This window comes from Panthera leo, chromosome F3, assembly GCF_018350215.1.
Source record: "Panthera leo isolate Ple1 chromosome F3, P.leo_Ple1_pat1.1, whole genome shotgun sequence".
Taxonomy (NCBI): domain Eukaryota; kingdom Metazoa; phylum Chordata; class Mammalia; order Carnivora; family Felidae; genus Panthera; species Panthera leo.
In genome coordinates, this window is record NC_056696.1 from 22,173,481 (window position 1) to 22,317,659 (window position 144,179).

Consider the following 144,179-nt stretch of genomic DNA (forward strand, 5'->3'; position numbering starts at 1 on the left):
AGATATGGAAGCAACCCAAGTGTCCATCAATAGATGAATGGATGAATAAGGTGTTGTGTGTGTGTGTGTTTGTGTGTGTGTGTTAATCAGTCATAAAAAAAAGAATAAAAACTCTTGCCATTTGCAACAACGTGGATGGATCTAGAGGGTATAATGCTAAGTGAAATAAGTCAGTCAGAGAAAGACAAACATCATATGACTTTACCCATGTGTGGAATTTAAGAAACAAAACAAAGTAAGAAAAAAATAGACAAACCAAAAAAAAGACTCTTAACCATAGAGAATAAATCGTTACCAGAGGGGAGGTGGGTAGGGAGATGGGTAAAACAGGTGAGAGGGATAAAGAGAACACTATTGCAATGAGCACTGAGTAATGTATAGAATTGTTGAATCATAATATTGTACACCTGAAACGAATATAACACTGTATGTTAATTATACAGGAATTTTTAAAAATTCCAGTGTATATATATATATGTCGAATGAGTGCCACCATTCAAGTCCATTATCTTGAAAAATTATCCTTGCATCCCAACAAAGATGCAATTGCCACCTCCCGCCCCCACTCAAAAAAGAAAAAGAAAAGGAATTGCTTCGTATCTATGAAGAAACTAGGCATTCTTAGTATCTAACACAATACAATCTACTGTATCTTACTTTTGATGATACTCCATTTTTAAATACATTTTTATTAAATTACTTATTTCTTACCATAAAATTAATATGCCTTTGTTTCAAAAATATATAAAGGTAGATTAGTAAAAAAGATAAAAATTAAAATTACCCTCAGTAGCATGACTAAGATAGTTACTCTTCAAACAAACATTAAGTGCCCACTATTTACCAGGTATATAACACTGTCTCTCAAGCCTCATCTCCCAAGGTCTCCTTGACTCCCTGCCTACCAGGCATCCTGGCCTTCTTGCTGTTACTTGAACATTTCTAACAGTGACCATTTTCTCTTCATTACACATATGTATGTAAAAATATAAAAAGGTTAAGAGCTCTTAGAATATAGTGGCAACTCAATACATGAACACTACCAATAGTATTTATTTTATTACTAAATTATTATTAATTTTTCAGACAAAATGATTCCTTGATTTTATTTGCCTTATTTTTGCTTCTTAGTGCAAACTATATTTTCTTATGATTACTAAGCAATTCTTTATTGAATTAGTTGATCATACTTTTACCCATTTGCCTATTGGTATGTTTAGATTTTTTTATTCATTTGTACATGTTCTTTACTTAATAAATACTGTAATTATTTGACAAATAAATTTCCTTAGCATAATTTTTCTTTTAATATTTTTGTTGTGGGCGTTTAAAAATATGTATTCAAAATGATTTTATCTAGTTAAACATTTTTTTCATGTAACCTTTGTCTTCGTCATCACATATTCTTATTCATTTGTTCAAAAAATATTTTAAGCACAGACCATGAATTGGGTACATGTACCCAGTTGGTGTTAGAGATACAGCAGTGAACGGAACAAAGATGGTGCTCTCATGACAAATATATTTGAGAAAGAAGAGACAATAAGAAACTAAGTAAATTTTAAAAATTAGGTTATAAAAAATACAGTGAAAAAAACATGAATATATAATGGAGAAAGTAACTGGGGTACAATTTTTGAGTTGCTAGCTGAGAATAAAAAAATAAACTCAGTCATACAGAGGAAAACCACTCGGGATAAATAACAGCAAATGCAAAGGCCTTTGGGCAGCAAAATGTTAGATGCAGTTCAGACACACAAAACCAGTGTGACTTGATCATAGTGAGAAAGAATTTATAGGCCATTGTAAAGAGTTTAGATTTTATTTCAAGAGCAATGAGAAGCTGTTCAGACTTGACAGATGGGACATGATGGTTATCACTGCTTTTAAGACTGTATGTTTAAAAACTAAGAATAGTAAAATTGATGTGTGTTCAGCCCAACTGCGTATATGTAGCAACTGGAGGTCATTTAGCAAGAATTCCATAGGTAGGGCAAACTGTAGGGGAAACTGATCAGGACACTATCCCAATCATGCCATCAAGAATCCAGGTTCTTCTTCTCCTTTTTTTTTTTTTTTAAAGTTTACTTATTTTTGAGAGAGAGAGAGAGAGAGAGAGAGAGAATGAGAAAGAGATACACAATCCAGCCCCAGGCTCTGAGCTGTCAGCACAGAGCCCTGCGTGGGGCTTAAACTCACGAGAGCTGTGAGATCGTGACCAGGGCAGAAGTCGGACACTTAACTGACTGAGCCAACCAGGCTCCCCAAGGACCCAGGTTCTTCTTAACGTTCCTTGCTTATATCATAGATATACTCATCTGTACAAGATGGCCCAAGCAGTTCCAGGCACCACACAGCTAGTGACTCCTGCAGTGTCTGCCATAACCGTTGCATTTTTAAAAGAGCCTTAAAAATGTAGGTACCTTCTATTTGGAGATTCCACCTTTAGGAAATGACTACAAGACGAAGTAAAGATCATCTAATTTTTAAAGTTGATTTCACAGAAGATAGATTCACCCATTTATTCAATACAAGATTTATTGATCACTAGTAGCACTGTTCTAGTCACTATAACCATGAAAAAAAGGAGACACACAGCTATCTTTGCAAACTTGACATATATGGTGGGGGAGAAAGATAGTAAAAGAAACATTCAAGTAAACTATGTACCGCATGAGATGTCGATTAATGCTAATAAACAATACACCTGTGTGCATTGTAAGCCTGTTAACTCTCATGGAGGATATTAAAGGAAAACAATTTTTGTGTGTGTGGAGGAGCAGTTTGGTTTTTAATATGGTCAAATGAAGAGATCCTGTTGGAAAAGTGGGTTTGAGATTTGGGTTCGATTACGAGTTAGAGATAGAGCTTTAGAAGCAAGCAACTCTGAGGCTCTCTTTGAAGTAATTGGAAAGGAAGCATACTGTGAGACATGAGAATACAGTTTCAACAAAGGGAGAAAGAGGCCTTGTGTGAATACTATCTCTGGATAGGAAAGGGATGAGAGAAGGGATAAATTCTTCAGATGTTTGCAAGAGAATCATTGTCCCTAGGGTACAGAGAGATCTTAGTTAAGAAATGAGCATCTGACATTATTCAGCCTGCAACATTCAACCTTAAAGATGTTTACCAATGATAATGAATAGTCAGTAAACAAATATGCATTGCCTCCAGCAAACCCATCTTGTGGCTCCTGTGGTGAAGGTTGTTTTCTTATATCACTAAAAATGAAGTGAAACATCTGTGAAGGGAGTAGAATTAATATGTTAACAAATTAAAAAAGGAAAACAGCTAAAATCAAAAGCCCTTGTTTATAGGCTGAGGTTATTTTTTAAAAAATTAATTTTGAGAACAGTTTAAGGTCACAGCAAAATTGGAGCAGAAAGCACAGAGTTCTCATAGACCCCCTCTCCTCACACACGTACAGCCTCCTCCACCACCAACATCCCCCACCAGATGTTGTACCCTTGTTACAACTGATGAACCTACATTAAGACATCCTTATCACCCACGTCCATAGTTTACATTAGAGTTCACTTTAGGCGATTGAACATTCTATGGGCTTTGATAAATATATAATGAATGACATGACATGAATCCACCTTTGTAGTATTATACAGAATAGTTTCACTGCCCTTAAAATCCTCTGTGCTCTATCTACTCATCTCTATCTCTCCCTTAACCTCTGGCAACCACTACTCTTTCACTGTTGCCAATTTTTGCCTTTTCAGAATATCATATAATTGGAATCCTAAGTTATGTAACTTTTTTAGATGAGTTTAACTTACTAATATGCATTTCAGTTTTCTCCATGTCTTTTCATGGCTTGATAGCTTACTTCTTTTTAGCACTGAATAATATTCTGTTGACTGGAAGGGAAGTACCTTCCAATTACTGAAGGAAATCTTAGTTCCTCCCAAGTTTTGGCAATTATGGATAAAGCTGCCATAAACATCTGCATGTAGTCGTGGGTGGACATAAGTTTTCAGCTCGATTTGGCAAATATCAAGGAGTGTGATTGCTGGATCATATGGTAAGGGTATGTTTAGTTTTATAGAAACTGTCAAACTGTCCTCCAGAGTGGCTGTAACATTTTGCATTCCCACCAGCAATATAACAAAGTTTCTGTAGTTCCAGATCCTTGCTAGCTGTTCAGTGTTGTCAGGGGTGTGGATTTTAGCCATTCTAGTTAAGTGTTCAGTGGTAATCTCATTGTTGCTTTAATTTGCATTTCTCTGATGTATACGATGTGGAACATCTTTTCACATGCTTATTGGCCCTCTGAATATCTTCTTTGGTGAGGAATCTGTTCAGGTCTTTTATCCATATTGTGACCTGGTTAATTGTTTTCTTATTATTGACTTTTAAGAGCTCTTTGTGTATTTTCGATAACAGTCCTTTATCAGATGTGTCTTTTAGTAATTATTTTCTCCCAGTCTGTGGCTGTTCTTCTCATTCTCCCCACAGTGTCTTTTCCAGAGAAGTGTTTAATTTTAGTAAAGTCCAGATTATCAATTATTTCTGAGCTCATGGATCATGTCGTTATTTAAAAAGTCATTAACAGGGGCGCCTGGGTGGGTCAGTTGGTTAAGCGTCCGACTTCAGCTCAGGTCACGATCTCGCGGTCCGTGAGTTCGAGCCCCGCATCGGGCTTTGTGCTTACAGCTCAGAGCCTGGAGCCTGCTTCAGAGTCTCGTGTCTCCCTCTCTCTCTGCCCCTCCCCCGTTCATGCTCTGTCTCTCTCTGTCTCAAAAATAAACATTAAAAAAAATTTTTTTTAAAGGTTTTAAAAAAAATAAAAAGTCATTAACATAATAGAGCTCATCTAGATTTTCTCCTATGTCTTCTTTTATAGTTTTGCATTTTTTACCTCTATTTTGAGTTAGTTTTTGTTAGAAATTAAGTCTGTGTCTAAACTCTGTTGTTTTTTCTTGCATGTGGATGTTTAGTTGTTCCAGCATCATTTGGTGACATTGCCATCGCTCCCTTGTTAATGAGTAGTTGACTCTATGGGGCTCTACTCTGGGCTCTGTATTCTAGTCTATTGATCTATCTATTATTTTCCCAATATCACACTGCCTTGATTACTATTGCTACATAGTAAGTTTGGAGGTCCAGTAGTGTTAGTTTTGTGACTTTGTTCTCTTTCTATATTGAGATGGCTAGTCTGGATCTTTTCCCTTTCCATATAATTTTTAGAATCAGTTTGTCTATGTCCACAGAATAACTTGTTGGAATTTTGATTGGGATTGCATTGAATCTATGGATCAAGTTGGGAAGAACTGACTACTTGACAATAATAAGTCTTTTTATCCATGAACACAGAATATTCCTTCATTTATTGTTTTTCATTTTCTTTCATCAAAGTTTTATAGTTTTCTTCATATTGATTGTATACATATTTTGTTAGATCCTAGCCTTGCATATCTGGAATAAATTCTACTTGGATCATGGTATATAATTATTTTATATATTGTTGGACTTCATTTGCTAATATTTTGCTGCAAATTTCTGCATTGGTATTCATGACAGATATTGCTTTGTAGTTTTACTTTGTTGTAATGTCTTGTGTGGTTTTGGTATTAAGGTAAAGCAGGCCTTATTGATTGAGTTAGGAAGTATTCCCTCTGTTTCTGTTTTGTGGAAAAGATTGTAGAGAATTAATATAATTTCTCTCTTAAATGTTTGGTAGAAATTGAATAAATCTATCTTGGCTTAGTGTTTTTTGTTTTGGAAGGTTATTAATTATTGATTCAATTTCTTTAGTAGATATAGACCTATTCATATTGTCTCACTCTTCTTGAGTGAGTTTTGGTAGTGTGTCTGTCAAGGAATTGGTCCATTTCATCTAGGTTTTAAAATTTGTGGTCAGGTCAGAGAGTTGTTCATAGTATTCCTTTATTATCCTTTTAATTTCCATGGGCCATCTAGTAATGTCCCCTTTTTCATTTCTAAAATTAGTAATTTGTATCTTCTTTCTTTGTTCTTAAGTCATCCTAGCTAGAAACATTGATTTTATTGATTTTTAAAACAACCAGCTTTTGGTTTCATTGACTTTCTCTGTTGATTTCCAATTTTCAATTTCATTGATTTCTGCTCTAATATCCATTATTCCTTTACTTCTGCTTACTTTGGATTAAATTTACTCTTCTTTTTAGTTTCCTAAGGTAGAAACTTAGATTATTAATTTTAGATCTTCCTTCTATTGTAATATATGCATTCAATGCTATATATTTCCATTTAAGCACTGCTTTTGCTGAATCTCACAAATTTTAAATTGTATTTTCATCATCATTTAGTTCAAAGTATTTTTATATTTCTCTTTGTATTTCTAATTTGACTCATGCGTTATTTAGAAATATGTTGTGATGTTGTGTAACCTTCAAGTATTTGGGGATTTTCCAGTTATCTTTCTATTACTGATTTCTAGTTTAATTCCATTGTGGTCTGAGAGCATCCATTGCATGATTTTTATTATTCTAAATTTGTTAAAGTGATTCTTTATGGCCCAGAACGCAGTCTATTTTTGTGTATTTTCATGTGACCATGAGAGGAATGTATATCCTGCTATTTTTGGATGAAGAAGTCTATAGATGTCAGTTATATCCAATTGATTGATGATACTTCTGAGTTCAGTTAATATTCTTACTGATTTTCTATCTATTTTTGATTGAAGAGTGTTAAAGTTTCCAACTGTAATAGTGGATTCATCTATTTCTCCTTGCAGTTCTATCAGTTTTTGCCTCATATATTTTGATGCTGTGTAGTTAGGTACATAGATGTTAAAAATGGTTATACCTTGTTGTAGAATGGACTCCTTTACATTATGTAGTGTGCTTTTTTGTCCATGATAATTTTCCTTGCTCCGAAGTCTGCTTTGTCTGAAATTAATATACCTACTACGGCTTTCTTTTAATTAGATTAGTTTGTATGGTATAGTTTTCTCCATCCCTTTACTTTCAACCTATATGTGTATCTTTATATTTAAGGTGGGTTTTGTAAAAATTATATAGTTTGGTCTCCTTTTATGATCCATCCTGATAATCTCTATCTTTGTTGTTTAAAGATACATTAATTATTGATGTATCTGGATTAATATCTACCATATTTGTTACTGTTTTCTATTTGCTGCCTTTGTTTTGTATTCCTATATTTGTCTTTCACTGTTTTTTCTACTAATTATGATTTTAAGTGACAATTTTATAGGATTCTATTTCCTCTTAACATATCAATTATGCTCTTAAAAAAATTTTTTTAGTAGTTGCCCTAGAATCTGCCATATACATTTACAACCAACCCAACTCCATTTTCTTTTTTTGTTATTTATTTTTGAGAAACAGAAAGTGCAAGTGGGGGAGGGACAGAGAGAGAAGCAGAGAGAGAGAATCCCAAGCAAGCTCCACACTGTCAGCATGGAGCCCAATGTGGGGCTCGAACCCACGAATCATGAGATCATGACCTGGGCTGAAGTTGGATACTTAACCGACTGAGCTACCCAGGCACCTCAACTCCATTTTTAAGTAACAGTATACCATCATGGGTAGTACAAGTACTTTATAATATCAAAACATTCCTAATTTCTCCCTTTCATCCGTTGTATCATTGCTGTCATTCATTTCACTTATACATAAGCTATAATCTTCAAATACATTTTTGTTATTATTTTGAACAAAATATTATCTGTTAGATTAGTTAAGAATAAGAAAAATAAAAGTTTTTATTTTATCCTCATTCCTTCTCTAATGCTCTTTACGTAGATCTGAGTTTCTGACTTACATTATTTTCCTTTTCTCTGGAGAATATCTTTTAACATTTCTTGCAAGGCAGACGTACTGGCCACAAATTCCATTCAATTTTTGAGAAATTTTTTCCTCTTCACTTTTTAAAAAATGTTTATGATATTCATTTTTGAAAGACAGAAAGAGGGGAGGGACAGAGACAGAGGGAGACAGATGATCTGAAGCAGCTCTGCGCTGACAGCAGACAGCCCGATGTGGGGCTTGAACCCATGAGCCAAACCCAAGAGCCATGAAATCATGACCTGAGCCCAAGTCGGACGCTTAACCAACTTGAGTGACTCAGGTGCCCCATTCTTCTTCACTTTTGAAGGATAATTTCCCAGGTTACAGATTTCTAGTTTGGTGATTTTGTTTGTTTGTTTTCAACACTTTAAATATTTTACTTCATTCTCTTCTTTCTTGCATGGTTTCTGAGAAGTAGAAAGTAATTCTTATCTTTGTTCCTCTAAATTATTTTTTCCTCTAGCTTCTTTCAAGGCTTTTTCTCTTTTATTTTCTGCAGTTTGAATATAATATGCCTAGGTGTGGTTTTATTAGCACGTTCCTACTTGGTGGGTGTTCTTTGAGTTTCCTGGATCTGTGGCTTAGTGTCTGACATTAATTTGGGGAAAACTTCAGTCAATATTGCTTTAAACATTGTTTCTGTTTCTTTCTGCTCCTTCATATATTCTAATTTTGCATATATTACATTTATTTTTGCAGCTGTCTCACACTTCTTGGATATTGGGGTTTTTTTCAGTATTTTTTTCTCTTTGCTTTTCAGTTTTGAAAACATCTATGACATATCCTCAAGCTCAGAGATTCTTTCTCAGCCATGTCCAGTCTACCAATAAGCCCATCAAAGGCATTCTTCATTTTTGTTGCAGTGTTTTTAATCTCTAGTATTTTTTTGATTCTTTCTTAGAATTTCCATCTCTCTGCTTATATTGTCTATTTCTGCATATTGTCTACTTTTTAGAAAAAAATTTTTAATATTTATTTTTGAGAGAGCAAGAGAGACAGAGCATGAACAGGGGAGGGGCAGAGAAAGAGGGAGACACAGAATCCAAAGCAGGCTCCAGGCTCTGAGCTGTCAGCATAGAGTCCAGTGTGGGGCTTGAACTCACAGACCATGAGATCACGACCTGAGCTGAAGTCGGACGCTCAACTAACTGAGCCACCCAGGCGCCCCTACTTTTTTATTAGCAACCTTAGTGTATTCATCATAGTTGTTCAAATTAAGAGTCTGATATTTCCAACATCTCTGTTATCTGAGTCTGGTTAAGATGCTTGTTCTGTCTCCTCAAACTGTGTTTTTTGCCTTTCAGTATGCCTCATAATTTTTTGTTAATGGCTTTATAGTGTGTACCAGGTGAAAGGAACTCTGGTATATGTCAGGGTCAGGTGGGGTAAAGATAAGAGTCAGAGGCTAAAAGATTTTATGGGCGCCTGAGCGGCTCAGTCGGTTAAGCGGCCAACTTTGGCTCAGGTCATGATCTCGTGCTCAAGCCCCGTGTCGGGCTCTGTGCTGACAGCTCAGAGCCTGGAGCCTGGAGGCTGTTTCAGATTCTGTGTCTCCCTCTCTCTGATCCTCCCCTGTTCATGCTCTGTCTCTCTCTGTCTCAAAAATAAATAAACATTAAAAAAAATTAAAAAAAAAATTTTAGCAGTCAAAGGCTTTATCGGGAACTAGGGTCTCAGGCGAGGTTCTGTGACTCAGGGAGAGAGAGAGAGAGAGGAGTCAGGGAAGTCGAGCCCAGGTGTGGTGGGGTGGGGTTTTTAAGCTGCAGCGATTCCGGGTTTAGGTCCAGGTGGGCCTTTTTCCGAATCAGGTGGTGCTGTCGCTCGGTGATTGGTTGACCTCCAATTCGTTCTGGCAGCTACTAGGGGCTTTTCGTTGGGTTGCGCTGGCAAGATGGCCATCCCGTCTACTGTGGTTCCAAGGACATCCTAACATTCCAACCTCTTTTTGGTGATAATGGGCGACGAATCTGATCTGGCTGCTTCCTGCGGGTGTAAGGGTGACGTCATGGTATGTGGGGTCTGAGGTTGGAAGGTGGGAATATGGCCGGACCACCATCTGGTGAAATGCAACCTGGGAAACTTCATGAATTCGTTTTTGTATGAAACAGAGAAAACAAGGTAAGAGCATAAGTATTATACAGGTCTGGGGGAGAGTTGGAGAGATATTTCAGGATTTTCAATAAAGAGCAGGTGGAACAATTGTGTGCATGATGGGGAGAGGAGCACCAGGGCCTTATGTGTAAGGAGATCAGATAGATGGTGCAATGAGAGTACTGTTAGGGGGCAGTGTAGGGTAAGTTTGAGTGCCTCTTTGGTTAGGGTGGCAGCTGATGCAAGTGCTCTGAGGCAGGGTTGCCACCCCTTGATAGTAGGGTCCAGTTGTTTAGAGAGGTAGGCGATAGCTTGTAACTTGGGGCCACATGGTTGGGCTAGGAGCCCTGTCGTAATTCCAGCCCTTTCATCTGTGTATAAGAGGAAAGGCGTTGAAACACTGGGGAGGGAAAGGACCGGTTGAGTGACTAGACATGTGACCATCCATTGGAAGACCCTTGCTACCGATCCAAGGCTGGAGAGTGGGCCTTGAGGGGTTTCTTTAGCTGCTTTGTATAGGGGGGCTGCGTGTACAGCAAAGTTAGGGATCCAGTGCCAGAAGAAGCCCACTAAACCCAGGAAGGAGAGGATCTCGTCTGCATTAGTAGGTGGGGACAGGGTCTGGAGGGCTTGGAGACGGTCTTGGGTTAGGGCCTTGGTGGTAGGTGTGAGTGAGACTCCCAGGAATGTGACTGTGCTAGTACAGATTTGGGCTTTGTGTGGGGAGACTCGATACCCCAGGTTAGCCAGGAAGTTTAGGATATGGATTGTATCTTGTTTGGTGTGGTTGAAAGAGGTTCCACATACTAGAAGGTCATCTATGTATTGTAGTAGAGTACAGTGACTAGAGAGTGGGGATTTGAGGAGATCCCTGGCCAAGGCTTGCCCAGAGAGATGGGGACTATCATGGAACCCCTGGGGAAGTACCGTCCATGTGAGTTGGCAGGCCAAAGAGGTGACTGGATCTTGCCATGTGAAGGCGAAGAGGAATTGGGATTCAGGATGTAGGGGAATAGTGAAAAAGGCATCTTTGAGTTCAAGCACTGTAAAATGGGTTGTGGATGGGGGAATTTGGGAGAGGAGGGTGTATGGGTTGGGCACTACTGGGTGGATAGGGATTACCACTTCATTGATTATTTGGAGGTCTTGTACTAGTCTATATGAGCCATTAGGCTTTTGTACAGGCAAGACTGGGGTGTTGCTGGGGGAGTGACATGGGATTAGGAGGCCTTCCTTGAGTAGGCGATTGATGATGGGCTTTAGGCCTAGTCGGTGGGTGTGGGAGATTGGGTATTGGGGTCTAGATGGGAATTGCGATGGATTTTTGAGTCTAATGAGGACAGGTTGGCGGTGGGTGGCAATCGTCGGGGTGGACATATCCCATACAATTGGGTTTACTGGGAGGTCTGGGAGTGGGTTAAGGTTGTGGTCTGTGTTATCTGTGATAACAGTCAGTAGGAGATGAGTGGGGGAGGGAGAGGGGCAGATAGCTGGTGGGTGTATAGAGGCTCCTAATTTGTTGAGGATGTCTTGGCCCAACAGGGGGACGGGGCAGGTGGGGATGACTAGGAAGGAGTGGGAGAAGTGGAAGCCATCCAGGCAGCAGGTGAGTACCGGTGTGCATGGGGGAATGGAGGGGGTGCCATTTATACCCATGACCGAAATGGAGGACGGCGTGGTGGGGCCGGAGTAGCTCGGCAGGACGGAATAGGTAGCCCCCATGTCCAACAGAAAGGAGATGGACTTACCTGCTACCTGGAGTTTTACCCTGGGCTCAACATGAGTCACTGGAGTTACTGAGTCTTGGCCTCGTCAGTCGTCATCCTCCATCTCCAGCAGTTGGAAGGCAGAGTCCAATCGGGGTGAAGCCTCTCCACATGGAGGCGTCGCAAGTCTGTCATTCCTTGGGTTAGAACAATCGGATTTCCAATGGCCCATTTGTTGGCACAATGGTCATGGACTGGTAGGCTTTTGGGATGGGGACACTGATGAGACCAATGGCCTTCTTGGCCACATTTAAAGCAAGGCCCCAGAGGGGGCCATGATCCAGAGGGCTTTATTGTGACTGGCCTCAGGGCAGCTACGAAGGCTTGGGTCTGTAATTGTACCTTTTGTTGGAGATGGGCCTGTCGCCGTTTTTCTTGAGCTTCCTCTTAGCCATTAAAAACTTTAAAAGCCATCTTTACCAGGTCGGCCATAGGGGTTTGAGGACCATCTTCGGCCTTTTTTAGTTTTTTTTTAATATCAGGGGCTGATTGGGAAATAAAATAGGTGGCCAATACTGTGGCCCCGGCAGGGGTGGTAGGCTCTAGTCTGGTATACTGGGTAAGTGCCTCTGTGAGCCGGCTAAGGAAGGCTGTGGGGTTTTCATTGTGGTCCTGTATTATTTCTTGAAGTTTGTTAAAATTTACTGATTTGTTTGAGGTTGCCCTCATGCCTACTAGTAGGCACAGGATCATCTGGTCCCGGTGCCGGTGACCATTGCCTGCGTGTTGGTAGTTCCAATTGGGGTCGGCTGCTGGGACAGCATTGGCCCCTACAGGCATAGTGGGGTTGGTCATGTGGGTTTGGTCTGCATGTTCTCTGGCTGCGGCCTGGATGCACTCCCTCTCCTCAGGGGTGAGGGTAGAGGTGAGGATTACATGGATGTCATGCCATGTGAGACTGTAGGCTTGGGCAAGGTATTGGAATTCTTTAATGTATGGGGTGGGGTCAGCCGAGAATGACCCTAGCCGCTTTTCAATGGCGGATAAGTCTTGGAGGGAGAAGGGGACGTGAACGCGAACCAGACCTTCAGGTCCTGCCACCATGGAGAGGTAAGATGGCCGCTGGGGTCTGTTCGCTGGGAGGGGCCTGAGCACGAGTTTGGGATGATATGGGAGGCGAGGGCAGGACGGCTGGGGGTTGGGAGTACGGAGGGGGGCAAGGGCCGTTGGGCGGCATGGCTAGATCCTCTAACGGTTGGAGATCGGGGAAGTTGGTGAGGTGGGGTCATTGGGGGGTTGTGGGAGGGCAAGGAGCATGCATGCAGGGGGGCAGGAGGAACATAGGTTGGGGCGAGACCTGAGGTCCCAAAAGGCCATGACGTAGGGTATTTCTTCCCATTTTCCCAGCCGATGGCAGAAATTGTCCAGATCGGTTAAGATTTGGTATTGTAAAGACCCCTTGGGTGGCCATTGAGAATCATTATCTAATTTGTACTGAAGCCAGACTACAGTGAAAAGGCGGATGAGTCGGGTACGACGAAGTTCGCTTTGTAAGCCCAGGAGCCGGAAGTTTTTTAACAGACTTTGGAGGGGGGTAAGAGATCGAGGTGGTTTAGACTCGTTACTCCCCATTGGCATGGCAGGGTGAGGCGTCCCTCGAGCTGCAATAAGGGGCCTATTGGCGTGCAGGCCTTTCGGCATGCGGGCCTTACAGCGTTCGGAGGAAAGAAGACTGACTTGCGAGACGTCTCTCATGGGTGTCAGCCATAGTTGGAGGAGGGAAGGAGGGGTCTGTCCTACTTACCGGCTCCTGTAGGCGCTTGAGAGTAGGGTGGTTGGCGTCTGGCTTGGCGAGGAGGGAGCTCAGCCAAGGGAGGTGAGCTACTACCTCCCCCTGGGTTTCGGCACCAAACGTTAGGGTCAGGTGTAAGGCAGGGTAAAGATAGGAGTCAGAGGCTAAAAAATTTTAGCAGTCAAAGGCTTTATCAGGAACTAAGGTCTCGGGCGAGGTTCAGTGACTCAGGGAGGGAGGGAGAGGGGGAGAGGGAGGGAGAGGGAGGGAGGGGGAGAGAGAGAGAGAGAGAGAGAGAGAGAGAGAGAGAGAGAGAGAGAGAGAGAGAGAGAGAGAGAGAGAAAAGTCAGGGAAGTCGCGCCCAGGTGTGGTGGGGTTTTTAAGCTGCAGCGGTTCCGGGTTTAGGTCCAGGTGGCCCTTTTTCGCATCAGGTGGTGCTGTCGCTTGGTGATTAGTTGACCTCCAATTCGTTCTGGCAGCTACTAGGGGCTTTTCCTTGGGTTGCGCTGGCAAGATGGCCGTCCCATCTACTGTGGTTCCAAGGACATCCTAACAGTATATAGGACCTTAGTAATGTGGTGGTGAGGTATGAAGTGAGGAGAAGGGTTCTATAGTCCTATAAGCAGGGCTTGGTCTTTTAGTGAGCCTATGCCCTTGAACTGTGAATGCCACAAGTGCCTTTTAGTACCCCAGTCCCACACTTCAGGTGGGACAGATGGCTACAGGGGCTGGAGTTGAGTAATTCCCTGTCACGTGTGGAAGAGGGGGATGGAGTTGGGTATTTTCTTTCCCCCCAGGTTAGTTTTGCTCTGGTAAAAATTCCAATAGTTTAGGCTCTATTAAAATAGTTTCTCTTGAATGTAGGCCTTATTGAAAAGAACAGAATGCTCTGGCATATTTCAAAATGGTTACTTTTCCCTTTTCCCTGTCAATCTCTCAAGAGTTCTCAAGGGTTTTTTGTTTTTGTTTTTTTTTCTTCTTCTTCTTCTGGTATTCATTGTGAGAACCTGGTAGACCTTTAGGAAGTGAAACTCACAAAAGCATGTGCCCTTCTCCTGGAGTTTTTAACTCAGACATATCCACATGGAGCATCCAGAATTCGTCAATTACACTTTGCATTTTCCAGTCCAGGTACTGGTTTCCATGGAGGTTTCTGCTCATTGGTTTCTGTTCTGCTAAGCTGTGCTTCCCTGGATGGCCTGTCTCTCAAATTTCGGGGACAGGATTTTATCCTGTCATCTCACAACCCTAAGAGAACTTTCAGTTTGTTCAGGTTTTTATTTGTTGTTAGGATGAAGTGGCAACTTTCAAGCTGCTTACATGCTGGAACAGAAACTGAAAGTCCTAAACCTGCTATTTAATTGGTGAGTGTGTTCTCACCATGCACACCCCTGTTCACCCTGTTCACACTCTACTGGACTTCCTTATTCCCATTTGAGATTCCTAACTCTAACAGAAGGACTGTGTTCAATCTACCTTGGCTCGTCTGAGCAGTTACGACATGCAACCATGAACAGTGAAGAAAAAAAAAATCTATCAGAGACTTGAGTTGTTTGAAAGAAAGGAGGGTCACCTGGGTGGCTGAGTCCATTAAGCTTCCGACTTCAGCTCAGGTCATGATCTCCTGTCCGTGGGTTGGAGCCCCGAATCAGGCTCTGTGCTGACAGCTCAGAGCCTGCCTGGAGCCTGCTTTGGATTCTTTGTCTCTGTCTGTCTCTCTCTCTCTGCCCCTCCCCCACTCACTCTCTGTCTCTCAAAAAATGAATAAATTGTTAAAATTATTGTTTTTTAAAAAGAAAAGAAAGGAGATCACCTTTTTATAAAACTCAGAAATGGATATTATTTGGTATTCCTTCATTGGTTTATTTGATAAGAATTTTTTTAATTAAAAAAAAATCTGCTTTATAGCCTTGAAATTTCTCTTATATAGGCAGGAATGGGTGCATAACCAGGATTTACTGAAGGACTGAACTAGAGGCCCTTTGTAAGTAGCATTTCTGTATACTCTGTGGTATAACTTTGCTAAAAGATCTCTTAAAAATAACCCTGATGATGGGTGCCTGGGTGGCTTAGTCAGTTAAGCGTCTGACTTCAGCTCAGGTCATGATCTCAAGGTTTGTGAGCTAAAGCCCCACATTGGGCTTTGCACTGACAGTGCAGAGCCTGCTTGGGATTCTCTCTCCCTCTCTCTCTGCACCTCCCCTGCTTGTGCTCTCTCTCTCTCTCTCAGAGTGAATAAATAAACTTAAAAATTAAAAAAAATAAATAACCCTGATGCAAGATGGCAAAACTCTTCTTCTAGCCAGCAGGCCATGAATGAATAGACATGGGGCAATCTCCACTCCCTCTGAATGAATCACTAAATCAACTAAGGTAGAAGGGAGGGAAATGGAAAGAAGCTCCTTGCCGGAGAGAGTGGGATCAGAGCATTCTTGCATGTCTGAGTGCTGGAACCCTACTCAACGATAAGAAATGTCTCTCTCAAAAATGTTAGCTCATTTGGAATTTGGGGTATTAAGAGCTTCATTTTTCATTTTCTTTTAACTCATATAAATGGCTTATCACTTCAATGAACAAATATTTCATTCTTTTTCAGTATATTCACGAGTTAAATTTAAAATGAGCACTGCACATGTAGACTTTTATGAATATTGTAACATCAGACACAAAACCTATCTAGCAATCTTCACAGTATCATAAAGAAAAAGAAGTTGATAAAAATTCAAGCAGCAGAAGGGGGCAGTAAAACTCAACAGAATGCTCTGGAAGATTTTTAATATGCTTTCTTATTTTCCTTCATGCAGAGAATTTCCCAACACATTTTAGAGACTAAGAAAGTTTATACTATATATATAAATATATATAGTATAAATTTATATATAGTATATATTTATATATAAATATATAGTATATATATTTATATATATATTTATGTGTGTGTGTGTCTAAAATACACACAGAAACACTAAATATATACAAAAGTGAGAGCTATGGTTTTGCATAATCAAAACCTTATTTTTTATGGTATGATACATCATGGCACAGTAATCATAGTACTTTTCCACCTAAAATATGTGTAGCCATCTGGAGTTGGTTTGGGACATTTAACATCCCCTCGTGACCAGCATCCTGATATGTACTATCCATTCGACTTCACTTTCTCACACTTGTCAAAATTATTTAATAAATCATATCATGATGGTTTTTCCTCAAGCCCATATTTGGATTTCCTTTCTAAACTGGGCCCATTCTTGGGGCGCCTTGTGGCTCAATCAGTTAAGCGTCTGACTTTGGCTCAGATCATGACCTCACTGTTCGTGAGTTCGGGCCCTGTGTCAGGCTCTGTGCTGATAACAATGAGGATGACTTCAACATAAATTCCGGATTATAATGTAAAATTTCAATACACCAGTAGAGCCAGGGTATGGATTCTTAAGTGACACCTAAACTAGCTCAAATTAGTGGTCCTAAATATCAGTTTAAAATTTGAGTAGACACAACCTACTTATTTAAAGTGAAATAGAAAAGTGGAATTATTTCAAAAAATTATGCTCTTAGTTAAAATTTCATATAAGACTTACTACAATAAGTGGGAGTGTCACAAATGGAATGATTAAATATGACTAGAGGAGGAGAAAAGCTTCCTGGATGAGATGGAATTTTAGTCATTTGTGTCTCATGTAAAATTAGATACTGTGTACATTAAGCAAATGGCAAGAAAAAAAATTCCAAGTGAGTCTCTTTTTTTTTTTTTCTTCAAGACTTCTACAAATTGAGGTATCTGGTGTAGATTTACTTCAGGTTTTATGTTGTTTTTTCCATTAGTGCTAAGAATGTATGGCTTAATTGAACTTTTTATTCTCCACTTTGCTATCTTTCTCTCTCTTTTTCTCTCTCCTTCCTTCTTTCCTTCCTTCCTTCCTTCCTTCCTTCTTGCTTGGATTTCACCCTCCTACCACCAAAAGATATTAAATAAAAACAAAGGACAAAGAAATTCAAAATTGTCAAAATCATCCATCTTTTCCACTCAATTCCTCATCAAACCATGTTCCAAAAATGAGAATAGAAAATTTGCACTAATAAGCCCAGACAACTGAAAAATAAATGCAGTGTTGTACTTTGATCCATTGCCACATTCATCATCTTGGAAAAGTGGGCAGAAAAGACAAAAAATCAAATTTTAAGGATCTTTTTCCTTTTATGTGTATCTCCTGCGAAGGGCTGCTAAGCAAAGTGAACCGCGGGGCCAAGAAAGAAATGCTTTAAAGCAGATGTTGTGGACAGTTAGCATCCCCGCAGACCCTGGGCGCCTTGCCTTCCTGTTTTCATCAGAGGAGAGGAAACGTTATCGTGGTGATCCCTCAAGCTCAGATGGACTATTTACAGGATAACTGCTTAGGAGCAGTATTGTGGAGAGGAATTAACATTTTTTCTGTCTCCAAGAAGCAAGGAAGAGGTGGGGGTGTGGAGAACAACATTTATGTGAAGAACAGCTTAGCTTTGAAGTTACGGATATGTACTCTGACTATAGCTATTACATTTCATCCTGCCAAATTAAAAAACAAAAACAAAAAAACAATGTATATATGTATGTATGTGCTGCATATACACCAGGTTAAGGGTCGTCACTAAAGTGGTGACATGTTTGAAGTACATGACGTGTAAAACATGTCAGCCTTTCTTGGCCCCGTCTGCCCAGACTGTGACTCCTCCGGCCCCCCAAAGACCTGAGGATGAGACATGGGGGTGGCCGCGCCGGGGGATTCCCTGCGCTCTGGGACCTCCAGCCGCTTGGATTCCGGGAGAGGAAGCCGAGTGTCTCCCCTCCACCCAAGGGAATCCGCCGAGGCACCGGGTCCGGAAAGCTCCGGGTCAAAGACTGGGAGAAAGGGAATCTGGCGCAAATTGCATTCTGGACCTGAGGGACTGAAGAAGGTGAAGCGTGAGATCGGAGCAGGGAGGGGGGCAATTCGCTTTGCACCCGCCTTGGGGAAGCCGAGGGCAGCTTCCCAGGTTTCCGATTTTCTCATTTGCGTGGGTAAAACTCCTACCCCCACTCGGGTCTTACGCAATTAAGTAGACAGGGGGAGGGGGAGAGTTGGGGGGTAAAAAAAAAAAAAGCGGAAAGAAACAGTCATGTCGTCACGTGGGCTTAGTTTTCACTCATAAAAGGAAGGTTCTCTCCGTTAGCTTCCAGTTGTCAAACGACTTGCAGCGAGCCTCAGGAAACACTCGGGAACTTCGCACAGCGCCACCTCCAGCTCCGCCGCGGGAGCCCAAATACGGCAACGCCTCCGCCCGCCCGCGCTCCGCCCGCCGCCGAGATGCTTGCCCGCGCCCTGCTGCTCTGCGCCGCCCTGGCGCTCTGCCGTGCAGGTGGGTCTGGCTCCCTGCACCGGGGAACCCTCGGTACCGTAACCCCGGACGAGGTTCCGCTCTGACCTCCCGGGTCCTCCCGGTACTGTGAACAGTCCCGGAATGGAGACTATGTTTGACTTGGTAAAGAGGTTGGACCACTGGAGTCCAAAGGAACTGGGTGTATATCCCACCTTTTGCCACAAGCTCTGATCATCATGAGCCAGTTACTTAACCGGTGTGGGTCTCATGTTTCTCATCTTGCTAAATAGGAATAGTGATACTAATTTGCAGATTGTTATTACGGTAAGACAGGAACAATCAATGTATGTGAAATGTTTGTGTGTGGTGCCTACTATTAGAGAATAGGAATCAATATTTTAAAAACAAGCTGTTTTTACATTGAAATTTACCCTAAATTTACCCTTTAATTTTGAAAGTGCTACTTTTTTGAGCTCCTTAAAAATGCTGAACATCTAAAATGTTACTAAGAAAAAGCTTAGCAACATGACTAATGTGGTTGAATATTGTTACCCTTATTTAGAAAAGGGAGTTGGTATTTTCATTATGATCATTGTATGTGACAGGTAAAAAAAACTGTTTTCCCATGACTACATGTATGTTTCTTGAATTTATTAATATAAAGTTGATCTATAGTATGTAAAACAACTAAATGTTTAAGTCAAAATTAAGAAACTAAAGAATGACTTATATACTGTCCTTACTTTTATTGTAGCAAATCCTTGCTGTTCCAACCCATGCCAAAACCAAGGTGTATGTCTGAGCATAGGATTTGACCAGTATAAGTGTGACTGTACCCGAACAGGATTCTATGGTGAAAACTGTTCAACACGTAAGTTTGCCCTTGGGTGCCCTCATTGGGACTGGGAATGTATCCAGTTATCACTTTACAAACTAGCACCTTATAATGGGTCCTGTTAATCTCTCCTTTTTTTTTTTCCTTCTTTTTTGCAGCTGAATTTCTGACAAGAATAAAGTTATTCCTGAAACCCACTCCAAATACAGTGCACTACATACTTACCCACTTCAAGGGAGTCTGGAACATTGTCAATAACATTCCCTTCCTGCAAAATATAATTATGAAATATGTGTTGACATGTAAGTACAAGTCCCTTTCTAAGGTTTTTAGCTTCCTCAAAGAAAAATGCACTTTATAGAACTTTAAGTTATTAAACCTAATCCTGAAATATATTTTCATTCTTGTTATAAAATGACTTTAGTTTTCCTTCTATCTTAATGGCCAAAAATATTGACATCTCAGTTTCATCTGGTTTAGAAAGTTCTGTCTCACTTCGAATTCTACGTACAATCCTGTACACCTCTTCTAAATTCATTACTCTTGCCAGTTTGTGAAGGAAGTGTGGTCCACTTGTTTACTAAATGTCCCTGGGCCATAGCATTGCATCCATTAAAATAAATGGTTAATCTGGATTTGGGTGAGCAGGAAAATAACTTTATTTCTAAAGTGGGTTTCATGCCCAGATATTCCTTCGTAGGCCTCTTATGCAGTAAGTAGATGATTATTTGAAAACTCAAGATGGCTAGATCATGTTTGGGTAAAGTATATATACTTTATTAAAGATGCATTTTATTTTATTTTTTTAATGTTTATTTTTGAGAGAGACAGAGCATGAGCAGGGAAGGGATAGAGAGAGAGGGAGACACAGAATCTGAAGCAGGCTCCAGGCTCGGAGCCTGATGGACTCAGACTCACTAACCGGGAGGTCATGACCTGAGCCAAAGTCGAAGCTTAACCCACTGAGCCACCCAGGTGTCCCAAAATGCATTTTAATGAATCATTCTTTCTGATTTTTTTAGTACAAGCAGCAGTGAGACTTTAAAGTGTAACTGTTTTACAATGGGTTATCTTTGGTTGTTGGAATTCAATTCAGTCTTTAGTGCCACTTTGCCCATTTTACAGTAAAAATGAACGTTGGTGTGTCTTGAGTATGGGAAAAATTAAAACAAAATTTTTGTTTTCTTGAAAATTTCAGCCAGGTCACATTTGATTGAGAGCCCACCAACTTACAATGTGGACTATGGCTATAAAAGCTGGGAAGCCTTTTCCAATCTCTCCTATTATACCAGAGCTCTTCCCCCTGTGGCTGATGACTGCCCAACACCCATGGGTGTGAAAGGTGAGTGTGTAGTGGGGGTAGAGAGGTGTTCATTGCAATAGGGACTAGATTGCTACCTAAAAAATTCAACACTGAACTGTAATTTGTTAATAAAAGCACTTTTTTTTTTTTTTTTTTGCTTTCTTATTGGGTATCTGTGGAGGGTTTTTGTTTTGTTTATTGTTGTTGTTTGTTTTGTTTTGTTTTGTTTTTTGAGAGTGTGACTTTCTGTAAACTATCCTATGAAAGTGAATGGGCATTTTGGTGTAACGTCTTCATGTTTTCAAATTCTGTCATTAATACTGAATTAATACTAGTTAAAATACTAGTTAAAATAGATAACATCATTCAATAAGGTGTTCCCTGTATCTTAGAATTTCCATTTGCATTATAACCCTGTTCACAATTGTATTTCTCCCGCAAATCCCCATTTACTATCTGCTTCCTTAATATGTAGATGAATTCTTATCTTAGCTTTCTCACTTTTCAGGCAAGAAAGAGCTTCCTGATTCAAAAGAGATTGTGGAAAAATTTCTTCTAAGAAGAAAGTTCATTCCTGACCCCCAAGGCACAAATATGATGTTTGCATTTTTTGCCCAACACTTCACCCATCAATTTTTCAAGACAGATCATAAGCGAGGACCAGCTTTCACCAAAGGACTGGGCCATGGGGTAAGACAGAATTAAATTGGAATTATAGCAAAAATCATACTGAGTGCTAATATTAAAGGCCATATATATATTTGCTACACCAAATAATTACCCCTCTTTTTAAAAAATCCCCTGTCTATAAATGGAATTTCTATTCCAGAAATGTGTATTAATGGAATTTCCATTTTAATTCACTGGCTTAGTAAAAATATACACATGCACACACACATACATACATACAGATGTTATTATTATTTGTAATTTGGCTCTTATATTTTTAGTTTAAAATATTAGCACTGTAAAAACTTGTCTCTTCAAACTTTTGTTGGTACCCTGATTACGCTGCTATTAGGAGATTTTTGCAGCATTATTATTCCTTGGGATTCAATGACACAGTTTCAATTTATCAGTAAGAATTTTATATCAATAACACATTTTCTGATGCTTATTAAAAGAAATACCATACACTTATAGTAAAGCATATTATATACTTATAGGCTCCATATGAGATACAAATATCTTTAAACACAAGAGACATATATAGGTTTGTGGTGTCAGTGGATAAATGAATTAATTTAGTACTTTGTGGCTGTGAGAAAAATAGGTATTTTATCAAACTATTTAATGATAAATGATATTACAGACTTTGTAGAACTTCAACAGTAACAAATAAAATTTTTCATAATCTTCCAGGTGGACTTAAGTCATGTTTATGGGGAAACTTTGGATAGACAGCATAAACTGCGCCTTTTCAAGGATGGAAAAATGAAATACCAGGTGTGTGCCATTTGAGTATTAAGAATTAATGATGAGTCACCACTTACCCATATTTTAAAATCTGTAGTGATTAAAATTTGACATTTTTATTACTGTTATTTTTTTAGATAATCGATGGGGAGGTGTATCCTCCCACAGTCAAAGATACTCAGGTCGAGATGATCTACCCACCTCATGTTCCTGAACACCTGCGGTTTGCTGTGGGCCAGGAGGTCTTTGGTCTGGTGCCTGGTCTGATGATGTACGCCACAATTTGGCTGCGGGAACACAACAGAGTGTGTGATGTGCTTAAACAGGAGCATCCAGAATGGGATGATGAGCGGTTGTTCCAGACGAGCAGGCTAATACTGATAGGTAAACAAGAAGAGAAATGAATTTAAATAAAACCCTCTTCCCCAGAGACAACTAGTTACCTCTGATATGTTTTAAGTAGTTCTGGGAGACTGTAGTCAATGTAAAATCACATGCTCCAGATGAATTCAATCCTTGAGCATGATTGGTAATAGAAATACCTTTTGTTTGGATGGTATAAAGGAAAAAATACAAGTGAATACTGGATTAACAGAATTGCATTTCAGCTGCTTGAAAGTTGGTAACCAGAGGATTAATGCTCTAATTTTTTTGTTTTGTGTAAATAGGAGAAACCATTAAGATCGTGATTGAAGACTATGTACAACACTTGAGTGGCTATCACTTCAAACTGAAGTTTGACCCAGAGCTGCTTTTCAACCAACAATTCCAATACCAAAACCGTATTGCTGCTGAGTTTAACACACTCTACCACTGGCATCCCCTTCTGCCTGACACCTTGCAAATAGATGACCAGGAGTACAATTTCCAGCAGTTTGTCTACAACAACTCTATATTACTGGAACATGGGCTTACCCAGTTCGTGGAATCATTCAGCAGGCAAATTGCTGGCAGGGTAAGCCTTATTATTGAAAAACAAAACAAAGGATTAGTAACTAGAATTTCTGCCACTGAAATGATTTTTCTTAAATTTACTGAAAGAGTAATTATTTTGTTAGTCAATTCTTTTCTTGAAAAAGAAGCCTACCTTTTTTTTTGAAAAGTCTGAACTTGTAGTCTACAGTTATCAAATAGAAATATGCAGTCATCCCTTAAATATATTTTCAAAAACTTTCTATAATTATACAATCTATAGATCATAGAAATAAATATTCCTTAATTTTTTTTTAATGTGTATTTAGTTTTGAGAAAGAGAGAGGCAGAGTACGAGAATCCAAAGCAGAGAGCCCGACGTGGGGCTTGAAGTCATGAACTGTGAGATCACGACCTGAGATGGAGCTGTATACTCAACCCACTGAGCCACTCAGGCACCCCTAGAAATAAAATTTCTAAATTGGATAGTGTAGGTCTCAGCTGAGAACATCAGTCTTATCTACTTTGTACCCAAGGAATGAATGTTTTTAAGATAGAAATCACCATAAATATGCCTAAAAGTTTTGTCCTGTAACTTAATTCGTTTTCCATAGGTTGCTGGTGGTAGGAATGTTCCAGCTGCAGTGCAGCAAGTAGCAAAGGCCTCAATCGACCAGAGCAGACAGATGAAGTACCAGTCTCTTAATGAGTATCGCAAACGCTTTCGGCTGAAGCCCTATACATCGTTTGAAGAACTCACAGGTGAGAAACTTCTTAAAAGAATCAAGGGTCAAATGGAAACAACAGAGAAGTTGAAAGCAAATTGAGCAAAGGATTAAAAGGATTTAAACTTTTTTTTGGTAAAGTTTTACATTGGTTGTATATCCGTCTTTGTCACCTTCACAGGAGAGAAGGAAATGGCTGCGGGGTTAGAAGCACTTTATGGTGATATTGATGCCATGGAGCTGTATCCTGCCCTTCTGGTAGAAAAGCCTCGCCCTGATGCCATCTTTGGTGAGACCATGGTAGAAATGGGAGCACCATTCTCCTTGAAAGGACTTATGGGTAATCCTATATGCTCTCCTGACTACTGGAAGCCTAGCACTTTTGGTGGAGAAGTAGGTTTTAAAATCATCAACACTGCCTCGATTCAGTCTCTCATCTGCAATAACGTGAAGGGCTGTCCTTTTACTGCATTCAGTGTTCAAGATCCACAGCTCACCAAAACAGTCACCATTAATGCAAGCTCTTCGCACTCTGGACTGGATGAAATCAATCCCACAGTACTGCTAAAAGAACGTTCAACTGAACTGTAGAAGGGTATTAATCCTATTTATTTATTTATATGGACTATTTCTTTTAACTTAATTATTTAATATTTATGTTAAACTCCTTATGTTACTTAACATCTTCTGTTAAGGAGAAAGGGGTCATACTTGTGAAGATTTTCATGTCACTGCTTTAAAGATGTCATTCCTTCAGGTTAAAGGGGAAAACAGTTTTCATTCTTTTTTATAAACTGATGGGAAATGAGTTTGACATCCTTTTACTTGAATTTCAGTTTAAATTATTTATAATAACAAAAGCAAAGCTGTTTGGACATTTAAATGCTGGTCCAAGATGGCAAAATGCTGCAAGTTTTTTTTCCAGTGTATACCCTGGGATTTCCAGTGTATCCTCCATGATGCATTAGAAGCAACTACCTGCACCTGTTCTTTTCTTTTCTTCTGTTAGCCATTGTACTGGGAGAAACTCTCTTCTGATCAGTTTACTCCTTCTATTTTGTTTTCTTGATTTTAAGATCTGAGGTCATCTTTCTGTGGACTCTATTTCTTTCTTATCTTTTCCCTCTGTCTATATTTTCGTATCTGAACTTTTGCAAGTTTTCAGGAAAACCTCAACTCAGGACTACTAGTAACTTAGCTCCTCTTAACAAAAATGAAAGAGAAAAAAAAAACAGCCCTTAAAAAAGCCTCTACAAAAGGACATACACTTATTTTAAGTGAAAAGCAGAGAAATTTATTTATAGTTAATTTTAACTAAGTGTAATGGAAGAAGCCTCTTTGTAGGCTTACATGTAGGCTTTGAATGCATTACGGAGAACTGCAGGGGGTTCTTGATAGAAGAAAGTTGTATTTCTATTCTAATGAATGTCCTTTCTTCTTGAAAAACAAAGCCAAACAATTCCTGAATAGTTCCCAGGAAGAACACGTTTCTTCTTTTCCACATCTCATTGTCAGCTGACATTTGCTGGTACTGTATACTACTTAATTTATTGAGGATTATTATTTATGTCTTGTTAGGACGTTATTATAAACTAGGTTTATTTAGGCTGCAATCATTGATTTTTTTTCATTATGTGAGAATCGGTATATCTTCTTTGAGATTAACTCTGAATTACTATGTAAACTACAAGAAAAATTATTAGATTAAAATTTCTGAATAAATTTTCAGCAACCCAACTCTGGTGTAATGAAATATGGAAGGTTTACCCATACACCAGCCCACAGAGAACACTGTGTCTCATTAGCCTGGATACACCACAAGACTGACCTTTTATACATTTTTTGAAGGACCTGTGGATCCTTCATTAATTCATTCAGCTATAACTTACTGAGGAGATGTGTGCAAAGCACTGTGAGTTTTAATATTTTTAAATCAAGCACTGATTACAGATGACATCAGTATTTGTAAATAATTGCAAAAGCATGTCTTTTAGGTAGAGAAATTGAAATTTCATTAAAGGAAATAACTCAGGGGATTTTTTAAGATTTTATGTTTAAAAATTTTATAGTTAATAAAGAAATGGTCAATATTAGAAGGGCGTGTATTAAAAACTGTTAACTTCATTGATTAAAAAAAAAAACAAACTTTTATTAACATCAACCTGCTGACCAAACCTAGGAATTTGGAATATAATATACAAAGGTTTTGGTGCCTAAGACAAATGTGTATTTAAATTAACTTAATGTCAAATGTAACTGTTGAAACAAATGCCTGTTTATTTTTATACTATTTAAGAATGGAAAAATCTCTTCTACAATAAATTTTGACTGTTTCCATATATCTTTGTCATAAGACATATGATTTCTCTAAAGCGCCGTACTTAAACCATTGTCTTGCATTCTCCTATCTATTCCAAACTAGACTGAACCTTAATGAAATGGTTCTGCCCTCAGAGAGAGACTTCCTAGGGTCACTATTTATTATTCTTGTTCATTGCAACACTGAATTGGAAAATGTGTGCTTTGTGCTATAGGAGATAGCACCAAACTTGTTTTCATTGCCTAATCTAGAAGAAGGGAAAAAAACCAAGTACACCAAAAGCAAAAAGAAGACAAAATTGTTAAGGAGGTACAAAATTAAAAGGAAGTTCAAAGAGGGGGATATTATGTTCAGTTGGGCAAATCATTAATACCTGGCTGATGGACTTCTGTTGTACTCCTAATGTTGATATTTTGGTAATATCTGCATGGACCACCTACCTAATCCTGCCTGGCTTTTCTCTTCCTTAGCCTTCTTCATTCCTGTGATACCTTCTTCCACCATTTCCTATGATTATCCATACCTTGATCTTATCATCAATTGCTGTACCATTTCCAAAATCTTGGTTTCAAGCATCTTCCTTGACTCACCTTCTAGCTCACCTATTTCAACACTCACACTTTAACATATAACTCTCTAACTTCACTGAGCCTACTGATCCATTGACCTCATCACTATTCATTACCCCACTTATCTCATTTCCTTCCGTAGGCATCGAGCTCAGTTTCCATTGCCCATCATTATATTCGCTCCTTCATTCTCTCCCTCTATTGTACTTTACTGGTGCAACTTCATTTCAGCCATCCTCCTAATCGGTTTATTTGACTTCTTACTAGCATTCAACGCAAATGCCTGCAGTTTCCTTAGTGAAAGATTTTTTTTTTCCTTGGTTTCATGGTCTGATACTCTCCTGGTCTTTCTCCACCTTCATGGAGTGCAATTACTCAGATTTTTTAAAAAAAATCTCTTCATCCTCCACTGTATAAATTGAAATGTCTTGATCCCCCTCTTTATCTGCCCTTATCTGGGTTAATCCCATACACACTCATAAGTTGAGACATTAATTATAACTCCCAAATTTATGGCTGTAGAACCAATCTCCCAACTGTCAATGACAACCTATCCACTCAACTACATAAAGTTAATACCTTATTTTACAATCTCTGCCCTTTTGGCACCATATACCCAAAATAATAATCTTCAAAAGTTAAGTATACCACCATCTTCTTGTTCTCAAGCAAAAACCTCTCTTTCCATAATGCCCTTAGCCAATCCAGCAGTAATCTTGTTGACTCTAACCCACAAACAAATCCTACACCTGTCACCCTTTCTCTAACTCCAATATTACCAACCTAGTTGATGCAATTATCTCTCAATTGGTTTCCCTTCTTTATTCTTTGCCTCATTCCAAACCATTTTCCTTATAGCAATGAGACTGGTCATTTTCAAACATACATCAGATCATGTTCCCCTCCTATTTGAAAAAGAGTGACTTCCTATTACACAGTGGACAAATCCAAACTCTTAACTATATCCTAGAAAATCTCAGTGATCAGTCCCCTGCCTAACTACCCAATCTCATCTACCATAATTTCCTACCCTTGTTCACTGTGTTCCCACCACAACTTTTTTCTGATTAGCTTACCACCAAAGGTTCTCAAGCTGTTGCCCCTGTTTAGAAAATTCCTTCTTCATATTTCCACATGGTTGGATCCTTCTCAACACCCAAATCTTGGCTCAAATTTCTCCTCTTAGAAAGGCCTCCTCCAACCACCTCAACTAAAGTAACTAAAGCTCTTTCATCTTCTTTCTGGCATTTATTTCTGTTATTACCTTGATTTGTATGTTTACTTATTATCTGTGTCCCATCACTAGAATTTCATGTCCAAGAAAGTAACAACCTGGTTTGCATCATTCACTGCTCTCAGAACAGTGTCTGATACTTAAAAGACATCACAAAATACTCAATAAGTGCATAAGAGTAGGCTTCATGAAAGAAGCAGAATATGTGTTGATTCTTGAAGAAAGAGTAAGATCTTAGAAAGCAAAATATCCACTCTAGAAAAATAGTTTGGCAGTTTCTTCTAAAACTAAAAATTCTCTTACCACATATATTAGTATTCTATTCATGCTATGACAAATTACTACAAACTTCATGGATTAAAACAACAAAAATTTATTATCTATAGTGCTGGAGGTCAGAAGTAAGAAATAGATTGTATGAGTTAAGATCAAGGTGTCATCAGGGCTGTGTTTCTTCTGGAATCGTTAGGGGAGAATCTGTCTCTCACCTTTTCTAGCTTCCAGAAACCACCCACATTACTTGGCTCATGCTCCCTTTCTCTATCTTCAAAGCCAGAAGGGCATCATCTTTTAATATCTCTGGCCCTGATCCTCTTGCCTCCCTCCCATAAGAACACTTTTTATCACTTTGGGTGCATGAAGGTAACCCAGGAAAATCTCCCTTCCTCAAGATCCATAATTTCTTTCCACATATACAAAGTCCTTTGTGTCATGTAAAGCAACATATTCACAAGTTCTAGGGATTGGTGCATGGAACTCTTTGAAGGACCATTATTTTACCTACCACATTATACAATCCAGTAATTGTGCTCTTGAACATTTATCCCAGAAAAAAATCATGCAAAAGTCTCTACATGAAGGTTCATAGCAACTTTATCCATAATAGCCCCAGGCAAAATAATTCAGATATCTTTCAAAAGGTTAATGGTTAAACAAACCGGGGCAAACGGTGGTATATCCATATCATGGAGTACTATGCAGCAAAACAAATACAACTATTGATACATAAAACAAGTTGGATGGAACTCAAAGGAGTTATGTGAATGAAAAAAAACAAAGCCAGTCTTTCAAGTTACCTATTCTATGATTCTCTCTCTATATAACATTCTTGAAATAACAAAACTATAAGGAAAGAAAACAGATCTGTGGTTACCAGATGAGAAATTTCAGGGTAGCTATAGTTATAAAAGGGTAGCATGAGGGAGACTTGTGCTGATTGAATATTTTTGCAACTTGATTGAGGTGGTAGTTACACAAAGCTACATATGTGCCATAATGGCATAGAACTATGCACACACACTCACACAAATACAGGTATGAATGGGGAAATCTGAATAAGATCCATGGATTATATCAAGGTAAATTTCCTGATTTTGATATTAGACTATAATTATGTAAGATGTCAAAATTAGAGGAGGTGATAGGAAGGTTGCATGGTACCTCCCTGTACATTTCTTTGAAACAGCGTATGAATCTATAGTTATTTCAAAATAAAAAGTTAAAAGAAAAAAGGAAGAGATGTGATGCTATTCTTGGTGGCAAGAATAGGGTTATAGGCCATTTTTGTATCATTTAGTTTTCTTAACCCTTATCCAAACTGCTACAATAGATTATCCTAGAGTGGACACCCAACCAAGCTGGGAAAGTAAAATTCTCTCTCACATAGTACTTGTATTGCAAGACATCGTTTGTTTATCAAGTTAAAATTTATTAGAAATGTTTGCTTCTCTTGCGGAACACTCTCAGAACAAGTTACTCACAATCCAAAGTTTTACTGTATATAGACATAGATATCTTCGACATGTGTTAGAACTTATTTAATAATTGTATTTCAAAAACTTAATATCACAGACTTAGGAAACCCAGAGCTGCTTTATTTCCTATAGTTATCAACAAAGCTGAGGTTAAAAAAAAGAAAGATTAGAAATAACAATTGTTCCCCAATTCCATCTCCAATTCCAATGTACTATTAAGGACTCAAACCTTTACAGAGCTTAGCCACAGTCTGGCTATGAAGTAGAGGGGAGTTGTTTAAGATAAACAGTAAACAGTTTGATAAATCATTTATTGCTTTTTAATTCAGACATAAGTCATTACTTCAAGGACTCTCAATAACTGGCATTCAAAAGCGATCAGATTGCTTTCACTATAATAACTAATTTAAATGCAGGGCGCCTGTGTGGCTCCACCACTGGTTGAGCCTCCAACCCTGGGTTTCTGCTAGGTCATGATCTCACAGTTGGTGAGTTCAAACCCCTCCTGGGACTCCATGCTGACAGCACGGAGCCTGCTTGGAATTCTCTGTCTCCCGCTCTCTCTCCCCCTCCTCCACTTGTACACACACTCTCCCTCTCTCAAAATAAATAAATAAACATTAAGAAAAATACATGTTTAAAAAATAATAATAATAATTAATTTAAATGCCTAAATTAAGCGAAATTTATTTCAGCATTCTACGTAAATTCATTCAGAAAACTAAACGGTCAAATTGCCTTTGAGCTGAAGCCAGGGAAAAACTTCAGAGAAAAGATCGTTATTTGATAAAATAAAGATCACAGGAACAGTTATCTTCAGTTTACTTCCCAATTTGTTTCCTAGATGTCTCATCACTGAAACCAAACGAAAGAAGTTTAAGATTCGAGTTGGTCTTGTGCCTCAGCCTCTAATGCTTCCACTTCCCCTGCCTCTGTGTCTTCCTGCAAGTGAACCCTGTCCAGAGAGACTCACTTGCTCTTTCATGTTCCTGATTGTTCCTAATAGGTGATGTGGAAGCATCATAGCGTGACTTTCCCTGGCTATTACTCAATACCTGTGCATGATGACAACATTCACAAAACACAGGGTGGGGTATATTTTACATGCTCTTGAAGGAGTGTTTTCCACTTACACAGTACTCAGAAATAAGCCAGAAGAAAGGCCAATTGGGTAAACAATCTTTCTCTGTAAGCAAAAAACAGTTGGAGATGATGCAAAGGGCAAGAATGTTTCTCTCACCCACACCCTGAAACCTACCACTTAAAATGTAAATTTTCTGTAACATTCTCATGGTGTATTTTATATAGACTTGACAACACTATTGAGTAATGTGCTAAACATCAGGCTACGGAAACGATGTTTAAGTTGGAAGAAGCCTGCTTCAAAGACAGAGAATGAGAGAGCCTTTGAATCTCAGAAACAGTGTAATTGTATTAAAGCTCCAATTTTGGGGAATTGAACATCAAATAGATTGCTGTGGCTGCCCCTTATCTCGTATTAATTCTCTTTACTTATTTAAAAGGTGATATGTATCAAAAATATTCTTAATAAAATGAATTAGCATAAATAGATTAACTCAGAACGTGACTTCTATTTTATGTTTAAAAATTTATGGCATCACTTGAAATAGCCAGAGGTATTCATGGGAATTATAAAACAATTGTGAATTTCTAGACTAAATTACTGAGATCTTACAAGTCAAGAACATGACTTTTCACATTCCTGATGATAATAACATGGTGGTGGACTGGCTAGATGCTTACCGCCAGGGCATGGACTTTGCAGTCAGGCAAACCTGGGCTCTGCCAATGTCAGCAGTGTGGTTACTAAAGAGTCCCATGTTCCTCACCTTTAAAAAGGTAAAATGGAGACAGTTAATGCCTACTGTAACTCTAGGCAAATGACTTTTTTTTTTTTTTTTGGTTTTTGGTTATTTGTTTTTTATTTTTATTTCCTTTTTTCTTTCTTTCTTTTTTTTTTTTTTTGAAAGAGAGAGAGAAAGAGAAATAGTCCCAAGCAGGCTCCACGTTCAGCATGGAGCCACACGTGGGGCTCGATCCCACAACCCCTCATGACCTGAGCCAAAATCACGAGTCGTATACTCAACTGACTAAGCCACACAGGCGCCCCCTCTTTTTTTTAAATTTCTCCAATTATATAATAAATAATGTTAATGATAGCATTGCACTGAGAAAATAAATCAGAAACAGTGGAAGTAATTTGAGGTTTTAACATTGACTTTCTGTGACATGAAGAATCAGAAATCTCTCTGAGTTTCATATTCTTCAGTTTAGAGAAGGCTACATCATCTCACATCTGAGTCCTAAGTTAACTTAATAACTACACATCCTGTAGTAACAATATACTTCTTGCTTTCTCAGTCACTTTAATGGGTATAAGAGACTGGGTACAAGAAGGTTTACAGCTCAGGAAATGTCTATCCTGTCATACTATTATAGGAAACATTACTTAAAGTGTTTTTTACCTTGGTAGTTGTGGTAGACAGAATCATGCCCCCCACCTCCCCAAAGTTGTCCAAGTACTAATTACCGGAATCTGTCATATATTACATAACAAAGGCTGTGGATGGAATGAAGGTTGCTAATCATCTGACCTTAAAATAGAGATCATCCTGGATTACCTAATGTAATCATAAGAGACCTTTTATGTGAAAGAAGGAGGCAGAAGAGTCAGTGTCAGAGTGATGCAATATAAGACTTGACCAGCTATTACTGAAGATGGAAGAGACCCAAGGATGCAGGAACTTGGGAAGCCTGGATAGCTGGAAAGGGCAAGAAAACCTCTTCTCCCCTAGAGCCTCCAGAAAGGAAGGCACACCTCAATTTTAGCTCAGTGCGACCCATTTAGGACTTCCAAACTATAGCTCTGTGAGATAATAAATTCGAATTGTTACAGCAGCTGTAGGAAACTAACATAGTAGTTGCTGAGGACAGAGAAGAATAGATGGGGAGTAATGGGACCCACCTCCTATACTGGGAAGTATGTATATAAATTACTCAACATAGATACATGCAGATGGTCCCCCACTTACAATGATTCAACTTAATGATTTTTCAACCTTATGATAGTGCAACAGTGATGTGCATTCACTAGGAATTGTACTTCAAGTTATGAATTTTGATATTTTCCTGAGCGATGCTCTCTTGTGATGCTAGGCAGCAGCAGTGAGCTACAGCTCTCAGATGTAATCACATTATAAGTCAAGAAGGATTTGTACAACAAATTGTATATTGCATGTCGAACTCAGTCTCTTTCTAGTACATGTTAATGTTATGGTCCCTTTTGGACCTGCTTCTTGTATCCCACATAGACTGGAAGGGTATGTGCTTCTTGCTTCAAGGCCCTTGTTATTTGTCTTAGGTCTTGTCTTACACATTTGCTTTAAGTATAACCTTTAAGCTCATATAATTATCAGTGAATTGAATTTCTTCAGAGATTTCCCCTTTTTTTGGATTCTTGCTGCAAAAACTGGCTGTAGAGTTGATTATCTTTCTTACCTGTAGGCTCACTCTCTGCTATTTCTCTTTCGGATCAATCCTAGTCTATGTGTATGAATTGGAGGAGATTTTAAAGAACAATGTAGAATTTCTTTCTTGAAATTAAAATTGAAGATGAAAGATTCTATTTTTATTGTAGCATTATTTATAATAGCCAAGGTATGGAAGCAACTCAGGTGTCCAACGATAGATGAATGGATAAAGAAGATATGTATATATACATGGTGGAATATTACTCAGCCATAAAAAAGAGATCTTGCCATTTGTGTCAACATGGATGGACCTAGAGGGTATTGTGCTAAGTGAAATAAGTCAGACAAAGAACAATATCATACAATGTTACTTGTATGTGGAATCTAAAAACCAAAATGAATAACCAAAGCAACCAAAAGCAGAAATAGACCCATAAATACAGAGAACAAACTGATGGTTGCCAGAGGGGAGGATGGCCAATGTGGGTGAAGGGGAGTGGGGGGAGTAGGAGATACAGCCTTCCAGTTATGGAATGAATAAGTCATGGGATAAAAGGCACAGCACAGGGAATATAGTCAATAGCATTGCATGGTAGCAGGTGGTAGCTATACTTGTGGTGAGCATAGCATAGTACAGAGTTGTTGAATCACTATTATATATCTGAAACTAATGTAACATTATGTGTCAACTATACTTCAATTAAAAAAAAGTTGAGGGGCGCCTGGGTGGCTCAGTCGGTTAAGCGTCCGACTTCAGCTCAGGTCACGATCTCGCGGTCAGCGAGTTCGAGCCCCGCGGCGGGCTCTGGGCTGACGGCTCAGAGCCTGGAGCCTGCTTCGGATTCTGTGTCTCCCTCTCTCTCTGCCCCTCCCCCATTCATGCTCTGTCTCTCTCTGTCTCAAAAATAAATAAACATTAAAAAAAAAAATTGAAAATGAAAGCCTCCACTTGTCCACTTGCAAAATAAGTGCAACACTGCTAAATTTCATCCTTTCCCCAACATAATGTCAACTCATAATGAGAAAAAAACTGATTAGATACTTCATGCCCAATATCCTGCAGCTTTAATAAGGTTCAGAAGGAGGCAAGTCAAACTGGGCATAGTGAAATTAAAAAAAAAAGTTTTTAGAGTCAGAAAAAATTGTGTGTTCAATAAATTTACCTCTCTTCAACTCTTCCTTATTATTCTGTATTTTACTGAGTCTTTATTACAGAATTATGGTATTCGTTTTTCTATTCTTAGCGTGAAGCTCAGTACTTTGAACATCCAAAATACCTCTTACTAGCTTTTTTTTGAGTGGATATGCCACATCTACCCTCAAAAGAGACTTTCAAACCAGAAAACTGCATCACTCTGGTAAGATAGAGTCTTACCATAGTCTGTCATAGTGCTGTCATAGACCGTTTTTAAATCTGATAAAAGCTATGCACCTAAAATAAAAAAATAGGAACAACACAAAAACTTTCATACAGTTTCAAATAGTTCTTTAAGCTCTTGAACATGACCCAAGTTAAGAATCTTAGGGCAGTGGATTATTCTGTAGTAGAAGGGAATCTGTAACAACTTAGAAAAGACTGAAGAGACATATACAAGGAGGGAAGGTAGTAATGTCCCAGAAAATGTTTTCAACTGAGAATCAAGTTTTCCCATGAATTTACTTAACAAGTTATTTAAAAGGTTTTTGATAGAAAACACCAAAGGAAAGCTTTATCTTCATAATTTTTAGGTCTCTTTTAATCTTGAGTTTCCCATCATTCTGTATGGATCTTTTTCTGGTTTATAAAGCAAGGGGGGGTGCTGTTATGCACTGAATGTATCTTCCCCAAATCCGTATGTTGAAGTTCTAACCCCAAATGTGGCTATAGTTGAAGAAGGTGCCTCTAAGGAAGTCATTAAAGTTAAACAAAGTCATGAAGTTGGGGTCCTGATCTAATAGGATTAGCTCTAGTTGGTACATCCAGAAATGGAATATTATTCAGTGCTAAAAAGAAAGGAGATATGAAGCCATCAAAAGACATGGACAAACCTTCAATGCATATTGCTAAGTGAGAAGGTGGCCTTCTATAAACCAGGAAGAGAACCTTTATAAGTAACTGACTTGGCTGGCACTTTGACCTTGAACAGTGAGAAATAAATTTCTGTTGTTTAAAAGACTCAGTCTGTAGTATTTTGTTATGGCAGCCCAAGCTGACTAATACAGTTGGAAAAACCCTGAGATTTTAGTATTGTTCCTATTTCCATAATGGAATGAATCTCTACTTAGTCAAATCTAGGTCCAAGAAGCAACTATAGATGGGCATACCTTGCATCTTTTGCAAAATTATTCCTTGGGGTGTCCCATATTAGGTTTCCTATATTTGGTAGACTTTACTGTCTCTGAATATACCTTTACCAATGAGAAAAAAAAATGTGTGCCATATTGATTAATTATTTAGAAAGAAGGATGCATCATTTAAAATGCCTTTGAATGTATCGCTTTAACACAGTGGTCTGAATATAGCAATGTGAATCACTATCTTTCCTTGGCATTTTTTTAATTAAAAAACATTTTTTTAATGTTTATTTTTGAGAGAGAGACAGAGAGAGACAGAGCGCAAGTGGGAGAGGGGTAGAGAGAGAGGAAGACACAGAGCTGTCAGCAGAGGGCCCGTCAGGAGGCCCAAACTCAGGAACAGCGAGATCATGACCTGAGCTGAAGTTGGTCACTTAACCAACTGAGCCACCCAGGCACCTCTATTCCTTGTCATTTGTAATCAAAAAGTTGAAGAACAGGATTGTTCTTGCATCCACAGTCATGGCTAGGTTAGGACATTCTAATGTCTTAAATGAAGGAAAATATGATAACTTGAAAAAAAAGATTATTTTTACGGAAAATGTACCAATAAAATGAACACATTTAACAAATATTCTATCAGGTGCCTCCTCTTTCAGTCACTTGATAGTTATCTTAAAATATTTTTTTTCCTTTGCATTATGAGACAATAAATCTAAAAACAAAAGATTTTTAAATCACTGAAAACACATCCTTGAACCATGCCAACAACTTTTGTGTTGTAAAATGGTTTCAACAATTACATGTTCACCTCTCTAAAATTTTTTTTTTTAATTTTAGGTAGAAAACTTTCATTAAAAATTTTCCAATCTAGGGGCGCCTGGGTGGCTCAGTTGGGTAAGCATCTGACTGTGGATCTCAGCTCAGGTTATGATCTCACATACATCGAAACTTGTATCAGGCTCTGGGCTGACAGTGTGGAGCCTGCTTGGGACTCTCTGTCTCCCTCTTTCTCTGTCCCTCCCTTGCTCACACTCTCTTTCTCTTAAAAAGAAATAAACTTTAATTTTATTAAAAAAACATTTCCAATCCAATGACAAAAATTGTTAAACTTCGTGAATAAAGTAGTAAGCCTGTAGAATATCTATATGTCATGGACATTCACTATATCACTCAAAATAAAACATATGGGGGGACACCTGGGTGGCTCAGTCAGTTGAATGTCCAACTTTGGCTCAGGTCATGATCTTGTGGTTTGTGGGTTCAAGCACCATATTGGGTTCACTGCTGTCAGCCTATCAGGCAGAGCCTGCTTTGGAACCTCTGTCCCCTTTTCTCTGCCTCTCCCCTGCTTATGCTCTCCCAAAAAATAATTTAATAAATAAATAAAACATTTGGTTGCCATTATCTTCATAGGGCAAGATACTGATAATTTTATAGTGTCTATTTTCTCACATAAAATAGAAAAAGAACATAATTTCACACGGAAATTATAAAACCACTAGTTATAAAATCATATTCATAAGAATCAATAGAAAAATTATGTCAAATGTTCCTGACTCAAATTGTAACTACGTACAAAAATAACAGAAGGAAAAGTAAAAGAGGTAAAAGAAGGCACACTGCTCTGTTCTTTTTTTTTTTTTTTAATTTTTTTTTTTTAACTTTTATTTATTTTTGAGACAGAGAGTGACAGAGCATGAACAGGGGAGGGGCAGAGAGAGAGGGAGACACAGAATCGGAAGCAGGCTCCAGGCTCCGAGCCATCAGCCCAGAGCCCGACACGGGGCTTGAACTCACAGACCGCGAGATCATGACCTGAGCTGAAGTCGGATGCTTAACCGACTGAGCCACCCAGGCGCCCCCACACTGCTCTGTTCTAAAGGCAAAAAGCACCTCTTAAGTTTGTTGAAAAAAACTAACAAAATGTTAACTGTGTCCAAGTGTACAATTTTACTCAATATTTATATAATTTAATTTGTTAGAAAAATAATTTGACTTTGTTTTGTCCTATTATAAAAGTTTCATTATAAATTGGGTGATATATAAATTTATATATGCTTTATGTAAAATTTTTTGTAGTCATATTAATTGATTTAAACTGAACATGTTCCCAAAGATAATTTTTTTTAATGTTTATTTATTTTTGACACAGAGAGAGACAGAGCACGAGTGGGGGAGGGGCATAGAGAGAGGGAGACACAGAATCTGAAACAGGCTCTGGGCTCCGGGCTCTGGGCTCTGAGCTGTCAGCACAGAGCCCGATGTGGGGCTTGCACCCACAAACTGTAAGCTCATGACCTGAGCTGAAGTCAGACGCTTAACCGACTGAGCCACCCAGGCGCCCCTCCCAAAGATAATTTGATGCTGCTTACAACAATTAGAAATGATAGAAAAAAGTTAATAATAAACAGATGAAAACTAATAATAGGAGACTAAAGCAAAAAACAAAAAAAGAAAAAGGAAAGAAAAAATTGAGCTACCTCTATTCTTTGACAGCAGTTTTTCAGGATATTTTTCATTAAGTAAGTGGTTTTGAACAGCGTAATTTGTGATGGCCTAGGGAACAGTTTGACAAAAGACAGAGATTGTCCAAAAATGATTGTTGCTTAGAAAACTTCTGAGCAAAAGTTATCCATATAATATTATAATTTATTTCTGTTAAAGTAATTCTATCCAGAGCTGAAGTTGTACAGTCTCGTTACATAGATAGATCTCTGAGAATAAACATTTCTAAAGTAGGAACAGATTGATGCCCTATTTCTCAATTATGTGAGAAAGGAGTCAAACTAGAAAGGAATTCTGCATTGTTGTAATGAGATATGGACATTCTGTAACATATAAATCTTTAAGAAGTACATATGCTGATGATGCTTGGCAAGACATTGTACCAATGGCTTTATTCTCCCAAAACAGCAAGTCTTATAACAATAATAATGTATCCAAGTTTTTGTGAATCAAATTTATGTCCTCTCTGTTTTAGTCAGGGTTTGCCAGAGACAGAGACCAATAGGAAATTATGTATGTGTGTGTGTGTATATATATATATATATATATATATATATGAGACCAGAGACAGAGACCAATAGGAAATTATATATATATAAATATATATAAATATATATAAATATATATAAATATATATAAATATATATATATTTATATATATAAATATATATATCATAACATATATATATAAATATATATATCAGGGAAGCTGATGGTGTAAATTCCAGTCTAAAGGCCAGAGAGGATGAGATGAGATTACTCAACTCAAGCAGGCAGGCAGAAACATAAAGGGGCAAATACCTCCTTCCTCGGTTTTTTGTTCTATTTAAGCCCTCAACAGATTGGATGATTCCACCCCCATGAGGGAGGGCAATCTACTGAGTCCACCAATTCAAATGCTAATTTCATCTGGGAACACCTTCATATACACACTCAGAAATAATATTTAATCAGGGCCAGTCAAGTTGACATAAGATGTTAACTATCACACTCTGTAACATCCAAAATTTTTGAAGAACCAGAGATACTGAAAAGAGATCCAAGTATTGGAAATAAAGACTACCTTCTAATACCTACCATATTTCATAGAACCTAAGATGCTATGCAGTCAATGATGAACCATTATTTTATGTATAACCAAGAAAATGAAAAATGTGCCGGTTAATTGTAAGATGCTGTCAATCATAAAATACATACTAGTTTCTGGCATGTAAAATGCAAACATAAGTGTGCATCTAAGAATCTATGAAATATTGTTACAAAATTCATGCTTACTGTTTGGAATTTGCTACCTGTACAAATCACTTTCAGAAACAAGAAAGCAAGGGCCTAGAAATATCATTAAATATGATGAAATGTGAAAGACACCTGTGTCCTATTTGATGCTTCTAAATTACCAAAGAGAATATATCAACCAAAGGGATGTGCTCTGTGTAGTTCAGAAAGGGGTGAGCTGACAAGCAAAAATGTGTCTGCAGCATTACTGATACAGTTTTAAGGTAAAACAGAACTCTGACCCACTGGGAAATTACATCCCCAGGGCACCGTATGAATATAAATCCCCTGAATCTACAATTCTATTAAGAAACTCAAACTTTTATTTTATCAAGGAGAAAAATATAGTTGTAATATTGAGGGGATATCAGCAGACTATTAAGTTTCTAATTTGCAGAGCTAAAAATTGCTTTTTAAAAATATGTACATATACATGTATGTATGTGTGTGTATTACATAGGAAAAACAGTCTGTATTCCCATGAATTCAGGGGACTACAAGCCAGGGGAATTGAAAGAATTCTGGTAGCAAATGATCTCCTCTGGATGTTTTCGTAACTTAAAGCAATTAATCACCCTATTCAAACCATATGGGCTCCTGAATCCCATTAGGCAGAATTACAAAATATTGAGGGAAGGGACGCCTGGGTGGCTCAGTCAGTTAGGTCTCTGACTTCAGCTCAGGTTACGTTCTCACAGTTGGTGGATTCGAGCCCTGTGTCAGGCTCTGGGCTGACAGCTCAGAGCCTGGAGCCCATTTCAGATTCTGTGTCTCCCTCTCTCTCTGCCCATCCCCCGCTTGTGCATGCACGTGCTCGTTCTCTGTCTCAAAAATAAATAAATAAGCATTATAAAAACATTGAAGGAATATTAAAAGACTATGGAATCAGAAGAAGAATTGAACTTCAGGATTAAAGGGAGGGGTATACTAGCAGGATTACTTGTACTGCATGTTATGAGAGGAAAAAAGCCAGTCCTAAAATCTGCACTAATTGTAGGCACTGATCACAAACACAGGACCACCCATGGAGAACCAGAATATAAATTTGTTTTCATTATAACTCTAGGGTTTTTTTGTTTTTTGTTTTTGTTTTTGTTTTGTTTTGTTTTGTTTTGAGGGGTTGCAGTGTGAACACTTTAGGTAAAGGGTGGGTGTGGAAATATTTATAAAGGAACATAAATAAAATGAGTTCTTAAGTAACTTCCTCTGAATGAATCTGACTAATCTTGCCAATGTTTTCCTGGCTTCCACGCAATCTTTATCAAACCAGGAAGTGGGTCAGCCAGACCTGGGGCAGACAAGACAATCAGTTGGTATGTAAACAACTGAAAGACTTCTGTAAATCAATAGGGGACTTATAATATTTCTTAGACTCCAAGTCCCTCCCCACCTTTGCATCTTCCTTTACCCTGAATTCATTGGTACAATTAGGTATGCACACAAATCAAGAGTTTGAAATACTAAAGAGCAGTTTAGTAAGAAAGCAGAGATTTTCAGCACTGCAAAAAACATCTACCATGAAGCTAAACAGAGGAGAAATATAATGCTTTGTTTAAAATATGATTCTTCCTAGCTTGATCCTAAGAGTTGCCGTTTATAAATAGCCTGTTTTAGTCACAGGTAAGTATGATGGGCTATTTCTTTGAATAAAGTAGCAAATCCTACAGGTATGGTCTGCCAACTCCTTCATCCACATTATCTTTGGACAATCCTTAATTAGACCTTAAGGATTTTGATACACGGCTCAGAGTCTTGCACATCTGCACCTCTCGCCCATCAAAGCTCTTGAAGATTATAAGGACTGTGCAGATAACCCATTCAGTGATCTATGATTTTCATTATTACTCCATTTCAGCCACCATCCACCACTTTCCAAAGCAAGCATTATCATTTAGCTCTGTACTAGCTCAGAAAATTTAACCCATGATCTTTCCACTGACTTCTGTACTTCTCTCCCACCTTAACTCATACTTCATTACATTCCTACTTCATGTAGACCCTTATTCCTCGATTTTATTTCAGTCAGTCGATCTTCTTTTGAATTTCCTTTCTTTCTGATCATACATTCTCACCACCCAGAGATAACTATTCCTAATACTTTGGTATATAAGGACATTGCAATATTATTGTAACTTGAACAGAAATTTTGTTTCTTTTTGTATGAATTCAAAACCATGAATCCTTTATTGCTTATAATTTTAAATTTCGATGAAAACTCCCTCACTGTGAGGGTCTACATTCTATTCCACTAATTAGAGAGCTTTGCACTTCCCATCTGGGCCTTCAATGCCTCAGGAGTTCAGTGACAGAAAACTCTTTACAAACTAATAGCTAAGATGCAGTAGGGAAGGCAGGTGGCATAGGGTAGACAGATAAACAGGACATCAATTGGCTCACTCCCAACGCTCCCTTAGCAAAACCCCTACTTTAATTAATATGTTCAGATAAGAAACTCTGACTTTCTTAAAAGATAATGCTCTAAAATGAACCAATCATCAAATAAAAAAGTTTGTAGAAATTAAACACATGATGCTAATAGTAAATAATTCACTATATGTAGAAAGCTAAACTCAAGATAATAAAAGATATGTGAGGGAAATGGGAGATAAAAGATAAAAGAATTAGAGAAGTCCAAGAGATCCAACTTCTAATACATGGGAGGTATGCAAAGAGAAAAGAAAAATATAGGAAGGTGCCTAGGTGGTTCAGTCAGTTGAGCATCCAACTCTTGATTTCAGCTCAGGTCATGGTCTCACAGTTCATGAGTTCGAGCCCCATATTGGACTCTGTGCTGGCAGCATGGAGCCTGCTTGAGATTCTCCTTCTCTCTCTTTCTGTCTCTCTCTACCCCTCCCTGCCTCTGTCTCTCTCTTAAAATAAATAAATAAAAGAAATTTTAAAATATAGGAGAATTTTACTTTATAAATTTTAAATTATAAATAAAATGTCCTATAGTGAAAAGAGGTTAAAGAGTACCAGCCTGAAAACAATCTCAAACTATAGTGTTACAAAATTTTGGAACACTAGTGAGAAAGAAGAGAACCTAAAAGTATCCAGAGAAAAAGGGAAAGTTAAGTTACAATGAAAAGAAAAAAAGAGATGGCATTGGACTTCTCAGAAACAGCAGCAGTAGACACCAGGAATCAGTGGAAACATACGTGTTAAATCCTGAGGGAAGGCTATTTTCAAGATGAAATTCTATAGCTCACCAAATTCCAGTTAAGTGTGAGGCTAAATGAGGTTTTTTTTCAGACATGCAAGTACCAAAAAAATAAAGTGAAAAAAAAAAATGTACCTCTTAAGTACTCCTTTATAAGGAATTATTGGATGATTGCTACAGTTAAAATAAGGGCATAAAACAAGAAAGAGGAATATAGTAAGTCTTGTTAAACTAGGTAGCCTAAATAGAAAAGTGACAAAATTCAGTTCCACTTTGATGATAAATCTTAAAGAGCCAGGATGAGACATTCAGCAGGTCTAGAAGCAACTGCTTAAATTGGAACAAGATGACAAAGGGCTTGGGGGTTGTCTCCAGAAAACCTATGGAATTGAGAGATTATCTGTTATGTTTGAGACAGCAATTTGATAAACAGAATATTTGCCAAAACGAAGCACAGATGTTAAAAACGAGAAAACTAAAAACTAAGCAACTGAAAAAGCTAAGTAAATTTGAAAGAAAAACTAAATTTGGGCCAGACAAGAAAAGCTGATTAAGCTATAAGTACACTGCTTGGTTCTGAGTTTTTATATAGTCACAATAATGTGAACATTCTGTTGATGTGACCACAAATTGTGATAAAGTTAGATTAGGATGATGGGAGAAGAGATAAACAGAAAATAAGAGAGCAAAACACTTATCTGCACTATAAGAAATTAATCGAAAATGTATTAAATTGATAAACCAAGAAATGGTATCATATCTAGAAATTTATTTTTATTTTTTAAAATACTTATTTATTTTAAGAGAGAACGCAAGCAGGGTAGGGGCAAAGAGGGAGGGAGAGAGAGAGACTCCCAAGTAGGTTCCTCACTGTTGCACACAGCCTGGTGTGGGGCTTGAACTCATGAACTGTGAGATGGTGACCTGAGCCAAAATCAAGAGTCAGCCGCTTAAATGACTGAGCCACCCAGGCACCCCAGTATATCTAGAAATTTAAAGATTAATCCTAAAATTAAAAACTAAGAACTAAAACAGGTTGTTTCAGGGGAGTAGTAATGGTTCAGATAGAGACAGTTCTTCTCTTTGTGACTTATTCGATAAGCAAATTTTGTGCATTTGTAATATCAGTAAAATTATAGTTAATTTAAAAATAAGCTACTTTAGGGGCACCTGTCTGGCTCAGTCAGTACAGCATCCGACTCTTGACCTCAGGGTCATGAGTTTGAGTCTCACGTCGGGTGTAGAGATTACTTTTAAAAATGCATTTAAAAAAGTTACTTCACATATTTTTCCATTTATAAGAGGATGGAAACTGAATATAATCTTCTAGAGGTAACACAGAAGGAAAAGCAAGGGTAATTTGGGAGGAATCATGATGGTTTCATTTGGGGGCATGTTCACAGGCTGGAATTGTTGGACATGACACCAAAATCTAAATCTGCAGACCATGCCTTTGATCTTCAGCCTCATATGTCCGATGGTCTTCTGACCATATTTCCTTGGATGTCTTCTTCACCATTATCTCAAGTCAGCCTTATCAAAACTAACTTGATGATCATCACTATCTCCACATCACCACTCTTGTATTCTCTCTCTCATTTGGTAGCATTATCATCAACCATTCACCCAACCTAGAAATATGGAGTCACCCTTAACTACTCCCTTTAACTCACTCGTGAGAGACATTTTCCAAGTTCTGCTAATATTACTACCTAAAATTTTTTAGTATGTACTTTTACCCATTTTCACTTGTCTAATTCAATATTTCTTCATTCAAAGCCTGAGTTACAACAGTCTGTTCATAACGTTATCTCCCTCAATTCTATCCTTCATTTAATCACCAGTGATCTTAACTATGTTTACACTTCTACAAAACCAGTGGTTCTTAAACCTGTTGTATGTGTATGTGCATGACCAATTTTAGAAAAGGAAAATGTTTAGTGATATTAATTTAAGAACAAAAAGACTCAAGGTGCCTGGGTGGCTCAGTCCATTGAATGTCTGACCCTTGATTTCGGCTCAGCATTGGTTCCCTTGGTTCTCAGGCTTTCAAACTACACAACTGGCTTTCCTGGGTCTCCAACTTCCATAGATGTATGTGCATATGTGTATGTATATGTATATCAAGCCCCGTATCTGGCTCTGCACTGATAGTGTGGATCCTGCTAGGGATTCTCTTTCTCCCTCTCTCTCTGGCCTCCCCCATTTGCGTGCATGCACATGTGCGTGCACATTCCCTCTCTGTCTCTCTCAAAATAAATATTTTTAAAAAAAAAAAGAATAGAAAGACTCAAGGAACTCTGAATACTTCGGTAATCATTACAAAACAATTATTAGCACACTGTCACAACAAATGTCAAATTACATTCATTTATCCAATCAAAGATTAGTAACCAAGCACTCACTACTATGTGCCAGAGGGTATGGGGGATACTGCAGTGGCCAAAGCATTTGACTCCTTGCTTCTATGGAGCATACATTTCAGTGAGGGTGGACACATAATTAACAAAGAAACAAATAGGTAGTGATGAGTACTATAAAGAAAGCAGCACACAAGTTTGGGTAGGTTATTTTAGTTAGGGAGGGCAGTAAAGGCTCAATGATTTGGTGACATCTGAACACAGACTTGAAAGAAGTTGAGAGTGCCATGTGGGTATTTGAGAGAAAGGTGTTTCAAAAAGAGGAAACAGAATGTACATTCTGAAGTAAGGGTGCCTGGAGTATTTGAGGAAGAGCAAGAGCCCAGTTGGAGTGGAGTTGGGCAAGAAGGAAACTGATAGAAGATGAGGTCAGAAAGGAAGATATAGGCTTGGTCATCTAGGACCTCATAGGCCATGGTGATGACTTTGGATTTATCCTAAATGTGATAGAGAGTCTCTGGGAGCTTTGAACAGAGGTGTGACAAGTACTGATTACACATTGTGGATCTTTCTACTCTTTTAATTCTTATAAATCACAGCATCTGACATCTCTTCTGTCCTGTTTCTGCTGACTTTGTAAAAAGAAGGATCTCTCTGTTGATTTAATGGGATGAGTTTGGGAGGAGAGGAAGAATAGTAGATGCAAGTCTTCAGTCCAGATGGAGGACTGTCTTAATGTACAAACATCCTAGAATAGAGATATTGAATTTTTTAGGAAACCTATTTTTGATTGAGAGATTCTACCAATTTACAAGTCTTTGACTTTATATTAAGATACATAATATTAATAATATGCCTAATGTAAATATACAAAAAGAACATGCATTCTGTCTTCCCACCCCTGCTCTGGGGTACATCACAAAGCATTCCTGAGTTGACTGACAATGAAGAGTATTATGCACAAATTATTTTTTTCCCATTGTGGACTAGTTTTTCCATGTGGCAAGAAAGATGGTTAATGGGTATTTCCTAATTATATACTTCCATCTCCAAGACCCAGAAGAGAAATCCTCTTCTCTAATTTCAATAAAAAACTCCGAAATGAAAGCCTCTGGTTGGCCTGGCTGGGATCACATGTTCATTTTTGGCTCAATCACTGTAGCCAGAGGAATGAATGAGTCACTCTGACAGGCCAGGTAAAAATCAGATACCCAACCCAGCCCTGGGGAGAAGATACTACGATCGATAGTTGAGCAGGAAGGGGAGGGAAAACCAGACAGATAAAATATATAAGCATCTACTATATATGGTATACAAAATCTTTGACAATCTGAAGACTGCTTACCTCTACGGCCTTATCTTCTTCCACTCCTTAAATCAGATTATACTCCGGAAGTACAGCAGAATAGCTGGAATGAGCTTTAAAATGAGCAGATCCAGGTTTGCATCAGAAATTTGCAATTTACTATACATGACTTTGGGTAATTTTTGTAATCTCCGTAAGCCTTAATTTCTTTAAAAAAATTTTTAATGTTTATTTATTTTTTAGAGACAGAGTGTGAGCAGGGGAGGGGCAGAGAGAGAGGGAGACACAGAATCTGAAGCAGGCTGCAGGCTGCCAGCGCAGAGCCTGACGTGGGGCTCAAACCCACCGACTGCGAGATCATGACCTGAGCCAAAGTCAGATGCTTAACCAACTGAGCCATCCAGGTGCCTCAAGCCTTGGTTTCTTAATTTGCTTAATGTGGTAAATAAGTGGACAAAAGGAAGTGATGCAAGAAAAACACTTGGCATGGGTCTCCTAGATAGCAGGTGTGAGATTTTAGGGAATTGATAAATAGCATCCCTCTTTTCCTCTTTTAAGTTTGTTCAATTTAGGGGTGCCTGGCCGGCCCAGTCAGTTGAGCATCAGACTTCAGCTCAGGTCATGATCTCACAGTTCACAAGTTCAAGCCCCACATCGGGCTTGCTGCTGTCAAGTGAGGAGCCCACTTTGGATACTCTGTCCCCTTCTCTCTCTGTCCCTCCCCCACTCTCTCTCTTTAAAAGCTGGTTCAAAGAGACACTAGAGAATCAGAAAATGGAAATACCTTTAAAACATGTCAAATAATTTTTTATGTTTAATACCCTTCAGGGGCACCTGGGTAGCTCAGTGGGTTAAGCATCCGACTTCGGCTGAGGCCATGATCTTGTGGTTCGTGAGTTCAAGCCCCGTGTTGAGCTCTGTGCTGACAGCTCAGGGCCTGGAGCCTGCTTTTGATTCTGTGTCTCCCTCTCTCTCTCTGTTCCTCCCCACTTACACTCCCTCTCTCTCTCTCTCTCTCTCAAAAATAAATAAAGATAAATAAATAAATAAATAAATAAATAAATAAATAAATAAATAAAACCCTTCAGAGATTTCTCATCTTGCCTAGAGTAAAAGCTATCACCTATGTGGCCCTGAATTCATCTTCTGCACTCCCCAATATCTGTTACCTCTCTGCCCTCATTTCTATGGTTTCCCCTGTGCTCACTTTACACAGCCACACTGGCTTCATTACTCTTCTTCAAACTTTCAAGAAATCTCTCCTCAGATTCTTTATCCTTGCTTTTCCCACTTTTGGCCAAGACCACGAAGCCCATGCTTGCACATGGCTTCCTCCCCCACTTAAGGAAGGAAATAGACATAGTCTCTGTCCTCATTGGGCTTATAGTCTAGTGGGGAGATGAGCATTAAATGCATAAACAAACAAATACTAAATGAGTACAAAGGGTGGTATTATGATAGAAAAACACCTGTACTCATACTCTAAGAGAATAATGGGGCAGAATTGTCACATTTAAAATGGTAAACTAAGGAAAGGTCATTTAACCTGGCAATGGTATGCAAATCACATAATCAGAAAGTACAGACTTTGTCTAAGACCATTATCCACCTTAGTAGAGATGGAACAATAATGAAGTATCACCTGAGAGCCAGGTAGACAAGTGGTCAGGGTCTGGAATGTTCAGTCATACCCAGTCTCTAGCAGATGGAAATTCAGGAGCAGAAAATTCAGTATATGAGGGAATCCAATTAAAAGGGAATCAGTCTAATAGGATCAGAGTCTAACCAAGAGCACAATTCATTTGATGCTCTACTAAGAGCTCTTCCCTGGGTTTTCTTAAAATCTTAGAGAGAATTGTTCTTAGAATAAAGTGGGACTCTTTCTGTACTTTTCAATCAGAATGCAAATAAGTAAAGATGATATCATTTTAGAAGTAATCTTAACTCTTTTCAAATTGACTTACAATTTTTTTCAGTAATTCTAGAAACAGGAAGTTGCATAAATAGTACATACAGTCCTGTGTAAGCTTTGCCTGACACCCCCTAATGGTGACGTCTTCTTTTAACATCTTACATACACGATATCAAAACCAGAAATGAACATTGATACAATACTGCTGTGATGGTGAATTTTGTGCGTCAACTTGACTGGGCCACAGGATGCCCAGATAGCTGCTTGTGTCTGTGTTAGTATTTCTGGAGGAGATTAGCATTTGAATCAGCAGACTGAGTAAAACACCTAGCCATCCCTAATGTAAGTGGGCATTATCTAATTCCTTGAAGACCTGGATAAAACAAAAAGGTGGAAGAAAGTTGAATTTATCCTTTCTCCTCCTGACTGTTGAATGGAGACAAGGATGTCCTCCTGTTCCCTGTGTTCCTGGTTCTCAGGCCTTCATACTTGGACTAGAATTGACAGCATTGGTTCCCTTGGTTCTCAGGCTTTCAAACTACACAACTGGCTTTCCTGGGTCTCCAACTTCCAGACATGTATGTGTATATGTGTATGTACATGTGTATATGTGTATGTACAGTCTGGCCCTGTTTCTCTGGAGAATCCTAATACAAATGCTAATTAGATTACATACCTTATTTAGTTTTCATTAGTTTTTATATGTACTCATTTGCTTATATGTGTATATTTGTATGTGTGTTTACTTCTATGTAATTTTGATACCATAAACAGAATCATGTAGCTAATGTTGAAATCAACATACAGAACTACTCATACAACTCAATATCTAAAAGTAATCTGATTAAAAATGTGCTGAGGATCTGAATAGATATTTTTCCAAAGAAGACATACAGATTACCATTGTCATATAAGTACATGAAAATGTGCTCCACATCACTATTTATCATGGAAATGCAAATCAAAAGCACAATGAGAGACCACCTCACACCTGTTAGAATGGCTATTATAAAAAGATAAGAAATAACAAATGTTGGTGAGAATGGAGGAAAAAGAAGTCTTGTGCACTGCTGGTGGGAATATAATTGGTGCAGCATAATGGAAAAAAAGTATAGAGGTTCCTTAAAAAATTAAAAATAGAACTAACCATATGATCCAGCAATTCCATTTCTGGATATTTATCCAAAGGAAACAAAGATACTAACTTGAAAGGGTATTTGTAGCCCCATGTTCATTGCAGCAGTATTTACAATGGCCAAGACATGGAAACAACCTAAGTATCTACTGATGGATAAATGGATAAAGAAAATGTGGGACAGACAGACACACACACACACACACACACACACGCACACACACGCACACACACGCACACACACACACACACACACACACACACACACAGGGATGTTATTCACCCAAAAACAGAAAAAAAATCCTGCCATTTGCAACAACGTTGATGGACCTTGAGAGCATTGTGCTAAGTGAGGTAAGTCAGAGAAAGACAAGTACCATGTGATCTGACTTACATGTGGAATCTGAAAAACACCACAGACCTCACAGATACAGAGACCAGATAGGTGGCTGCCAGAGGTAGCCCAGAGAGTATGGGCAAAATGGGTGAAGAGAGTCAAAAGGTATAGACTACCAATTATAAAGTAAGTCCTGGGGATATAACATACAACATAGTGACTGTAGTTAATACTATTGTATTGTATATTTGAAAGTTGTTAAGAGAGAAGCTCTTAAATTTCGCATAACAAGAAAAAAATTGACAACTATGTGTGGTGATGAAAACAAAAAATAACAAGATACAGAACTGTTCCACGGCATGTAGGAATTCTTTGTGCTCCTCTGTTATAGTCATACTTCCCCAACCCTATCCCTGCCCTTTAATTATTCTCCATAGTTTTGTTATTTGGGAATAATCTTTCATAGTTTTGTTATTTGGGAATGTTATATAAATGGAACCCTATAGCCTTTTGAGACTATCTTTTCCCATTAAGTGTGATGCCCTTGAGATCTATCCAAATTGTTGCATGTATTGCATGTTGTTGTATTCGTTTGTTTTGCTGAGCAGTGTCCCACTTCATGGATATACCAGGGTTTGCTTAACCATTCACCCCCTGAAAGACATCTTGGTTGTTTCCTTTCGAATGTATTTTTTAAAAGGCAAGTCATTTGCAAACCTTGGGTCTTTTGCTTTTGTAAAGAACTTTCAATCCACCTCAGAAGTGATAGGTTCATTGATTAAGAGTTTCTGAGCAAGATGAATGCACTCAGAAGTGGGAGCATCACATGGGGTGTCACTCTGAATAAATATGACCTTACACGGGTGAGTACTAGTTGATAGCCTAATCCTAAATGGTGTCAGGTCTCAGGAGGCTGTCCAGGGAGTGGACCAGGGATGGTAGGCATGAGGCCAAGAGGGCTGGTCCAATTGAAATGTTACATAGGAGTAAGGAGGAGGGATGACAGGGGGAAATGTGTACACATGAGCAAAGCATCACCTTTCCTGTAGTTCTGAAACAGGAAATATGACAACATGGGAGTCATTTATACTTCTCATTTCCCTCAAGTTACCAGCGGATAGACTGTCACTGCCCCTCAGTGCCACACCCCTTTGAGCCTGCATTTTATGCCCAGCAATAGCCATTTCATTACTGATTTTACAAAGCCTTATATGGAAAGAAAGCAAACAAATGAAAAAAGGAAATGCAATGGGAAAAGGACACTCTCTTCAACAAATGGTGTTGGGAAAACTGGATAGTTACATGCACAAGAATAAAACTGGACCACTCTCTTACACCATACACAAAAATAAACTCAAAATAAATTAAAGACCTAAATGTGAGATCTGAAGCAATAAAAATCCTAGAAGAGAGAACAGGCAGTAATTTATCTGACATTGGCTGTAGCCACATTTTTCTAGATATGCCTCCTGAGGCAAGGGAAGTAAAAGCAAAAATAAACTATTGGAACTACACCAAAATAAAAACCTTCTGCACAGTGAAGGAAATAATCAACAAGACTAAAAGAACAACCTACTAAATGGCAGAAGATATTTACAAATGGAACATCTGATAGAGTTAATATCCAAAATATATAAAGAACTCATACACCTCAACACCAAAAAAACCCTAATAATCTAATTAAAACTGGGCAGAAGAGATGAACAGAAATTTCTCTAAAGAAGACATACAGATGATCAATAAACACATAAAAAGATGCTCAACATCACTAATCACCAGGGAAATGTAAGTCAAAACTACAATGAGATATCATCTCACACCTGTCAGAATGACTAAAGCAAAAAACACAAGAAACAATAAGTATTGGCAAGGATGTGGAGAAAAAGCCACCTTCTTGCACTGTTGATGGGAATGAAAACTGGGACAGCCATTGTGGAGGTTCCTCAAAAAACTAAAAATAGAACTATGATCCAGTAACCACAGTGCCGGGTATTTACTCAAAGAATAAAAAAAACACATCAATTTGAAGGGATGTATGAACCCCTATGTTTATTGCAGCATTATTTACAATAGCCAAGATATGGAAGCAGCCCAAGTCTCTCTCTCTCTCTCTCTCTCTCTCTCTATATATATATATATATATATATATATATAATATAATATAATATATATATATTATATTATATTATATATATATATATAAATATAATATATATTTTTATTTTATTTTTTTAATATATTTAATATATATTATAAAATATATATTTTATAAATATAATATATATATTATTCAGCCATAAAGAAGAATGAAATGTTGCCATTTGCAACAACATGCCTGGATCTAAATAGTATAATGGTAAACAAAATAAACCAGTCAAAGAAAGACAAATACCATATGATTTCACTCATATGTGGCATTTCAGAAACAAATGAACAAAGGAGAAAAAAAGAAAGAGAGAGAGAGAGAGAAACAAAGAAACAGACTCCTAACTCTAGAGAACAAACAGACGGTTACCACAGGGGAGGTGGGTAAAGGGATGGGTAGAACAGGTGATGGGGATTAAGAGTACACTTATCATGATGAGCGCCGAGTAACGTATAGAGTTGTTGAATCACTATATTGTACATCTGAAGCTAATATATTTGTATGTTAACTGTACTTAAATTAAAGTTTAAAAATTAAAAAAAATATATTGTTCTTTCAAAATATTCTTTGGGAGAGAGGTTTTGTGAGGCTCTAGGTAAGCAAAAACATATTTTAGACACAGTCCCTGCTCTCAATAGGCTCACAATTTAATCTAGGAAAACAATGTTGAATGTATAAAGCATTGAGTATATACAAATGCCTTAACCCAGCAATTAGAAATAAATATCTCTTGGGTCACCAGGGTGGATCAGTTAGTTACATGTCTGACATTTGATTTTGGCTCAGGCCATGACCTCACAGTTCGTGAGATCAAGCCCAACATTGATTCTCTTTCTCCCTGTCTCTCTGCATCTCTCTCTCTCTCTCTCTCTCTCTCTCTCTCTCTTTCTCTCTCTCTCTCAAAGTAAATAAATAAATATTTTTTAAAAAGAAATGTTCCTTGACATTTTCTTCTTCAAATAAATTTTTCTCTCCCTTAGCAGTCCTTAGATATAGTCCTTGTGCTCTGTGACCATATCCCTTCTATCCTTCCAGACTGCTTATCTGAGTACTTGCTATGGGATCACTCCTGGATCTCTTTAGGCTCTCAGTCTTTTGTATCTTTGGTGTATCCTTTTCTTCAGCTGCCTTCTGCCTTTTGTTCTGCCCTTTTCCAGAATAAATATAATGGTTAACCACCTCAATAGTTCTTTTGCCAAAACCTTAAGCTCTCTTGCCCTCTCCATCCCCTTTTTTGAAAGAAACTAACTATCCACTTTCTGCACACTTTCTTCACATTTTCTCCACACTAACTCCACACTCTTTTCATGTTTTCTCTATACTTACTCCATATTCATGCACCAGAATTTAAATGAAAAAGCCACACAGGAGAGAAAGCTGGTACTCTTACACATTTATGATTACTAAATTCAAAGGTGCCCTCAGTATTTCTGGTAACACCACTGTGTTTCTCTGACCATCTTTCTCTCTCTTTTACAAGAGGGCTTTTCCACAACTTCTCTCTCCTCAAACTTCTGCCATAGGCCCATTCTTCCTCTTCCTCCCTGAAAATGACCTGCCTTCATCCTAACAGAGAATATAGGGGTCAGTATAGGTAAGCTCCAACAAGTTCCTCCTATTATATCTAGAAAATGTCCCAACACATCCATTATCTCTTCTTTTTCTGGTCCTTTTACCTCTGCATATATATTAGTCCTTCCCATCAGCATCCGAACATGCATGTCCATCTCAGAACAAAACTCCTCCCTTAATCTCACTTCCAATTTCTCAGTTAATATTGTCCTTCCTCTTCTACCCAGTTTACCATAAAAAATACAAAGCTATTTTTTAATATGATAATTATAGTTTGCACCCCATAGCTGTTCACTAGTGCTATCCTCCCTACCTATTCTTTTTCTAGCAAAAGACTATGCTCTCAGCTACAGAGGTCCCAGGCTTGATCAATTGTGGTCACTCTCTGGCCTCAACAATTGGTGATTGAGCCCATCACCTGTGTAACTCAGGAGCCAATAAAGAAAACAGAAACCACACTGAGTATTTCAAAGAGAGATGAATTAACCCAGAGAACTCTTCCCATAAGCATAGAAAGGTTGAAAGAGCAAAAAGGATATTAATAACTGTTAAGTTTGCAGAAGAAAAAGAGGTGAGGAGTAGAGACATAGGAGTTCACAGGAGGAAGCCCTGTAGACTGGGTGCTCCAAGCTATAGGGGAAAGATCTCCAATTTTGAGATTTGGCTGGCCAGATCCTTGGACAGCCTGGGCAGTACAGCCCAGTAGGTGACATGAAGCAGAACAATGGTTAACTCCAACTACTAAAGGAATACATCCTGGTAGCTGCTGGTTCCTCTAAGGAACATATTGAAGGGAGTGCTGGGAGTTCAGAAAGATACTGGAAGCTGGAGCTACTTTCCCCTGCTGCTGGAGTGTGAGATGGAAACTGGGAAAAGGGGAGGAAATTCCTTTCTTCCTTCCTATTGTCTTCTAATTCTCCTCTAGTGCCTCCCATTCATAGACCCTGATAAGAAACTAGCTGACAAAAGAATCTGAGAAACGTCGTCTGCTGAGTCCTAGCCCAAGTACCACAAAGCAGAATGTAAGTTTAGAGTTGGTAAAAACCTGGCATACGACCTAAGCTGGAATTGGCTTGTAAATCCAGATCAATAGGAACTTCTTTTTCCTTTCAACTTCTAGGGCCATAGGATTGATCTCACAGTGCAGGCAACACATGGAAAGGCCTGACCAAAGATAATAGTGGAACGAATCAAGTAGGAACGGGTGAGTCCCAGCACTAGGACTGCCCAGCTTCTAAGTCCCTAAAATTCTAAGATGTAGCAGAAAAGGGATGGAAGAACCAGCAATTTCCATCCAGGGGAGGGGAAGTTTGCCCTATAAATAAATTTTAGAGGTTCTTTTAATAACAAAAGTTGTATTTTGGTTATGTCAAGAAGTATGCTTGTTCAATGTAATAGTTACTCCAAAAGCTTTGAAGGGGGGACTGGAGAAGGAAAAGCAAGGGAAGGAGACAGAGAAGCTCTTATCAAGGAAGTAAAAAAGATCAAAACAATGTTGTGTAAGTCAAAGATGGAGAGCGTTTCAAGAGCTGGACAGTAATGCCCAATGTCGTTGAATAAACTACCCAACGAGGGATTAATTAGGTTAATACTCCTTGTTCCTAATTTTAATAATCTTAGTATAATTTCTTTCCAGATTCCTGATTCAAACTGAGGGTAAGATTCTTTGTTTATAGTTTGCAGAATTCACTTTCTTCTCCTTTATGGAAAATCAAAGAATTAAGTTAAAGAGTGAGTACCTTAATATATGCTATCACTCAGAGAATGCACAGAAAACAAGAACATGGCTCAGCTCCTTTTCTGAAGGAACTTACAGGCTAGCCAGGGTGACCCTTATGTAAATTAAGGAGCTCTGAATCTTCAGCCAATTTTAGAAGAAAGTTGTGAGTCTTATTCTCTAAGGCATACATAGTAGAAATTATTCTGTTAAAAATCATAAGATACTTGCTAGGTCTTTTTTTATTTCATACTCTGTGCACTCATTTTTAGGGCTGCCATAACATAATGCCACATGCCAGGTAGCTTAAACAAAACAAATTTATTTTTTTACAGTTCTGGAGATTAGAATTCCAAGATCAAGATGCCAGCAGATTTGGTTTCTCCTGAGGCCTGTCTCCTTGGCTTGCGGATGTCTGCCTTCTCTCTGAGTCCTTACCTGATCTTTCCTCTGTACACATCTGTGTCCTAGTCTACTTTTCTTATAAGAACACCAGTCATATTGGATTAGGGCACACCACTATGACCTAATCTTACCTTAATTACCTCTATAACGTCCTAGTTCTAAATACAGTCACATTTGGAGTTACTGGGGGTTAGGATTTCAACATATGAATCTGGGGACAACACAATTTTAGGCCATAATACCCTGAACACCAATTCTACACAATGTGGTGATTTGTACAGTCAAGTTAAGATGATCCATAAGAGCAGGGATATTCCACATGGATGAAGATAGTTTTTCTAATCCGGTAAAAAAACTTTTTTTTTTTTTAAATTCACATTACTTCAAACTATTAAAAAATATCTGGGAAGAAACATCATCTACCTAATAAATATTAGCGCTTATAACGGTGTTCCCTTAACTTTTGGCCAAACTACCTGCTGACATGAAGCTTCTGGGCTTGGGTTAGTTTCTCTGCTTTTCATGGCAATAGTTGGATGTGATATCTGCTGTCCTCATTCCAATCCAGATTCTTTAAAGAAAAGCCCTTGGGAGTGTGTATACTGTTTACTTTTTACAACCCTGCATGGCAACAGGATTTAGTGTCTCCCTCATTTTAAAAGCTCCTTTCCACGCCCCTCACAAGGCCCCCTGGGAGAAAAACATTTTCCGCATATTCTGCTTATGTATCTTAGTAGCTGATTATACTTGTATGTTGGTTTCCAAAATACTACCCGTTATAACTTGCACAACCTGGAAGCTTGCATATCGGTTCATTATGCAAAAGTCTACACTTACACGAAAATCTGTCTCCCTTTTCCTGCAGGCATCAAGTTGCAGCGCCCTGCCCTTTCACGCCATTCATAGGGTTTGGGAGGGTAGGGCAATGGCAGAACACATACTCATACATCATTGCCATAGCTGAAGAACAGGCTGGTCTTCACACTCTTCAAGGGAAATTATGTGTCTTCTATTAGAAAGCAGGGAGGGAAGCCCTACATCTCCTACTCTAAGAAATTCCTTTGGGGAACTGGATGGTGCTGTTACCTGCCACATAGGATGAGACCATGCCTAGAAACAGTGAAAGCCAAACAAACGTGTAAACAAAATCCTCTTTATTAATGGCAAATCATTACATTAAGTAATACCAAAAGTAAATGAGTATGCAGATATCAACTGTAACTCTAAGAAATTCTACTCTTATTTATTCTCAATGGGATAAATATAGTATTTTAGAATTTAAATGTAGGGAAAGTGCATCCCCCTTCTCCCCACCCTCCCACCGGAAACTGGGAGACACCCTTTTCTCTAATAATGTAAACTATGTAACAGATTTTCCAACCATGATGGCTTGGCTCACAAGTATATCCTGGAGTGTTTATAGGTGTGCCCAAATATTGATCTTCTCAGCCCTCAGGTTATCTGGATCCCAGGATAGATAATTCAGGCTCCTCTGCTTTTTACCATGTTCCTTAAAATAATTATAATGTTTGGTTTGTAATACAATGTCAGTTATTATATAATAAGTAAAAAGCCCTGTTGTAACTGACTATATTTTTCTTTTCTTTTTTTTCCTTGTATGTCAGGAAGCTCTGAGACAAATGTGAAGTTCAACTACATAAATTGTTATAGAGTTAGGATATTTTCATTTTCTTTTCTCCCTTTGTTCCTATTTTCTATATTATTAACCTTATTTTGCATGTCTTTTATGCAGATAAATCCTTTTGGAAAGAAACAAGATAAAAAATTCTATTAGTGGTATTAGGGAAGTTGAAATACAAAATGTAACCATAAAAACACTTCCCTGGCTGTTATGTTATTCATATTCATGACCATGCTAACAAGAAAAATGACTCTTGATGAAATCCTCCAGTAGACTGCAGTTAAGCATAGGTTTTCATATCTAATTCTCAGTTATTTCTTCCACATTTTCATTTATTATATTTCTTAAAAAGTATATTTAATGAACCTTAACAATATTCAGTTGATCTGTGCGTTACTGAATGAAAACAGTTAATATGGGATGATATACAGCAATGGAGCCATTGGAGTATGTAGGAAGCTACTAAGATGAAGAATTTGAAACCCATAACTGGAAGTTTCTTTAAAAATAATCTCTATAATTGTGTTCTACTATATTCCACCTTCCAAGAATCTCTCCTTTTTACCAATTTATTGTAGGTAGCATTACTGATCAAGATCTTGATAACATGAAAGAAATAATTGTAGGAAACTGTTCTACCATACTCCCGAGTACTAACATATTCCATGACTCCATTTCTCCTGTTACTAGTACACAGTAACACTGGGACACTATAAATCTGCCTAACAGCTATAAAACTCGAATCAAGAAAGGCCCAACTATTTCTGGTTTTAAGGTCATAAATGAACCCTATGTAGTGCAATAAGAAAGGGACACTTTGTTAATACATTTCAATGTAGGCTAATGTATAATTCCAAATATCAACTCAGTAAATCTGGATGGTGTTGCCCAAAGAAAAAAAACAGTCTATAAAAATGTACAGACCACATATTCTTAAGAAAATAGTCCAGGGCGCCTGGGTGGCTTGGTCGGTTAAGCGTCCGACTTCAGCTCAGGTCATGATCTCACAGTCCGTGAGTTCGAGGCCTGCGTCAGGCTCTGTGCTGACAGCTCAGAGCCTGGAGCCTGTTTCAGATTCTGTGTTTCCCTCTCTCTCTGCCCCTCCCCTGTTCGTGCTCTGTCTCTCTCTGTCTCAAAGATAAATAAACATTAAAAAAAAATTAAAAAAAAAAGAAAGAAAATAGTCTGGACCCATAGGCTTTAATGGTAAGCAGAGCTAGAAGCAAAATTGAAATTCAACAACTTATAATTTTGATTAGGATATAAGTTTAAATAAAAGAATACAAAGTTAGAGGCCTGAGTCAGTATTTTATTATATTTTCATTTTTGAGAGAGAGAGACACAGAAGTGAGTGGGGGAGGGGCAGAGAGAGAGGGAGACAGAGAATCTGAAGAGGCTCCAGGCTCTGAGCTGTCAGCACAGAGCCTGACATGGGGCTCGAACCCATGAAATGTGAGATCATGACCTGAGCTGAAGTCAGAAGCTCAACAGACTGAACCACCCAAGCACCCCATCAGTATTTTATTTTAATAAATATATCTTGCCTAAAAAAATTCCATAAAATTGTAATTGCATTTAACCCCTTTTCAAATTTTCCTTGTACTACTGATGAGAATATAAATCTAGAAACAAGATTTATTAAGTCATTATTTTCCTTTCAAATGCTCAAATTAACATAATACTAAAACCTAGTGTCATTTTGGACCTTGGGAAAATTATGCCAGTCTTGATCCTAAGATCATGAGATCAAGATTTGAGCTGAAATCAGGAGTTGGATGCTCAACCAACTGAGCAACCCAGGTGCCCCAAGCCCTTAGTTTTCTAATCTATGTAATACAAACGATAATAGTACCTACTTCATAGAGTTGTTTTGAGAATTTAGTAAAATTACAGGTATAAGACAATGACCACAAGGTCTGGCATACACTAAATGTCCAACAAATGTTAGCCGCTAATGTTATTATGATAATAATCTTTACCATCATATTCTGTCACTATCCTCAACTGGTAGCCTTACACTTAAAACCATCTCAGATCCCAGTTTCTTCCAATATTTTCGTAATTATTCTGTAATTTCAGCCAGGGTGACTCTAAGTAATATCCAAATGATGATGATGATGATCAGCTTGTTATGAATGATAATGTGAGTTTGGGGAATTTTCATATGGTATTATAGACAAGAAATCCAGGAATGCTTCAATGTAGCCTTTGTCCAGTTGTTTCTTCTTATGTGATTTCCACAAAGAAGAAATATGCACAAGGATCCAGGGAATATGGCAAAAAAGTTATTAGTTTATTATTAGCTGGTCCTCTACTTAAATTCCAATGCAGAGATCTCTGGTTAGCTGTGTTAATAAATGTAACCTAGTTGCTTTAAGTGCTTTACTTTACTTTCAGTGCTTTTCTCACTAGTTTAAGTATAAATCCATATTTCAAGGTATTACTAACTTCAGGTTGACCACTTGGTACAAAAGGCTAAAGAGATGAGAATGCAGATACTAAGAAGTGCAAAGAAAGAAAGAAGGATGACAGGGATTACTTTTGGAGAAGACACGAAATTCTCTGGCTCTTGCTTCATGGGGCAAGAGGAAGAAGGGATATTCACAGTTAAGTTCAGGATCTTTTATACACCATATGCTCATCTACAGTTAAATGTGATCCAACAATGTTTAAGATTTGGCTCCAATCAGATTAATATCCCCTTGGAAGGTTAGTATTTTCCTAGACAAAGGAAGAAATTATCCTTCTCTATTCTATTTCCCCATAATGGTTCAAGAATCTTTTGAACCTATAAATAAAAATAAATGGAATATAGCTCTACAACATGTCAAGAATTAATAATTGCTCAAAAATGTCTGAAAAATAATAATGAAATTTTGAGTTCTTGCCTTTAAGCATGCTAAAAAATTTAGAAAGGCCCAACATTTCTGAAGCTAGATCTCTTCCTGGACACAAGAACTTGGGATAGTAGAAATGAATAGATTTTTGTTTAAAGACATTGTTTATTGGTTTAGTTCTCAACTAACCAATGAAATACAGTAATTAATCATCAATGAGTATTTACATATATAAAGAGATGGAAGACTTCCCCTATGACAGCATGAAATACAAAAGAAAGGACAAAAATCAAATTTTTTAAATAAAATCATACCTGACAGTAACTACAAGACTATGCAGAAAACAAACAACCAAGTGGAAAAATATCCTCCAAGGCACTTGTGCTCTTGCAATCTTCTGATCAATCAACTACCTTATTATCATACCATATCACAAATGATTCTTAAACATACCCATAATTGGTAATTTTATTCTAATTTTTTTTTGTTTCAACACTGAATACATTTTCAAAAGTCCTACAGACTACAAGACAAAATACCAAAAAACTGATCCAAGATTTTCTTTATTTAATCACAAAAAGTAAGAAGAAAAAATAAGAAACTTGCTGCCCATTTTTGAGTTGGTCCTTTTTAGGATTGAATCACAAGTTTGTGAATGTCTCACAGATTCCTGAAAATATCAGTTACATTGCAACAGTTCAGTTTTAAGTTATTTTTATATCTTAAAAAGGAAATAAAATTGGCTCTGACTCCCTCATTCATTCAACCACTCAAAATATAACTCTCAAGAAGATACAATCTGTGGGGCAGAGCGTTATCATATAGTGAGGTAATTAGTGCAATATAGATGTAAAAGAAGGTATTTGGGAGTAGAGAAAAGGGAGCAAGTCACTCTGTCTGGGGGAAGGGAAAGGAGGTGTGGAAAGATTCAAGGAGAAGATGGAAAAGCTGTTTTTCAGTATGACTAAGAAAACCAGGTGGACAAGGCAGGGTACGAGGTGTGGCAGAGGTGGAGGAAAGGACATTCTAGGTGGAGGGAAAATCTGTATACATGCTTGGAGGCATTGCAAAATATAGAATGTTTGGGGAGCATACAATCTTTTTTGCCCAGAAATCACAAAAGAAATGGAAAAAATGCAAGGGCAAGAATGCAGGTAGGTGAAGCTAGAAAATTAAGCAGTAAACAAGTGGTGAATATAAAGCACATAAGGAGTTTGAAACTGATTCCCTGATGATTTCTGAAGGGGGAATTAGTGGTGGTTTATTTGAAGAGTGTATTTTAGTTTATTTTTCCACAGCCTTTCATACGTTTATTGAAAAAAATATTAATTTCCCATAACTCTGTGATTAAAATAAGATGGAAACACATATAAAACGTAGTACCAGTCCACAAGGCAAACATCAATAAACAACAAAGAAGCCCAATGAATTGCCTCTTCCACTTTGTTAGTAATGTTATCATTTATTCCAACTAAACTTTCAGTAGACAACTTGATGCTGTTTGGCCCATGAAAAACAAGCCTGCCATGACCTACATGGTTGTGACCTCAGTTCCAGAGACAAGTCTTCTTAGACAACACCCAGAAGGACAGTGATAAACTCAAGCATCATTGACCATTTATTTTGATCAAGACTATGATTCACTTGACCTGATTACAGCTGGTACAATGTCTATTTCTTTCACCATACTCACCTACACCCTTATGTTTTATTATTGTCTATGATTCCAATTAAAAATTGGAATACAAATATTAGTGCATGTTTTTATCTTTGTGTGCATGGTTTTTAATTGAAACTCAAGTTAGTTAATGTACAACATAGTATTGGTTTCAGGAGTAGAACTCAGTGATTCATCACTTACATTTAACACGCAGTACTCATCCCTACATATGCCCTCCTTAATGACAATCACCCATTTAGCCCATCTGCCCCCCACCTCCCTCCAGCAACCCTCAGTTTGTTGTCTGTATTTAAGAGTCTTTTATGGTTTGTCTCCCTCTCTGTTTTTATCTTATTTTTCCTCTCCTTCCCCTATGTTTATCTGTTGTGTTTCTTAAATTTCACATGAGTGAAATCATATGATATTTGTCTTTCTCTGACTTATTTCTCTTGGCATAACACACTCTGGTTCCATCCACGTTGTTGCAAAGGGCAAGATTTCATTCTTTTTCGTCGTTGAGTAGTATTCCATTATAGATATATACCACATCTTCTTTATTCATTCATCAGTAGATGAACATTTGGACTCTTTCCATAATTTGGCTATTGTTGACAGTGCTGCTATAAACATCCGGGTGCATGTGCCCCTTTAAATCATCATTTTTAAACATTTTTTAAGTGTATTTATTTATTTTGAGAGAGAGCACGTGAGCAGGGCAGAGACAGAGAGAGAGGAGACAGAATCCCAGGCAGGCTCCACATGTGCAGAGCCCAATGTGGGGGTCGAACTCCCAAACTATGAGAAACTAACCTGAGCCAAGATCAAAAGTTGGATGCTTAACCAACTAACCCCCTAAGCCAAACCTAAATCAGCATTTTTGTATTTTAAAATAGGGAAGAAAGATTAGTAAAGAGGCCATTGTAAAAATTAATGTGCAACTGAACTTTGGCTATGGAAATAGAGAGGAGATGTTTAGGAGATTTTAAAAAAGACAGGTTAGAAGAATAGATTACATGTTGAGGATGGAGGAGAAGGAATAATCTAAGATAAAGTCCTAGTTTGATATTAACAAATTATAGAAATATAAGAAAGATTCAATTAGTGGGGAAATCTATTAGCTCAACTTTTCATATGCTGAGTTCATATGTTTCTGGGACAACCAGGTAAAGATATTCCATTGTCCTTTAGGTAGAGTCTGTAGCCAAGAGAGAGGTCTGGGCAAGAGATAACGATTTGCAAATCATTGCCACTCAGTTGGCAGTCTAGGGTATGGAATTGGAAAAGACAGCCCAGAGAGAAAATGTAGACAGAAGAGAAGTGACTCACTCTCATTGCATAATAACTGAGTCATCACATGGGATATCAGGTCTGATTACTTACTGATTGTACTTTAGAAAGACCTGGGCAGGGCTGGATTGTCCCAAAAGGTAAGGTGTGATCTCTTTTAGTGCCCCTCTGGCAAGGGTGGAAAAGTTAAGTTTCCTGGTCATTTTTTTTTCCCCTTTGGATTCGTCTCATCCTTTCTATCCTGTTGGGTTCAATGCTTCTACCTGGTCTACTGGCTCCTCTCATACCTTGTCTTTTTACATAAGACTGTCCTCCAATCCATCCAACACATTGTTTCCAAATGAGTCTTTATAAACACCTCTTCATCTTTTCCAATGGTCCTGTAGACTGCAAGGCAAAATATCAAAGGGCCAATCCAAGATTTTCCTTATTTAATCACAGAAAATAAGAAAATACATTTCTCAAAAATGGCCAATCAATAAATTTCAAACATTTTGCAAAGAAGGCAATGCTACACAATGAAAAGAGCCTAGAATTGGAGCTAGATTCAATCTAAACTCAGTTCATGTGAATAGCACTATATGGAACCATATGCATCCTCCAGTTTTGTAGGCTAAAAATGGCTGGATATCGACAGTTTCATATGGTTTAACCTCATAACTTTGTGAGTCAGGACTTACTAGTAAATCAAGTTAATCTCTCAGAACTTAATTTCCATTTGTCACAAATGTGTACAGAGCCAGTGAGCACTAATTGTCTCCAAGGTGCATTCCCAGGTCACTGCATGGGGTGCAGTGAAAGATGTCTTTAACCAATCTGATTATCAATTCCTTCTTCCCTTGGTAGAAAATTTCTTCTCTTTGGGTTGAGGTAGAATGTCAAGAGATAAGGAGAGCATTCTGAGCTCAACAAACATAATCTGATGGATCCATGCGTTTAAGTTTTTCTGTTTGGGAGTGGAAATGGAGAAGTTTTCTTTCATTGCTCCATGGTCTATTATTGATCACCCCGCCCTTGCTTCAGTCTTTTCTGAGGGGTACATTATTTCTTTAGAAATATAAATATTACTTATTTTCTGAGTCAAATAATATTCAGACCTGAGAACCATCCTCTTTCTTCAAAATGATTTTGCCTATTTTTTTTATCTCTTTCCTTAGTTTGGATTTCACAGTTTAGCTCTCAGAGGTCAACCTCATTTTCAGGTTCTTGGAGATAGCTCACTATGCTCAAATGTACAATTTCCATTAGTGGTTCTTGAACATTTTTAAAGCAGGAGCTCTGTTGAGGATGGGAAAGAGGGAGACAGAAAACATCATATAAAACACACAAGAGGAGCTGCTCTAGTTGAAGTAGGAGTAGGAATGGGAGCACAGAGAGCCCCCAGACCCACCTCTCTCTTATCCATGATGCACCTAGGGCTCCACAGAATACACTATGAACTCCACAGTAATAGCTAAGAGTCTTTCAGCTTATTCTTTTGATTGAATTTCTACAAGGTACATGTGTATGCATGTGCATGTGTGTATGTGCATGTGGGTGTGTGTATATATGTGTGTTCACATGTGTTTTCCGTAAATCCAATTCAGAAACTGGTAAACAGAATCCTTTGATAAAACAATACTCCATCCAATGTCACCCTTAAAAAAATGCTGTGATATACTGGAGAGCTATTAATGATGGAAAAACTTAACAAATTTAAAGGTCAAAATACCAGATGCATGAATTAATTTAGAGATCTGTACTTAGTTACTGTTTATTAAACTCTCCAAAACAGTGTTCTCTCCAACTCACATCCTGACTATAGCTACCATTAACTGGTTAATGTGAAGTTGTCATGCACCTATATTCACTGATGCAGGAACTTATGAATACAGGCTTCTATAGTGGTTGATCTCAATCATGTATGGGTTATGAACTTCGTGAAGAACTAGATAAAAAGTATGAAGAGTTCTCTCCATAAAAAAAATTGTATGGCCCCAAAAACTCAAAAAAAAAGTTTATAGTTTAAGGAGGTGACAAACCTTCTGAAACACTTTGCAAGATATTAAGAGGTCCTTTCTATTGTAAGGGATATTTGTCTATTATTTGACAAAGAGTTCATGGTGAGAGGAAAGAAGAGAAAACAGCTTCTAATTGTAACTTCAAAGATACTGATGCATTAAATGCTGGTTTAAATTTCAATTATTGTATTAATAGAAAGTGCTAGGTTATGCTGTATTTGCAAACACTACCCAAATCTCAGTGGTTTGGCATAACAGAAGTTTTTCATTCACCTGTGCCATGTAGGTTTGTACATGCCTGGTGATTGCTGTCACTCAGACACACAGGCTGATGGGGCACCACTATCTAGGCAATGTTATCCGATCATTGAGATAGATAAAGCCAGTGTGGTTTATCACACACTGACTTATGAGTGTGGAACTGACAAGTATCCTTGCTACTCAGATTTCATCAGTCAAGTAAGGGATACTCCACGTCTGACTTTAAGAGGTGGGGAAGGGAAAGAGGAAAATGAGAAATAATGAGTACTCCTATTATCTTTGTTTTAAGAGTTAGTTCTAGGTGTTATTAACTATTTTTTAGCTTTTATAAACATGATCATCTCATGTTTCTTTGTAATCAAAGACCTTAAACTTTTAAAACTCGATTTGTTTTGGGGTGCCTGGGTGGCTCGGTCAGCAAAGCATCTGACTCTTGATTTTGACTCCAGTCATGATGATCATGGTTCATGAGATTGAGTCCTGCATTGGGCTCAGTGCTGACAGAACAGAGAGCCTGCTTGGAATTCTCTCCCTCTTCCTCACTCACAAACTCTCTCTCTCTCTCTCTCTCTCTCAAAATAAACATTTAAAAATAAATAAATAAAACTTGATGTGTTTCAAAGATTCTCATCAAATATTATTTATAATTGTGCATGATTTCTACTTCTAATACTTCCAATTATTCTTTGAAGCTATATTCTGACTCAAAACTTCCAAAATTAGAAAATCAATCCCTTAGCTTTATGGAACTGCCACTATAAAAACAGGCTAACATAGTCTGGGTAGCAACAGCGCACTTACTGTAAATTTCAATGAAGTAACTGAGTCAATGATGTAAAAATTGTCATTGTTGTGGTCCTACTTTCTATCACTCTAGAGGTGTTCAGGCTTAGGTAAATATTCAACTATCATCTCATGCTGACGCTATCCCTAGCTCTCCAATTTAACTCTGTATGCCTTTAGCATTTGCTTCACTGGCCCATAACTGTTTGTAATACCTTTCTGCCCCATTACACTGTAAGATCACTCACTCATTCTTTCATTCAACAAATATTTAATTTTAATCTACTTTATATTCCTATTCTTAAAACAGGGACTAGCACAGATGGGAGTTTGTATATTATAAATAAATTAATAAATTGAAGAATACAGTTACTATTATTAGTGTCATTTTTATAGTAGTAACTGTTATTTATTGAAAGGAAGCCAGGATCTATAACCGTTTATTGAATGCTTTTCACATAATCTGGGTTTTGTGCTAAATGTTTTATATGTATTATCTCCCTTAATCCTCATAATAACCCTAGGGCATAGACATTATTATTCTTTTTTTAAATTTTATTTATTTTTGAAAGAGAAAGAGAGAGAGAGCATGAGTGGGAGAGGAGCAGAGAGAGAGGGAGAGGGAGAATCCCAAGCAGGCTACACGCTGTCAGTGCAGAGCCTGAAGCAGGGCTAGAACTCACAAACTGTGAGATCATGACTTGAGCCAAAATCAAGATGCTTAATAGAAAATCAGATGCTTAATAAACAGTCACCCACGTGCCGCAGCATTACTATTCTTAAGGGATGACTCCACTATCCATCTCTGCCACTCTATTTTCAGCTGCATGTAACAGTATTTATCCCTTCCTGATTTAGAGGGTTTGCTATTAGCAACTTTCTATCCCTTGGTTTCTAGGAGTGTGACTCTGTTATGGGTTGAATTGTGCTGCCCCATTCATATGCTGAAGTTCTAACCCCCCAGTACCTCAGGATGTGACCTTACTTTGAAATAAGATCATGGGGCGCCTGGGTGGCTCAGTCGGTTGAGCGTCCGACTTCGGCTCAGGTCATGATCTCGTGGTCCGTGAGTTCGAGCCCCGCATCAGGCTCTGTGCTGACCGCTCAGAGCCTGGAGCCTGTTTCAGATTCTGTGTCTCCCTCTCTCTCTGACCCTCCCCTGTTCATGCTCTGTCTCTCTCTGTCTCAAAAATAAATAAACGTTAAAAAAAATTTAAAAAAAGATGTAAGATCATGCAGATATAATTAGTTAAGATGAGGTCATACTAGAGTAGGGTGAGCTCCTAATCTGGTGTCCTCATAAAAAAGGGAAATTTGGATAGAGACATACACTCAGGGAGAATGCCACATAAGGCTTGGAATTACACTGCTATAAACCAAGAACCTACCAGGAACTAGAAGACATCTAGAACAGATCTATTCCTAGTTCCTTCAGAGGGAGCATAGACCTGCCAACACTAAAGTTCTAGACTTCTGTCTTCCAGAACTATGAGACAATGTTTCTATTGTTCAAAACCACCCAGTTTGTGGAACTTTATTACAGCAGCCCTAGGAAATTAACTTACACTCTCAGTACCTCTTCTCTCTCAGTCTACTAGCAACTGAAAAACTTTAATCAATTTCACCAGAAGGTTATTGATCTGTGATATACAGATAGAATCAAATATTCTCAACTCTTCATGAATATTTTAACTCACTAGGTGTCTCCTCAATTTAACAAACTTTTCTACTTGTATGTATGAAAAAATAGAAAATATCAGTGGGCTTCTTTCAGTCTCATGTCTCACCATCCAATTTTACCTGCATCTAGACCCATCCTTTGCTATCTCTTCTGCTACAATGGAAAAGATGTCCTATTTCTCACCCATAGCATTCTGTCCATATCTGCCCTGGATTCCATCTCTTCCTGCCTTCAAGAACCATCTGTTAGTTTTTGCCTTTCCTTCTATATTTCAACTTCTCAATTCCTTCTTACCCTTTCTACTGAATATTTAAATATTCTCAATCTCTCCTACCTTAAAAAGAGCAAGAAAAACAGTATTTCTCTTCTTTCCCCCAAATCTACTTCGAGCTAATATCTACATCTATCCTACAGTCTTATGCCCAAAGTTCCTGCTACAGTTGTCTATACTCCCTGACTCCTGATTCTTCAGCTCACTGAATCTGTCTTCTACTCCTGTCACTCAATGAAATACCATCACTGAGTTTATGCCTTTTTACTTAATCCAGCTACCATTTCCGATCCTTTCTTTTTTTTTTTTTCCAATATATGAAGTTTATTGTCAAATTGGTTTCCATACAACACCCAGTGCTCATCCCAAAAGGTGCCCTCCTCAATACCCATCACCCACCCTCCCCTCCCTCCCACCCCCCATCAACCTTAGCAGTCTTCAACTCTGTTGTCACCTTTTTCTTTTAATGCTCCCTTCTCATAGATACCAACAGCACACTCGCCTGGTTTTCTTTCCACCTCTCTGTTCCAGCCTCCTCTGGGAGTTTTTCTTCCTCTGTTCATCCCTTAAATCTGGATTGTTTCTGTCCTCCACACTTTTTTTATACTGCCCTCCTTCCCTTGATTACATCCTCTCCTTGGCTGCAGTTACAATCAGACTGTGCATATTGTAATTAATTTTCAGTCAGCATCTATCCCTCCAGTTTTCCAGTGAGTATCAGTGAACCACAGAGGCTGAAAGGTAAATAATTTTCTAGACTCCCTTGCTTCTTGAGTTCTATATGTGAATTAAATTTCACCAAATAAATGCATTAGCAAGAGATTTGGAAGGCAGAAGTGGGTGAAGACCATCTTTCTGCAGGTTTGACAGTTTCTTCTGGCAAAGCAACACTGTGGAAGCATGGTTTTTCCACATCATCATTCCACCTCCATGGATGAAGAGCAGTGTGACAGCACCAGTGGTAACGTCTTGGTTTTGTTTTTCTGACTTTTGGATTACAGATACAGGGGTGTGTTCTCGGACTCAATATCTCCAGGGACAACGTTAAAATTTCTTCCTGATTTTATCAGAATGAAGAACTTCTCCAAAAGGTCAATTCTGCTCCAAATCTATTTTGCTAGTCAATCTAACAATTTGTTAATTTGTTAATTTCCTTGAGTCTCAGCTAACTAAGTGGATTCAATCCCCTTTTTTCTAAAACAACTAAAATGGTTTCTGCTTCTTGCATTAAAGCTTTATTGATAGAGAATTTGAATCCTAGAATCCGGGCATTATTGCAACAAAAATGAAAATATGTGGTATTAGCTTGGTGGCTGGGTAGTTGGTGACAAAAGAATAGACATCACAGAGTGAAAACTTAGGCATACTTGTTTTATGGTGCAAAAGGTTTCAGTAAAACTGTCACTTGCAACACTTGCACACCAACCATATGCTGACAGAGCCTACAATTCAAGTGGAAATAATTGGAAAAACTCCTGTCAGTGTGAACCAGCTGCTTCTCACCTCTTACCAAAGTCGTAAGGCGGTCATGAATGCGTGCTAGTTATAAGAGGTGATTCTGGCTCTAAAGAAGTGGCAAAGAGAAAAACAAGCTGTAGCCTAGCCTTTCTCAAGCATGCCCTTTAAGATTTACCAGACAGATAATGGGAACTTGCTCCTGGTAAAAATTTTCACTGACAAAATTCAGACTGAGAGAGCTGCCTTCCAACTGAAGGTTTTCTTTCAGACAACTTTAATTTGGGGGTGAGTGGCAGGTATGGACAGAGCATGAAGGGCAGACCAGAGATTTCAATCACCCTAAGCTCAGATGATATAATTTGCTGTGGTTACCTGGAAACATAAGATGCATACCGACTCTTTGAGGGAAATTTATTGCTAAAAATAACTTGCAAACCTGGCTAACAAAAGCCTGTAACATTTTTTTTTAATCTCTAAAGCAAAATCTGGATCCCTAAACCTGTACCCTCAGGAAGCAGGTGTGAAAGATGCTTAACTTCCTAATGAGGACATAGCGCTACTACCCACTTGCAATATGACCACAGAAAACAGAGGGTGGGGGAATCCCTCCCTGACAGCAGATTCAGGGATTGAAAGACAGAGTAACCAAACTTACTTTTTACTGTCAGGGTAGGGAGTTTTTCTAATGTCTTCCAGTGGAATCTGAAAATTGCTAGAGATCAGCAATTCTCATGCATTTCCAATTCTTTCATTTTCTGAATAGGGGTTTGTATTGCAGTTATTTGATTCCTATCCCATCTTGGTATACTGGTCCTGGAAGAGGAGAAAACTTTTTTTTTTTTTTCTTTTTTGGTTTTTAGATCACTGGATCAAAAGATCCACATTCAGTCCTAATTGAAAGCACACATATCACCCAGAGATTGGATTTTGCATCACTTAGCAATCCTGGACTTTGAGCTAATGCAGTAAACAAATAATACTTAGAGATTCTCTTTCTAGAATAGGGGTGAACGTGTTCTGTGTGTAAAAAAATTAGGAGTACACTCTGATTTTTGGGCCACCAAAGTGCCAGACTTTGGCAGAGGCTGACATTTGTGTCCTTGATATCTGTTCTTTGCTTCTTCTGTAGTAATAGAAGTTTCAGGTAGGAACGTGGCCACAGAGCTAAAGATTTCTTAGCTTTCTTTGTAGCTATGTGTGCTCATGTAACTAGGTTTCAGCTAAGGGATGTGAACAGAATTCAGGTATGAAGCTTCTATTCATGTTTTTAAAAACATAGTACAACTAGCTTGCTTTTTCTCCATTTCCTGCTGGTCAACTGTAAAATAATCACCTTGGAACACAATACAAAAGCCATGCCCAAGAACCTGCATCCTTGGGTGAACTTCATGGTACAAGTTGCCCTGTTTGCCATGGACCACCTACATCAGAACTTTAGGTAAGAAGGAAATGGATTAAACCTGCTTAAGTCACTGTTGCCTTAGCCTTTGTTACAGTAGCATAGTCTTCTATTACCCAGGGCCTTCCCCTAGCAATTCCTCCTGCCTACCATACTCTGCCCCACCCCATTTACAGACTCGGCTGACATCATCTTAAAAACTCCTCTTCCTAGGGGCGCCTGGGTGGCGCAGTCGGTTAAGCGTCCGACTTCAGCCAGGTCACGATCTCGCGGTCTGTGAGTTCGAGCCCCGCGTCAGGCTCTGGGCTGATGGCTCGGAGCCTGGAGCCTGTTTCCGATTCTGTGTCTCCCTCTCTCTCTGCCCCTCCCCTGTTCATGCTCTGTCTCTCTCTGTCCCAAAAATAAATAAAAAACGTTGAAAAAAAAAAATTAAAAAAAAATAAAAAAAAAACAAACAAACAAAAAAAAAAACTCCTCTTCCTTCAGTACTCATTTAGAAGTGGCTCCCTTCCCCCACTGCCCACCACCACCTAAGGTTCTCTCCTACTACTTTTGTACAATCCCATATGATATTTCATTTGCTATATCAGTTTGTTGTTTTTTGTTTTTTGGGGTTTTGTTTTTTGGTTTCACATTCTTATCCATCTTCCTCATTAGAGTACATCTCCTTGAGGCAGTTGAAACAATGTCCTGTTCATCATGGGTTCCCTAGTGTCTACTGCCTGGGATATAATAAGCAACAAATAGATGTTTGTAGGAGTAAGAGGTCCATTTTTGGATCTGAACTAAATTTCTTGAATGGCCTTCCTTTGACACTGCTTCACTTGTAACATGTTTCTACAGCACTGACCCAAAGGATTGCAATATAAGTAGATTAGAGGGTTTGTAGGGTATAATTGCCTAAGTCTATGGCTGAGCCTTACTTTTGTATATGGGCCATGATAATCACTTAGTTCTCAAAAAGCAAAACAATGTACAGAGATAAGAATGTGGTGTTGAGAGAAAAGCCTGGGGACCATCAGAAGACCTGAATATGTATCTTAGTACAATCACATACTAGTCTTGTGTCAATCATAGATTATAGAATCGTTACTTCTCATTACCTGATAGAAACTGGTGTTCTGTCACACATACCACAGTTTCTCTGAGGCCAGCAAGAGGAGAGTAGATCTAAGAAATGTCACACTTTTAGGAAGTTTTCTTTAAAAAATGGAGGAAAATTAGGAAAGCTGTTTACAACTTAGGTTTTTGTTTTACACTGTCCATTTATTTTTCTAACATATTTCTTTAGAAATAATATGATAATGAAAGATATGAAGAAGTAAAGAGCAATCTGCTAAATTATTAAGTTGCATTATGAACACATTTAACTTTTCATTAGATTGATAGGGAAAAATTTGCTTCCACCCTCAGCTTTATTCTCAGTAATATTTTATACTGAATTTATGCTCTTCAACCAGTATTTTAAAACTAATAAACTCCTTGAAGGTGTATATATTTTCCTGTTAGCTTCTACAAAAACTTCGTTTAAACAAGTTATCTGATTTTACATTAGAAAAAATTGTTTGGGGAAAAATGGGGCTTTTTGATTTTGGAGGGAAGATGGCAGCATAGGAGGACGCTGGGCTCACCGCGTCTTGCAGATCTCTTAGATTCCACCCACACCTGCCAAAATAACCCAGAAAACCACCAAAAGTCTAGCAGAACGGATTCTCTGGAGCCAAGCATAGACGAGAAGCCCACGGAAGAGGGTAGGAAGGGTGGAGAGGAGGTGCGCGCTACACGGACTGGCGGGAGGGAGCTGGGGCAGAGGGGCAGCCGACCGGCCAAGCAGAGACCCCGAGTCTGGCTGGCAAAAGCGGAGGGGCCAGACTGAGTGTGTTCAGACAGCAAGCGGGACTTAACATCTGGAGGGTTATAAGTTAATAGCTCTGCTCAGAGAGCGGGAAGGCTGGAGGACAACAGGAGGGAGAGTTGCTGAGCCCCAGGACGACAGAGCTCAGTTTGGCAGGGAACAAAGGCGCTTGCCAGCGCCATCTCCCTCGCCCATCCCCCAGCCAAAATCCCAAAGGGAACTAGTTCCTGCCAGGGAACTTGCTTGCACCACGCAAACACCCAACGCTGTGCTTCTGTGAACCATCCCTCCGGCAGGTCTGACTCCCTCCTGGTGCCGCAGGGCCCCTCCCAAAGCGGACCTCCAAAGGAAAAGCGAGTTGAGCCTGCCCCTCCCTCCCTGTGCACCTTGCCGATCCACCCCAGCTAATATGCCAGATCCCCAGCACCACAAGCCTGGCAGTGTGCAAGTAGCCCAGACGGGCCACGCCACCTCACAGTGAATCCCGCCCCTAGGAGAGGGGAAGAGAAGGCACACACCAGTCTGACTGTGGCCCCAGCGGTGGGCTGGGGGCAGACATCAGGTCTGACTGCGGCCCCGCCCACCAACGCAAGTTATTCAAGACAGCACAGGGGAAGTGCTTCGCAGTTCCGCACCACTCCAGGGACTATCCAAAATGATGAAACGGGAGAATTCCCCTCAAAAGAATCTCCAGGAAATAAGGACAGCTAACGAACTGATCAAAAAGGATTTAAACAATAAAACAGAAAGTGAATTTAGAATAATAGTCATAAAATGAATCTCTGGGCTTCAAAACAGTATAGAGGACAGCAGAGAATCTATTGCTACAGAGATCAAGGGATTAAGGAACAGTCAGGAGGAGCTAAAAAATGCTATAAATGAACTGCAAAATAAAATGGAGACAACCACAGCTCAGATTGAAGAGGCAGAGGAGAGAATAGGTGAACTAGAAGATAAAATTATGGAAAAAGAGGAAGCTGAGAAAAAGAGAGATAAAAAAATCCAGGAGTATGAGGGGAAAATTAGAGAACTAAGTGATGCACTAAAGAGAAATAATATACGCATAATTGGTATTCCAGAGGAGGAAGAGAGAGGGAAAGGTGCTAAAGGTGTACTTGAAGAAATAATAGCTGAGAACTTCCCTGATCTGGGGAAGGAAAAAGGCATTGATATCCAAGAGGCACAGAGAACTCCCTTCAGACGTAACTTGAATCGATCATCTGCATGACATATCACAGTGAAACTGGCAAAATACAAGGATAAAGAGAAAATTCTGAAAGCAGCTAGAGAGAAACGGGCTCTAACATATAAATGGAGACCTATAAGACTCGTGACTGATCTCTCTACTGAAACTTGGCAGGCCAGAAAGGAATGGCAGGAGATCTTCCATGTGATGAACAGAAAAACCATGCAGCCGAGAATCCTTTATCCAGAAAATCTGTCATTTAGAATAGAAGGAGAGAGAAAGGTCTTCCCAAACAAACAAAAACTGAAGGAATTAATCACCACTAAACCAGCCCTACAAGAGATCCTAAGGGGGATCCTGTGAGACAAAGTACCAGAGACATCGCTACAAGCATGAAACCTACGGACATCACAATGACTCTAAACCCATATCTTTCTATAATAACACTGAATGTAAATGGACTAAATGCACCAACCAAAAGGCATAGGGTATCAGAATGGATAAAAAAACAAGACCCATCTATTTGCTGTCGACAAGAGACTCATTTTAGACCTGAGGACACCTTCAGATTGAGAGTGAGGGGATGGAGAACTATTTATCATGCCACTGGAAGTCAAAAGAAAGCTGGAGTAGCCATACTTATATCAGACAAACTAGACTTTAAATTAAAGGCTGTAACAAGAGATGAAGAAGGGCATTACATAATAATTACAGGGTCTATCCATCAGGAAGAGCTAACAATTATAAATGTCTATGCGCCAAATACGGGAGCCCCCAAATATATAAAACAATTACTCACAAACATAAGCAACCTTATTGATAAGAATGTGGTAATTGCAGGGGACTTTAACACTCCACTTACAGAAATGGATAGATCATCTAGACACATGGTCAATAAAGTAACAAGGGCCCTGAATGATACATTGGATCAGATGGAATTGACAGATATATTTAGAACTCTGCATCCCAAAGCAACAGAATATACTTTCTTCTTGAGTGTACATGGAACATTCTCCAAGATAGATCACATACTGGATCACAAAACAGCCCTTCATAAGTATACAAGAATTGAAATCATACCATGCATACTTTCAGACCACAATGCTATGAAGCTTGAAATCAACCACAGGAAAAAGTCTGGAAAACCTCCAAAAGCATGGAAGTTAAAGAACACCCTACTAAAGAATGAATGGGTCAACCAGGCAATTAGAGAAGAAATTAAAAAATATTTGTAAACAAACAAAAATGAAAATACAACAATCCAAACGCTTTGGGATGCAGCGAAGGCAGTCCTGAGAGGAAAATACATTGCAATCCAGGCCTATCTCAAGAAACAAGAAAAATCCCAAATACAAAATCTAACAGCACACCTAAAGGAAATAGAAGCAGAGCAGCAAAGACAGCCTAAATCCAGCAGAAGAAGAGAAATAATAAAGATCAGAGCATAAATAAACAATATAGAATCTAAAAAAGCTGTAGAGCAGATCAACGAAACCAAGAGTTGGTTTTTTGAAAAAATAAACAAAATTGACAAACCTCTAGCCAGGCTTCTCAAAAAGAAAAGGGAGATGACCCAAATGGATAAACTTATGAATGAAAATGGAATTATTACAACCAACCCCTCAGAGATACAAGCAATTATCAGGGAATACTATGAAAAATTATATTGCAACAAACTGGACAACCTGGAAGAAATGGACAAATTCCTAAGCACCCACACACTTCCAAACCTCAATTAGGAGGAAATAGAAACCTTGAACAGACCCATAACCAGCGAAGAAATTGATTCAGTCATCAAAAATCTCCCAACAAATAAGCGTCCAGGACCAGATGGCTTCCCAGGGGAGTTCTACCAGACGTTTAAAGCACAGATAATACCTATCCTTCTCAAGCTATTCCAAGAAATGGAAAGGGAAGGAAAACTTCCAGACTCATTCTATGAAGCCAGTATAACTTTGATTCCTAAACCAGACAGAGACCCAGTTAAAAAAGAGAACTACAGGCCAATATCCCTGATCAATATGGATGCAAAAATTCTCAATAAGATACTAGCAAATCGAATTCAACAGCATATAAAAAGAATTATTCACCATGATCAAGTGGGATTCATTCCTGGGATGCAGGGCTGGCTCAATATTCGTGAATCAATCAACGTGATACATCACATTAATAAAAGAAAAGAGAAGAACCATATGATCCTGTCAATCGATGCAGAAAAGGCCTTTGACAAAATTCAGCAACCTTTCTTTTCTTTTTTTTTTTAAATTTTTTTTAACGTTTATTTATTTTTGAGACAGAGAGAGACAGAGCATGAACGGGGGAGGGGCAGAGAGAGGGAGACACAGAATCGGAAGCAGGCTCCAGGCTCTGAGCCATCAACCCAGAGCCCGACTCGGGGCTCGAACTCACAGACCGCGAGATCGTGACCTGAGCTGAAGTTGGACGCTTAACCGACTGAGCCACCCAGGCGCCCCTCAGCAACCTTTCTTAATAAAAACCCTCGAGAAAGTCGGGATAGAAGGAACATACTTACACATCATAAAAGCCATTTATGAAAAGCCCACAGCTAATATCATCCTCTAATGGGGAAAAACTGAGAGCTTTTTCCCTGAGATCGGGAACACGACAGGGATGCCCACTCTCACCGCTGTTGTTTAACATAGTGTTGGAAGTTCTAGCATCAGCAATCAGACAACAAAAGGAAATCAAAGGCATCAAAATTGGCAAAGATGAAGTTAAGCTTTCACTTTTTGCAGATGACATGATATTATACATGGAAAATCCGATAGACTCCACCAGAAGTCTGCTAGAACTGATACATGAATTCAGCAAAGTTGCAGGATACAAAATCAATGTACAGAAATCAGTTGCATTCTTATACACTAATAATGAAGCAACAGAAAGACAAATAAAGAAACTGATCCCATTCACAATTGCACCAAGAAGCATAAAATACCTAGGAATAAATCTAACCAAAGATGTAAAAGATCTGTATGCTGAAAAGTATAGAAAGCTTATGAAGGAAATCAAAGAAGATATAAAGAAATGGAAAAACATTCTGTGCTCATGGATTGGAAGAATAAATATTGTCAAAATGTCAATACTACCCAAAGCTATCTACACATTCAATGCAATCCCAATCAAAATTGCACCAGCATTCTTCTCGAAACTAGAACAAGCCATCCTAAAATTCATATGGAACCACAAAAGGCCCAGAATAGCCAAAGTAATATTGAAGAAGACCAAAGCAGGAGGTATCACAATCCCAGACTTTAGCCTCTACTACAAAGCTGTAATCATCAAGACAGCATGGTATTGGCACAAAAACAGACACATAGACCAATGGAATAGAATAGAAACCCCAGAACTAGACCCACAAACGTATGGCCAACTAATCTTTGACAAAGCAGGAAAGAATATCCAATGAAAAAAAGACAGTCTCTTTAACAAATCGTGCTGGGAGAACTGGCCAGCAACATGCAGAAGGTTGAAACTAGACCACTTTCTCACACCATTCACAAAAATAAACTCAAAATGGATAAAGGACCTGAATGTGAGGCAGGAAACCATCAAAACCTTAGAGGAGAAAGCAGGAAAAGACCTCTCTGACCTCAGCCACAGCAATTTCTTACTTGATGCATCCCCAAAGGCAAGGGAATTAAAAGCAAAAATGAACTACTGGGACCTCATGAAGATAAAAAGCTTCTGCACAGCAAAGGACACAATCAACAAAACTAAAAGGCAACCAACGGAATGGGAAAAGATATTTGCAAATGACATACTGGACAAAGGGCTAGTATCCAAAATCTATAAAGAGCTCACCAAACTCCACACCCGAAAAACAAATAATCCAGTGAAGAAATGGGCAGAAAACATGAATAGACACTTCTCTAAAGAAGACATCGGGATGACCAACAGGCACATGAAAAGATGCTCAACATCGCTCCTCATCAGGGAAATACAAATCAAAACCACACTCAGATATCACCTCACGCCAGAGTGGCCAAAATGAACAAATCAGGAGACTATAGATGCTGGAGAGGATGTGGAGGAACAGAACCCTCTTGCACTGTTGGTGGGAATGCAAACTGGTGCAGCTGCTCTGGAAAACAGTGTGGAGGTTCCTCAAAAAATTAAAAATAGACCTACCCTATGACCTAGCAGTAGCACTGCTAGGCATTTACCCAAGGGATACAGGAGTACTGATGCATAGGGGCACTTGTACCCCAATGTCTATAGCAGCACTCTCAACAATAGCCAAATTATGGAAAGCCTAAATGTCCATCAACTGATGAATGGATAAAGAAATTGTGGTTTATATACACAATGGAATACTACATGGCAATGAGAAAGAATGAAATATGGCCCTTTGTAGCAACGTGGATGGAACTGGAGAGTGTGATGCTAAGTGAAATAAGCCATACAGAGAAAGGCAGATACCATATGTTTTCACTCTTATGTGGATCCTGAGAAACTTAACAGAAACCCATGGGGGAGGGGAAGAAAAAAAAAAAGAGGTTAGAGTGGGAGAGAGCCAAAGCATAAGAGACTCTTAAAAACTGAGAAGAAACTGAGGGTTGGGAGGGGTGGGAAGGAGGGGAGATTGGGTGATGGGTATTGAGGAGGGCACCTTTTGTGATGAGCACTGGGTGCTGTATGGAAACCAATTTGACAATAAATTTCATATATTGAAAAAAAAGAAAAAAAAGAAAAAATTGTTTGGTTAGTAAAATTACCATCAAGAAAAAAGTCAAGTCTTTCTCAGGAGAAAAAAAGTAAATTGATGGTCTGAAAGAAAAGCTAATTCATTGAGTCATTCATTCATTGAGTCATATTGCATCAAAGTGAGAAATTCCTCTTTCCATGAAAAACTTTAGTAACATTCTTATCTAGTTTATATGGACAGAAAACTAGACAGGGAATTTTCAGTAATTTTGATCCCCAAATGCTCAAAATACATAGTAAGATCAGTCTAATATTTTGTCAAAATTTTTCCATAATTTTGAAAGTAAAAACCGCAATCTAATGGAATTTTCCTGAATAAACCAGTTACTTGATTCACTGCATCAGTGTTTGTTTTGGTATCATATAGATATGGAATTTCAGAAAAGGACTTAAAATCTGAAAGAGTCATTATGGTCTACCCTGAAAAACTCCAGGTTTGTTTGACTATGAACTTAAGACCAAGTCTAGAAGGGCCCTGGCATCTCCTTCGGGAGCATACGAGCAGGTCTGGCTTCTGTTAATGAAGCACAAATAAAGTAGGTCATATAAACATGCGGAGCAACTGAAAGTGGGGCTGCCCTAAAATAGCAATGGCAATACCAGTTTTACTGAATATCCCAAAAAAGGATAGATAACATGAAATGTCCCTAATTAGGGAGGGTTAACAATAAAATATTATAATCAGAGAAAGAAGCATTTTTAATCTGAGAGATACCACTCAAGGAATCTATAAAGTGATTCTGAAATGATTTTATAAGCAGTGGCGGAAGAGTAAGAAACTGGGAGCTCACAATCAGACAAGTGATTGAAACTAACTGCAGCCAAGTTCAGAGACCTGGAGTCATAGCACTGGGACTTAATAGGCATGAATATTGTTCACCAGCCTAGGGTTTAGATTTTAATACCTCTATGTCACTAAGAAATAGACAAACTAAGGAACACAACTTTTCTGAACAACGATGCCAAGCTGGGCAAGCTGACAAGAGAATTGTAGAAGCTCTGTTGGTAAAAAAAGACTCTAACTCACACGAAGCTTGCTTAGAATTTTATTCTTGGCTTGGCTACAGAGGAAAGAAAGGAAAGAAGGGAGGCAGTTTTGATGGAGAAGGCGTCAAGAGATAGGTGTTCCAGGGAGAATGATAACTAAAACCTTTCTTAGTCTGAGTCTTAAATGGTGTGACTCTGAAAATATGTACATATATTTAGTATAATTTGCTTGGGCTATTCCTTGAACTTTATTGCTTAAAAAAATACATATATATATATATATATATATATATATATATATATATTTTTTTTTTTTTTTTTTTTTTTTTTTTTTTTTTTTTAACAAATCTATAGACTGTTGGTTGGGATTTACCAGTCCTGAGATCAATCTGAATGGCTCTGCTCTCTACCAAGCTTTACATCTCAGGCCAACTCACAATTAATGGCATCAAAGAGGCCAAGAACAAAATACAGAGACCTCACATATGTTATTTTAAAGATTTATTTCAAATTACAGAGAAGTATCCCTGATTCATCAAAAATGGTAACAAATGGGAAAGCAGAAAGAAATAGAAAAAAGTATTTGATATGACAGTTTTGACATAGTAACAAGAAATTTATGTTGTATTTTGATAAAACCTTAAAAGGAACCCACTACTAAAAAAAATCATTCAATAACTTATGCCACAAACACCTTAATCTCTACCCACATCTAAACCCCATTCTTGAATTTCACCATTAAGACATAGATTAAATTTGTGAAATTGAGTGAGATTTGGGAAGGAGATAGGGTCAGGAATAGGTAGGAGAGCAGGTGAAGCTATGCTTGGAGATGGGAGGAGAGACTAACTGTGGCTCAGGTAAAGCTCAGGGATGAGGGGGGTCAGAGATGGGCTGAGTGCCACAAAGGAGTAAGCTAACATGTATATTGATTCATATTGAAGCCATTACCCACATGGTTCAGTTGGGAACAGTTGCAATATTCCGAGAAGAGTGGGATAATAAGAATTCTGATTTTCATTTATGTTGTTTCCCAAATAGTAAGGGGAATTACAGATTCTACATAACCCTCTCCAAATGTAGAGTAGGTGAGAACCTTCTCCAGTGTATATGAAAAGGGCAAAGCCTAAGAACAGTCATATATTATTAATTTTCTGCTAGTCACCCATACATTACATGGTAATTTTAAAAGATAAATACCTAAATTTTGTAGTTACAAAATAGGTTTAAAAATCTGTATGTCCATGATAACTAAATAATGGTCATGTTGAAATGTCACTACTCAAGAGAAGAGTATGAGGGTAAAACCCCACTAGAAAAACGGGAATAAACTTGTCTTTTTATTCCACATGGTAATGAAAGCTAAACACTTAAGATCCAAAACTAGTGACACAGAGGGCTATAAAGATGTTTCGTCCTATCATAAAAGCATTATCTTATATTCAAAACTTGCTAATGTGATCAGTCTTAGATATAAATCTGCATCAGCCACTCTCTTATTTAGGTCCAAATTCATTACCAAATTATGTATTAATTAGCTTTGCAGAAATGATAAGCAACTAAAAAGTATTAATGGCTTAATGACAAACATTAAATTTTCCTCATGTTACATATCAGTGGCTGTGGGTCATCTGCCGTGATTCTGTTCCACATGTCTTCCCCTCAGATCACCCAGGATTAGGGAGCATTCCTTATGTGGGACAGGAATTCTCGGAGGAAGTTGGATACACATGATGGTCCTTAAAACTTCTGCTTGGATGAAGTAAACATCTCATCTGCTTATATGTCATTGGCCAAAGCAAGTCATATGAACAAGCCCAGTATAATGGCCTGGGATACAAACTCATCCAATGGAAGTCACCGTAAGTCACATGGCAATGGTGGGTTATATCATCCTTTTACAAGAAAGGGAAGTATGCAACTGGTATTGAAAACACAGACAATTTATATTGTAAGCTTTGGGGAGATACTGCATGGTTTTTATAAGGGTTGTAGCAGATTTAGATTTGTGTTAAAGATTGACTACCACAGAAAATTTTGAAGGGAAACGAATGCTTCCATGACAAGATAAAATATTTTCCCAGCTCCTGTCTACATCAGTAGTTCTGGGTTTTCTTGGTGGCCATTCAGGCTCACTTGTTCATGGCTTTCTATTCTTCTGAAAGTACACTCTGAAAGGTCACCTGTAACCCATGATTTCCCTTTACAATCCATAGTTAACCTGTGCTTTCTTCAGCATTTAACATTGTTGATCACATTCTCTTTAGATTGAAATATTTCCCTCCTCCCTTGGATTTTAGAACTTAACTCTCTTCTGCCTCTTCTCTGGCCCTTTCTGTTTACTTCAAGGGTTCTTATTCTTTTCATTTTGCAAAGTGGGGTGGCTCTCTTGAGTGCCATCCTTGGCCACAATTTCTTCCTTCTGTGCTCAGTATGTATTTTCTCATTCATAATTATAACCATCTCCAGAGTTAGAATAATTTCACAGCTGTGATTCTAACCCTGATCCTGCTCCTGACCTTGAAATTCATGATTCCATCCTAGGCATTTTCCCAAATCGTCCATGTTTCCATGAACCTCCAGAACTTCATAGTCATGTACTTCTATCTGAAATACCTTTCCCCTTTACAGCCTAACCCTTGTTTATATTTTTACATTCAACTCAAATATTCTCTCTCTAGAAAGCTCTTTCCAGTTTCCTTTTGTGGGTTGACAGCCTCTTCCATGAGAGTCCTTTGCACAGCTCCATCATGGCACTCAACACACCATACTGTCATTGCTAGTTTGCTTGCTTTTCTCTCCTTTAGACTACTCAGATCCTTTAGGCAAAAGACAGTTATTTGTTTTTGTATACATAGCAACAACCCCATGTCTAGCACATACATACATAGTTTCAGGATTTCAGACTCAAAAATGTTTTAAAATGACTGAATGAATAAAGAATGAGTAAGTTAGTGAGAGATAGGTAGGATTCCTTTGAATCAGGAGGTAAGTTTGGAGACTGAGAAAGAGTCAAAGAATCTTATGATTCTTTTTAAGAAAAGTTCAAGGCTACATGTCTTCTACAAAGGTAGTAAATACAATTTAGGACACCTTTTGAGAATTTTTTAAATTGTCAAGTTTTATTTACTAAAATTATCTAAAAGATAATTTTATTCAAATTTTATAAATTATCTTATAAGCAGATGTTCATGTATTTTTATTGTTCATGTTTTCATTTGTGTTTATGATCATGTTGTTGTAAAGTGGAACTATTTTAATTATTCCTGGCTTTATCACACAGGGGTTCAATCAGAGAATCAAGGCCATTAGGGATCTATCTATATGTCTGTCTATCTACCTATCTTTGAATTTGTTATAGAGATTTGACCTTACACAATTGTGGGAGCTGGTTAAAAAGCAGTCTCTAAGGGCACCTGGGTGGCTCAGTTGGTTAAGCTTCCAACTTCAGCTCAGGTCATGATCTCACAGCTCGTGAGTTCAAGACTGCATCGGGCTCTGTGCTGACAGTTCGGAGCCTGGAGCCTCCTTCAGATTCTGTATCTCCCTCTCTCTCTGTCCCTCCCCTGCTCACACACTCTCTCTCTCTCTCTCTCTCTCTCTCTGTCTCAAAAATAAATAAACATTAAAAATTAAAAAAAAACAGCAGTCTCTATAAGTCTGTTTTCTTTCCGTTGATGCTGGAGCTTAGAATCTATGAGGCAGGCAGGGGCGTCTGGGTGACTCAGTCGGTTAAGTGTCCGACTTCGGCTCAGGTCATGATCTCGAGGTTTGTGAGTTCGAGCCCCACGTCAGGCTCTGTGCTGACAGCTCAGACCCTGGAACCTACTTCGGATTCTGTCTCCTTCTCTCTCTGCCCCTTCCCACTTGTGCTCTATCTCTCTCTATTAAAAATAAATAAATCTAAAAATAAAATAAAATAAAATCTATGAGGCAGGCAGTCAGGAAGAAAAGATGGATGCAAAGTCAGGGAGGCCAAGAATTAGCTAGAACCACAGGCACAAGCTGGAATTTGCAAGGATGGACTGAAATTGATGTCAGTGTTTGTTCCTCTGCCCTTAGTGGTCTGGGAATCCTGGAGTGGTCAGGGGGCTTCACCATGAAGCTAAATAAACATGCCTGTCCCAGGAGTCAGAGAAACTGTAGGAGGATCTAGGGGGAAAAGTAGAAGAATTGTAGGCCCAGCCCCTGGCTTACACAAGTTGGGTGAGCCAGCCTATAAATGACAACATATGTGAGCTGCAAAATAATTGCTTCTTCACTTCTGGCTTCCAAATCTTGCACAAGACTATCCTTTGTGGCTTAACCTAACCACAAATATTCAAGAAAGGTCATTCTGGGAAATGTAGTTCAGGCTAGCCAAGTTGACACACTGCAAAGTCACCACACTGGCTTATGAAAATTAAGTTATAAGTTATATGTGTATGACGAATGACATCACAGCCTAGTGTATTTATTGCATATTTTCTGTGTTCTGTTCTTTGGGCACTAACTCACTGAATTATCACAACCCAGTGCTGTAGGGACTGTGATTATTCCCATTTTCCAGATTTGTAAACTAAATCACAAAATGGTTAAGTAACTTGCCTAAAGTCATAGAGCCAGTAAGTGGTAGCAAAAGCAGTATTTAAACTACCCAGGAGGGGCACCTGGGTGGCGGTTGGCTCAGTCTGTTAAGTGTTAAGCGTCTGACTCTTGATTTCAGTCCAGGTCATGATCTCAGAGTTCACTGGATCAAGTCCTGAGTCAGGCTCTGTGCTGACAGCACTGGGCCTGCTTGCGATTCTTTCTCTCCCTTTCTCTCTGCCCCTCTCCCGCTCACACTCTCTAAACAAACACACAAACACACAAACTTTTAAAAATAAAATAAACTACCCAGGCAATACAGCTTTAGAGCCTCTGCCCTTACCCATTATTCTCTGTCACCTCCCTGTAAGACAATGTGAGAAAAGTTCTCGCAGAATTGAGTCTAAAGATGGCCTAACGAAGTCTAAGCCTATCAGATGCAAAAGGAGTCGGACCATAGCACTCAGCACTGATTTTCCACTGTGCACAACACAACATTGTTTGCCTGATTAATGATTCAAATTTTGCTTGAATTTACTTTTTATAGATTTAATATTTTGGTTTTATGTTGTATAAAAGCCACAGTGAAGTATAAGGAATTTACATGTCATTTATATTGCATGTATAACTTTTATGATGAAAAATCATCAAAATCAATGGCTCTCAAATAGTGAACATTTTTTTTTTAATTTTTTTAACATTTTATTTATTTTTGAGACAGGGAGACACAGAGCATGAACAGGGGAGGGTCAGAGAGAGGGAGACACAGAATCCGAAACAGGCTCCAGGCTCTGAGCTGGCAGCACAGAGCCCGACGCGGGGCTTGAACTCACGGACAGTGAGATCATGACCTGAGCTGAAGTCGGCCGCTTAACCGACTGAGCCACCCAGGCGCCCCTCAAATAGTGAACATTTTAACTCATCTTGAGGCAAGCTGGGCTTGCCTTTGTTGTTGACAAAGAAAGGAGATGTGAGGAGCCAACACCTGAGTATATCATTAATAATTAGAGGAAAAACAAATGCACTAAAAATAAACAAATGAATCATTAGTTAAGCCCATAGAGAAATTTTTTTTTAAAAACCCTGAATCTCTACTAAATAAGAGATGTTTTACCAGACGATACTAGTTTCTTGAATTAAATGTGTGTGCCATGTTCCTGGTACAATCACAAAAAGCCAGATTTTCACAACAAAATGCTTCCTCTTTGTCTCTGGGGCAGATTTATAAAATATTCCAAATGTGCTGTTGGAGGCAAAAGCGGTAGGAATCCAGGTACGTCAGGATGATTACGGTTGTCCGGTTGGAGCCTTCTGAGACGTCCTTGTGCAATTCTCTGTGTAAAAAGTAAAACATATTTGGAGTTTTCTGTGACAGTGGCTTCGCATTGCACAAGTCGTGAACTGCTTTTGATCACTTAACCATTTCCCCTTCCATGGACTGCCCACGTTTTCTCCACAGCACATCATGCTCCAGGAGAGGCGTCTCGTCTGTAACATGAGTCTCATTGGCCAAACGCTGCAGAATCACACTTGCCACGGAGCCTGCTTCTAACAGACTCACAGTGGCTCTGTCCTGAAAATTAATTTGTCTGAAATCCTGAAACTACAATTCTCTAAAAATACATTCAGCTTTAGGTCAAGTGTATTTTCCCAAACTGGTGTCTGCAGACCACCTGTCTGCCCTGGCTCTGGACCGTCTCTCGGCCTGTGTTGGATTCTGCTGGCCCCAAATTCCACAGGACCCGTGAAGCCCAACCCCACCTTGCCCACTGTTTGGAATCTTCTCTCATCTCTTATGGAGTCCCTGTCAATTCCCCACAAAACTCTCCCCCACCTTTCTTTTTGCCCCTCAATCAAATCAGCTCCCTCTCTTCTCACCACATCCTGACAACCCCCATCCATTGCCCTCTATCCTCCTTCAAAACACTCTGGCTGTACATGTACTTTGTCAACCTTTAAGTCTCAGAGAAATAGTCACCAGCTCCCATGAAATCCTTTCCTGACTCCACTGGGCAGTTAATTGTTTTTCCCTCAATGCTATGGTTTAGATTTCTTTTTCTTTCATTTTCTTCATTTATTTCTTCATCTATTTCTCCTTCCACTCCTCTTTCTTCTTCCCCTCTTCCTTCTTCTTCTCCTCCTCCTCCCCCTCCTCTTCCTCCTCTGGCCTCCTCTTTCTTCTTCTCCTTCTCCTCTTCCTCTTTCTTCTTCTTACTTGACACAAGGTATTACTATTGCCTCTTATAAAAGTTTAAAGTCCTGGGTTCCAATTCTGCCTCCTCCACTAACCATGTGACATTATTCCTGTCATCTAATCCAACAGTGCTTTCTCATCTGCAATATGTTAATAAAAATAATAAAATATAACAATAGTTTTGACAACACAACACAGAGTGCTTATGCTTACTATGTGCCAGGCACCCTTTTAAATGTGAATATATATTAATTTTTTAATAATGCAAAAGAGTGATAATTTCTAGCAAATTATGTAGCCATTTAAAAATAAGGAGGTAAAATATTAAACTATATCCATTATATAATATTAAGTGGAAAATCAAATTGCAGAAAAAAATATGTAACATGATCATCTACGTTAAAACTATGCATTAGATATACAAATAATAGCTCTCATTCTTCCCCTCTCTCTATACACACACATGCACAATTTGAAGTTTTACAAATCATGTGTTTATATATCTACATAGTTTAAAATTTTCAATGAGCATTTAAAAATAAAATAAGTAGGAGAAAATGACTATATAAAAATAAATTGGGGGGGGTGGTGCCTGGGCGGCTCAGTCCATTAAGTGTCTTACTCTTGATTTCAGTTCAGGTCACCATCTCTCACAGTCATGGGATTGAGCTCCATGCTGGGCTTCATGCTGGGGATGGAGCCTGCTTAGGATTGTCTCTCTCTTCCTCTCCCGCTGCCCCTCCCCCACTCATTTTTTTTTTTTTTTACTCTCTCAATCAACAAATAATGATTTTGACAAGCATAGCAGAACTGGCAATTTAAATAAATTATATTCATGAAAGTAAAACCTTGGCTAGATATTTTCCTTATTCCAATCACAATTGAAAAAAAAAGATTTTTGATATACACTTTTAAGAACCGCCAACTAAACCAACATTGTGTTTTTCTAAATATCCCCAATGAGAGCATAGATTTCTAATTCGGGAATTTTTTTTTTTTTTAACTAGACAGTGGCATTTGTCATCGTGGCTGATGAATAAAATTGCTAATGAGCCTGGGCAATGCCGATATTAGCCAAAACCATCACAGACTTTTCTCTCATTCAAAGCACTGTAACTTTTAAAGGATGTTTTATGGGTAACCGTTCATTCCTTTTATAGGATATAGAGACCTCAAAATGTTTCCAAAGTTTATTTCAAAATAATAAGCTTAATTATGTTTTATGGGAAGAAATCTGCATACTTACCAAAATTTCACTGCTCAGGTTCAGTTATTCTAGTTAGCTGCCAATTGGAATAAATTTCTAAAACTTTTCAATAATTTCATCAGTCCTAGAAGTTACTAAATAAATGCCTTACTTATCACTGAAGATTTTTCTTCTACCTTCTTTTAACAGTACATCTGTCATTTCATCTCTGCAAGTAACTTTTGAATATAAAGTGTTTTGCATATTTATAATGTATTCTTGCATTGGAATGAAAATAACCTTTTATTATTTTTGCCTATAATTACCATCACAATGAATAGCAGATCTTAAGAGTGCTGTTACTTCAAGTTGAAACCCAAGACAGCAACACTCGCCACTTCCTTCCCCACCTCCAACATGTATCTGCATCTCTTTCATTCAATACGAGGAAACTTCCTCTAGTCTGAGATTAATCTCTCAACCCTCTCTCAGAAACTTGTTCCACCATTTAGATCTGTTCATCATTAATATCAGCCCCTCTTTTCACCCAGCTTTTGCCCCTCAGTGTTTAAATAAGTCAAGTCTCTTCCATAGAATGTTGAAAGATAGAGAGACAGAGACAGACACAGAGAGATATAGAAGACCTCGATCCCTACATCTTCTTCTAGTTTCTGACCAATCATTTGCTTCCTACTTTAAAACAATCATAGTCTCAGGGTGCCTGGGTGACTCTGTCAGTTAAGCCTCTGACTTCAGCTTAGGTCATAATCTCCAAGTTCCTGAGTTCAAGCCCCATGTCAGGCTCTGTGCTGACAGCTCAGAGCCTGGGGCCTGCTTCAGATTCTGTGTCTCCCTCTCTCTCTGCTCCTCCCCCACTTGCACCCTGTCTCTCTCTTCTCTCAAAAATAAACATTAAAAAATTAAAAACATAAAATAAAGCAATCTTAGTGTCTTAAATTACCCACTTTCACATTCTTTTCAAGCCAGAGCACTTAGGGCTTGGCCCCAATCACTCCAATGAAAGTTTCAGTGATAGTCACAAATGAATCCATTTACTAACCCAAGGGATGATTTTCAGGCATCTTACCTGAATTTCTTGGCAGCATATATTTTGCCACTTTTCCCCACTCTTTGCTTGGAGCTTTTACTTTGCCTTTTGTGAAACCACACTCTTCCTGTTCTCCTTTTATCTGCAATTCCTTTTTGTGTATTTTGGAAACTCACCATTTAAACTTGATTCTCCACAGAATTTCATCCTGAGTTCCTCTCTCTTCTCGATCTATACACTTATCCTGATCATCTCTTCCTTGGTCAAGTCCTCAATTAATATCTCTACCTTTTGGCATCCTAACCTTTGACTCTAAACAGGTCTTTGTCCCCTGAATGCCAGTTTTAACTCATCATGAGACTCCACAAACTCTCTTATCCTCTATGCTCTCCCCTTTTGGCAAATGGCACTACTAGTTGCTAAAATAAAAAACATGGAGTCCTTCTAGAATTTTTCTCTCTACCTCATTTCCCATATCCATTGATCTTTAAGCCCTGCCAATTTTATTCATTAAGTGGTTCCTAACTATTACTTTAGGGATTTTTCCCTTCTTATTTAGATTCCTATCATAATCTCATTGGATCTGCCTTTAGTTTTATCTCTTCCAACATACCCTCCCCAACTCCATCATAACTTATAAAAAATTTGTTTAATGTTTATTTATTTTTGATAGACAGAGTGTGAACAGGGTAAGGACAGAGAGAGAGGGAGACACAGAATCTGAAGCAGGCTCCAGGCTCTGAGCTGTCAGCACAGAGCCCAACACAGGGCTTGAACCCACGAACTGTGAGATCATGACCTCAAGTTGGAGGCTTAACTGACTGAGCCACTCAGGCACACCATAAAAAACTTTCTAATACACAAATCAATAACTCCCCATCAACTCCGAGATAAAACCCAAACCTAAGGCTGCACAAAATCTGGCCCCTGCCTACCTTCCCAATCTTATCTTCTCTCTAAATGCCACAGGCATCCTAAGATCTGGTCATACTCAACAACTTGTAGTTTTGTGAACATACTATATTCTCTCTTTCCACACGGTCCCATTACTTTCTTTCTCCTTTCTTCTTAGCTTAATCATTTCTTCTTTGAAAACACCTCAGTATCATTTCTACCAAGATATATTTTATTAGAACTTCCTTAACCATATTACCCAGAATAAAAAAGGCAAACTTCCTGTGGGAATCCATAGATCTTTGCCTACATTTGTCACATCATATCTCTTGTTTGCAAGTTCCAGAACTAAACCCAAAACAGAGTTAAAAATAGGGAAGGGGGAACTAAAGAGAATGCATTAAGTTAAAGTCAGTGGAAAGCCCAAGAAATAAATTTTAAAGCATATCTGAATATAGCAGCTTAACAAATATCCTCAGGAGTCCATGTATTTTTCCCCATCTTTATTTTTCTGTGTTGGCCGTACTCTCAGGTAGGCTATCACTGTATGGTGGCAAAGAAGGTCATCAGCTGCTTTCTTAAGATTTCCATGAAAAGTCCTAGGATAGTTTCTCATTGAACTAGCTATAGCCACTTGCCTATTTTACTGAACACTCACACTGGTTAGGACAAAGATAACCTGACTGACCAGGCGTAGGTCACATACCCACTCTTGGTGGTGGGGTATGGGATAGAATCAGCGTCCTCTAAAATATGAACTAAGAGAAATTAGTCCATCCAAAAGGTGATGGGCATAGAAGGGTACATAGTCTACTATAACCCTTGTCATACTATATTATTATAGTGTGTTTATCTGCTCACTGATTTGTGAGACTTTTCAAGATATAGATTATGTTTCCAACTATGTAACCCAATTACAAAGTATACTCATATCGGTGTTCTTGTGAGAACTTCATGAAATAATGTATTTATAGCACCTATAATACTATCCAACCATAAAGAAAGAATAAAATCTTGCCATTTACAACAAAATGGATGGACTTTGAGGAGATTATGCTCAGTGAAATAAATCAGACAGAAAAAGACAAATACCATATGATCTCACTTATATGTGGAATCTAAAAACACTAAATAAAAAACAAAAGCAGACAAAACAAGAACCAAGTCCATAGATACAAAGAATGGACTGGTGGATGCCTTAGGCAGGATGAGGTGGGAGAAATGAATGAGAGGTGTCAAAAGGTACAAACTTCCAGATATAAAATAAATAGGTTATGGGGACATAATATGTAGCATGGTGACTGTAGTTAATAATACTGTATTTTATATATAAAAGTTGTTAAGAGAATAAATCTTAAAAGTCCTCATCATAAGAAACAGTATTTTTGTAATGGTATGGTTATGATGTTAAGACACCGTGGTGATCATTTTGCACAAAAACATTGAATCTTTATATTGGACACTTGAAACTAACATAGTGGTATATGTCAATTATATCTCAATAAAAAAGCATTTATCACATAGATATACAAAACGATAAATATTAGCTATCACTACTGGTATTATTGTTTCACATACAGAGTGAAACATGAAATAAGCTTTATCTGTATAGTCAATGTACAGAAAAGGCCCATATGCATGATTGTCATAAGAGAAAATATTTTCACTTTCAAGTAACAGAAAGTCCACCTAAAAGTGAATTAAACTTAAGAGCACTTTTTATCTTACATAGCAAGGCATCTAGAAGCCACATGGCTATAAGGAGATGGTTAAATCTGTGGCTAAAATAAGTACTCAGGGATCCAGAGTACTGCCATCTTTTGGTTTTGTCATGCTCAGAGGCTGGGCTAGTTCATCATCATAAGAGATTAATTAAGCTCCCAGCAATACATCTTCACATACCAGTGGCCTAGAGGTGGAAAAAGGAATATCTTTTTCCATGGATCTCTTTTTAAGAACAGAGAGTTTTCTTAGGATCCTTCCTTTCCCAAGCCAATTACTGCTACATATCGTTGGTCAGAACTGGTCAGTGAGACCACTTCAATTCTCACGGACCAAGCAAGATGCTTTCAAAAGGAGGACAGTATGCTTTCTAACTTTTGGGACCCTGTCAGTATGAAGGCAGGGGTGCTGGTGAAAAATGATGTCTGTACATTTTGCAGTTATTTCCAAAGTAATATGTGCTCATTGTTGCAATTCAATACATCTGTGTGTTTACAGTAAAATTACTATTCACCCCTTTTGCCTCCTCATTTTATCCTGTGGTATACACACAGTGAACAGTTGGTATGTTTCTTATTTGTTCATACAAAAATAGGATCATGTTGGTGAGTTGGCTCCCCAAAATTGAGACATGCTATATATATTCTAGAACATTTTCTTTCTAATAGGTGCATATTCCTTCCATAGTATACTGTGCCAGTTATCAGTTCATTGCCTTTCAGGTCCAAGACCACTCGTCTTTGCCCTGTTTTATGATCCTGGATGCTATAAACATTTCTCCTTTGGGGCACCTGGGTGGCTCAGTCAGTTGAGCATCTGACTTTGGCTCAGGTCATTGTCTAGTGGTTCATGAGTTTGAGCCCCACATCAGGCTCGCTGCTATCAGCCTGTCACTGCAGAGCCCACTTCAGGTCCTCTGTACCCCTCAACCCCGTCTCTGCCTCTCTCCTGCTTGTGCTCTTAAAAAAAAAAAAAATATATATATATATATATATTTTTTTTTTTTTTTAATAAATAAATAAACACTTTTCCTTTAACACCTGGCTCAATTTTAGGCTCTGTCAATAGAGGGTGCTGGAGAGACACCTCAAAGCCAGAGTTGGAAGAAGGAATTTTTCTTCCTGCTTCCTGAGTGCTGTTTTTGGCATGGCAGCCAGTTAATGGACCTGGAAAAGGCCTAGTAGTGCTCATATCAGCACTGGGAGCTGCACATATCAGCATGGATGCTCCGTTAAGGTTTTCTGCCACCCTGAAGTTTTGGTCTAGGGACCAGTTGTAGTTCCCTCCGCAAGTTTCTTGCCATCAGCATGCTGCATGTTCCTGTGGCAGCCTCACCCTCTAGAGGTCTGAATCTCAGTCATGGGCAGAAGGAGGAGAGCTCTTTTAGATTCTTCTTTCCTTCTTCCCTCTTCTTCAGCCCAGAGAATAATAAATGTTTCATGCATCTGCTACTTCTCTACTTCTTATAGTTTTCTCTCCTTCTTCTAGTAGTTAACCACCTTTAACTGGTTAACCATTTTTCTCTGTTCATTTTTTTTTTTAATATATGAAATTTATTGTCAAATTGGTTTCCATACAACACCCAGTGCTCATCCCAAAAGGTGCCCTCCTCAATACCCATCACCCACCCTCTCTTCCCTCCCACCCCCCATCAACCCTCAGTTTGTTCTCAGTTTTTAACAGTCTCTTATGCTTTGGCTCTCTCCCACTCTAACCTCTTTTTTTTTTTTTTCCTTCCCCTCCCCCATGGGTTTCTGTACTGTTGTACTTTTTCTCTTCTCACTGGATTGTGACTGGTATGGATGAATATACTATAATTTAATTTAATCATACCCAGTGTATTCAATAGTTATGGTTTTGTTTGTATGTCCTGCTCTCCATTTATTATTTAATAAGTATTCATTGAGAACTTACTGTGTACCACATATTAATTTAAACACTAGGAATATTGTGGTAAGCAAGACTAATAAAGTCCTTACTTCATGGAGTTTACAGTCCAGAGCAAAGACTGAGATAATAAAAATAAATATAATATTCAAGATAGTGATAAATGCTGTGAAGAAAATATGAATGTTTAAGAGATTAGAGAGTAAAAATAAATCAAGGGATAGGGAACAATTGGGGTAAGCAAGATCAAGAAGGCCTTCACTGAGGAGGTGGCATTTGAACAGAGATCCGAATGATGGGAAAGAGTTGACAACAAACATCCATTGTGGCTGGATCATGGTGTCAAAGGAGTAGAGTGATATGTGGTGAGAAGTCAGCATATGATGCAAGGATACGTAGGTAATTGAAAGTTTGGATATCATTGTGAGGGTGATGGGAAGCCATTGGAATGTCTTTTTTAAAATTTATTTAAACACTTTTTTAATGAGACAGAGTGGGGGGGGGGCAGAGGGAGAGAGAGAGAGAGAGGAAAAGAGAGAGTGAGAGAAAGAGAGAGAGGGAGTGAGAGAGTGAGAGAAAGAGAGAGTGAGAGAAAGAGAGAGGGGGAGAGAGAGAATCTTAAGCAGGCTTCACGCCCAGCTTGGAGCCCAATGTGGTACTCACTCTCATGACTGAGATCATGATCTGAGCTGAAATCAAGAGTCGGTTGCTTAACTGACTGAGGTAACCAGCCCCCACCCCTCCACTGGAATGTCTTAAACAGAGAAGTAAAACAACCTACTTTACGTCTTCAAAAGGCCACTTTGGCTGTTGTATACAAAATAAATTCTTCAAATTACTATGCTGTATGCTTGAAATGAATATAACATCATGTGTCAACTATACCTCTAAAAAACAAAAAAGTAAAAAAAAAAAAAAAAGCATAAACTCTCTGGAGTCAAGAGTACAGACAGGTTATGCAAAGTTGGAGGCTATTACAATCATTCACAGAGAGATATTGTTGACTTGGACCAAGATGTTAGCAATGGATGCTGTGAACAGTGAAAGAGAATGAATGTAAGATAGAGCCTGTAGATGTTGCAGATTGATTATATGTAGAGAATGAGAAGTGAGGAATCAGAGATAACTCCTAGGTTGGGGCCTAAGCAAATAGTTAGCTTATTTGGGCCCTCCATTAGCAATTCTCAAACTTTTTGGTCGGACAATTTTCTATTTTTAAAAATTATTGGGTAATTAAAAAAATGCTTTTGTTTATGTGGGATACTTATATACATATGTGTATATGAAAAAAATTTACTTTTTACTACATTAAAATAAAAACAAATATTTAAAATATTTCTTACTAATTCATTTAAAATAGAAATAAGTCCATGACATATTGACATAAATAACATACTTTATGAAAAATACCACATTTGGGGGTACCTTGGGTGGCTCACTCAGTTAAGCGTCCAACTTTGGCTCAGGTCATGATCTCGTGATTTGTGAGTTCGAGCCCTGCATCAGGCTCTGCACTGGCAGTGTGGAGCTTGCCTGAGGTTCTCTCTCCATCTCCCTCTTTCTCTGCACCCACTCTCTAAAAATAAATAAACTTTAAAAAATAATACCACATTTTTATGAAAAATATTCTCCACAAAAATGTTTGGTGAGAAGAGAGGCATTATTTTCTATTTTTCAAATCTCATTAAGGTCTGGCTTAATAAATGACAGTCATATTCTTAAATCACCTTCTTCATTCAATTTATTGTGATATATTGTTTGGTTGTGGTACATGAAGAAAACTGTGTCTCACAGTTTCTCACAGTGTCTCACAGTGTCTCACAGTTAGATATGCAGTTAGGAAGGGGAGAGTTATTTTAATACCCTTTTCAGATAATTGCAGATATTATTCGATGTTACACTAAAACTTGATAAACGGTAGCTTCTGAAAGGTGAGCTGCAATGCTCCACATCAATGAACTTTTCTTAGTGTTATATTAAAATCCATTGGTTTGCCTTGCACTTTTAAAAAAAAAAAAATTTATTTATTTTGAGAAATAAAGAAAGAGAAACAGAGATCCAGAGCATGAGTGAGGGAGAAGGAGTGAGAAAGGAAGACAGAATCTGAAGCAGGCTCTGGGCTCTAAGCTGTCAGCACAGAGCCTGACACAGGGCTCTGAACTCACAAACCATGAGATCTTGACCTGAGCGGAAGTCAAAGGCCTAAATGACTGAGCCACCCAGGCGCCCCTTGTCTTGCAGTTTTAATGAATCTTTTATCTATACATGATTTTAATCACATGTATGTCCAGGGTTCCCCAGACCACACTTTGAGAACAACTGAATCACAGAACGTTAATCATTAACTTAACAAATATATATTAGGTTGTTACCCTATGTCAACACTGTTCTATGAGGTAGAAATACAAAGAAATGATTGAACATGACCCCCCCTTGCTTTCTTAGAACTCACAGTTTTGAGCATATTACCCTGGAGGGCTCTTGGCCCTTTAAAGATACCACCGAGGAGACAGTTCCCTTCTCAAACAAAAATATTTTGTATGCCAAAAAGTCAAAACCCCAAACCATACTAGGGAGTTCTTACTCTCTGAAGAAAAAGACAAATGGCACGTTCTCAGGTATGCAAGTAAATGTAAGGCAATAAAACATGTTTATACACATACTTCCTGTACTGCTTTATCACTTCCAGCATCATGATAAACCGCCCATATAGATTACTAACTCTGACCTCTTCACACATTACAGTCAGATGCCAACATCTTTCTTTCAAAAAATTCCAGTATCCCCTGTATCATCTCCAACCTTCTTTATTCTTCCAAGAATATTCATAATAAACTATTGCTTCATGAAGTGACCTCACACATCAACTCCTTGAACTCTGTATACATTAACAAAGCCAGAATGATGTGAGATTAGGGGAAATCCCATATACTATCTGTGGCTGAGCATTTCCTTAATCTTGCCAACTTTTTTTTTTTACCTTCATCAACACTATGATATAATTATAATGTTCAACTATCATTTAGCTTCCTGATCTGGATATGAAGATGGATAGCTTAATCAGAACAATGGAAAAGTTGGTTTCAGGCTATAGTCCTTAAAATTTGGTTATGAGGGGTACCTGGGTGGCTCAGTCAGTTAAGCCTCTGACTTCGGCTCAGGTCATGATCTAATGGTTTGTGAGTTTGAGCCCCAGGTGGAGCTGTGCTGACAGCTCAGAGCGTGAAACTTGCTTCAGATTCTTTGTCTCCTTCTCTCTCTGCCCCTCTCCCCCACTCACACTCTGTCTGTCTCTCTCTCAAAAATAAATAAACATTATTTATTTATCTCTCTCTAGAGATAATAAACGTTATTTATCTCTAGAAGAGAGTGGGAATTTTCTTTGTGTTCACATTTACAAGTACTACACTTTCCACTTTACTTTTTTTTTTTAACGTTTATTTATTTTTGAGACAGAGAGAGACAGAGCATGAACGGGGGAGGGTCAGAGGGAGGGAGACACAGAATCTGAAATAGGCACCAGGCTCTGAGCTGTCAGCACAGAGCCCGACGCGAGGCTCGAACTCACAGACCGTGAGATCATGACCTGAGCCCAAGTCGGCCGCTTAACCGACTGAGCCACCCAGGCGCCCCTCCACTTTACTTTTTAATTTTTATGTATTACATTTTATTTGTTTCAGTAATCTCTACACCCAATGTGGGGCTTGAACCCATGACACTGAGATCAAGAGTTTCACACTCTTCTGACTGAGCTCTACATTTTCTACTTTAATTAAAGCAAATGTTATATAAACATTTGTCAGACTGGAAATAGGGAAGTCTAAATATGAGGAAATCGAGCGTCATAATTTTAACTGAAAAGTTCAGAGCTAAAAACTTATCTGGCAAGAAATGACAGTAAAGATGGAAATGACAATTAAAATTGCTCATCTAGTTAAAGGATAATCATTAATAAACCACTGAAAAAATAATTTCAGTCCTTCATTTTAAAATGAAAGAACAGCTCCAGCTGTTAAAGGACTAAATGTGATAGTAAATATGTAGCACCCAGGGCAGTTCCAGAACTTACTGTTATGCCCAGAATTTGTGATCCCCAAAGGCCACCAGGGAGCGGAGTCTGATGCAAAAGCAAAGAGCCTTTATTCGAGCTAGCTCGATCTCAATCCCCTACCTGCACCGACACAGCAGTGAGATGCCGGAGAGAGAAGGAGGGTTTCAAAAGCACAAAGGTTTTATAGGGATCTAGGGGCGGTTGGTGGGGTAATGGTTGTGGCCTTAGCCGATTGGGTCAGAGTCCCGTTACGCAGGTCGCCAGGCGTGGTTTGAACGGGAAGTTTGAACTGGAAGTTTGAACGGGTGAGTGGGAAGTTACTCAAGGGGAGGAGGCGTGGTCTGAGGTTTGAGTGGGAATTTCTTTCTGTGGCCATGTTGGGGACATAGTCACTCAAGAAGGAGGATACAGAACAAGATGGAGACACAGAACAAAATGTAGTCGGCCAGCCTAGGTCTGCTCTTTCACCTACTAGGACTCGACTAATATTGATTCCTTTCCTTGCTCCCTTTCTGAACCTCTTCCAAGGATTATCCTTGGAATATACTCTTCTTGACTGGCTGAACAAAACAATAAGTATCAATCATGCTGTTAATGATTCCAAGTGTTTTCAAAATGTTTTTCTCTATGCATTTCACTTTATCCAGTGAATATTTACTGAGTACATACTACAAGTCATGTCCTTCCAAGTCCTGGAGATACGGCTCTGAATATAACTGACACAGCATTTGAGTCTCATGGGGAAGATAAGCATCCATCAAATAATTATGGAAATAATTAATTATAATCATCTCTATTTCATACCTTTTCTCCTTAATTCTTCTCATTGAGAAATATACCGTACACTTGGCTTATTTATCCAGCATATTGTCTGTCCTTCCCACTATAATGTCTGTTTTATTCCTTGCTGAATCCACCAAGATTAATGCTTCACATATAATAGACATTCAATGAAAATGTTGAGAAAAATGCATGAATTATAATTTTAATAATCACTCTGAAAAAGTTAAGGATACTATGTGAGCCTATAACATGGGGGTTAACCTAGTGTTTTATACCAAGGATAAGAGAAAGAGGTCTCATTGTATATAAAAGAGAAATGAAGGGACTGGTCATATAAAAAAATGTAAGGAGGTAATTGACGTCTCTGAGAAGCCATAAGAAACTTAAGTGCTAAAATTGAGGTTAGAATATAGAAGGAGAAGAATCAGACGGATGAATACAGAGAACAAACTGACGGTTACTGAAAGAGCAGACCTAGGCCGGCCGACTAGTATGTCCCTGACATGACCGAAGAAAGAGGTTCCCGCTTAAACCTCAGACCACGCCTCCTCCCCTTGAGTAACTTATGTTTTCTAAGAAAGCAGGCTACTGATTGATGCATTCTTCCGAAGTCTAAGGTGGGAGGAAGGGGAGTATGAGAGGCGTGGAAAGTGTGAGTAGAAGAGGGAGGGCTTCTCTCAGGTAGGGGCCAGAGGCAGGAGCCCTCAATCCTGTCCAGGCTTAGAATGACGTGGGAGCATTTTACCCCTCCCCAAACCAATTAATCAGAGTCTCTGGGGATGGTGTTTGGTGCTAGGTATTTATATAGCACAGCAAGGCTGACAGCCAATGGTTAATAGGTGACCAGTGAGAAATGTTCTGTATACACTGAAGCCAAACATGTTAGAGATCCCCAGACACAGTGGTTCTTAAACTTCAGGTGCATCAGAATCTCCTGGAAGACTTGTTCAAACACAGATTGCTGAGCCCCACCCCCAGAGTTTCTGATTTAGTAGGTCTGTGACCACCAGGCCCAACATTTGCATTTTTAACAAGTTCCAGGTGACGCTGATAATTGCTGATCTGGGAACCACACTTTGGCAGCCATTGTTCTATCCTTCCCCAGCCAATTGGCTGAGGCCACGACCCTTCCCCAGCCAATCGGCTAAGGCCATGATCCGTATAAAACCTTTGTGCTTTTGAAACCCTCTCCCTCTCCCCCTCCCCCTCCCCCTCCCCCTCCCCCTCTCCCTCTCTCAAAAAAAAATAAGTATAAAATCTGGTCAAATTCTTTTGGAGTTTGGCAAAACCAACTATTTTCTTTGTATGTCAATTAAGTTATAAGTAAAAATAAATGGTGCATATGGCAGAAATACTATCAAAAACACAGTGAAGAATCACGAACTTCATCTCAACATAACTTTTATTAAATCCCAAACTTACAGAGGCTAAACTATGTTTGTTAGAAACAGGCTGGAGAGGGAAAGCTGTGGCATGTCACAGAACAACTTTCCTTCCAAGCCTTCACAGGTATTACAGAGCAACTGAAATTCACAGTTTAGAAAGAGATAACACAGAAAAAGACAGAACAGCTACCTTTTAAAATGGGCCTATTGGAAGAAAAAGGAAAACACTGCTAAACATTTCTGATTTATATTCTCAGCAAGATTTGATAGGATAGTGCCTGTATGCAGTCCAGAGATGGAAATGAGCTAAAAATGAAGATTAGAAGGAAGTATTTTTCTAAAACATGTTATTTAATATAGAGAAGTTGAATTCCTATGTCGAAAACTGAAACAAATGTAATATTGTTTGTCAACTACACTCAAAATATTTTTAAATGTGTTATTTAATACAAGAGGCAGTGAATAATAGATTGCCGTGTCAAAAATTAATGTGAGAGAGAAATTATTCTCAAGAAATTATCCTACAGTCCAAAAACAAAAGAAATTTCTGAAAAGTATGAGAAGACATAATGAAATGGGAGATCTATAGGATCTTAGGAGTTATCTCATTCAAGGAGCTGGGTTGGATTAGGAGGCCAGGCAAAGGTATCACAGATCAAGAATATGCACCTTATGTTTTACTCACAATATGACCTATGGTCATTCCAACACTGTCTGAGTTTATTCAAATGTATTGATTTAGCAATTGTTTCATCTTTGGTTCAAATAAAGTTTCAAAATAAGCTTTAATATTTGCATACCTAATGAGATTCTTTGCCTTCTGATGGATATTCAGTCTTGAGACTAAAAGACAGTATTTCTTTAAATTAATTTTTATCCATTTATCTTGTGATAACTATTGATTTCTCCCATTTCTTTGGTTTAACTGGATATTTTATTTGTTGCCTTTTAAGTAGTATCTTGTTAATGAAAATATCCAGAAGTTCTAAATATTTATTATGTTCATTTAAGTAACAGTAAACACATACCATTTATTGAATGCTTACTATGTGCCAGTCTCCTTTCCAAGTATCCTCTGTGTATTCATTCATTTCAACTTCATAATAATTATGTCAGGTAGGCACTCTACCACTTTAAAAATGAGGAAACCAAGTCACAAAGTTCTAAGTCATTTCTTAGTAGGATTAGGATGTAATTTAAGTCCAACTAGCCTTACTGTAAAATTCATATAACCACTAAACTATATACTGTGAAGAAATTCTAGGAAATTTATTTTGGCCAATTAATTATTAAGAATTTTAATTGCCCACAGTGTAGTATCTGTTGAAATTTTTACTAATTGGCTTTTCAGTTGTTTGATTAGTTTGGTAGCACATTGGAAAGTAATCGAATAAATTTGACCAAATTTTCTTCTATTGACGAAGAGCATACTTATTAAGTTTGATTTGAAGCTTGGTAATCTGAAAATAAAGTGACATTCAATATAATTTTATTTAATAAAATTTTCTATGATATTTAATAGATGGTGATGAAAATTATTACAGAATTTGGAGTCATGACATAGATAACTACACTGAATGAAGCATGTTTCAAACAAAACTTAATATATAAATTTATAACTCTATAATAAATATAACAATGGTTAATTCTAGAATTGACTGTTGAAACTGGATTAGGGCAAATTCAACATCTACATATATTACTTTGCAGTTCTATCTCCTACATGTAGTATAATTTTTTTTTAATTTTATTTTAGAGAGAGAGCATGCAAGTGGGGAAGAGGGAGGGAGAGAGAGAAAGAGAGAAAGAGAATCTTGAGCAGGCTCCATGCTCAGCATGGAGCCCAATGCAGGGTTCGATCTCACGAACCTGGGATCATGACTTGATCTGAAATCAAGACTTGGATGCTCAACCGACTCAGTCACCCAGGTGCCCCAGATGTAGTAGAATTTAGGTACTCTGTTCTCTCTCTCTCTTTCTCTCTGTCTCTTTCTTCCCTTTTTTCTTTATCCCACCAGTCTGTGGTATGAATATGGTTATGATAAGATTAACTGAATCTCACTTCAACCCAAAGATAAAGAGTTGAGAAGAGCTAGGAAGCTAGAGAAAATGAGATGAAATCAAGTAACTTCAATTAATTTTGAAGGGATAGAATGAAAGCATGTTAGGGAAAGTATCAAGGCATGAAATTGGAATAAGCGAGTACATATCATATTAAGGTTTTTTTTTTTTGGTAAGCCAGACATCTATTACAAAGGCAATGGAGAGTTACTTAAAATTTTTGATCAGGGAACTAATACAAACAATACAACAGAAAGAATCCTGGAAGTAGTGTAGTGTGAGCCTTGAGCTAGGAGTGGTAGAGAGAGGAGTGGTTATAGATTAATGGCGTCATTGGACTAGAGGAAGCTATAAATAAGGCATTTAGTGATAAGTCAAATTAAGGCAATGATATCAGAAGCAAAAAGTTGGAGCATATTAGGGGAAAATTTAGATATATAAATACAAAATTATTTTTATCAGAATCTATATACAGTATTTCTTTTATTTATTTATTTATTTATTGAGTTTATTTATTTTGAGAGAGAGAGAGAAAGAAGGAGAGAGACAGAGGAAGAGGAGAGAATCCCAAGCAGGCTCTGTGCTCTGCTCTGAGCTCCACACAGGGCTTGATCTCACAGTGAGATCATGACTTGAGCTGAAATCAAGAGTCGGATGCTCAACCAACTAAGCCATCCAGGTGTCCCTTTTCCTTCTTTTTTTAAGAAAAAATTGCTAATGTGCCATACAATCTTTATCCTCTTTATTATATTCCCAGAGTCTTGACTACTCTGTCATTCTCCATGCATTTTTTTTTCACATTACTGGTTTAATTCTTTCCAAAATGTTAACACACCACTTTAACCACCATGATTTCAGGTAAACTATACTCTATGTATCAGCTGAAGTTCTTTGTTGATAAGTATGAGAACCATCTCTGAGGAGACAGTGAGGAATAAAGACGCTGGGGTTAAAATAAGGAAAGAGGGTCAAAGTCCTATGGATAATTAGCAGGTTTTTAAACTAAGCAATGGAAATGTATTGTAAAGCCAGTGGGAGATCACAAAATCTATAAGGAAACTCAGAAACCAAAGCAAATCTCGGAGGGCTAAAGCTTGGAAATACAGAAAATTCTGGTTTAGAACATTAAGTTATCAGCAATAGAATGAAAAAAGTCCAACTCTGTCACTTTAAGATCAAATTACAATGTAAGCATCTAATGGGCACAATTTGTGTGAAATGCCTAATTGTTATTAAGGGTTAAATCTAAAAATCTGAGCACCTAGAACACAGCCCAAACAATGAAGTCTCTCCAAATAACTTGCTCAATGTTCAAAAGATTCTCAACCTTTGGTTAGAAACAGTAAAGCTGATTACTGTCCGGTCATATCGTATCTAAGGGGAAAAAGGTTAATTCTCTAAAAGCAAATCTCTTGTTAGAAATAGGATAAGATATTGGGCAGCCAAAGAACAATGATTATTCACCATATCTAAAAAATGCTAAGAATACAGTAGTTCTCATTATTTTCAGAGTACTCAGGAAATTCTGTAACTAATGCTAAGAAATCCAGTAGCATTATAAAATAAATACATAAAATGCTTTTTAAAATAAATAAAATAAAATGTGGAGATCAAATTATCTGTTAACAATAAAATTGGTATGTTCAGCTATGATTTCTTCCTACCCCCCCCCCCACCAATTTCTCTATTTCCTTATTTCTTGATTTTTCCCTACTCTTTTGCAAAGTTAACGTGGCTTCTGAGTACTATTTACACACCCTGCTTTTTGTTCCTCGTTGCAGTTATTCATATATTCCTTTCATTCCTTTTTCCTCTTTGGAAAGCAAGGAAAGAGATTATCTTCTAATCTGATGATAATATTTCTCATGTCATTGTTTCTCTATTTCCTTGCTTCACTCTGGAATTCATCTCCTCCCCCTGCCTCCCTGGTCTAACCCAGCCCGAGTTTATTAACCTTCAGGGTATGGTGTAATACTAAACATTTCCCCAACTGAGTCATGTAAATAAGGGTAGCCTCTACTATTAAAGTTTAACAATTTGCTATTTTGAAACCTTTGCCCTTTGCTAGGTCCACATAAAATGAGAAGAAATAGAATAGTGTGAAGAGTAAAATTCTCTTTACACAAAAATAAAAATGCATTATATTATGTAAACATATTATTAGAGTGGTGTTGGTATAATAGCCATGAGGTTTATCCAAAGCCCTGCAATTACTGATTATTATAATATTATCTCTAACTTGTTGAAAAGCAACATGAGAGGAAATGAGAAAACTCATAATAATATTCATAGTTCAGGATTTCTTCAGAAAAAGCTCCCAGTGAATAATGCTTAGATGCAGATTTTACAGGATAAATTTCAGGCTATCATGAAATAGGACAAAGTGAAAGGGACACAGTTCTGGTTCAACGGTGGAAATATCTCCCAAGTAGTGTCCTTGAATGAAGTGGAGAATCTCATACTTCCAATAAATGGGAATGATCAAGCATTTTATCTCAGAGCAGTGAAAAAGTAAAATGTGTAGCAACATTGAAATTCTGACTTAGCTGAGGCACGTTTAATGGCTCGTCTTTGCAGCGTAGCAAAGCAGTGAAGGGCTACATGAATTCGGCTTAAATTTCTGCTCTGCTATTTATTAACTTCATGGCACTGGGTAAAACTTTCACTTTTTAATCCTCAATCTCTAACACGGATGTAACAATGCATTCTTTTCAGAGCTGTTGAAGGTATTAATCAGACAATATGTGTAAAGCTCTTTAAAAGTTACTGACACATAACAAATTCTTTAATATGTGAACTGAATATTTGTTTCCAGAATACTAGCCATTGGGACACCTAAGGGACAATGTGATTTAACACTAAAGGCTCTGAAGGACCTGCTAAATGAGAAGATAAAACTTGCAGCAGTGCAACACTGAAATAAAGTACATCAACGTGAGTAATTTTTTTTTTATCAGAGTGTAATTTCCTTAGAATTTTCAGAGAATACATCAACTGAGTCTTGATTTGGGTGAAGTGGAAGTGGTAAAGTTCTCTTCTTTTTTTGTCATTTAAGTTGATTCTATGATGATAATTATACACGTAGAGTTTTAAAAGAGAGCAAGTGGAGCATTTTCCCAGATTAAACAGAGACCATAAAAATAGGAATGAAATAGTATTTTTGTGCCTCTGTCTCTCAGCCACAAATGCAGGAACTCCAGATTTTCCTAACTCATGCTTCGAAGCATTTGAGTTTGTCACATTCGTGCTTCATAGCTAGCACAGATACCACAAGCTGTTCCTTCCTCTTCTTGGTTTCTGTTGTCTCTGGTTGCTTATATTCTCTCCTGCATCTTCTCTTTTCCGGGTATTGTGCCTAGTTGTAACTCAACCTGCTCCAAAAGCAGCCACAAGGGAACATTTCCCTTATTCCACAGCTTTGCTACACTCTTTTACACAGGATACAAAGAACTGTTTCCTTGTCCCCTCAAGTTCTTAAACATATCTCTTATTTTTATTATCTCTTCTTTTAGGGCTCTCACACAGGTTTCTGGGGGCGGGGGTTAAATAAAAGGACAAGCTCAGCGACACATCCCCAGCTTTACTCAGAATTACCTTGCCATTGGAACACTGACCCTCTGACTTGGGACTGACTCATCCTTCTTTTAGAATGAATTCTGTTCCTGATGGTCTAACAGTCACTTATGTAAATAGACTCCTTGGGTATTTCCAACCCCGTCTTACTGACAAGCCAATATGGGATTTTTGGAAATCCTATGGAGAAGCCAGGAGATAGGCTCCACAAACTAAGATTTTTTGCTTCAAAGAAATGGGAAAATTATCTATAGAATGCTCTAATGCTAGCATTGCATGTCTATTGTGTCTTTCCCAACCACTGTGAATTTCAGTTTTCATTTGGCTTGACTTCACTGTTGTATATTTGACCCCACCTCATTGAAATGTTGTTTTCCCTTATCTCTGTCAAAGTCATTCTCTCTTGATTTTCTTTCTGCTTTCTTTCTCAGTTGAGAGTGATAATTTCCATGTCTCTACTTCTTGTCCTGATCATTTTTATAACAAGGATAATATTTATTACTATACATATGGCTCCCTATTGTATATGTAAACCTTTTTGACCCATGTTGGGTCAAGTGGCCACCTACAATCTAACAACTATGGCCAGGAAGCAGGATCTTACTGTAGAAAGAGCACAACTCCCATGCTGTAATGGAGAAGAGAGGGGTAATTCTAAAAAAGAGAGAGAAACAAAGAGAGAGAGGGAGAGACACAGACAGAGGGAAAGAGAGAGAGAGAGAGAATGAAAAATTGCTAGGCTTGCAGGGGAGAGGGGAAAATAGGTGATGGGCATTGAGGAGGGCATTTGTTGGGGTGAGCACTGGGTGTTGTATGTAAGCCAATTTGACAATAAGTTATATTTATAAAAAATAAACCATTTTGAAGGAAAAAAAAGAAAAATTGCTAGAAAGAGGAGGGCTAGTTTCTAATCAGCCATTCAAATAAGTGTCCCATTCACCAAGTTAAAACCAAAACCTAGAGCTATAAATAATTAGCAAGACATGCTGCTTTATATTTTATCTCTTCCTTTCCCTAACTATAATTTAGTTGAAATGACTTATTGGCATGATTAGCAACATAAAATAGACAATAATCAAAGAGAGTCTATCTTAAAAGTTAGCCAATCAGTACCTGAATAAGCAAAAGTTGATAGTACAGCAGGATTTACTAAGTGGTATGCATTGAAGCATTAGTCCCATGAAATGTCCTGGGACAAAATTGTTCCATGGTCATTCACATTTCTAAAAATCAGTTTACTACAGCCCTGTCCTGGAGAGTCACAATACATATTTATGTTCCAAGGGCTTTAGAGAAATATTTCTCTATAAACACCAGGAAATTGTTCACATTCTAAACTGATTCATTTCTAATGATATTTGAACTCACTGTTTTTCCAGCTACCATTTTATGTTATCTTTATAATTATTTCTATTGAGGCACAAGTCCTTTTATGCTCTTCAATCTCTGGATATTCCTCAAATTTAGGGTAAGAGGCTTGGGTTCCCTAGGCAATTTCCAACAGGCTTGGGAAGTTTAATGTGTTTTCTCTAGGCCAAGGTCAGTGTCATCATGTTTAATCAACTTGTTGCCAGACTCCTTAATAAATCCTACCTTATTTAAAGTTCTGGGTACTTTCCTATCTTTGTCTTATTTCTGGGGCAACTAGGGATTTTGGAGAAGTGTGATGTAATTTAACAAAAGAATATTAAACTAGTTTTCAGGCTTAAGGGTTAAAAATGTATCTTGGTAGATTTATTTATAAGAATGCCAAGTTCACTTCTGTTTTGGACAAAGATTTTATTGTCCAAACTTTGAAACTTTATTGAACCTTTATTATGTTGATTTCTGCTAAAGAACAAAAAGACATTCATGGTATAAATTATTTTTTATAGGGCAAGGCAGGGGCAACAGAATCATCTGCTACATCTTGATTTCTCATTAGACTCCCAATTCTGATGGGAATTTCCAATATTGACACGCTAAAAAGGTATTGTTGTTGTTTTTAACTTTTTGAATAGTTAACATGGAAGGTGATCTCTGTTAAAGAGTTAGGCATACAGGTATTTCAACATATATTAAGTCATCATGTTATAAAGCATGTTGACACAAAACCTGCAGTGTCATAGGAAACTAAGAATTAATGTATTTTGCATAAAAAGGAAAATGGAATTTAGCCAAGACAATTGCAGACAGCTGCAATACAATTTTATAGTCAGGTTGGGTAGCTTCTCCTTTACTGGTATTTGGGTCTGAAATGTTACTTGTGAGTCACCGAGCATAGAGAAGGATCTTAGTGACCCAGAGAATACTCCTTGTCAGGTGTTTTCTACTGTGTCAATAAAATGGAGTCATGGGGCCATCCCACAATGTAATTATGCAATTGTGAGAAATTTAAAGAGAAATGTTTGAAGATTAAAGATTGGAAAATACCAAATGCTTCCATTGTGATGGAAAAAACCCATGTAGCTGAAAAATAAAGGATATATCCAAACAGGAGCCATAAATAAGTCATCAGCATAGGTGTAAATCATGTCCATGTAGATATTGTAAGACAAAGAAACACATGTAGAATGCAGGGAGGAAGTATTTCTAAATATGAATATAGTTTCAATCAATAAAGAAAAAAATTATTGCTATAATCTATCCATGTGGCTCTGTAATAAAAGAGTATAAAATTATTTGCAAAAATTTGTTATAATAGTTATTAGGGTTCTTATGGAATCCGGTGACTTTCTAATACCTTTGGAAATATGCTTTAATGGTTAGATTTTATCTGTCTCCTATATTTATTTTATGAGAACTTTGATCCAGTTTTATTCTTTTTGAAACTGAAAATTCTTTGGCTAAACTTCAGGAACTATTTAAACTTCATCTGTATCTGAATCTAACAACTTTTTATATTCAAATTCTTTATAATCTTGGTGTTAGAGGGTAGGGGAATGAATGGGAAAACAATTTATCTTTATTTATATATTCAAATATATATAAACAAATATTCTTGCCACTATGGAAAAAGAGATGAACAAGAGAGACAAATTCCCTTTTCTCACAGAGCTCACTTTCCATTGAGGAGACCAAGCAGCTAAATGTGTAAACCAGTACCAAATTTAAGCAAAATACTAATAGCTAAGAAAGAAACAAATAAGATATGTATTACAGGCAATCTCTGTAAGAGGTGATGTTTGAATATCAGCACAGCTCCAGCTATGTGAAAAAACCTGCATAAAAGGGTACTGTTTATCGGGAACAGCAAATCCTAAGACCTCAAGAAGCAAAATAATTTGAGTCCATTTTAGGATCAGAAGAGAGTCTAGGGTAACTAGTACCAGGAGCGAAAAGGAGAGGGGTATGAAATGAGTCTTCAAGGAAGGCAGAGACAGGTTATTGTAAGGAACTTGCATTTTATTGCAAATGCAGTGGCAAACTATTGAACTTCCTGGTTAGACTTCAGTGGTTAAGGAAACTAAATCATAAGTACTTTAAGATGTCAGATAACACTTATAAAGATTATGCATTATTTTGTGGAAGATTTTTCTATGACAAAATCTAACATTGATCTTCCATACTCTATGCCATTGCTAAAAATATGAGGGGATCTTAGTTATGAAGTTAAGTATCATTATTATTTTAAAGGATATCATTTGGAAAGTTAATAGTAACTTTTGAAATGATGAATTTTATAGATCATGAATAAAGAGCAGTCTATGTGGGGGAAGTAGTTGTGGGGTAAGGATGTGAAAAGGTTTAAGAAGTTAATTCATTTTTATTGTGTTGAGATGAACTGAGGAAGACTTTCTGAAATAGAGGTTAATAATATTCATTATTTTATATATGCTTTAAAGTGCATTAGTTGCTAATTTAATAAATTTGGCAACTATAGAAAGGTATAAAGAAGAAAATAGTAACCAATAATAACATTACTTGTCAGTCTTTCTTAATCATTGTAATATGTATTTGACAAGATTGACATTTTATAGGATATTAAATTTACAACCTAATTATTATTTTTATTATTATTTTAAGTTTATTTATTTATTTTGAGAGAGAGTGAGCATAAGCGGGGTAGAGGCATAAAGAGGGGAGAGAGAGAATATCCCAAGCAGGGTCCATACTGCCAGCACAGAGCCCAACACAGACTCGAACTCACAAACCATGAGATCATGACCTGAGCCAAAATCAAGAGTCAGATATTTAACCAAATGAGTCACCCAGCCACCTTCAACCTAACTATTTTCATTTAACATTATATTTTTCATGTCAATGAACATTCGTTGACAACACCATGTTAATATGTACATAATAATTATTCTTTGGTAACACAATGATTCACTTACTCATTTATCTGTCTTGATTTATGTTTTCTTCTTTAACCTAGAAGGGGTTTATGAGAAATTGTTTCTCATAGCAATTTTTTAATTTTAAAATGTGTCTGACTATATTATTTTTTTAATGTTTATTTATTTATTTTTGACAAAGAGAGAGAGACATCAGGAGAGGGACAGAGAGAGAATCCCAAGAAGGCTCCACTCTGTCAGCATGGAGCCTTATGTGGGGCTCAAACTTGAAGACCGGCAGATCATGACCTGAGCCAAAATCAAGAGTTGAATGCTTAACAGATTGAGCCACCCAGGCTCCCCTAAAATTTATCCCAGTGTATTAGAAGACACAGGACCAAGGGCTCCTGGATAGCTCAGTTGGTTTAGCAGCTCACTCTTGGTTTCAGCTCAAGTCATGATCTCACAGTTGTGGAACTGAGCCCCGCATCGGGCTCTACTCTGAGAGTGGAGCCTGCTTGAGATTCTCTCTCTCCCTCTCTCTCTCTGACCCTCCCTCACTCATGCATGCAAAATAAATACATAAACTTAAAATAAATAAATAAGAGAAAACAAAGGGCCAAATCCTTGTTGGTGGAATACATTTCTTTTAGTAAGCATCACAGTGACTAATAACACAACCTCAACAGTGACAACAAAAATTACTAATGACCCAAATATTGGAACGTATTTTATATGTGTGTGTCAGAAAAATATTTTTTCTGAGGTGTTCTCCCCCCTTACTTCATATCTAGTGTGGCTTTAGAGGTTATATATTTAGTGTGGAATGAGGTGGGCGACGTACATTCACTGATTCTGAATTCAGAGTATAATTCCCAACCACCAAGAGGATTCCTATATTTCTGCTTTCCAAGTCTTGGTCCTGTGAGCCCTAATCTAATGGGACACATTTTAAAATAAAGAACCGTCATTAGTAAGAAGATCTTTCTGGAGGCCAAGATTAATGCTACAGTTTTTATTAGAGATACCTGGCTTCAGTGTAAGGGTCAAATGCCATTTATATATTTAAAAATATTATTTATCATGTACTGTTTGTCAAGAAAGATAATCTCTGCCTTGGTGGAGGCTTTGTTCTAGCAAAGAGGCAGGAATCAACCAAGTAATCAAATAGTTACCAGGTGTCTTAGAAAAGACATGCGATACTATGAGAAAGCCTAACAAGGAAACTGTCTTAGCCTGAGGAGGGTCAGCTAAGTGTTCCTTAAGGAAGTGGCATCTGAGCTGGGATCTTGAAGAGAAACAGAGGTTAACTGGGTACAGAAGAGAACCTTCCAGATAGGAGGAAAAATAAATTAAAGGCTCATTGCTTAAATAATAACTGTTATGAATCCTGGGAGGAAAGTGTTTTAACTAGCTCAAATTGCTACTTTAGCTTTCACTAGAGTCTAGTCAGTTTATTAGTCATATTTTATGCATTTACATTAAATGGCGATCTAATCTACTAGGCAACCAAAACTGACTCCAAACGGTGACATATAAATATTAGAATAAGAATCAGCACTGGTTTTTTAGTGTTTCTTGCTTAAAGCATTTGAACCAGAGACGCATTTAAAAGAATAAAGACCCATGCTTTGTACAATATTACATGTCTATAGTATATAACAATAATTATGGGGAATTGGGAAGTACAAATACAGAATCACTGCTTTTAAGACCGTTTTTAGCTACAAAGATAGGTTTTTTTAAGCTTTTTGCTCACAGTTTATCGCATCAGTTAGAAGACAAAATGACATGTCTTTCTCATGGATAAGTAACATCTAGAAATATGCTTACAGTCATCATCAACATGAAAGACTCCCCTTTTTTTATTTTAGAGAGAGAGAGCGAGAGAGAGAACACAAGCAAGGGAAAAGGGCAGAGGGAGAGAGAGAGACTCTTAAGCAGGCTTCTCGTTCATCACAGAACCTGAAGCAGGGCTCATCCTAAGACCCTAGGATCATGACCTGAGATGAAATCAAGAGTCGGACACTCAACCAACTGAGCCACCCAGGTGCCCCATGAAAAGTTCTTTAATATGCATTTTAACCAAAATATCCTGAAATGCCAATTAATAGAAGCAGCAGTTGGATTAATAGTAATAGGAGTGTTAGTTATAATGGTTACTATTTATTCTGCGTTTACTATGAATTTCTCAGGCTAGTGTTTCATTGCTAATGCTTACAATTACTGACTAAGACAGACACTATGATCTCTGCTTTTCAGAAAATACCATTCAAATTCAGACATGTTAAGTGAGCCACTCAAGATCACACAGAAAGCAGTGGAGTGAAAACTCAGCCCTGGTCTCTCTGGATCTCTATTCCAGACCAGTTCTGCTTGGACCCAGGGAACTTACCTAGTTCTGGTTGTGACGAAATCATTTCTCTCTAGATAGCTCTCCAACTGCTTTCATAGCTATAAAATAGTAATGCCCTATTTGCATCCCTTGTATTTCAGATTAGATTAAAGCAGAATTCACTCCAAAAATTATGCAAATTTTCTTCCAAAGTTCTAGACTGGTGTTGAAGAACATGTTTATTAATTAATGTCTAAAGAACATTAATGTCTCTTTCTCTCTCTCAAAATAAATAAATGAGCATTCTAAAAAAAAATGTTTCTTGAAAGACAAACTGTTGTACAGAAAGTGGTGTTATTATGTAAAAATAAGTAACAATATTTACAAGAAACCCAATATGGTACTGCTTTTGATCATCATTTCCTTAGTTTTTGAAATATTAACCTGGTTCTAATAATCTCCAGATAATGAGGAATGTTTTCTAAATGGAAACAACAGTTAAAATAGATATTAGATTCTATTTTCAATGGGGTAAGTCACTGAGCTAGAAAGAAGGGAATTAGAAATGGGATGCAACAGAAGTTTATTATAAAATAATACAAGGATTTATTAGCAACAAGGGTCATACCCAATTCAGAATAACATACAAGTTCTATAGAAAAATATAATGTAATATCCTTTCAGCTGGATAGGGGCAGAACCAATAATTAAATCCATGTATCTAATCCAGGTTTGCTGTTTTTATCCATGACTTTAGTATATTCTAGACTGACATATCAATTTTATTGGAAATAGATGAACCAAAGCTCTCACACATACAAACTTAACAATATCTGAGAATTTAGTCTGGGTAAGAGAAATAGGTAAAAAATACAATAATATTTAAGGAAAGATGGAAAAAACAAGCACTAACAAAAACCTGTTCTCCTCTAGGTAAAATGGACTATAGACAGAAAACATTATAAGAAGATACAGTTACAATTATAATAATTAGGAAGTTTTACTTTCTCACTTCAAAAACACTAGTGAAGGAAGCACTGAAGGAAAAATTGTTACCTTTTTTCATTTCTACAACAAACAGTATGAAAATGAGACAAATAAAGCTACAATAATCATGACAGTGTGGCACTGGCAAAATAATACCCAAATACATCAACAGAACAGAATAGAAAGCCCAGAGTAGATCCACATAGATAAAGTCAACTGATCTTTGAAAAAGGAGCAAAGGCAATACAATGGAACAAGGATAGATCCTTCAACAAATGGTGGTCATCCACATTAAAAAAAAAAAAAAAAGCAAATCTACATACAGACCTTATACCCTTCACAAAAATTAACTCAAAATGGACTATATCTAACTGTAAAACACAAAACTATAAAATTCCTGGAAGATAAGAGGAAAAAAACCTATGAACTTGGGTGTGGTGATGCCTTGCCATATGCAACACCAAAGACATAATTCAGAAAAGAAATATTTGAATAATGAAGCTGGACTTCATTAAAATTAAAAACTTCTGCTCTGCAACTGACAATATGAAAAGAATTAGAAGATAAGCCATGGATTAGGAGAAAGTATTTGCAAAACACATCTAATAAAGAACTCTTACCAAAATATGAAAAGATCTTTTAAAACTCAACAATAAGAAAACAAATAGCCCAATTAAAAAATGGGCCAAAGACTTGAACAGAAACCTCACCAAAACAGATATATAAATACAATGTGTACAATTTGTGTGTGTGTGTGTGTGTGTGTGTGTGTGTGTGTGTGTGTAGGGAATTAGAAATGAGATGCAACAGAAGTTTATTATAATATAATACAAGGATTTATTAGCACATGAAAAAATATATAGCATATGAAAAGATGGTCCACATCACAGGTCATCAGAAAAACACAAATTAAAACAATGAGATAGCAGTACGTACCTATTAGAATGGCCAAAATCTAGAACATTATATCAATAGCAAATGCTAGTGAGGATGTGAACCAACAGGAATTCTCATACATTGCCGATGGGAATGCAAAATGGTACAGACAATAAAAAAGTGTTTTAATTTTTTTTAGAGCTTACTTATTTTTGAGAGAAAGAGAAGGAAAGAGACAGAGCACAAGTGGGGGAGGAGCAGAGAGAGACACACAGAATTTGAAGCAGGCTCCAGGCTCCAAGCTGTCAGCACAGAGTCCAATGCGGGGCTCGAACTCATGAACTGTGAGATGATGACCTGAGCCAAACTCAAACACCTAACCAACCGAGCCCCAGTACAGCTGCTTTTGAAGGCAGTTTAGCAGTTTCTTTCAAAACCAAACCATACTTTTGCTGTGTGATCCAGCAAGCATGCTCCTTGGAATTCACCCACAGGAGCTGAACTTATGTCCACACCAAAGCCTGCACGTGTACATTTATAGCAACTTTATTCATTATTGCCAACACTAGGAAGCAATTAAGATGTCCTTCAGTAGGTGAATGCTTAAATCAACTGTGGTACATCCAGACAATGGAAGATTATTCAGCATTAAAAAAATGAGTTATCAAGCCATGGAAAGTCACGAAGGAAACTTAAATGCATATTAGTAAGTGAAAGAAGCCAATATGACAAGGTTACATACTGCATAATTCCAACTATGTGATATTATGAAAAAGACAAAACTATGAACACAGTAAAAAGATCAATGGTTGCCAGGGGTGGCAGTAGGGCAATGTATGGCAGGGAGAGATGAATAGGCAGAGCACAGAGGATTTTTAGGGTAGTGAAAATAGCCTGTATGATATAATGACAGATATATGTTATTATATACTTTGTCCAAACCCATAGAATATACAACACAAACAGTGAATCCTAAGGTAAACTATAGACATTGAGTGATTATGATGTGTCAATGTAGGTCCATCTTTGATTAAAAAAAACCAAAAAAACAAAACAGGTACCATTGTGGTGAATGATGTTGATAATGGAAGGCTAGACCTGTGTGTGTGCAAGAGATACATGGGAAATCTCTACTTTCCTCTCAATTTTGTTGTAAACTTAAAACAGCTCTAAAAAAATGTTTTAAAAAGAAAACAGGTTTTCAATTGGAAAAGACCCAAATGCCAGGCAAGGTGAATGAAGAAAAACCCATACCTAAAACTGATCAGACCAGCACTCCTTGATTTTCCTCTCTAAACCTGTAAACCCTTCTGCCTCTGTGCCCTCTTTTCCTTCTTCCCATCCTGTTATGAAGGAGAATGCAACCATCCCCGTCTCAAAAACTTATCTCTCACTATACCCTGGTCTGAGAATTCACAACTGCTTATGGTCTTTGCTCCTTCAGTTAGCCCCTTTCCCTCCAGCTGTATCATTTCCATCAAAGGCAATTATGTTTTAGAATTCCTACCCTAAAGCAACAATAAAATCTTCCTGGTATTTACATTCTGCCCTAAATTCTATCTCAGTTCTCAGCTCTATTTCAGAATTTTCCTTTGTGGTAATTTTTTTTTTTTTTTTGAAAAAAGAGATATCTTTCTCAATCTTTCCAGAATTTTTTTAAAAAGGAATTGTATACTTATATTGTATCCAGTTCCTTTCTTCTCATTCACTTCTCAGACCATTTATGTCTAGAATTCACCTCCAGAAGTCCATTGGCACTGCTTTTGTTAAGGGTTAAGAGGCCAGATACTGCTAAAATGAATGAATTTGGTGTTTACCTTACTTAGCCTCTCATCAGAGCTTGACACAGCTGATCATTTCTTCCTTCTTAGGAACTTACATGTTCTTGATATTTTTTTGTTAACTCATTGCTTTTACTTCTCAGTCTCTTTTGCTGATTCCACCATTCTTACCAACCTCCTAAATGTAGGCTTCTTCAGGTTTTTCACTCTTGTTGGTGCCTTCCCTTTCTGTACTCTCATTCTCCATAACCTATCTCATAGCTCCCTTGGTGTAACTACTACAGACGTGTTGTCAACTCCCATATCTATATTCCTGGTATAGACATCACTAAGCTCTAGAGTTGTGTATCCAATTTCTTCCCTGACTTCTCAACTTACATATCTCAAGTTATATATCTTACCAACATTTAAAATTTAAAATGTTCAAAACATGAAATAAAACTTGGTTCTCACAATCTACCCAGTTGCTCACACCAAAAACTCTAGGAGCCATAACTGGTTTCTTGCTATATCAATCAGCAAACCCTGTTGATTCTTTCTCTAAGGTATATCTTCGCTTTCCCTACCTCTCTTCATCCTTTTATGTTTAAGTAATCTCTAACCAACATGGGGCTTGAATTTTCAATGCCAAGATCAAGAGTCACATGTTCTACCAACTAAGCTAGTCAGGCGCCCTCATCATCTCCTTTATTACAGTTATAGTGACTTGTGCTATTATGGTCTCCTTCAGTTACACTGTCCTTTTTATAAACATAATGTCACTTAGTCCTGCTAATAATCATGTAAGGTGGACTAAAGAGGAAATGGGCTCATTTAAGATAATTAATTTCACATAGTAATTTACTTCACATAGTAAGTAGTACAGATGAAACGCCAAATCAGTGCTCAAAAGTATGTGAACAAATGATCACTAACATTTTGATTACCTGCTAAGTGTTACACATTTTCCACATCTAATTTAATCATCATAACAAGAACATATAACTGTTATTATATTACAAATAAAATAGGAGATTTAAGCCAGTTGTCTCAAATTATGGTTCCCTTTGCTTCCACTTTCAACTTCCTTTTCATTTCTTTCCATTCTTCTCAATACCACCAAAGAAATTTTTTAAAAACATAATTCCTATCATGTCCTTCCTCTGCTTAAAATCCTTTAACAGGTCAGAATTGGTTATAGAATAACGTCCTTATCATGGCACTGAGATGCTTTTATAAACTTGTCACTGCCTTCCTTTCTAATCTTATTTCTTCCTACTTCCCACCATATCTCCTGGATTCCATCCACATATCAACTGTTTTTGAGATTCAGTTTGAACAGGCTGCACTCTTTCTTTCCTATATGTCTTTATCCAAGCTGTTTATTCTGCCTTGAAAGTTCATCCCGCATATAGTAGTCATTGTAGTTGCTTTGCTACCATCTCTTTTGTTTCTTTCAATAGCCACCCCGAATATCCAACTTCCCTGGTGCCATGGTATGAGTTTGGCCAGCTCTAGCTAATCAGCATGATTTTACACCCTAGTTGGAGTTTCTAGTTCAGGTGACGCAATTAGAGACAGTAGGACATAAAGTGAGATTTATGTGAAAAATATTTCCCAACTCTTCTCAGGGGATTCTACAAGTAACATTCTGTCTTCTCTTGTAACCGATGTGTAGTTAGGAAGCCATTTTATGAACATGAAGGAGAATGGGTTTTAAACTGAAGTTTGACCTTCAGGAAGGCAGAAGGTTACACCAGATCTTTCCATAATGACATTACTAAGCTGCTGAAACAAACCAACACTGAAGCTAACTTTACCGCTAGACTTTCCAGTTATGTGAATCTCCTTTATTGACAGATTTTTCTGCTACTTGCAACTGAAAGCAGCTAAATATTACACACATTTTATCATAAAATGTCACTAACGATAGGCCTTCCTAACTTCTCAGTTGAAGCTAAATATTTTTTTTTCCTCAGTAAAAGTTTCTTTTGTATACCTCTATCAAAGCCTGTAGTACATTGCTTAAACTATTAGTTTGCTTCCCCAGGAGACCAAACACCTGAAGTGGAAAGGATTTCATGTTATTTGCTGCTCTATGAGTTTGTTATCAGACTGTGCTCATAAATAGCCCACCATCCATCCCCAAAACACTTTTATTTAATGCAATTTCTCAACCTCCGCACTATTGATATTTTGGACCAGATACATCTTTGCTATAGAGGGCTATCTTATGCAACCTATAATATTTAGTAGCATCTGTGGCCTCTACTCATTAGATGCCAGTAACATAACCCCTCCCCACCATGTGTGATAATAAAATGTGTTTAGGAATTGCCACATATTGCCTTGGAGGTAAAATTGTACAATTTGAAAACTACTTACCTAATGACTGAGAGCACAAATTTTATTACAAACATCCTTACAGGATAATATTGTATCCATCCTTAAATACAGACAGAAAGGGCTAATAATCCCACAAAGGGCAAAGTAAATTGTTTTCATGCAAAACTACTGGTTTGGTTTGTAATAAAGCAGTGTGAGGGTAAACTCCTCCTTTACTGGGTACAGGATATGATCTCACACACCAAACCTGCTTTTCTCATAAGCCGATCCCCCTCCAGAAACTTCCCATTCCAAAGGGATCAGTTTCATCACTGAAAAAGGAAGGACCAAAAAGAGAAGACAATTTCTTATATGTAAGGAATATCAGATTAGGTGCCTGTAACAGAACTTGGCACTAAACATCTTTCATCACCTCCTTGTTTCTTACACATACCCAAACTAATCCCTAAATGGTTTCTCTCCATTTAGAGTGAGAGCTTTCAAACTGTTACTAATTATAAACTTCTTCAGAAGCAAGGTGTTTTCACTGAGAGTGAACGTGCAGGTACTTGAGCCCACACAACCTCCTTGGCCTCGGGGCAAGCACTTCTGTCTGAAACGCCTTCTCTAACAGACAGGATGATGAAAACGGAAGCTGTAGAACTGAGTGAGCCAAGCCAAAAACCCTGTTTGGATGATTAAGTGTTCTCTAATACATGAAGAATTCAGAGAAATGGGGCAAAGTGAATGCACTTCACTATGATCTGACATAATAATCTACAGTCCCTATCTTTATGTCCAAACATACTTTTATGTATGTATTGTACATAAAATTATGTATGTATGTACTTTTATGTATTCAAGTCACTCCTTGAATATATCATTTTGGTAAATGTGAAAATTAATTTCTGAAGGTGAAATCTATAACTTATAATCATCCATTTTGACTTTTCTTTTTCTCCATCTCTTAGGTTGAAGCAAAACAATGTTTGCCTTTGAATCTAAATGTAGTTTTAATATTAATTTTCATATGTATATTTAAAAGTTACAAGACTTCAACTAGAAGTCTTGATTCCAAGAACAAGGAAATTAATGAAAACCATAATAAGTGTATACAATGTTAATAATTAAGGCCATTGATATGATTAAGAATGATAATTGTGTATGGTATGGTTAATTTCCTCAGATACGCCAGGAAACAATATAATTTTAACAACTGATCTACCCATGGATGGAATGTCTATATTCTCTCTATATGGGGCACCTGGGTGGCTCAGTCAGTTAAGTGTCCAACTTCGGCTCAGGTCATGATCTCGTGGTTCACGAGTTCAAGCCCTGCATCCAGCTCTGTGCTGACAGCTCAGAGCCTGGATCCTGCTCAGATTCTGTGTCTCCCTCTCTCTCTGCCCCTCCTCCTCTCTCTCTCTCTCTCTCTCTCTCTCCCCCCTCAAAAAAAATATATATATAAAGAAACATTAAAAAATTACATTCCCTCTATAGAAAAGAGATGTTTACATTAAAAATTAAATCATGACCTTAAAAGAATGTCCCTGGAACCTGGAATAGAAGACTGTAATGGGCATTTTTATTATTTGCTTTGTAGATGGTAATATTCTTTAGATTAGCTTGGGGATAGATACTAAGTCTGTTTTTTTTTTATTTTCCTAGATTTCTATGAATATTTTGAATAGTTAACAGAGCCAAAATATTAACTGATATAATAATTTCTCACTATTCTGCTCCCACATCCTAATGCATGTGAAGGCACTTGTCTCTACCTTTACATCCTATCTAATAATAACCATCCTATCGACTAAATTCCTATAATATACTAGCATGCATATATTATGCCAATAATTTACTCTCTCCCCAAAAGAACTCTGAGATAATACTATTATTCCTATTCTACAGATGAGATAACTGAGTTTGGAGAAGTCAGCAGCTTACACAAAGTCACATAACTTGCAAGAAACAAATCATGTTCTTTCTGTGAAGAAAGGCAATCAGTACCTCATCCATCAAATAGATTCATAAGCCAGAAGGAATCATCTGGGGCTTTGTGTTCCACTAAAAGAGGAGCCTTATTATTGAATATGTAGGTGGCAGGCACAAAGCTGGAGGTGAAAGCTAATAAAACTTCAAATGAACTTACTTAACAAGCTGGAAGAACAGACCCCAAATCAACAAGATGAAATTATTATAAGGATGGATGTAGTGGCCTGGACTTACCTTTAAAAAACATCCATTACAAACAAAATCCATAAAGAAGTAAAGAATGGATGATCAGGTTGGGGTGAAGCCTACTCTCACAATAATCGTTGGTCACGAGCAGTCGCTTACCTAGTCAAATACCTAGGCCACTGGAGCCTCATGGTGTTTATAGCATCCCCTTATCTACCAACCTAGTAACACTAGCGGAAATAAAACTGATTCACTTAGCATGACTGGTTCTTTTGGAACTCATGCTGGATTCTCACTGGAAACTACTTTACTCAAGTTTCCCTAAGCTATCCATTTAATAATATATTCTAGAAATTTTTCCTAAGGATTGATGTGAGGTTTACTAGTTAGAAATCCCCAAGCTCGGGGTGCCTGTGTGGCTCAGTCGGTTAGGCAGCCGACTTCAGCTCAGGTCATGATCTTGTGGTCCGTGAGTTCTAGCCCCGTGTCGGGCTCTGTGCTGACAGCTCAGAGCCTGGAGCCTGCTTCATATTCTGTGACTCCCTCTCTCTGACCCTCCCCTGTTCATGCTCTGTCTCTCCCTGTCTCAAAAATAAATAAACATTTAAAAAAATTAAAAAAAAAAAAAAGAAATCCCCAAGCTCTATCATTTTCTTCTTTTTAAAAGTATCAGAACAGTTCTTTTTTGGACTTCTGCCATCTTCCTACAATTTTTCAAAGACTACCATGGAGAGCTTTATGTTCACTATCAAAGTACTTTCAGAAACCAGATGGTAATTCAACTGGACCTGTAGTTTGAACACAGTTTAAAGTTATTAGTTATAGGTTAGGAAAGAAAAAAATAAGTTTTCTTTCTGTGACTGTTAATTTTAGTTCCCCATTCCTAAATAGTAGGCCTCATTGCCTAATTATTATTATTTTGAAAATCTAGGAAGGAAGAAAAGAAGGAAGGAAGGAAGGAAGGAAGGAAGGAAGGAAGGAAAGAAGGGAGGGAGGAAAGAGAAAAGAGAAGAAAGGAGGAGGAGGGGAGGAGGGAGGCAAGGGATAAAAAAAGAAAAAAAATTATTTAACATCATTTGAAATTCTCCATTCATTATGAACTTCAAGATGCCATAGATATAGCCTCTCAAATTTCATGCTATTCACAGATTTCTAAGTGAGTTCTGCCTTGTCATAATTAAACCTAGAGAAAGAATTTCTCTTACCACTTCTATTTAAAACATTAAATTTTCAAAAGAACAAGTCAAGAATATTCATAACTACTATTACTCTGATCATAAGGACATAAGATATCTGATTAGAGGGAATCACCTATAAACACTACATCTTGTTTATATACAATAGTGTGTAGCAGTGAAAGTGTCTTAATGCAGAGAATCTGTTTCAAAATCATCTTAAAAATAACCAACTTATTCAAAACATCTTTTTACTTCTAAGAATGTAGGCACAGAGCCAAGAAGCTAAGGACTGCTGGTGCTAATATTTAGGAAGGTTAGAAAAGCCATTCACAAAGAAAACATTTGTGAGTAGTTAGTACAAATTTCCCCTTAAAATGTATCTGTTTTTGTCTGCACTTGTAATGAAAGTATTTTCCCATCTTGTCACAAAATTATTTTAGAACACCAGTTTAAAGGCAATATTGATGTTAACACATCATCTAAGAATGGCTCATAGTTGGCATATAAATGTACCAGAATAGTTGGCCATTTAAAAATACAGTCATGGGCTGCCTGGCTGGCTCAGTCAGTAGAGCATGCAACTCTTGATCTTGGGGTTGTGGGTTCAAGCGCCATGGTGGGGGTAGAGATTGCTTAAAAATTTTAAAAAAATCTAAAAATATAGTCAATGTTTATTTAAAATCTGAATATTGTTTACAAAAATATAGTGGTGTTTCTTCTTTTCTACGTGCCCTGATTTATTAGGTTCTTCCTTGTCTCCAGTCACACCTCACATTCTTAATCATCACACTACAACTCTCATTCTAAGAAGTGATTCTAAATTCCATTTCCAATCTTTTTTCTTACCCAAGATTTAGGCCTCAAAAACAATCTCTTCTTCACTCCATTCTTCCAAAAAGCAAGAAATAAGGAAGAGAATCCTATTGTTTATAACCTGGAAAGATTTTATGTGCTGTACCTTCTAGCCCACTACCTTACTTTAGCCCTCTCATAATCTGTCACCAAGATCATAAAAATAGCCTTTAACTGGTCTCCTACTAAACAGAATTTTCGCATTCTTATCTAATATCCACACTGCCATATCTGATAACTTTCTTATTTTAATCCTCCATTGGATCCTCCCTGTTGCCTGCAAAACAAAATTGGAACTTATTGGCATTGGAATTCATAACTGTTCCCCATTGATATCCTGAGCCTCACATGGCTCACCTCTATGCTCCTACCCCCCATAAATACATCCTCACCTGAATATCCTATGCTCTTTCACAACCAAGTACTTTTGAGTATTCAATTCACTTGGCCTGGAAATTTGTTCTTCTTCTCTACATATATCTTCTGATTCTTCAAATGCACTGGAAATATCAATTCCTATACAATTTGATTTTCTTCAGAACTAACCATCTACTCCCCTTTGCTTGCAGCTCTCTATAGAACTTATAGAATATTAATTCAATACGGTTAGAAAATCACTATGATAGAGATAGATAAATAACATAGAGTGGAAAGGCGAAAGGAAAAACCAACTCTTGATCTTCTGAGTTCTGTAGACTATGAGTTCACTGAAGGCAGCAACTTAGTTTCATTTATTATCCATTCAGTTGGACTTACCTTTGAGACATGGTGAGTGTTTAGTACATATGTATATTTTTATTATATAGTCCCTTTTAAATAAAAAACCCTGATTACTAACCTTTATCAATGTTTTAACATTGGATTTCATGTACTTATATTTTCTTCCAATTGTGTAATGTGCTCAAGCCTAGTCTGCCCAATAGAAAGACAGTAAATTCCTAGAGGTGAGGCATCCAAAAGATTCATATTGAATTAAATAATAATCTTACACTAAACAAACTACCTTTACCTCAAAGTTAGTTTCCTGAACTAAAGTTTTTATTATTTTTGTGTGAAAATACCGAAACTTGATGTAATTGTTACGTGGTCATCGCTCAGTCTACTTGGAATGTGATTTGAATATGTTAATGATTTGGAAAATTTTTTCCAAGATGATGCATGAGTGGATGAATATCACAGAGTTGACACAACAAATTGAAATAGCTCTCATTTAAAGTTACAGTGTAAATCACTAGTTATATGATAATCAGAAATAAAGTAGAAAACGTAGCTATCCTCACCATTTTAGAGTTTGCAACATTACCATAGTTTATACCAATTTAAACAATCTGAATAAAATCCTATCAGAGTTTTTTAATAATGTAAAGCTAGGTAAATTCTATTCTTTTATGAACTTTATCTAAAATTGACAGATTTTAATCTTTTTTAAGATTAAAATACTTTAAAATGACTCCCAAGTGGGCTTAGGGCTTTTCAGTTTCTTTGGTATAAATTTAAGAGAAATATTATTTTCAATAACTTAGTATTTTTGATTGTTTAACTCTGGCTGAAAATTAACTTAATGGTTTCCTTGCCACCTAACACTTCTAATTAGAGTCATTTGTAATTTGAAGTATCTGATTATATAATTACATTGTCCAAAATCTTTAAAAAAGTCTATGAAAAAAAGTCTATGATTGATTACAAGAAAACCATCCCAAACCATGCAAAGTTGTTCATCACAATAATTCTATGTACCACAAAGTTTAATATGACTTCAATTTCTAAAAATAAAGTCAATATTATAAAATATTAGACTGAATCTAATGACAGAGTTTGAAAGACTCTGTAGCAATATAAAAATGCTTGTGTGAATTAAATTTGTAAAAGCAGAATATAAAGTTGTATGTTTATTATGAATACAAATATGTAAAAAAAATTATCTAAACGTGGATTATTGGAAACTTTAAGGAAGAGATTCCAAAATGTCAGTGATGGTGGTGTTTAATTTATGAATTTATGGAGATAATTTCTCTCCCTGTCTTTATTTCCCAAACTCTCTATAAGTTTGCTTCATGATTATATTAAACTTATAATTTAAAATAATATTTGCAATAATATGTACTCAGTAAACTATTCTAGCAAGAAATCTATTTGGAGCCTAAATTTACCAATTAGTTTATTGCTTTTAGGTACTTAAAGTAACTTAAAATTGTGTTATCTATACTATATTTATAAAGATACAGATACTGTCTACTCACACATGTCGTTCTTTTATTTATTTAAAAAAAAAAAAGAGTAGACCACTACCATGTTCATTCTGCTTTTTCTTATATTTCCTATTCTACCTGTTCTTCAATTTCAATATCTTTTCTCAGGCTCATCTTCAGCTCATTACAGATATAGATGGGTGGATGGGTCAAGACCAGGCAAATGGAAAGGATCCAGCTTACCTCGGGTTTCTCTCAATGCATGGGCATACTGATTATTTTAAAGATCATCCTTGGGGGCCACTTATATATGTTTCAGACACCAGTGCCAAACACTTAAGTTCATTATCCCCTAAGAAGACCTATTAAATGACTTTTTTGGGTCCCTATTTTATATATGGGAAAACCAAGTGTCACAACATACAGTATATAACAAGTTCAGTATATACACTTCAGTATAAAACACTACAAAGCTTCTGACTTTGGTAAGGTACTTATGTCTTCAACTTTACCTGTTGTTCTCTGGTTCACGGATCCTCATTCTATCCTCTCTATATAAGTCCCTAGCTTTCTGCCAAGGTTTAGCTGCAGAAAGTGAGGGAAGTAGTCTGACTACTTACACAAAATGTCAATCAGTCATCCTGTTTTCTGCCTCGCTTTCACCCTACTTTCACAGGTACCTGGTGCCAATAACTTCTGAGCTTCTAGGGATCTACAGTGGGAAAAAAAAAAAATTCCTCCTGAATCTTTCATTGTTTGTTTCAGATTCAGATCTCTTGGGTCTACTAAGTTACCACATATTTCATATTTCAGTTTTTAAAATATTGAGCTCTGGGGCACCGGCGTGGCTCAGTCGGTTAGGCTTCTGACTTTGGCTCAGGTCATGATCTCACAGTTTGTGGGTTCGAGCCCTGCATCAGGCTATGTGCTGCCAGCTTAGAGCCTGGAGCCTGCTTCGAATTCTGTGTCCCTGCCCTGCTCGCACTCTGTCTCTGTCTCTCAAAAATGAATAAATGCTAAAAAAATTTTTTTAATATTGAGCTCCTGTTGCTGTTCTTTCCCCTCCTCCTTTTTCTGCTTCTTTTTTTCTCTCTCTCGATATTTTATTTTGAAATATAATTCACCTAAAAGTGAATAAAACATATTTTTGCATCTGTGGTAGGCAATACTGTGGCTCCCAAAGACGTCCATGTCTTAATCACCAAGACCAGGGCGCCTGGATGGCTCAGTCAGTTGAGCGTCTGACACTTGTATATGTCTCCTAATAAAATAATATATTGAATCAATGAATAAAAATGCTCATGGCAAACCTTACAGATGAAGTGGGCGTCATCCGACCTTAGCCTCACTAAATGAAAGTCAACCAGACATATTCTTATGGTGTGATGAAATGTGAAGAACAGGGTCTCTCTCACCTATGCAATATTGTTACCAATAAACAAAGCCACTGAATTGTATTGCTATAGTTTGAACTGTGTCTCACTCCACTCCCCAAAGTCACATGATGAAGCCCTCATCCCCAGTGTGATATTTGGAGGTGGAGCCTTTGGGAGGTAACTTCAGTTAAATGAAGGGAAGATGCTTATAAAGGGATTAGTGCTGTTTTAATGAGACACCAGACAACTTGTTCTACCTCTCTCCGTGTGTCCACAAAGGAGAGGTCATGTGAACATGCAGAGAGATGGTGGCCGCCTACAAACCAAGAGAAGTCTGAGAATGAAACCTATCTTTCCATCAACTTCTTGAGCTTTCAGGCCCCCAGAATTGTGAGAAAAATAAATGTTTATTGTTTAAGCTACCCAGTCTATGGTATTTTGTTATGGTAGCCCAAGCAGACTAAGAATAGATCTAGTCAACCTAGTCAAGCCACTAGGTCCAACTGCTAGTTTACAGGAAATATGGAGAAAAAAAAAGAGAAAAATGTAAGTAGTATTCACACAACTTTGATACAACAAATACCCAGTTTCTTCACAATTCAATGGAAGGGAAAAGTAGGACTTTGGTGGGGGTAGGTGGGTGAAGGACACAGTTACAGAATAAAAGCAACTAAAAGACAAAACCAAATGTAATGTGTGGGCTTTGTTTGGATTCTGACTCTAATAAACAACTGTAAAAGTTCATTTGGAGAATAATCTGGAAAATATGAATATGAACTGGGCATTAGATGTTATTAAGGAATTATTAAATTTTTTAGATATGATAGTCACAAAGGGTTAAGTTTTAAAAGAAGGTCTTTATCATTAACGATACGTATTGAAGTATTTATAAGTAAAATTACATAATGTCTAAGATTAGCTATAAAATACTGTTTACTCCAGCACAGAGGAGGAAAAGGTGTGGGACAGATGAAGGAAAATTGCTAAAATGTTAATTGCTGGATCAGTACTAATGAATTTACCAAACTATTATTTCTATATGAGTGAGATTTTTGTGCATGATTTAAAAAATCAATAAAAAATGTATTAAAAATCTAGAATTAATCAATAACTCTAGTCTCTTACCAGAAAATAACTCCTGGGTTTCTAATAGCTTCATATTAGTGCTGTAACAAATTACCACAAATTGAGCAGCTTAAAACAATACAAACTTATTATCTTACAGTTTTCAGATCAGAAGTCTTATAATCAAGAAGTCTGCAGGCCAGCAGGGATACATTCCCTTTGGAGGCTCTAGAAAAGAACTTTTTATATTTTCTGGAGGCCACCTGCATTCTTTGCTTTTGTTCCTCTTTCCATCGTCAAGGCCAGTAAGTATGGCGTCTTCAAATAACTTCCCATCTCTATCTCTGCTGCTTTCTCTCTCTCTTTGTCCCTCTGTCTCTGTCTCTTTCTCTCCCTCTTTCCTCTCCCTCCTCTTTCATTTCCTTTTATGACTAAGACCTTCCTGTCTCCCTCTTCTAACCCTTATGATTATATTAGGTCCATCCAAATAATCCAGGATAAGCTTCCTGTCTTAGGATCCTTAGATTAATCACACCTCTGAAGTCTATTTTGCTTTGGGTTTTGTTTTTTGCTTTTTTGGGGGCGGCGGGGGAGTGGATTTTGTGACATCTATTTTGTCCTACAAGGTATTATATTCACAAGTTAGGGAATTAGGGCATGGACATCTTTGTATTATATTCACAAGTTTAGGGAATTAGGCCATGGACATCTTTGAGGGCCCATATACACTTGAAGATTACAGAAAAAAATAAAGAAATTTCCAGATTTGTTGAAAAAAACGAGAGGCTCTAACACATGGTAGCAACCAGCTGAACCAAGGAGCAACTACTTTCATTCAATTTGCCATCGATGCTACCACTGCCTACTGCCTTACAACCAACCTGTTTTACTTTACATTAATCTGCCTCTGCCTATATTTGGGTTTCTGATATCTGATTTAGAATGAAGGCTATACACTGAAGAACAGAAGTAAGTCCTGAATATCTGGAGCACAGACACAAAGAGAAATCAGATTGGAAGCCTGATTGGAGCAGGCCTGGTGTGGTCAATAAAACTTAAAGAGTCTTGAGCAGGGAAATTACATGCCCATATTGGAGTTTAAAAAACAAACAGACAAAAAACAAAACTCTTCATGCAGAGTGAAAAAGGGATTGCAAAAAGTGCTTTGGAAGCTGAAGACTAGAAAGTATCAATTTGGATTATTCTATCAAGTTTCAGATAAAAACCAAGGATGAATTTCAAATTTTGTGCAGACTTGTTTTAGTCTGATAAAAAAAAATGTCCTTGTGACTCCTTAGCTTTTTCTAAAAACAATAAAATATAAGTTAGTCATATCTTGAAAAAACATTGACCAAAATTATTCTAAAATGAAGGGGGAAAAACTTGCATAAAAAGTGAAAATCCAGATGATAAAACCTGACTGATAAAAGAAAACTTTCCCGTATGTTACAGAAAAGTCTTCCCCTTACTCAATACAGTACATCCTAGTATTATCCAAATAAACTTAAACTCATACAGACACGCTGAAAAAGTTATAACTCAGAATGACCCACGGGGCCTGTTTCCTGTTAGACTCTATCCCTGGTTCTGCTCTCTAATTTTATTTGAATACATTTCAGCAATGATTCATCTTGTGAGTCTGCCAATAGTCTTTCCTACTGAGCAAGTGGCATGTACTTCACGTACTTTAGCAGGAACACAACTGAGAATTTACTCACATGGCTTCCAAATACCTTATTTGCTATTCAAAAATAAGTCATACTATTTTTTTATTAGTAATACGCTTCTCCAAGACCAAATATCATATGACAAACAGTGAAACTTAAAATAGCAAAGGAACATTATCTAGGGATGACTTTGCCCTACATTTTGGGGACCTGGTCTCCTTCAGTGAGGCCCACTGCCTGGGATCTACGTGGAACCTGTATCTGGTATCCAGGGTAAGCCATCACCTTCCAGATCCAGCCTGGTCCAGTGGGTACCATGGCATGTCTGACAGTGTGACAAATACTCCTTTTTTGGTAATTCTTATGCCCTAATACATTAGCAAGATTTTAGTCAAGACCATTATTTCATTATTATATTCTCACCTACTCCCTGTCACCCTCATCTCCACCTCAAGACTCAAGTCTGAAGTCTATGAATTGCCGAAGTAAAGCAACAATAATAATAGCTAATATTTATTAAGTCATTATGGGTCAGAGGACGTTCTAAATGCTTTGTACATACCAATTCATTTAACTCTTACAACCACCCTATTAGAGAAGTAGGTAGCTTATCCTTTTTACAAACAAGAAAACTGGGTTATATAGTGGTAAAGTCCTAACTTGAAACTTTGCTATTAACCACCACACTCTAACTCTAGAGCCCATACTTTTAACCTCTATTTTACAAACATTCTGCTGTATTCTGATTCACCTTTTTTCTGCAATATTTAACACAGCATTGGATGTGCTCTTTTCTGGAGGGCTTCTAGGCTCCTCATGGACACATCCTATCAGTCTACAAGTCATGACAGATGTAGCTGGATAGCAGTGGCCCCAACTTAAGTTCAAGCTGGGATCCCTACTTTTCCCAACCCCTATGTAACAGCCACCCACAGATCTTCCTTTGTCCTTCCTTCATCTCCATCACGTCCAATAGATAACTTGATTTTTTGCTTCTACTTACTGCCCATATTGGAGATAACATTCCTTCTTCAACTGGGGATGAGCAAATAAAGAATCTTCTCTCTTCACTGAATCAGAAACAAGAAACAGAAAGAATCCTCCTTCTCCACACAAGTATCTTATGGAAGTTTGGTTGGCAGCAAGGACCATGTGTTCCTATGATCCAAATTTCCCAGCTGCAACTATTGTCCCCTTAGAGAGAGATGATTAAGCCAAATCTAGAGTCATCTCTTAACACTGTTTTTCTCCTTAACCTTCTCACTCCCATACAAGCAGCATATTTAAATTGTTGTTGAATCTATCCATTGCTCTCCATGTCCATCCTCATTAATCTTATAAAGGCAAAATTATCTCTCACCTGAATTACTGAAAATGTGTTACCTGGTCTCCTAGACTTCCCTGCCTCTGCCATGCCATTTCACTTTTCACACTCTAGCTAAAGAATATTTGTAAAGAGCAAACTTACTCAATTTATTCCCATGCTAAAAATCCTTCAACGACTCCCCATTGCTCTTTGAATAAATAAAAGATTTCCAACATAGCTTTCAATGACCTGGCCTTCATTTATCTTTCCAGACTCATCTTTCATCATCTGTCCCAAACATAGCCCTACATTCTCTTCCATTCTATCACTTGTAACTTCTCCTTGTTTTGCTAAAGTAGTATCTTTTTTCTTGCCTACTGGTGTTTGCACATCTTTTCTCCCACCCCTCTCACTGTCCCTTTTCCTTTGTCATACTAGCGTATCCATGTTTTCGTGTGTGTCTGTATCTCCTGGTACTTCCTCATTGTTTTCATGGCTGGTTGCATTTTCATTGCTATTGTTTGTATAGTTTATATCTCTGGCTAAACTGTAAGCTATGCAGGAAGAGGAACTATTTTACTTTTATTACTATTGTGTCCCTAGCACCTATTACAGTGCCTTGCAAATAATAGGCACTTGGTAATCATTTATTGAATGAATGAGCACATGAGTAATCTGTTACATTACAAGTTAAATAGGTTTCCATGGATCTATTTGAAAGCTAAGCTTTCAAATTTACGGAATAGTTTGTTAATAATTTGGCATTTTGACCCATTTTTCCCATTTGTTTATTTAGAAACAGAATGTATTTTTACATAATCATCTCTTCCTTTCTTCACTAATGACTATTTCTAAATTTCCTATATTTGCTAATTGATTAGGAATATAGAATAAAACCATGGTCCAAGGTAGAGAAATTAGAAATGGCAATAAGAACTAGAAAAATTGGAAAATGGAAATATTAAATGTTATTTATAAAGTGTTGTCAAATTACCTGGTATTTACTGAGTGCCTAACAAGCACAGATCTCGGCATTTAGGAGGCATCCCAAAAATACAGGTTGATTTTCTGAGTGAACGAAGCAACTTTTCAGAGTAGTTTTATCCCAATGTTCCTGATAGAAAAGGATATTGATAGTCCTTAGTGCTGATACCTCTCTGCCTACAGAATCGAGTCTAAGCATTGATTTTACAATTTTTGTTTCTAGTTCTCATGTAGAATAAGTGTTTTGTGGGATCTTCCTCCTACAGAATTCCAACCTATAGATAGGACAGGTGCTTGAGGCACTGTGAGTCTTACAGAAGTTTTAGAAGTTCTCTTAGTGTCTTTCTGGCAGGAGGAGTGGTTGGATAGAGTTACTGTGGCCAGAGCTGGGAGCTAGGAGTAGTGGGCAGCCAAGAAGAGCTGGCTTGCCCTGAGACTCTGAGGGCAAATGCTGTACTGCTATTGGGATACTGAGGCTTAGGCCAGCACTGAAGTACTGAGTTGAGCCTTAGAGGTGATCAAGATCCTTAGAAGAAACTAAAATGATCCTTAGCTTTTATAACCCCATGGGTACTGGCAGAAGCACAGATCAAATCCTCTCTGCTGGAACTGTTGCCTAATATAGACCCACTGAAATGCCACATAGTAAGATAAGGCAATCTGATCACAAATAAAGGTTACATAGAAAACAGCAGTTAATGTTATTAAAGTCAGAAAAACAATAAAGAACAGATTCAGATCCCTAAGATTTTCTGTATAGAGTATAAGAAGATAGACTTATAAATTTTGGGCAAACATGTATGAAATGTTTAAAGAAATAAAGGATTTCATCACAAGATAATCAATTAAAAGCTATGAACCCATATATCTGAGGGTAAGTCAAACGTCTAAAAATGAAAATATAACTGTTGAAATTAAAAGCTCAATCAATAGTTAGGCAGTAAGCACATCAGCAGAGAGAATTGATGATATATTTTGAGAAATTACACAGAATGCATCATAAAGAGACAATGATATGGGAAATATGAAAGAGATGTGGAGGATAGAAAGAGAAGGTTAACACAGACCCAGAGTTCCAGAATAAGAGAATAGATAGAAAATAGAGGCAAAATGTGAGCACATAGTGGTTGTAATTCTTTAGATATAATAAAAATGTAAGTCTCTATAGAATCTCAATATATTCCAATAAAATCCTGGAACCATGAGATTACACACAAAGGAATGACTGTTGGAATGACAGCAACAGAAATAAAGGAAATCAGAGAGATAGGATAATTTCTTCAAATTGTTGAGAGACAAAACTATCTTTCAAGAATGTGTAAAATAAAGACATGCTTAGATTTACCAAAACTGAAAGGCTTTATTATTAAGAAATCTACACTAAAGCAAATAAAGCAGTAAATGTGTGTGTGTGTAAATCAAAGCAAATATCGACTATGTAATTTAGAAAGAGCAATGTTGAATTTATGGAGCTAAAGAAAAGACAAGAATAAAATCCTAGGGGCAGCTGGGTGGTGCAGTTGGTTAAGCAACCGACTTCGGTTCAGGTCATGATTTCATGGTTTGCGGGTTCAAGCCCTACACTGGACTCTGCACTTATAGCATGGACCCTGCTTTGGATCCTCTGTCTCTCTCTCTCTCTCTCTCTCTCTGCCCCTCCCACTCTCTCTCTTTCTCTCAAAAATAAATAAACATGTTTTTTTAAAAAAAGGAAAGCCTAGACAAAATTATCAGAGTGGGAAGGAATAGAGTTAAAGTGTTATGAGGCTTTTATATTTGGGGAGGGGTTAAGATATTAATTAATTCCGATTTCTTTTTTTTAAAGTTTATTTCTTTTTGAGAGACACAGAGAGAGCAGAAGTAGGGGAGGGGCAGAGAGAGAGAGAGAGAGAGAGAGAGCCTGACGTGGGGCTGGAACCCACGAACCATGAGATCATGACCTGAGCCAAAATCAAGAGTCGAATGCTTAACCAACTAAGCCACCCAGGCACCCCTAATTCATTGAAATTTCTGTTAATGATTTTCTAGTTCATACAGCATTCCTACTAAGAAATAATGAAAATTACCAAACACATTATAAATAAAACAACACTTTTTTAAGCATTGAATATCTTAAAAGACAGAAGGGAGTTCACTGGCCAAGTTTTGGAAGAAAGCCTCCATTTGGAGAAGTAAAGAAACCTTAGAGCCCCAGAGCTGCAAAACCTATAACTGGTATGTAGCAAAAGAAACAAAAACAAAACAAGAGTGGTAGACAAGAAAACAAGATACAAAGGCAAGAAATGGGCATTAATTTTCTCATTCAATAAATATTTATCATGCAGCTACTATGAGTACCCACTCTAGGTGCTAGGCACTATTCTAGGAGTTGCAGAAACAAAAGAGAATAGAACAGATATGCAAAACCTTCAGATACTGGTAAAATGAATCACACAGTTTTTAAAAACAAGTATACTTGACATGTTTAAGGAAATAACTCACAAACGTACAAATATGTATGGGAAACAGGAAATCATGAAAAGTGACATAGCTGATGAGAGAAACAACTAAACAGAATATCTAAGAGTGAAAAATAAAGTGAGAGAAATTTTAAAAAGCAATCAAGATGGCAAATAGGCACATGAAAAGATTCTCCACGTCATATATCATCAGGAAAATATAAATTGAAGCAATGAGATACTACTACACATCTGTGAGAATGTCCAAAATATAGAGCAATAATACCAAATACTGACAAAGATCTAGAGCAACAGGGACTCTCATAAACCTGCTGGTTGGAATGCAAATTAGTACTGCTACTTTTGAAGACGAATTGGCAGTTTCTTACAAAACTAAACTTTTACCATATTATCCAGCAATAATGTTCCTTGTTATTTACCCAAAGGAGTTGCAAGAAGCTTGTATAGCAGCTTTATTTATAATATCCCAAATTTGAAAGTAACCAAAATGCCCTTCAGTAGGTGAATGGATAAATAAACTATGGTACATCCAAAGAATAGGATATTATTCAGTGCAAAAAAAAAAAAAAAAAAACACAACAAAAAACGAGCTATCAAATTATGAAAAGACATGGAGAAATCTTAAATGCATACTAGTAAGTGAAAGAAGCCAATCCAACAAAGCTACATACTGTATGATTCCAACTATATGACATCATAGGAAAGGCAAAACTATGGATTCAATAAAAAGATCAATGGTTGCTAGGTGTGGTGGCTGGCGGAGAGGGATAAGGAGGGAAAGATGAATAGGCAAAGCAGAGGATTTTTAGGGCAGTGAACATACTCTGTATAATGTGGTAATGATGGATACATGTCCTTATGAATTTTTCCAAACCCGTAGAATCACCAAGAGTGAACCTTAAGGTAAACTATAGACTTTGGGTAATTATGATGTGTCAATGTAGTATACATATATATATACCATTCCTGAGTGATGTTCATAGTGGGGGAGGTTATGAATGAGTGTGAGCAGGGAATATATGGAAAATCTCTGAACCTGCCTGCCTTTCAATTTTATTGTGAAGCTAAAACTGCTCTAAAAAATTCTTTATTTAAAAAAAAAAAAAGACCCCGTGTATCTCTATATATTTGCCTGGCACAGAAAAAGGTATGAAAGGATACACACTTAACGTTGATTACCTCAACGTGGATTTGAAGGAAGGAACGAAAGGAACAATTAACTTTTTCTCTATGTAAAAAAACAAAACAAAACCAACCAAACAAACAAACAAAAACAATGGACATAGCTGGCAATGATTGGATATAATGTAAGAAATAGCCAGCTGGTGAACTACAAGAGAAATTAGAAGAAATAATCCACAACACAGGACAGAGAAATGAAAAATAAAATGGAATAAAGCAGAAGTGAAGATAATAGGTGTGAAGGAGACCATGAAAATGTCCTTATGTTTGATTAGAGAACCATCAGAAGAGGAAAGCAAAAATGGAACCGGTTTAAAATTTGAAAAGATAAAGGCTAAGAATGTTACTGATCTGAGGAGAGATAACAAACCACAAATTCAAGAAGTCCAACAAATTCCAAAAGATAATTTTGTTAAATATACACTTACATGCATCATAATGAAATATCAAAACCCAAAAACAATAAAGAGTTTTCAAAAATCAAAGGAGCCACAGCTACTCTGAAGCTGACTTCCCATCAGCAACAATGAAAGTAAGAATAGATCTCATTTATTTCAAAAGTAATGCGGAAAATATCATCAGCCAAGACTTGAATAAAGTCTTCTTCCCTGTCTGTTTAACTGGTCTGGTGCAATTTTTCTTTTACATATCCTAACATGAGTTGGAAAATAGACCCACTTTTTGTATTTTCTTACAAAGTTTGTGTAACTGGCACTGTTTCTTCCTTGCGTGGTTAGCAGAGGTAAAACTCACCAAAAGAGTCATCTGGGCCTAGAATTTTCTTTGTGGCCAAGTGTTTTGACTAATAATCCAATTTCTCCATAATTTTATTATCTGTTGATACCTGCAACATTTATAGTGATAACCTCTTTTTCATTCTTAACAATCCTTTTGGGGGATTTTACTTTTTTATAAAATCAATTCTGAGAGATGTTTGCCAATTTATTAGTCTTTTCAAGGGACTAACTACTGCTTTGGTTAATCACAATTGTATATTTGTTTTCTATTTCATCAATTTTTTACTAACTAAGGTTTACTAACCTTCCTTTTACCACCGTAGAGTTTAATTTGCTAATCTTGTTTCTAATTGTTAGCATTACTGGTCCAATGACTGATTAAGACAATCTATAACCAATGATAAAAGTTTAAAGATTTATTCTTGTAATCTTAAACAAGACAAGGATAACCATTACCACCATGTCTATTCAACATTGTACTGTAAGTCATGATCATTCATAAACATGAAAAAGAAATGAAAGGTATAAAGGGTTAAAAGAAAAAAAAGAAAGAAAACTGTTATTATTCACAGATATTGTTGCTCATGTAGGACATCTAAAAGAATTTTCAGGAAAATCATGAGAATAAGAGAATCTAGTAAGGCAACTAGATACAAATCTATACATAAAAATCAGTTGAGCTTTTATGCAGCAGGAACCAGCTACTATAAAATTAAATTTTAAGTAGCTATAACTTTCATCAGCATTAAAACATTTTATCATCAAAATGCTTACTTCCAAAATATATACAAACTACTCCTAGAAATCAATGAGGATAAGGTAGACAAACCAACAGTAAAATAGGTAAAAGAACAGAATAAACACTTAGCTAAAGAGGAAATTTAAATGGCCAACACAATAGGAAAACATGCTTAATCTTTTTATAACAATCAGCATTTTAAAACCACAGTGATAATACCACTATACAATCTCCAGATTGGCAAAAATTTTAAGCTACCAATAATACTATGTTAAAGATGTTGAGTCACAGGAACTTTTATTCACGGCAGACAGGAGTATAAATTGCATCGACTAGTTTGGAAAATTGTTTTCCATTACCCATTACAGTGGCCTTGGGTACACTAATTCCATTCTTAAAAGTTCAAGGATATGGTGCATCAGCATATACATGCAATAATGTCCTTCATCACATTATTCACAATTTTCAAAAATCAGAACTAGCCCAAATGGCCATAAATAGTTGAGTGAATAAACAAGTTGTGATATAGTCATACAATGGAATATTATGCAAGAAAGAAAATAAACCAACCAACCATAGTTGGAACTTCATACGAAAAAAATGAATGGATTTTAGAAACAAAGTTGAGGGAAAAAAGCAAGCCAGAAAAGAAAAACATGCAGTATGGTTGCATTTATATAAAATTCAAAAAGAGTAAATCTAGGGGCTCTGGGTGGCTTAGTTGGTTAAGCATCCGACACAGTTAGTTTTGGCTCAGTCATGATCTCACAGTTTGTGAGTTCAAGCCCCACATTGGGCTCTGCACTGACAGGGCGGAGCCTGCTTGGGATTCACTCCTTCTCCCTCTCTCTCTGCCCCTCTCCTGCTCCCTCTTTCTCAAAAAATAAATAAATAAACAAAAATTTTTTAAAAAGAGAGTAAAACTAAAATATATTCATTTTGGATGTATATACAACTGGTAAAGCAAGGAAACTTATCATAAATTAAGGATAAGGGTTACTTCTAAATAAAAGGGAGAAATTTATAATTGGGATGAAATAGACAAGAAGTTTCTGGAGGTGCTTTTTATGGTTTTTAATCTGAGTTGTGCACAGGTATTTGTTTTGTAACTATTAAATAGTAACTATGCTTTTTACACATTTCTGTATGTGTTATACTTCATACCTTCAAATTGAGTTTAAGAAAATACTATACAAGGTAGGCTTTAAGAATGGGTAGTAAAGTTTTGAGTATAACCACAAAAGAATAGAAATTAATGCAAAAAAAGCCAAGTCAGTTCAGAGGGTAAAAAATGGTCCTAGAAAAAGAAAAACAAACAAAAAGATAAGAATGCTAAAGAAATAAGCAGAGGGGGAAAAAAGACAAATAAAATTTTTAAAAATAAATAAGGTAGTAGAATTAGACCCAACTATATGACAATCAAAATAAACATAAAGGAACTTACATGAATATCATCAGTTAAAAGAAAGACATGGAAAGATTGGATTAACAACAAAAATAAAACCAAAATATAGTTCTGTGCTGTATATAAGAAAGAAAGTGAAAGTAAAAGGATAAAAAACGATGTACGGGGCAAATGTTAATCACAAGAAAACTGAGTTAGTCATGTTAATAAGAGATGAAATAGGCTGTAAAATAAGAAATATTATTTGGAATAGATCATCAGAGCAGTGGTGGAACTTCACGCAGGTTCAAAAAGTTTCTTTTTCTACAAGTCAATGTAACAGGTCCAACATCTTCAGACTCTCTTCTTTTCAGTTAAGATGTCTATCCTAATAAAAAAGCCACTGAGATTATATATGGCATGCATGTCACACTACCCTTGGTTCATTCCCCACTCTTACACTGCCCTTCTCAAAATAGCCCTTAGAAATTCATTCTTCACATACATGAATAGAAGAATTCTAAGAAGTGAAACACAGAGAATTCAAGTGAAGCATGTTCACAACACCCACCAATAGGCTATTATTCTGTCATTGTCACTTAAAAGCAAAATGAAGAATCCAGATCAGCTTTTCTTGAAATTATATGTCTTAGAGACCCTATCATTTTTTTCTCGCAAGTATTTCTGTTATAGAGCATGATGAAACTCCATGTTATCATTCATACTATGGAGAAAAGAGCACCACTAACTATACTTTGAGGCCAAAAAAATCTTTAAGTTTTTGTCTTAATATAAGTATAATGAATACTGAGTAAGGAAAAAATATATATAATTATCCTAGGTAATAGGATATCATAAATAACTTCTCAAAATATAACAAGAATAATTCAATTTTCAAAAATGAAGACAAATGAGCCAAAGCTATATTCTATGACTCAATAAATAAAACTTTTTTTAAAAGTTTATTTATTTATTGGGGCTCTTGGGTGGCTCAGTCGGTTGAGTGTCCAACCCCAGCTCAGGTCATGATCTCCTAGTTCATGAGTTTGAGTCCTGTGTCGGGCTCTGTGCTGACAGCTCAGAGCCTGGAGCCTGCTTCACATCCTGCGTCTCCCTCTCTGTGCTTCTCCCACTTGTGCTCTGTCTCTCTTTCTCTCTCAAAAAATGAATAAACATTTTTAAAAAATTTTTTTAAGTTTATTTATTTGTTTATTTAGAGAGTCCCAAGTGGGGAAGGGGCACAGAGAGGGAGGGAAAGAGAAAATCCCAAGTAGGCTCCAGGCTCGGTGCAGAGCCTGATGTGGGGCTTGAACTCACAAACCATGAGATCATGCCCCTAGCCAAAATCAAGAATCGGACGCTTAACCAACTGAGCCACCTAGGCACCCCTACTTTCAAGACCCCTAAATCAACAATGATGCATCAGAAAAATACAAATAAGCTTAATAAAATCTCAAATATGACTAAAGCTATAAATAAAATGGGCAGTTAAAAATAGTGAAACATTAAGCCAGAGGCATTTATACAAAAACACTGGTAACCTAATCTGATGTTGAGACTATAATGCCCCAAGATGAATTAATGTGTGTTCCTGAAAATTCACATTTAGTAATAAAAGGCATCTGGAAAAAGACTAGCTGTCAAGCCGGAACAATTCTGGGACTTCCATTTCTATATGAAAGTTTCATACCACTGTGAGACTATCAAAGGATTCAAACCAGGATATTCAGACTCTGCTTTTAATGGCTATTTCTATATTGTAAACAAATGGCTCTTATTCTCCATTCATCAGAAAAATTTCAGGAATTAAAATAACTATTTGTATGAATTCTTATTTCAAAAATTTTTTAATGTTTATTTATTTTTGAGAGAGAGAGAGAGAGAGAGAGAGAGAGAGACAGAGCATGAGTAGGGGAGGGGCAGAGAAAGGGAGACACAGAATCCAGTGCAGGCTCCAGGCTCTGAGCTATTGGCACAGTGCCAGATGCGGGGCTCAAACTCACAAACAGTCAGATCAGGATCTGAGCCAAGGTCAGACGCTTAACTGAGCCACCCAGTCGCCCCTATTTTTATGAATTCTTAAGTTAAATAACATGTACTCCAAAATAGGAGCCTTCTGCCAATGTTTCCAGAAAAATTGTATGCCTGTGTAATTGCTCAGACTGCCTTAAGTTTCCAATCATTCCCTCCTTTCACTTTCAGCTCTGTTTCAGCAATGAACATAGGTTAGTAATAGCTCAGTAGCATTTTACGTTTTTTGCTTAGGGCATCTTCTCTTGCTGTGGGCCCCAATCAAAGCTGTATCTTTTCAGATCCTCCAGTAAATGGTCAAAGCAGGATACACAGGGTAGATATATGTTTCTTTCAAGGCATGCCAATTATTAGGTCTCTTTCTTAGTGGTACAGGGCCAAAAGCACAGCAAGTTGTTTTTCTCTTTGGTGGAGATATCTTGGCATTTCCCAAATGCACTTTAATGTTACAGCAGGATCTGACATCAAGGTTGTCTGGTCTTTCCTTTTTCAAGGGGATCTGATAGTGTAAACAATCAGATTAGGGAATTGGCTAAGGGATATGATCATGACTTTTTCTTTTCAAGGCTTAAGTAAGACCTCTGTTTATTGAACCAGGAGTTTTTGCTTTGTTTTATATTATGTGATTGTTCCACTCTCAATTTTTTCCTAGGGAACTCATTCATAATCTAGTAGTCATAGCCAGATAGGCCAGTCTGATGATAGTGCCAGGCCCACTGCCTATTATGGTCTTGCCTTATCTCTGCCACCCCCATGGTGCTTCTCATTTCTAATGCAATATTTCATGGCAGCATTTCTGGCCTACAGCTATTTTAAACAGATGTTTAAAAACAGATCTTTTAAAGATATTCATACTTCCTTCAACATATATTTCAGATGTTTGTTGAAGAGACTATGATCTAGACCCTCTAGATTTGCCCATTTTTATAATTTCTAAAATAAGATATTCTAACACTTAACATCCACCTTTCTCTGTTGAATGCATTTTTAAGTGTGTTTGTGTATGTGTGTTAACCAAAAATGTTAGAATCAACCCAGCTAGTCTATTTCATATAGAATCTCGGGTATGTGGACCATACTGACAGATTCAGTAAAACTAAAATCACGCTTTCTCCTTAGTCAAGCATCTAGAAAATCTAGTCTCATGTATATTTCCTACTTTAGAGTTAATATACATTGGCATGTTCCTGACTGCCATTCTTTTGTTATATAAAATTTTACTTTCCAATATTGATTTTGGACTTTGGGGCATGCCTGGGTATAATTCTAATTAATGGTCTAAGAGCGAAAAGATGTGGGGCATGAGAAAGACTGTTGACTTCTTTCTCAATGTGAACTATCTTCAGATGAAGGTATATAGGTACCTACAAGCATGAAAGAAAACAGTTTTCAGACAGGAGAGAGAGAAGAGTCACTTCTCTGTCAAGAAAAACTTTGGAGCTTCAAATTACTCTGATGCCTCTAGATCATTTTTTTCCTAATGGATGCCTTAACTTTCACATAAGAAATCTAGCAAAGTTCTTTTTTTTTAATGTTTATTTATTTTGAGGAAGAGAGGGAGAGTGTGCATGGGCACGCACATAAGAGGGGCAAAGAGAGAGGGAGAGAGAGTCCCAAGCAGGCTCCATGCTGTCAGTGCAAAGGCAGATGCAGGGCTTGATCCTATGAACAGTGAGATCATGACTTGAGCTGAAACCAAGAGTCAGAGGCTTAACTGACTGAGTCACCCAGGCACTACAAGAAATCTAGCAAAGTTCTGGTACTAGTAATTAGTGCTCTCCACCAATTATTTCCAGTTCTCATTCTGGGAAAAATTGTACTTCTTTGCCGCCTCAAAGTTATGAAAGGCCGTATGACTTCCTTTGGCCAAATATATTTGAATAGAAGTGATGTCTCCCACTTTCCTTCCAAAAGCTTTAAGAGCCACTTCACAATTTGCCCCAATTTCTTTCCTTCCCTCTGCTACAGTCACCAGCAACGATCCATATAATGGCTCCTACATTAGCCTGTGTCCTGAAGTGAGGGGAGTGCAGAACACAGCAGCCAACCAACCTGCAATGGATTTGCAGTATGAGTGATGCTTATTGCTTTAAACCAGTTAGACTGTGGAGTTGCTTTGTTATTATAACCTGGCCTATCCTGACTGATACAACTCTGATAACAATCCAATAGGTACAAAATAGAGGAGATTCTTTCAACATTTTCATATAAATTCCTTGAGTTTAATTTTTTTAACGTTTATTTATTATTGAGAGACAGAGAGAAAGAGCTTGAGCAGGGGAGGGGTAGAGAGAGGGGGAACACAGAATCTGAAGTAGGCTCAAACTCACCCCCGACGCAGGGCTCAAACTCACAAACTGCGAGATCATGACCTGAGCCGAAGTCGGTCACTTAACCAACTGAGCCACCCAGGCGCCCCTAAATTCCTTGAGTTTACATCCACTTTTCCAAACTAGTACTTTAATATTTTGAGTCTACCAATTCCGTTGTCATTATTCACCCAATGCCATCAAGAGCCTCCCTACCCTGCCATCCTTGAATTCCTCACACTCTATATTGTTCCATGCAAGAAATTGTTCCAAGCCTTCACACTTTATCTTTTATTGAGATTTGTTTTTCCAGATGACCATAGGTCATAACTAAACTGTTTTATCAAAGGGTACCATACTTGATATCTCATTCTTCACTGATGATCTATGACATGAGATTCCTCATCACTTAAATTTCTTGGTTGAAAGCAGAAGATGCTGACTCTGGCTAACCTGTAAAAAGGAAGTTTATTGGAAGGCTATTGGGGTCATGCAGATAAGATAGGAAGTTAGGGGACCAGACTTGGCATGGGAAAGAAACCAAGGGAGGTCTAGAAAACAAGGAATGAAGAATCAGGTGGAAGCAATTATCCTAAAGCTGGCATAGCTGTTGCTGCCCTGATAGATGTCTGGTTATTCTCTCTGTCCTTACACCACTTGTCCAGAATTCAAATCTTGGAAGAAAATTTTCAATTAGAAGAACTTATATCACAAGCTCACCCACCAGCAGTTCCAGGGAGTGGGAGAGGAGTGGTCTGGCCTTTCAAGTTTCATTGTTAGAGGCATAGGCTTGAAATCCTTCCCACCATGGTTACACACGTTGGGAGGAGGCAAATCCCCCAAGAAATCAGGTTCTACTAGGGAGGAGAATGGATGCTAGGCAACAACAATACCAAAAAAGATAGCTGTCCATGAGAGAAGTGGGAAAAGGAGAGAATAATATGGTCCTTAATAAAAGAAAGTTTTATGGCTTCACTGTGTTACTAGGTTACTATAGGAACTCAGGAAGTCTTCACTTACCAAATGCATTTTTTTCCTTGCAGGATCATGTAGCTGAAGGCACTTTGGAATAATACAAACCTTAATTCAAACCATGGTCTGTCGTTTACTGGATATTTGGGGGGGAAGTTCCTTAATTTCTTTGAATCTCTGTTACATCCTACAGTTGCCTGAGGATTCTGAGTGAATATATATGGAAGACTTGATACACACCCTGCACTAAACAAACATTAGTTTCCACCTCCTGTGTCTTCAGAGAAAAGGACCAATAAGGGTGTGTGTGTGTGTGTGTGTGTGTGTGTGTGTGTGTGTGTGTGTATAGAGAGAGAGAGAGAGAATTATTTTAAGAAATTGGTAATTATTTTAAGGAAGATGCACTTATGGAGGCTGGTACGTCCAAAATCTTCATGGTGGGCTAGCATGCTGGAAACCCAGAGAAGAGCCGATACTGCAGTATCTGACGAGGTCAGAGACTTTTGCTCTGAGGAGGTCAGTTTTTTGTTCTATTCAGGCCTTCAGCTGACTGGGGGAGGCCTACCCACATTATGGAGAGCAATCTGTTTTACTCAAAGTCCACTAATTTAAATGTTAATCTCATCCAAAAACATCTTCACATAAACATCCAGGATAATGTATGACCGTATATATACGAGCACAGAGGTACAGCCAGGTTGGCATATAAAAATTAACCATCATACCATGAGAGATGCTATAATTCAGGAAAATAGTCTTCCTTCTTTCTCTGCATTCAGTACAATATTTTTTTAAGGCTTTTAAAACCAGTTGAGCAAGGGATGTCTGAGACTGGGCATATAGCAATGGTGGGGATGGCAGATGTGGGCCATTAAACAATAGATCCCAGAGGGTAAGTACTCAAGCTTTAGAAGAGGCTCATCCTTAGGGCACAGTCCTCTGCAGACCCCTTTCTCCCCTCAATGATAACCTTCACCAACACCAACTCCTACAGCAACTCTTGAACCTGATCAAGAATGAGCTGATCATCTGCAAGCTTGTGACTGTCCACTCCTGGAACAATGCCAGAATAGTACTTTGCCCCACTATAGGGCAAGCATGTGGACACAGATAAGCAAAGCGTTTACTTCCAAAATTCAAAAGCATGAGGATGACATAGATGATAAAGATAAGATTTCTGCAAAGACTTCTCAGAAGATAGATTGAATGCAAGAAGACTAATGGCTATATGTAACATGGCACATACCTAGAGATGAATAAATGTTGAGAATCAAGATTCTCATGAAACACAGCCTCAAGGTAGGCTGAAGGCAGACAGAGCACACAAGAGTCTTTTGAATGGGAGCCTCGGTGGCTCAGTGAGTTAAGCGTCTGACTTCACCTCAGGTCATGATCTCGCAGTCTGTGAGTTCGAGCCCCATGTCGGGCTCTGCGCTGACAGCTCAGAGCATGGAGCCTGCTTCCAATTCTTCTCTGTTTCTCTCTGCCCCTTCCCTGTTTTCTCTCTGTCTCTCTCTCAAAAATAATAAACATTAAAAAAAATTTTTTTTGAATGGCCATGCTGAGGCTGTCTGTACTGCAATGAAGAGCAGCTACAGACCAAGAAGGGAAAGATCATCCAGACTCTGACCACGAAAGAAAAAACTAGGAAATAAATTTCCTGTTTCATCTGTACATAGTGGCTTCATTAACAATAGATGATCTCCCAAAACCCAAGCCTTTATCTGGGGAAAAATGGCTAAAGAAAAGAAACAGAATATCTGAGGAATTTGATAAGTGATCAAAATAATATCATTAAATGAAAATTAATGTAATATTTACATTTAATTGTAAGAAATTGTTATTATTTGACCACTTTTAACCTACAAAAATGGCAAAAGTGCTAAGAGTCAAGGTGAAGCCAAGGTACCATCAGTAGACAGGCAAACCCTGTCCTATAAGTTATTATATCATCATTCTAAATCCAAAGAAATATAGTTGTTAGTTCTGAAAGGGAAGCAGACTTGAAAATGTTACTACTGACAATTCAAAATTATAAAATCAGGGCCTTGAGATCAACAGAACAGCTAGTAAAAATGGTGCTTATGCAAAGTACAATACATATCACACACACTCGTGCAATAGAAAGAACTCTTTCTCTTGCAAGTGGAAAGTTGTTTTAGCTAAGCAAGGACTAGACTCTGTGGGCAAGGATTAGGGGTTGGGAAGAAGCATACATGCACATGTATATGTACATGTACGTGTACAGGTGTG

The 144,179-nt window shown here is 37.6% G+C and overlaps 1 protein-coding gene and 1 long non-coding RNA gene across 8 annotated transcripts; one reads left to right on the top strand and one right to left on the bottom strand.

Moving 5' to 3' along the window:
* The first annotated feature begins 12,694 nt into the window (after positions 1-12,694).
* PTGS2 (prostaglandin-endoperoxide synthase 2) lies at positions 12,695-26,258 on the top strand. 6 transcript variants are annotated; one of them, XM_042924468.1, is made up of 13 exons: positions 12,695-12,709; positions 15,322-15,375; positions 17,611-18,326; positions 18,582-18,767; positions 19,483-19,599; positions 19,722-19,865; positions 20,762-20,905; positions 21,375-21,556; positions 22,229-22,312; positions 22,420-22,666; positions 22,951-23,237; positions 23,809-23,956; positions 24,101-26,258. In XM_042924468.1, the coding sequence occupies exons 4-13, from the start codon at positions 18,716-18,718 to the stop codon at positions 24,508-24,510; spliced, it is 1,815 nt and encodes a 604-aa protein (XP_042780402.1). In that variant the 5' UTR covers positions 12,695-12,709; positions 15,322-15,375; positions 17,611-18,326; positions 18,582-18,715; the 3' UTR covers positions 24,511-26,258. The 6 variants fall into 6 exon arrangements, with proteins under 6 accessions (XP_042780402.1, XP_042780400.1, XP_042780405.1 ...); XM_042924466.1 differs by lacking the exon at positions 12,695-12,709 and adding an exon at positions 12,843-12,873; XM_042924467.1 differs by lacking the exon at positions 12,695-12,709 and adding an exon at positions 12,963-13,475.
* LOC122211394 lies at positions 18,775-97,110 on the bottom strand. Of its 2 annotated transcripts, XR_006198662.1 has the most exons (5): positions 67,253-68,120; positions 63,108-64,098; positions 46,210-46,283; positions 22,484-22,659; positions 18,775-19,831 (listed from the first exon to the last, which is right to left on the bottom strand). It is a non-coding gene; the product is annotated as an uncharacterized LOC122211394 (long non-coding RNA). The 2 variants fall into 2 exon arrangements; XR_006198663.1 differs by lacking the exons at positions 46,210-46,283; positions 63,108-64,098; positions 67,253-68,120 and adding an exon at positions 96,993-97,110.
* Between the last annotated feature and the right edge of the window lie 47,069 nt (positions 97,111-144,179).

What these genes read in the sequence shown, in the direction of transcription:
- PTGS2 (XM_042924468.1), top strand. Translation starts at nt 18,716, where the DNA reads ATGCTTGCCCGCGCCCTGCTGCTCTGCGCCGCCCTGGCGCTCTGCCGT. An exon ending in CCTGGCGCTCTGCCGTGCAG is followed by an intron (nt 18,768 to 19,482) that starts GTGGGTCTGGCT and finishes CTTTTATTGTAG; the next exon opens with CAAATCCTTGCTGTTCCAAC. An exon ending in TATGAAATATGTGTTGACAT is followed by an intron (nt 19,866 to 20,761) that starts GTAAGTACAAGT and finishes TGAAAATTTCAG; the next exon opens with CCAGGTCACATTTGATTGAG.